Here is a 142,614-nt window from a genome sequence, read left to right on the forward strand (position 1 = left end):
TATAACCAAGTTAACAAATTAAAATGATCATATATTTTTTTCTAATTAGATCACTGTGGATACGTACATTCAGGATTCATTAACATTTTAATTTTTTAAGTCTGTTATGGTTTTTTTTGCGATTTTACAACACTTTGTTATTTCGGACGTGTCCCTTTTGCAAATCGACGACAGATTTGTTGTTCTAGGAATAACCACATTCTTGGAAATTTATATCGTGTTATTTATTATTGTAATGTTTGATTTAAATCATAAATTAAATAAACCTACCCAATGTGTTGTTTAAGAGGCATTACATTTATAATTGCGAGTAACAATGAAATTGTATTATTAAATGAAACCAAAATACTAGGAAAAATCGGTAAAATATCGACGAACCTGACGGGAATGGAATCCCGGACTTAGCAACAACGGATTGATAATAGTGAAATGTGTGAGTTATTCTATATTATGACAATAAAATTATTCTGAAATGTATAAAGCAGACTGCTTTGTAAGGATAGACGGTCAAGTAAGAAATTTTGGGATGCAATGCACTCTCTTTTATCGTTGTATTTTTGTAGTCTATATATTTGCCTACATAAATTAACGAAAAAAGTTTCCTTTTTTGTGGTACGACTTTCTTTCTCACTTTAGGTCACTCTCCACCTACTCGTAGAAATTCTAAAGAGAATTTGTTAGAGGTTGAATTTCTTCTCACCATTAGAGACTGAATAGCGTATGCAAAAGTAAATACTGATATAAGAATGTATTTCTAAATATGTACAATAATTTACTAATACTATGTTATTTGTAATAAATATAACATTAATAGCAACAGGATAGACATCATATCTATATATTTCCCGTATTTTCTGATTTCCACGATGTAGATCTTCTTTTCTTATGAAAATTCTACATCTTTCTCTTAAAAATATTTTCCCTGAGAAAGACAAGTAACTTATTGCTACAATTTCTCTCAATGCATAGTCATTCATCATCATCATCATCATCATCATCATCATCATCGTCGTCATCATCATTATCATCACTATTATATTTGGAACATAGACTAGAGCCTTGACAAAATGTCTCTAGCGTATTCTGTTTTGAGCTAGATGTTTAATTTTTATTCATGTCTTACTTGTAGTTTTCAATTTGTTGCATAGCCATTACCGTACAACAAAGTGCAACTTTCTCAATGAATCTGAGTTTCAGAAATATTTCCCTTAGAAATGCGAATTTATATTCACAATTCAATGAATATAAATCGTCAACAGAGGAATAATTGTAAAAAAAAACATTATTTTTGCATATGTTGCGGAATGATTCATACAATACAAATTTTTTTATTAAAAACCCACCTCTATCTGTAATAAATTATTACACCTAATGTTTCAAAACAATTCTACAACGAGAACACAACTAGTCTTAAGCATAATTTCAGATTAAAAACTTGTTTGCCTCTGTCACTGATACGTTAATGACGCCCAATATGAAATAAAATTTGCCGATCTATCTTGAAGACATAACACTATGACATTTTAGAATTATTTTTTATGGTAGGTCTATTGTTCTGAAGCTCACCATTTTTAAATTACTGGACATACATTTTCTTGTACATGTCTATAATGTATAAAGAACGGACTCTGCACTAATTTCAATAACATTCATCTATTTAATCATATCACATCAAAAAATAAATTTTCGTAAGGAAAACAAGAAGAAACTATTTATAGGTTTAATATATTTTAGTTTCCGCCACTGCTCAATCGGTTGACAATTCTACTATCTCAAGAAGATTTATTGTGAATAAATAATGACAGATTATATTCGATGAATTTCATATCCCTCCTATTCTCAAAGAGTCATTGCTCCATTATTTGCATTAATTCAACTTTTTCGAGCATCTGTAGCCTAAACAAGTTTATTACGTAAAGAACCAGAAACGTCTTAAAAGCAGCAAAAGAAAATGTTATTTGACACAAGCTTTATGGAACAAATTCGGCAGCAGGTCAGACGTTGAACCCGCTGGCATGTTTGCTTTACAAAGGTCGAAGACAAATCCATTAGCAACGCACGAGCGAGCTCGACGAATTGGGATTAAATTCAATGAAAGGGGGCACCTAATTGAACACCTTGAATAAAGGCGGCTTCTTTCCACCATGCTTCTAGTATGGTCTTGTCAAGGGCAGTTTCTGGGGACGCGTAATGTACTCCGCTGAAGGGCTTGGGTTTATGAAGTAGGTTATCTTACACTGAGTACTAAGCTTGTACTATCTGGTCGACCTCGATGGTCGAACAGTTATTATGCTTCTCACCACTAAATCCTAGTTTTGCAGATTCAGTGCCGGGGTAAATTATTGGATTTTTAAGAACGACGTAAAATAATAGGGTAAACTAGGGTCTGTTGGACAGTCGGGCATGTTGGACACTCTGTACTTTAACGTGTTACCGCGCCACTTGTGGGCACCACATTCTGCTAGAAGTCAATGACGGAAGTAGCCACGAGTGGGGCTACTTCCGTCATTGACTTCTAGCAGAATGTGGTGCCCACAAGTGGCGCGGTAACACGTTAAAGAACAGAGTGTCCAACATGCCCGACTGTCCAACAGACCCTAGTTTACCCTATGGTCTCTTTCGAAATGAAATTTGAGAGACCAGTGTTGTAGACTTGAGGCTCATAAGAAACGACGGCAACGACAAACGAGCTACAAGTCCCGTTTCACACGCTGTCACTCAGTGGGTTTCTCACCATCAACACCTCTCGAAAAATCTTTGATTTAAATGGAAAATATCTGCACGTATGAAAACCTCCATTTATACTAACGCTTTTCGACAACAGAAATGCTGAGAAGCGCCTCTGAAGGGTGGCAGACATGTGAAATGGCATAACAAATTTTTCTCATTTCATTGGAAGTATACCTAAATATTGTGCTACATCTTCAGGTCTGTACAAAAAAGGAATTCTTTATAATCTCAAAAGGTAAAATATCTGTCTTCATTTATCAATTGTACAGTTTAAATATATTTATGTTATTAATTTTGTACAAATTCAATTAAAGCTGTGGTAAGAGCGTACACCACTTCTGTATCTATTTAAAAATTAAACGCAATAATCCACAACGTATAAACTTTACAATAAACAATCAAATAATCAATCAGCTCATGAAACGAATTGTAGCATTCAGACAGAATTCTTTCAGGATTCATTTATCCCTACTATTTATTTTTAGAATATTCTACCTGATTTTTCACCTTTTTGTAAGATGTTTTGTTATTCACAGCAATTTCATTATTGTATTCCATTTTATATTTTTAACAATTCTGATTGAACTTAATACTGATTTACGATTAAAGATTTGTCTCAATTTAGATCCAGAAACGAATGTGTAGTAGGTCTTATCATTAATTTATTTCACATGCAAGAGAATTTCACCAAATTCTTTTGAGAATCTCGACTCTTCTAGAATCACTTCTTTTCTTCTCTTCCTTCAATTAAAATATTAGACAAGGTATATATAATGTAACAGACTAGAAACTAAAATTTAATGAAACGAGGTTTAAATGCATACAAATTAAAGATAACCTGATACATCTCTAGTACCTCATAATAATAAAATTCGCAGTCATCACCATTGCCACTACACCGCCATCATCACTGTTTTCAAGAATTGTTTCCATCTGCAGGCTGTTGAGATTATAAACTAATACTATTCATTAGTACAATATTCGAATTTCTTGTTGTTGTTGTTGTTGTTATTATTATTATTATTATTATTATTATTATTATTATTATTATTATTCCCTATCATAACTGCACGCATTATATTCTTCACTCTGACATAATTAGGAACATTAAATCCAGACGTTTGAGATGGGCAGGGCATGTAGCACGTATGGGCGAATCCAGAAATGCATATAGAGTCTTAGTTGGGAGACCGGAGGGAAAAAGACCTTTAGGGAGGCCGAGACGTAGATGGGAGGATAATATTAAAATGGATTTGAGGGAGGTGGGGTATGATGATAGAGACTGGATTAATCTTGCACAGGATAGGGACCGCTGGCGGGCTTATGTGAGGGCGGCAATGAACCTTCGGGTTCCTTAAAAGCCATTTGTAAGTAAGTAAGTAAGTAAGTATTCCCTATCATGGTTAGGATCGTTCATCTCTGCTTCGGCATGTGAACATGAGGCCAGCAGCCGGCTGGTCGGTCATGGTCCTTCATGGGCTGTCGTGCCTCAGTTTATTATTATTATTATTATTATTATTATTATTATTATTATTACTACTATTATTATTATTATTATTATTATTATTATTATTATTATTATTATTATTATTATTCATGGTTATGCACGATATTTGTTCCGTTCTGAAGAGTCCATCTTTCAGTGGATGTCTGGGTTTTCTACTCAACATGCAATTTCTTTAAAGCAATGTAGATAAGATAAGAATTAAATTCCCTGTGTGAGTTACCAGTGCACAGCTTTTTAGGTCTGTTTGACGGATCTTTCTTCCTAGATGAATTACATTCTCAACGATTATGAAGCTCCGCCTTCTTATGTACCTTCTGAACGGAGCCCCTTGAAGGTGCTACCAGCCTACCAATGGGACCTAGGATTCTTTTAAGTAAAGAGGTAACCATTCTCTGAATTGCGCTAGCTTCTAAGAATGTCCTACTCTATTATCCAAAATTAGGATTATTTTTATAAATATTCATGAAGACGTAGAGTCATGGATTCATGCAGCGAGTTCAAGTAACATTTACAGTGAACAAAGACAATGCTAGTATAGATATTTTAGGTAGTCTACTTCCGTTTACTCTGTTATTATAACCATCCTCGTTACAGTTTCTGAAGTAACGGGAAATTACAGCACTATTTTCTTCCAAGGACACCAACTTCACATTATTCATACGGCATATGTTTCAAGGGGGCAAGTTACTTTGGAAACTCCTGAAGAATAGTCAGGTATGATAATTTATGAAATTCCTTATTCGTAAAATTCGTGACGTTGTTATACTCCAGCAAAAAAGTGCGATTTTTCTGATGATTTTCAAGTGAAATTTAAAGTCGGTCGATCTAGCGACAGGCGTCAGCAAGTGTATGTCACTTGTTGGAATTAAGACGATCTCGACCTACATGCTGAGTTCCACGAAGAATCTGCAATTATTTCTTGATCTACGGGGGGTCCTTCACCCATGAGTCAGAGTGACTGCAATTAGAAGCAGCGCAATCATGTCTCAGCGTGAAACACGGCATATTGAGAGACCGAGTCGTTTCAAAACCTCGAATTAACAGTTCAGACTTTCCGCTGCCCCGATTAAAGGGTTTTTCTTGGCAGGAGCTTCAGAAAATGTATTCATTCATTCGTAATTCTCTGCCTAAGGACAAGTTTTTCACTGCAAACCCAATGTTCTCCAATCTTTCCTATTTTCTGTTTTCCTTTTAGTCTCCGCATAGGCTATGATCCATATATCTTAATGTCGTCTATCATCTGATGTTAGTACCTTCTTCTTTCTCGAACTATTCTCCCGTTCACCATTCTTCCCAGTGAATCCTTCAATAAGCAGTTTCTTGTCAGTCAGTAACCCAGCTACAGTATTTCCTATTTCTCTTCCTGATCAGCTTCAGCATTATTCTTTCCCCACCCAGTATTGCCAGAAGAGCTTCATTTCTTATTCTGTCTGTCCATTTCACACGCTCCATTTTTCTACATGTCCACATTGCAAATCTTCTAGTCGCTTCCCTTCACTTCATCGTAATATTCATGTTTCTGTCCCATATATTGTCACACTCCACGCAAAGTACTTCACTAGTCTCTTCCGTAGTTATTTTTTCCAAAATTTATTTATTTATTTATTTTATTTATAAATAAAATTCGCAAGTTTACCTTCTTTATTTTTCTCCCGATAACCATGATATTCGTCTTGTTTGCATTTATCCGAAAATGTATATGCTGCTAAAAATATCCCATGTCATCGACATTATAATTATTACCATGCTTGCCATTAGATTCAAAGTTTGAGAGATCAAAACAGGTCGAAGGCGACAGATTTCTAAGAGAGATGAAAATCTTCGCATATCTTTACTCATGAGGTAAGTACGGTATATTTACGGCACTTAAAAACTTTGAATCTGATGAAATTACCAGAATCCGTACTTGCTTCACCAGGTTTCCATTCTCTGTAGGACATTTCGTGAGATCGGAGAAATCTACGTCGAAGAAAAGAGAAAACATAGTGCTGTCACGAAAATTACACAAAACTTCATAGGGTAAACTAGGGTCTGTTGGACAGTGGGGTATGTTGGACACTCTGTACTTTAACGTGTTACCTCGCCACTTGTGGGCACCACATTCTGCTAGAAGTCAATGACGGAAGTAGCCACGACTAGAAAAATAATCTTAAAGGGCTAAATCGTCTCTTGATGAAACCTAAAAAATTATGTTTGTTGTTGTTTGTTGTTTAATCAACTGTCCGAAGACAGTTTTGAACTTCATAAGTGACACCAATAAAGCATCCCTCATGAAACGACTAATCCAGGAGATAATGGGGTGGGGTGGCCAGTTCCTTTCCCCCAAATTATGTTTACAAAATCATGAAAGTCTGGTTCGTAATTATAATTTTATCTGTTACTGATATACAGTGAATTCCAAGTACAGTGCTCACCCGTTACAACGCGAATTTGAGGATGCCTTAGACCACGACGCCAGGGCGCGGGACCCTAAAAATATAGTCTACATTATAATAGCTAGGACTGGCGGTTTCCGAACCAAAACATTGCTTTTAGGTTAGACATAGCCAGTATGTTGTTCTGACAACAGCACAATCAGAGTCGGATTATGTGGTTATGGACTTAGGTGAGATCTTATTGGTTCATAGTCCCCATGGTTGCGTTGCCTGACATTGTTTACTGTGCTCTGATTGCTTTGTTTTAGCACAGTACTGTTAAACTGCATTGTTTATGTTCCCTTCTCCTCTTTATCAATAGTAAATGTAACAATCAACTTCTAGGTTTAGAGTCTGAAACCGTCAGCTCTAGTGGAATGAATGGAATTGAATTTTCGAGAAGAGGCACTATGACCCAGCACTGCGACCTTAACGATCTATTTCGCTAAGCCTCAAGATAGGCGCATTCCCAAACCCACTACGGTTCGCTGCGTACTCAGATTTCGACCAAGCCATCCCACTTGTCCCTAGGCCAGCCCCTTCTGTCCGACGCCGACCAGCGTTCGAGGAATGCTATGGAATGATGGCGAAATGAAGAAATGTTGACGGAATGAAGTAGATCTCTAATATGGGGAAACAGGAGAACCCCGAGAATACACCCAACTGCGACCTTGTCCGCCACAAGCGTTACCCACTATGATTTTTTTAAATGTCAGCCCTGACCGGGACTTGAACCTGGACTGCCTGCGTGATAGGCTGAAGGTCTGATCACTCAGCAATCGCAGGGGTTGCCAGCTCTAGTAATAGATATTTCTTCCAAATTAAACGGAAAGGCTCATGGGATTTAAACGTTAAGCGAGACAGAAGGGACAGAAGAGATATGATAGTCTACATAGATGTGGTATTTCAGGTTGCTACGATGCTTGAGTTTGAAGAAGAATTTGAGTTTTCAATAACATTGCGAATAAAAACTCCAACGTTTCGACAATTTAACATCACCAGAATCTTACCGCTCAACACCAAGCTAACAAGGAAAGCTCACCAAGTGATAATGGATTTTCACAATGATTTTTCCTCCATTTGTTCCATTTCAAATAAGAAATCTCGCTATAAATTTCTACAACCGGTAAGAGCCTAGTTTTTTATATATAATTTTTTCATAATCTTCATCCCAGAGCTATAACAGTTAATGTAAACAGTGCTATGTAACAGACATATCAGGCAATAAATCGCATCTAGTTGTATACCGTACTGTCAAAATCTCCTTAAGTAATATAACTTATGAAAATTACTTATCAGATACATAATATTCATGAAATTGACTATAGACCAATCTATGAAGAAATGATAAGGAAATGTAAACATATCTGAAATTACCAACTGTACTGATCACTTTAGTGTAAATTGTTATAAAAATCCTCAAAACACAGTGGAACTTTGCACCACGAACATTTCAGAAAAATAAGTTTCTTCTGGATTAGTTGCCTCATAAGTGGTGCCATATTGGTAACACTTGTGAGGTTCAGACCTGTCTTCGGATAATTGACTAAACAACAAAGTCAGCTTTAGAGCAGTCCTATACATCAACGTGGAAACAGAATTCTACAAGAGTGACGAATTTATCAGTTAGTAAAGTTGTCAAGGTACCCTGCTTTATTCCAGCCATATTTAAACATATTTACATATCTAGGAGATGAAAACTGATTATGTGTTAAGGACTGCAATTTTATCATACTATCTCTCTGATGCAATATAATCGTGCCAAGTAACAAAACACGAGAAATTTCGAATTAAATTTTTCCAAGACCTATAGCCATAAACGTCAAGCGGCTGCACTATAGAAATTGTGTGCTTTGGAATGTTAAGCTTCCACCGTTTTACCTTCAGGAGTTATTTTTTCTATAGTCTGTCTACCTTAGTAACTGGTCCACGAGTCTACTAAAAGAATGCTATGATCACTGACAGATGGAAAGTATACTTCTTGAAACCACTTCAAGAGGTGAGTTTTCATGAGCTTCCCTGATTTTGAGGGCACTGCATAAACATCTGGAGCCTTGAACATTTTGTTCTTCAAAATAGCAATGGAGATATAAGTAAGTTATATGAGTGTCAAGTGATTATTTTGAAAAACCATACCGGTATCTCGAAGACTAGGCCAGAAATTTATAGGGAGATTTTTTATTTCAAATGGAACATATGAGGGAAAAATCGTTGTTAAAATCCATCATCACTTGGTGAGCATTCTCTGTAAGTATAATGAACCCAACAAAGTAAACGATCTTTCAAGGCCTTGAGCTACTCGACCTTGACTATAGAAACTGAAAGTTAAGTCCTGAATGTTGGAAATAAGTAGGCCTATTAAATCTCAGCACATGGTTAAGAAAGTCAAGCTCTTCACAAAAATACTGGAAACCAAATGAATATCTATGGCAACAACGAAATTATTGACATAGATGGAAAGAACAGACTATAATAATATAACAAGCTCATATCCTGAGAATTCAGAACGACAGATATTAGGTATGGGTGTAGTACTGCTAGCTAATCCGACCGTAGTGACGTGAAAAGCCCAAGGAAGGCCAAGGCTGACCAGCTGACTACTAGCCTCACGTCTACATGTCTCAGCAGAGTTGGACGATTATCCAACCAGAACGGAGGTATCGTGTGGTGAACACGATGATCTCTCCAATAGTTATAGCTGGTTTACGAAACCGAATCACTACCTATCGTGGTTCCCCAAATTCATCACGATGCTGGGTGGGCACCGCACCGTTCCCATAAACTGGCCGAAATTACATGAGAAAATTCTCCAATGAGAACTCAAACCAGTGCACATTCCAAACGCGGGTCGCAGGAATGATGTCTGATTTATGTTTCTTGCTAATAACAGAGATACATTCAAGACGCCATAGATTACTTAGAGACAAAAGGAAACATTAAAAGAGTGTTATTTAGAAAATGAAAGGGATCTGACAGAGGCAGATTCACAAATGACGATGACGATTATCAACTGAGAGTAAAATTTAATTTCTGCTGCACTAAACTTGCTAGTACATGTTTTGCGTTATTTCCAGAATTCCGCTTGGCAAAGATTGTACTGATAGTGTTAAAGTTTCTAAATAAACTACAAATTAACAGTCTTGGTTTGCCGCCATATTGCTAGCTTTAGATGTTTGAAACTTTGCAGATTCAAGAAAAGGTACCGTAAGTAATTAAATATTTTTATAACTGATAAAATTGACATTTACAGAGAGAAATGTATGATAAATGTGCCAACATTAGGTGTTACAAATGAATACTTGGGAAATGCTTAGAATACTATATACTCAAATGAATATAACAATGAAAAAAAAATGGCGAACCGACCAGTGAAGTAAGAACAGCCAACATTGCTTAACAATGACTTAAAGTATGGCCTTCACATTGTAAAACTAGTGCTTAACTTCTCGTCCGCCAGGCCTATCGAAGTCAGCCAATACAGCATAATTGCACACTTTGAGCTTGACGCCATAGTATCTTTATCTTACAAACTCATATCCATTACTTTGTTCTTATCTTTCCATGGAAACGTAACAGTGAAGTGAAAATTATTAAGAAGGCGGAGTTTGCAATGCATTTGAATGAATTACACATTTTTAGAGAGTAAGTGAAGCTTTAATAAGTACCGGTAACGCTTGAAAATACGAAACGAGCAGCTGTAAAGGGTTTTTGTCTGGATATGATCGACTTAAGCGGAATGACTAGGTGAAATCGAATAGGCCATTGATCTCGGCTGCTGTATTACGAGGCTGTCCGACAGGAGCCATGTTTTTGTTCGATATATCACGCAAGAACGTTCTAAAAATAACATCTGTGAAATTTGAATATTATGCTCGTAGGGACACGAGGAAACATCGTGGTTAAGGCGTTGCGCTAAAAGTAGTAATGTTGTGGGTTCAATTCCCTATTGAGTCACGTATTTTTCTCCATTGATCTAAACTTTCCAGCCACACTATGGACCTGGAGTTTACTCAGCCTCTTACAGATGTGTGTACTACCAGGTGTATTTCCTTACGGATAAAGGACTGACATCTCTACTACTACTACTAATGCCGATTGTCTAGGAAACGTACGAGTCTTAATTTCTCACTATCCTGTCAATTTGCAGGATCTTTATAAAGTATCCTTAATACTTCTAGGAGGGGGAGGATCTGTGAAGTTGTCATACTTTATTCTTGCGGCAGCAGAATACAGTATGAAAAAATCCGCTTTGACTTAATCTGTAGCAAATTTAAACAATATCTTTCTCACGCAAACGATGGAGATGTTACTTTAAGGAAATGTTCGAAAACAGTTATTCGACATGAAATTAATTATAGGCCTATTACGAAGATTGCAAAAAATATTATTTAAGACTTTCACGGCGTTCGAAATGATGAGAGAGTTTGTAATAAGCTTTAGCATTGCGACGTATATGCATAATCATAAAAAATACTACAACTACAAATCGGCTCTATCTGTTTGATCGCGGAAAATAGCTCTTGGTAATGGATCTAAAGTTATGTTATCCTTTCCTTTATTTTTCTGATGATGACGCCGATGTATGGCTCGGATACGGTTCATGTTTTTACATCTGTAACACGGCGGAAGAGTACAATTTTGCATTGAGATGACACATACTTTCTCATTGTGCGTTTCACACATTTCAAATTAATTTAATTCTATGTTATGTAACTAATAATAACAATAATAATAGCAGTAATAATAATAATAATAATAATAATAATAATAAAAATAAAAATAATAATCTGGGTACGAGAGACGAAGAAGACCAAAGCGCCAACCGACTGTTGGCTTGAAATCCACATTTCTCAGCAGAAGTGAGCGATCATCCAACAATTGTCGTGTTGTTAACACAGCGATCTCCTCAGCCGTTATAGCTAGTTTGCGCCGGAATTTGTCACCTACCGTAGCACCCCAAATTCATCACAATACTGGATTAACACCGATCCCATGCACTGGCCGAAATTTCAAGAGGACTCGAACCAGCGCACATTCCTAACATGAGTCCAAGCATGACGCCTTAGACCGCGATGCTACTGCTCGAGTCATTATACATTGATACTATCTATATTTAATTTTCTTTAATAACATTCAAACTACTACATCTTAAATGAGCCTATACAAACAAGACATATTTTCGGCTTTGCAATACACACAAAGACACTACCGTTACTCTAGAACTCAGAAAAGTAATTTGATTTCGTTAAAATTTTTTCGATTTCAGTAGATTTATGTAATTCATTTTCTATAAAATATTTAGAAGAAAATTCTATTCCTATATTGCAATCGTTTCTAATATTGTTCTGCTGTTTATGAAAATCAGTACCTTATTTAAATTTATAAGAATACTGTACTAAAATATATTGGTCTTTTATAATGAAATTTAAGTATAGTGTTAACTTGTCCAATAAAAAGTTATATTGTAGAAGTGAATAATTTTTCAACATGTTAGAGGAAAAGTTGTTTCTTATGAGCATTCGCCTATCTGTAAAAAGGTTACATCTTAAAAGTCTTTACAATTGCTTTGAAAAAGTCTTACAAATACAGAATCTGGATTATTCTTCCTGGTTTCAAGTTATTTGTGGTGAGAAACGAATACGTATTCTGAAAGTGCGTTTGACACTAGTTTTATCATGAAGGTAAGTTTTTATGGAAACATGAATTTTTTTATCCATTTGCATAATGATAGGAGTTACTTTAATTTCACGAAATAATTCATGTAGTTACCGTCAAGTCCTAAAGTATTTTACTTAAGATTTTGTAGCTATCCAATTTCAAGCATGATTATTAAAATAATGAACATTTTTCGAAAATAATGAATTTCTGAAAAATATGGTATGTAACATTTTATTTATCAAATAATTGTGCTAGAAGTGGATTTAAGAATAAAATCATAAAGTTGATTTTGTTTCCTTAAACATTCCACTTACTCAGGAAAAATGAATATTAAATTTTATGTAGCACATTATTTCAAGACAAATTGACTCGTATATTTTAGTACCAGCAGAATTCGTGCAATATTTTAGAGAAAATCACTGTGTACATACAATTTAATGGCTTACTTTTCGATATGCTGTATGCTGAACAGTTGTATTACGAATAAAGTCAACTTTTGCACTATCGCTACGTCTTATTCTCGTTATAATAAAAATACAGCATCATACAATATTATAAACTAGCCGTACCCGCGCGCTTCGCTGCACTTCTTAGAATTAAATATTGACTTAAATCTAAATACAGTTTTGTAATTACTTAGTGAATAGTAGGTTTTTGTATGTTGTAAGTCGTTTGCTTCCGAGTCATTTTGAAAGTTGTATTTAAAACTATGAATTTAACTGTTATTATCATGCAATACTTCCTGGAGTTGTTCAATCAACTCTACTTTAAAGATTGATACTATCCCGGTATGGGCACGTTACCTGGTTGAGATTTTTTCCGGGGTTTTCCCTCAACCCAATATGAGCAAATGCTGGGTAACTATTGGTGCTGGAACTCGGACTCATTTCACCGGCATTATCACCATCTCATTCAGACGCTAAATAACCTAAGATGTTGATAAATCATCGTAAAATAACCTACTAAAAATTTAAAAAATTGATCTGAAATGAAATATACATGTAAGAATTGAAGGCTCTTAATCTCAGCTGGAAGAAAATTTCCAATTAAATGATAAGTCTATACTTGAACTTTAAAAGATAGAGTAGAATTGACTTTATGCATTTATTGCACAGTTTATTCATTTTATCTATTTTAACACAATTCAATTGAGCATAGTTAAAATAATGGAATGCTAAGGCTAACGTACTATTACTACATACTAAATCAATACACTCTCGTTCGTTAATTCTCAGAGATGAAAATGAATGTGGTTGGCCTACATAAACATTATTTTAAGAAATACATGAAACGAATAATATACAGAATAGCCTATCAAGTTTTCTGTGCATAAGAATCTATTTTAATCTTACCTGTCCTCGATTCACTCAGAAGTTACTGTAATAGCATATAGCATCATGTCCATCTAGAGAAACTACACTTTCCAATGGTGAAATAATAATTACACAAATCGGTTAATTAGCTTCTGAGATTACTTCATACAAACACAGAAACATGTTAAATGAATAGCTTTCGTTTATTGTTGTCCAAGGCTCCTTATAGACGAAGTCATTTGTTTTCGTTTCATTACAGCCCATTAGGTGGCCAAAATAAAACGCATTGTTATTTTAAAACTCATTTATCTCATTAAATATCAGTCCTATCAAAATTTTACAAAGAATAAAACTTATCGGAAATCATTTTTAAAGAAACTTTTATTATGTAATGCATTTCACAAAAATCAATAATAAGCGAGATATTTCGATTTATTTAATTCAGGCCCTCTTATAACCCCCCTTTTAAATAACGTATTTTGAATGTCATATAGCCTAAAATCTAAGTTACAACCAACTTAATTTATATTCCATTTTTCATCGAAATCGAAATCGAAATCCGAACATCCAGACAGACAGACATACAAAAAAAATTTCAAAAAAACGATTTTCGGTTTCAGGATGATTAATTATACATGTTAACACCAATTATTTTTGGAAAATAGAAAATTAACAGAAAAATTTCGGCTGCAGATTTATTATTAGTATAGATAACTCCCAAAATAATAATGCATTCGAAATATCAGGATCTTTATATAACACTAAAAAATAAATAATTAGATAGTTATTACCAAAGCAGACATTAATGGTCTCTGAAACAAATATTATTCTTATATTGTTATTATGTAATTACTGATTTGTCCAGTATTCTTTGTCTTATAGGCAACCTCTGTTTAGTGGAAGATTATTAAAATTAAATCATACATGAAATGTACTGATGATAATGAACAAAATTGTGAAACTCTATTGAACTTCCATATAATAAGAAATTAAAAAGAATATTAATCTAACGGTGTAAATGGTTATCATTCCCACCTTTCATTCGGGAGTGCTAGGTTCCATCCTAGGGGCCAGCTATCCTTACATTGGGTTTTCATGGTTTCCTAAGTTCCTCCTGGGATATAAAAAATTCCAAGGATCACGACTCGACTCCTTCCCAATCATCATTACTCCTTCATCAACACTTCTCATTTGTCATCCTATCATTTCCCTGCGATAGTCCTGCTATCATGTCCGACGGAGTAGCGCACTCGCCAAAGCTGTGCCCGATTGGTATGATAATTCACTGTGATGTGGAAACGACGGCAAAAAATAAATAAACGTAGGACAGATACAGTGGATTTTGATCCTATGAAAATTAATTTCGAAACTTGACAAACATTCTAACTTCAACCGAGACTAAAAATCACCACTCTGTTCAGTTTGCTTTCTTCTCAGCCTATATCGCTGTAAAATTTTACTCTTTTGTTCACATTTAATATTTAATTCAACATTTTAGTCCAATCGAGAGTAGAAACGTATACGCTTACCAGGTCTGAGTTTTAAAATACTGATTCATAATAAAATTTCTTTCAAGCACTTAGGCAAACATACATCTATAAGAAACACTGCATACTCGAAGTCGAGTTAACTACATTTTCCTCATAGGGCGACATTTTTGGGTATGCGCATCTTGTCCTATTTGTAGATATATCCAACATTTTGGAGAAACATGTCGACTTATCAGCGAATAGCTCGAGTCCTGGAGGAAAGCTCTCAGTAACGGATCCAACAGATAGGTTTTCCCCGTTCCTCTTCCCTTACATTTTCTGATAATTTAGTCGATATATAGTTCCGAAACTTTGATTGTTTCTATGATTGTTTCTATATCTAAGGCACGGTGCAAATAGTCAATAACCTCGTACCACGTTGATCTAAGTGAAAGTCTCATTTCTAAGTACGTTTTCTTCATTCTCCTTTACATAATGAATAACGTCGAGAGCTCATAAAGATGTTTGGCTTAGAGGGACATATAACAACTGAATGCTAAAATGACTAAAATAGAAAACTTTTTTAAACATTTGGACTCTTTAAATAATTCACAGGGAGCTATAGCAGATTTGCATTTGGACTCTTCATATGTAAATTATGAAAAGGAAAGTGTTTAGAAAGTCATGTCAAAATATAGGATTTCTTCGCTATCATATAGCGTGTGAATATGAATGAGATACAAACTCTCATACACGATCAGTATGGTACCGATCAGTTTCACAGTCCCAACTCCCATAAATGTCATCTTTAATTTTATTCGTATTATAGACTACTGACAGATAACTGACCAAGTAGATTTTACTTACCATGACGACTCTGTTGGTCGGGAGAGATGCTACCTGCAAAAAAAGAAGTGTTTGTTGCATTCTATTGATATTCTGTGAACGCGCGCGCATTTAAAAGTATATTTAAAAGGATTCATGGTGTAGTAATGACTTAATGATAACGTTAAAGCTTTGTTTAAATGTGATCACCTGTATATTTAACTAGTTGCATACAAATAGTACCAAAGTGAAGTCACTTTCAGGATACTAATTTTTCATGTAATGGAGAAGGCTTTCTTTCTTTATTATAGTAGTAACTGACGAAAAGAGACTATATTCTGAAGTTACTTGTCCTTAGGAGACTGTACTGTAAAAATGGTCCTTTGGTATAGGCCTATGGTTATCTGTAATAGTTTCCCATTGATACTAAGGATAACTATTAATTAAGAATAATAATTAAAAGTGGAAGTAGGCCTATGACAAAAAGACACGAGTAATCGGAGTTAACCCCTTTTATCACAGTTCTTAGTCACCATAAATTCTCTTTTGTTCTCCTTGGCATACGAACTTTGGATTTCAGTGTGAAAAGTTTAAGCTGTAATCCTTAGACTAACGGTACACCTTTAATTTTAGCAGTAGGAGACAAAACATAAAATTCCTGACTAAGAATTTTCTACAGTACACAATAGCGGACCTAACTATGCGGTGTGATACTGAAAGAACATGCCATCCAGCGTTTTTATTGAGGTTTAGACGTGGCATCCAGTTTTCTAATAGTCTTACAAGAACGAGACGGCGACAACAAGCGGATGCTTTGTTTATTTGTGGTGATGAGAGATGTGATTGGTCGTTTTACTACAATAGTATCTCATTTCGTCGTGGTTTCATTATAACGATATTATTTCCTTAACTCTTTGATATAATAATATATCATTTCGTTATTTCTTCTCTATAATCATATATAATTATACGTCATTGTTTGGCTATATTCGTACATCATTTTATCATTATGTCAGTACAATCGTGTATCATTTCGTCATTGCTCTTATGACAAATTTTTTCATTATAATTGCGTAAAATGTCTAACTAAATCGTTTATTTCTTCGCTTAGCTTTACTAGAATCATACGCCACTTTGTTATGTTTCACTATAATCGTCATGAAGTCATTGTATCACTAGAACCGTTTAAGATTTCAAGACTGCTTTACTTTTGTGTTTCTAGTTTGTTTGTTTCTTTGTTTGTTAGTTTCTTTCTTTAATTGTTTGTTTTATTTCCTCCTTTTAATATCGATTACAAACTAATAAGGTGTAGTGTAGGGGAAACTGTTTGCATTGACAATGAACAAGCTCACATTGCAGACCTTCCAGGTCGTGTGGTCAGCCGGCACAGGACCACTGCTGAGACAACAAAGGACAGCACATGACAAGATACAAGTATTCAGTTTCGTGGAAGGAAGATAAATCTCTTTCATTGTCCACGCCAAGAATGGAACCACAAATCGTTGGATGGAAAGTTTCACTGTAATCGCATATAATTTCGCCATTGCTTCACAACAATGATAGATAAGCCACCAGAACGAAAAGTTTCTGATTTATTGACCATGTGTGTGTATATATATGTATATACATATATATATATATATATATATATATATATATATATATATATATATATATACACTTCTTTTAAAAAGAAACAAATTTTACTGAAACTTTTTTTTCTAACTTTTATTGTTTACTCACAAAGTAACGAAAATGGTATCTTCTGAGAAATATTGTACGTTGTTTATGTATGTACACTCTTCATAGTAAGTGTTCAAAATGTCTGTCACTGTGTGCTAAAGAACGCTTTGCTCTCCTCCTAGCATCCGTGATTGCACTGAACACTTCAACACAGCTGAGAGACCAAAGGCTTCTCTAATTGTTTGTTTCATGTCTTCCCTAATTGTTGGACGCACTTGGTAGAACATATCTTTAATTCTCCCCCACAAGAAGCAGTCATGTGGAGCTAAGTCAGGAGATCGGGACGGCCAAGCTACTAGTCCTCCTCGTCCAATCCACCGTAGAGAAAATAACTGGTTAACAACTCGCAGAGCACCACGTGAAAAGTGAGCCTGACAGCCGTCCTGCTGAAGCCACATCAACCGAAGTGCAAGGGGAACATCATGAAGCAATTGGTGCAAAAATTTTCGGAGGAAGCGTGCGTACGTTCTACCATTCAAGTTCTCCTCAAAAAGTGTGGTCCTATGATTCGGTGTCCGAGGAGGCTACACCGTGTGTTGAGGCTTCACACGTCCTGGTAATTCACTTCACGCAGTCAGTGTGGATTAACTGGAGATCAGTAATGGGCATTGTGGAGAATCGCCTTACCATTACTTTTGAAAGTGGCCTCATCAGTCCACAGAATTCTGAGCTCAAAATCACAGTCCGTGTTTAGAAACCAGTTGTAGAACTCAACACGAGTCTGAAAGTCATATCACCCAAGTTCCTGTTGGAGATGAGTATGGCATGGATGAAATTTGTTGTCTTTCAGAATTCTAAACAATGTATTATGGTGCAATCCTGACTCACGGACAATCCTTCTTGTAGAGTCATGAGGATTAACTTTCACCGCAGCGAGGACATCGGCAGCTTTCTCATTAATCACAGGTCGTCTGAAACGTTCATCCTTATGTTTCAGCTGCACCACGCCGCTTGCACGCACACGCTTTGCAAACATTGTACGAATGATGGGCGTATAATGGATATCTCTCTGCATAAACATGTGCTGTCTTTCTGCAATACCGATCGCATTCCCCAGTATCATGAATATGTGTAATGCTTCTTCATTTGTGAACAGCATTTTCCAAATAGCAAACCCACAGGGAGACGACGTGATATGGATAAATAAACAAAATAATTCACACTTTCTATGCAAAATAAAAGACAGTGGAAAGTGACTTAGTTTCAAGACCTGCAGTGTTTATCATGTACCTATTTTCGGCACAGTACGTACAGTTAGGCTACCCTTAAAAGGAATGAGACGACTCTTGGTCGTCGGAAGTTAAAAGTTCTACAGCGCGGTTCACTCGATATCGACGTAACGATACGTAACATGACAAATACTGTACAGCAAGAATTGTCACAAGGACCACAGCAAGGACAAGGACCAAAATAAGAATCACGAAGAAGACAGCCATTTAAGGCCACGATTTCACAACATAGCTCGGGTCACAAACTATCATTGCTTCTCTGTACCGAATGGCAAATGCCTGCTACGGGATCTACATTCTAGACTGCTGTTGTCACTGTCTTGTCTCGGTAGCTCATATAGTAGCTATAGTAGCGTGTCGGTTCCACTGCTTAACCGAAACGTCTCGTGTTCGATCCCAGGTAAAACTTTTTTCTATTGAGGTGTAATTAATTTCTTCAGAGTTCCTAGACTGTCTAATTTGTCGAAAAATATGAATAATTTATGCCCAATTTCTGGGTCTTGCAGGTGGGCTGAACCTCGTCAAAAAAATAAATCTTACTTGGAAGTTAAGAGCATTCTTCCTCAAACAAAAATCATAAGAAACAAAAAGAGTCCTGTCAACTTAAAATCTTGTCCACATGCCATCAGCTTCTATTACAGCTCTAAGTCGGTCCGGCATGGATGTCACGAGATTGTGGAATAAATTCTAATCCCCGGCGAGATCTTCCCAGGCTTCAACAACTTTACCCACAATTCGTCTCGATTTCGAGGGCGTCGGTGGGCATAGGTGGCTATCCTTCTCTTTTTCAATTCCGCGCATAAATATTCGATGACATTACAATCAGGTGACTTCGGAGGCCAATTAATGATTTCGATCTCGGGTCTCCTTTGAAACCATCTTTGAGTGCTTGCGGCATTGTGCACGGGATGGTTATCCTGTTGGAACAGCAATGTTCCTTTGGGAAAACGTTCTAGGGGCGGAAGGAAGGAATATATTTTCCAGTATGTGCTCGTAAGTTCCCGCATTAAACCGGCCATCGATGCGTTCTATAACGCCAGGTCCATCGTAAGACATCCACCCCCAACACGACATCACAGTCTACTATATACAGTCACGAAGCTTGAGTTTTGAGGGTGCTAGAAACAATAGACTGTGACGGTATTATTTTGCATTGCCTGTAATGAGGCGATATTAGCGATTCTAGCGGTGAGAAGCTATATAATGTTTGCATATTTACTACGTATTGAGCTTCGCGACTGTATATACTAGACTGTGACGATATGCTAAAGTGCCCCGATCTTTCACGTCGGTGCACATAGCGGTGATCATATCGGAGACCACGATAGACACGGACAGGACTTTCGTAATCACTCGAGATAGTTTTTTAGTCGGAGAAAATAACATTTCTCCAATCGAAGTCCACTCGATTGATAGCGAAGGCAAGACGGTCGACAGCTTGTGCTTCCCCCAATATTTCCATTTGCGCAGCCCTCCGGCTCCTAATACCGCGGTTCCTCAAACTGCTGATCACAGTCTGTGAAGAACCGGGAAAGTTAGATGCTGCTCTTATTTCGTTAGCAGTCCGAAAGGGGTCCTGTCTCGGCTGTACTTCCAGGAACACCGACCAAACGGCAAGCAGGTCTAGCCCCATATCCAGCCTCAACTAGAGCTATAACTCGCTGTCTCATGTCACGTCGGTTCGCCATTAAGATGAGAAATGAGGGATGATGATAATACTTTAGTGTAGACAATGACTATTTAACGTGATATAGAATTATTGAAATAAGGGTCATCTTGCACAGTAAGAGTTAATAAATCAACTCTAACTTAAATATTTAAATAACAGGATATAACAGGAAGTTCAATTGTTGCGAAGCAAATCAAATTAAATCTAATTACTAGGGAACGGAATTTGGAGTAATAAAAGCTAGTATTGGCATCTACACAGTCATTTGTTTACAACCCTTTATACCAAGTCCTCCCCTCCATGAATGCTCATAGCTCTCTGCAAGTCAACAACAGGTGAACGGGACAGTTGTCGCATAAGAACTTCAACATGCAGGTTTGCAGTTCAGAGTAGTGAAGTGCAGGTACAATGCCGAAAGTGAAACCAACTAACAATACAAAATTGAAAGACTATATTTGTAAAACCTCCAGATTAAGTATCAAAATTCAGGAAACAATTCCCTAAATAAAATTGTCGCTTCCCATATGTCCAGTTCTTAAGAGCTGGGGGTCATGGTTAGAAGCTTGCAATTATTACGCACATCACCTCCAATCTGTGAAGAAAGTGGTCCAGTCTTTCAATCCCGATGATGCCGCTGCGATTCAAATACGCCAGGAACTGCTAAATGATACAACAATCGAGAAAGAAGTCATGGATATTAAGCCAAATTTTGGATATTTACCGGATGCCATTATTCAATTAGGAAACTCAGGAGTAGAACTAGTTGAGCAAACAAATATTATGAGGACTATTGTAAATAAACTGAGTGCAGTAGAAAGTGAAATAGGAAAACGTGTTGGTGAAAAAATGAACAGAGTTTTGATTAAAAATGATGGGTACGGTATTCTTAGTCGGATTTCAGATGTATTAACAAGGACGTGTCCCAATGACGTCATTCAACATATGAATTTAATTGACGTATCTTGTTACAAGTACTCTCCAATTGTCTCTGCAGATGTAGAGCGGAGTTTTTCAATTTTAAAAAATTTCCTTCCTTGCAACAGAGCAAAGTTGTATTTTGAAAATTTGAAAATAATATTTACAATTTATTATAACAAGGCACAGCAGGAATAATTGTTTCATGAGCAAAACATAGCAGTAATTGAAAATGCCATTTCGTTTGGTTCTACATTTTCTTCAACATTTAATGATATTGTATTAGGCTATAGACTATTGTAAATGTTGTAGTATATTGCATATATTGTAAATACTGTAGTATACGTTGTATACATATTATCATATTTCATGATATTGTAAATGAAGGTTTTAATTTAACACGCTCCTGACAGAAAAACACACATATTCAGAGGCGAGTTCCATACAGAAGACAACTGTCTATCAACCATCAATATGTCCACTGACACGCGAAGATGCAGAGGTTGATATTTAACTATGTATATTTGTAATGTTGTTTATTGGTGTCTTGTGCGTTACCAAGAAAAGCACATGTAGTTCAAAAAGAAATGCTGATTATGTATGTAGGTCACTATGGGCCATATTCATAGACATTCTTAGCGCGGGCTTCCGGTGGATGATCAGCGAACTAACGTTTTTCGTATCCATAAACCAGTGTTAGCGATTTGATATGATATGAATCCTGTACAAGTAATCAGTCGATAGCGAGGGCTAGTTTAGCACGCTCGTAGCGCGGGCTAGCGAAATGTCTATGCATAGCACCCATAATGTCATTAAACTATTCCATTTGTTTATTCTGAAATACGTTTACAGCACATTGCGTGTAAGTTTGTATGAAGTGGACTGTACTCGTCCATGCTCTGTAACGCAGCTCGCTTGACAGTCACTGAACTACGAATATCTATACTACGTTTCACCATTCTTTATAATACTCCAAATCCCTTTCCCTGCTAATTACATAAAGTAAACAAACCCAAAGTTATGACACCACATTGCTACAGCTAAATTGTAGGTTATTAACATAAGCATTGAATAGGTCCGTGTTTATGCGTTGGACGACAAAACCAAACATCGAAAAGTTCGAATCTTGCCGAGGAATGTAACTTCTTGCTTTTTATAATGTAAATCTGACTTCTAATTACAATCATTCATATTTATTAATATTTATATCCAACATTGAATTTGTAAAGAAAAGACTTTAGAAATCTCATATGGAATTTGTAATCTGTAGTGACATAAACATAAATTATGTCTCGGAACTTTTCCGTAAAAGTAAATTAAATTCACTCCTTGAAACTGGAAACCTTATTCGTAGGGTCATTTTCCCACCAGCATACAAGCTGAAGTAGCACAGCCATTGATAAAAGTTTTGTACACTGAATTAGACTGAATTCCTATTCGACAGCATCTATAATCAATGTCTTGTATGAACATGATAAACAAACCCTGTTTCGAATGTTACTGAACAATTTCAAAATATTAATTTAGAAACTAAAAAAGGGTCGTAAATGCTGTATCTAGTGATTATTTACATTTATGTCTACAAAGTGAATTTTGGAAAAACGTATATGTTATTGGTACTACTGATATTAAGAGTAAAAGTCTTGTATTTTTCACTTCATTTCAGAATCACTTCAGTGGATGTTCTCCACTCAATGTTGTGAAAAAATTCAAAAGTAAAAACATGCAGATAATGCAGGGACTTAAAAATCTCATGTATTAAAAAGAAGAATCTATATGTAATAAGCTGCAATGTAACTATCCTCATATTCTTAAATACTACAAGAAGAACACAGTGTAATTTATCAAAATTTATGAAAGAGGGAAATAGAACACATTTGAATAGAAAAGCAGAAAATCCAGATAATGCAATTAAAGTTATTCGGAATATTATTAAAGTTAAACTTGTAGATATCCTAAGAAAGAAAATATTTTTTCATTAAAATTAGTGATTATAAAGTAGAGGATCACAAATCTATTGCAAATTCTTTTAACGTCTTATAGTATATAGTACACAAATATTATTGACAACTTAAACATTCAAGATTTTGCAAAAAGATACTGCAATTAGTTACTTAACACATGCATTTAATAGTTAGTATTAAAATATGTAATTAATCAATAACTGCAACAGTTTATTCAATAATAACATGAATGAAATTGAATGCACATTAAATTAAAACTATTGGAAACACGTAGATAAAATAGTTAAAATCAACTGAAGGGGTGAGAATGAAATAATCCAAAGCCACACTTTTAACAAAAATTGTTTTGTGCGAGTGCATTTATTACACACATGGGAAAGCTACTAATAAAATATTGTAATAATTACTCAACAAATGACATACCCTAAGGACTCTAAACCTTTGTAAACTTTTGTCTGTGTGGCTTAGGAATATTTTTTTAATTTCATTTTAATTGTTAGTTTTTGATATATAGTTTTTAATATATATATATATATATATATATATATATATATATATATATATATATATATGCAATTACATTGTATGTATGTGTGTGTATAAATACATTCATTAGATTAACGTTTATAATATTATAACTTGTAATTTCGTAATGTCTGTGATCATTAACACTTAATCTGAGGACTTTGTAAAACTCTATTTCAACGTTATTCATAAAAAAAAGCGTAGATATAGACTAAGAATCGAACTCGCTCTCTTCTACACAACACGCAGAGATCTTACCGTCTGAGCTATTGCAACGACACGACAGCTTTCCTTTCTGTGCGGAGTGTCGATCTAGTCATGAAGGTCCGTTGTCGATTTAACTACACGATTTACGTATATATTTATCTTTTGTTTACGTAATATTATCATATTTTTGCAGTTCTTGAAGTGAATTCCGGAACGATGCTAGTAACAAACCAAATAGCTTGAATCTAAGTAACTCAATATTCGTTATCTTTTGTATCAGTGCTCTGGTCTCTGATCATGCGCAGTGTTTTACATCTGAGACTTAAGAATATTCAATTGTCTCATTCCTTTTCAGGGAAACTGTACAGTATCCCTGGAAAAGGATGAGACGATTGAATATTCCTAAGTCTCAGATGTAAGACACTGCGCATGATCGGAGACCAGAGCACCAATACACAAGTTAACGAATATTGAGTTACTTAAATTCAGGCTATTTGGTTTGTTACTAGCATCGTTCCGAAATTCAATTTAAAAACTGCAAAAAATATGATAATATTACGTAAATAAAAGATAAATATATACATAAATCGTGTAGTTAAATCGACAATGGACCTTCATGACTAGATCGACACTCCGCACAGAAAGGAGAGCTTTCATGTCGTTTCCATAGCTCAGACGGTAAGACTTCTGCGTGTTGTGTAGAAGAGTGCGAATTCGATTCTTAGTCTACACAACAATTTTTTTTGTCTAAATAACGTTGAAATAGCTAAGTCACGTTGAAATATAGTTTTACAAAGTCCTGAGATTAAGTGTTAATGATCGCAAACAATACAAAATTACAAGTTATAATATTATAAACGTTAATCTAATGAATGCATTTATACACACACATATATACAATGTAAATGCATATATATTAAAAACTAACAATTAAAATGAAATTTAAAAAATATATAATAATAGACAAACTTTTACAAAGGTTTAGAGTACTTAGGCTATGTCATTTGTTGAGTAATTATTACAATAATTTATTAATAGCTTTCCCATATGTGTAAGAAATGCACTCGCAAAAAACAATTTTTGTTAAAAGTATGGCTTTGGATTATTTCATTCTCACCCCTGCAGTTAATTTTAACTATTTTATCTACGTGTTTGCATTCAATTTTATTCATGTTATGATTGAATGTATAAGCACTGTTGCAGTTATTGACTAATTACATATATTAATAATAATTATTAAATACATCTGTTAAGTAACCAATTGCAGTATCTTTTGCAAAATCTTGAATGTTTAAGTTGTCAATAATATTTCTGTACTATATACTATAATACGTTAAAAGAATTTGCAATAGATTTGGGATCCTCTACTTTATAATCATTAGTTTTAATGAAAAAATATTTTCTTTCTTAGGATATCTACAAGTTTAAATTTAATAATATTACGAATAGGTTTAATTGCATTATCTGAATTTTGTACTTTTCTACTCAAATATATTCTATTTCCCTCTTTCATAATTTTTGATAATTACACTGTACTTCTTGCAGTATTTAAGAACATGAAGATCATTACATTGCAACTCATTACATATAGATTCTTCTTTTTAATACATGAGATTTTGAAGTCCCTGCGTTATCTACATGTTTTAACTTTTGAATTTTTTCACAACATTGAGTGGAGAACATCCACTGAAGTGATTATGAAATTAAGTGAAAAATCCAATATATTTACTCTTAATATCAGTAGTACCAGTATCATATATGTTTTTCCAAGATTAATTTTGTAGACATAAATGTAAATAATCACTAGATACAGCAATTACGATCCTTTCTTAGTTTTTAAATTAATATTTTGAAATTGTTCAGTGACAATGGAAACACATAGGATTTGTTTATCATGGTCAGACAAGCCATTGATTATAGGTTCTGTCGAATAGGAATTCAGTCTAATTCTGTGTACAAAACGTTATCAATGGCTGTGTTACTTCAGCTTGTATGCTATGGGAAAATGACCCTACGAATAAGGTTTCCAGTTTCAAGGAGTGAATTTAATTTACTTTTACGGAAAAGTTCCGAGAGATAATCTATGTTTATGTCACTACAGATCACAAATTCCATATGAGATTTCTAAAGTCTTTTCTTTACAAATTCAATGTTGGGTATAAATATTAATAAATAATGTAAGAAATATGAATGATTGTAGTTATAAGTCTGATTTACATTATAAAAAGCAAGAAGTTACATTCCTCGGCAAGATTCGAACTTTCGATGTTTGGTTTTGTCGTCCAACGCACAACCACGGACCTATTCAATGCTTATGTTAATAACATACAATTTAGCTGTAGCAATGTGGTGTCATAACTTGGGGTTTGTTTATTTAATGTAATTAGATTTAATTTGATTGGTTTCGCAACAATTGGACTTCCTGTTATATCCTGTTATTTAGATATTTAATTTAGGGTTGATTTATTAACTCTTACTATGCAAGATGCCTCTTATTTCAATAATTCTATATCATGTTAAATAGTCATTGTCTACACTAAAGTATTATCGTCATCTCTCATTTCTCATCGTAATGGCGAACCGACGTGACATGAGACAGCGAGTTATAGCTCTAGTTGAGGCTGGATATGGGGCTAGATCTGCTGGCCGTTTGGTCGGTGTTCCTGGAAGTACAGCCGCGAGATGGGTTCATCTTTACCAAAATTTTGGGGAGGTCAAAAATCGCCCTATTCTTGGGCGTCCGCGGATTTCTTCATTGGAAGAGGATGCTCCTTTATTCGAGACAGTTCGACAGGACCCCTTTCTGACTGCTAACGAAATAAGAGCAGCATCTAACTTTCCCGGCTCTTCACAGACTGTGATCAGCAGGTTGAGGAACCGCGGTATTAGGAGCCGGAGGGCTGCGCAAATGGAAATATTGGGGGAAGCACAAGCTGTCGACCGTCTTGCCTTCGCTACCAATCGAGTGGATTTCGATTGGAGAAATGTAATTTTCTCCGACGAAACAACCATCTCGAGTGATTACGAAGGTCCTGTCCGTGTCTATCGTGAGGATGGTCTCCGACATGATCACCGACGTGAAAGATCGGGGCGCTTTAGCATATCGTGTTGGGGGTGGATGTCTTACGATGGACCTGGCGTTATAGAACGCATCGATGGCCGGTTTAATGCGGAAACTTACGAGCACATTCTGGAAAATATATTCCTTCCCTCCGCCCGAGAACGTTTTCCCGAAGGAACATTGCTGTTCCAGCAGGATAACCATCCCGTGCACTATGTTGCAAGCATTCAAAGATGGTTTCAAAGGAGACCCGAGATCGAAATCATTAATTGGTCTCCGAAGTCACCTGATTTGAATGTCATCGAAAATTTATGGGCGGAATTGAAAAAGAGAAGGATAGCCACCTATGCCCACCGACGCCCTCGAAATCGAGACGAATTGTGGGATAAAGTTGTTGACACCTGGGAAGATCTCGCCGGGGATCAGAACTTATTCCACAATCTCGTGACATCCATGCCGGATCGACTTAGAGCTGTAATAGAAGCTGATGGCATGTGGACAAGATTTTAAGTTAACAGGTCTCTTTTTGTTTCTTATGATTTTTGTTTGAGGAAGAATACTTTTAACTTCCAAGTAAGATTTATTTTTTTTGACGAGGTTCAGCCCACTTGTAAGACCCAGAAATTGGGCATAAATTATTCCATATTTTTCGACAAATTAGACAGTCGAGGAACTCTGAACAAATTAATTACACCTCAATAAAAAAAAAGTTTTACCTGGGATCGAACACGAGACGTTTCGGTTATACAATGGAACCGGCACGCTACTATATGAGCTACCGAGACAAGACAGTGATAGCAGCAGTCCAGAATGTAGATCCCTTAGCAGGCATTTGCCATTCGGTACAGTGAAGCAATGATATTTTGGGACTCGAGCTATGTTGTAAAATCCTGGCCTTAAATGGCAGTCTTCTTCGTGATCCTTATTCTGGTCCTTGTCCTTGTTGTGGTCCTTGTAACAATTCTTGTACTATCTGTCATGTTATGTATCCCTACGTCGATATCGAGTGAACCGCGCTGTAGAACTTTAACTTCCGACGACCAAGAATCGTCTCATTCTTTTTCAGGGTAACTGTACATAAACAATGTACAGCATTTCTCAGAAGATATCATTTTTTTTTTTTTTGCTTTGTGAGTAAACGAAGTCTGGGGTTCCTCAAGGGTCGGTGCTAGATCCTCTATTATTTATAATATATGAGGCGTTCAAAGCTGAAATGAATCAAGTCACAAATTTTCATAAATTGAGTTTAATTGATTTTCTGATTATCTGAAGTTGGATCTTTTCTGAGCAGTAATGGATCAAGTCTTAATTCCACGCATTCGCCGGTCACTTTTTGCTCAGATTATTTATTCACGATGTTCTGAGCCATAGTGGATCAAGTCACCAAAGCGTTGCATCAGTGAACATCACAATTGTTTATATTTTATAAATCTAGAATTTGAGAATGGAGCAATAAAATTATTGCTAGTCAAATTAGATAATCCACTAGAGCAAGTTAACTTTAAGTCCTATTATCTCAAAACTACGTCTCATGGACGTGATCCACTTTTGCTCTGAACGCATCATATATTAACGACGTGACAAACATCATACAGCACTGCAGATACCACTTGTTTTCTGACGATTTACAGATCTATATACACTTCCGTCCTGATGAACTAACTGACGCAGTGACCACAATGACTGAAGACCTAAACTCTATGGCAGCCGTGGCGAAAATATGATCGTGTGCAGAGCCACTGTGTAACTTGCAGCGTGCATAGCACCTATGGACGGAGGCGGACACCTGAAGGGAAGTGAAGCAACTGTCTGATTTATTAACGGATTTTCATTTTCCTTACGTCAAGCACTTAAATATAATTGTATACACTACAAGGCTACAATCTAATGTTTAGTACGTGTAACGAAGAAAAAAATTAACAATAAAATATAGGACATATTATCACAACCTAAAATTAACTGTCTTCAGAATGTCTCTGCGACAGAGTTTCAAAATCAGGAATTAAGTCACTTACTGCCAGTCATAGTTGATCACGAAGGTTTTGTCTGTCAGTCGTGATCTAAATTTGGTTTTTACTATTTTCATTGATTAAAATAATTTCTCACAAACGTAAGTTGTAGCGAACATGGTTTCAAAAGAGCAAAAGAGAGAACGATGCTTCGGATATTTATTTTTTGGCAAAGGTTTCAAAAGTTCAACATTTATCAAGTCCTTAGGCCTACATCTAGCTTTCATTAAACATCATATTGCAAATCTGTATGTTTAAATTGAAGATCTAACCGCATTATTCCTACATCTGCTGTAAAAGGATCGACGTACAGAGATGATGATGATGATGATGATGCTGATGATGATGATGATGATAATAATAATAATAATAATAATAATAATAATTATAATAATAATAACACTTAACCTTTTAATATTTCATTAGTAACATGTAGTATAATGTAGTGTAATGTACAACCATTTTCCTCGTAATACTTGTGAACAAATCATACATTTAATATTCTCATAATATTGGCAGGAAAAAAATTCGTCCTCCCATCCTACTTGAAACTTTCGTTTTTGTAGAGGTACATGGATTCGAGAGAGACATTGCGACGATACACCACTCGCAGGTCAGAGACAAATACAAATGGAACGGAGTTTGAATCCAGTGAGTGAGAGGATGGGGGTTGTGGGAGGTAGGAAGCAAGAGAAATGCACAACTATCATTGCGAGCCACAATGTGCTCGTGAGTCACATTTTCGCCACGGCTGATCTATGGGCTCAAAAGTTTGGACTGAGGTTAAACCCAGGAAAATCGCAGGCAATTTTAATAGGACATCAGCGCTTGCTCAATACAATGAACGACAAAACCATACCAAGACTGTCAATAAATGGGTCGTTTATTAAGTATAGCGACACTGTAAAAAAAAAAACTTGGATTATTAATGGACAGAGATCTAAACTGGAATAGTCAAGTAACTCACATTTGTAAGAAAGTATTTTCATTGCTCCAGTCTCTAAATCATTTGCGAAATTGTCTGCCCCTTGAAGTTTAATTCTTCAAACCTACATTCGAATACTAGAACTTCTTGCACATCAGAACCTAAGTGAAGGAGAATCTTGTCCTATTATTAAGATCTCATTATGTTAAGATGTAAAAAAAAAAAAATTGGTGTATATTAGTTTTTGACGGAAATTCCAGCTTCACTGTTAACAACTAAGTAAGTAATATCATTCTTTCTCCCTATCTGTTAAAATGTACTAATTTGTTCCGGATGGTCGAGTAACTAACATGTTTTCCATTACATCAAAGATTTGTAGTTCGTGGTTCAAACCCGACTTATCACTATCGTGATTTATTGTGAATATGAAATAAACCTGGAAGGCCAATCTCGAAGATTTATGACATAATAAAAGCACTATCCTTGAATGAGGGAGCTACAATGTCAGAGTAATTATTAACAACAAACCAAACAACCATATTCAAATCTGTATTTTAGTTTATTTATTTATTATTTATTTACTGAAATACTAGACCCAATGTCTTTAAGTTTAGTGTTGATAAGTTTTCATGAATGAAAAGCATTTTTTTTTATTTCCTTCCATCAATAACTATGCTTTATATGGAACTAATAGGGTATACAATGCAGAAAATTGCGTTTCACTCTACTTTAAAACTTTCATTTCTTTTCATTACAAATACAGTAGTTATGTACCTATATTAATATATACGCCGCATGTTTTGAAAATTCCACCTATTACCTACTTAGAACGATAGCTATTAAGGACTGAAAATTACACAAATTAACACAAAATTAGTCTTTTGAAAAAGTTGTCTAATTTACTCCAATAAAACGCGCAGTAGTGATAAGACATATTCAAGCAAGGGACGTTCGTGACAGGAGATCTATACAATCTGTTCGACATAAATTTCAACAAAACAACTATATATTTAGTACTTCCTCCAATATAACGAGAGAATGTTTTCAAATTACTTTGCACCAATTATTTAACTTTTTAGAGGCAGTTACTTTGAGTCTTTCTTGTTGGAAAATTATGTTCTCGTTCAATGGAAGATTTTTAATCCGTTCCAGGACTTTCTTTTATACAGAAATGTACTACCACACGTTATTACAAGGGAAACTATGATAAAGTATATCATTACCGCTACGCTGTAAAGATTCCGCGGTCTTTTTTCATATTACTGTGCATAAAAATGATAAAAGACTACCACTCGAACGTAATTTTCTATAAATTGTTTCTTCTTTCTTTTTCGCTGTGTATTCAGTAACGAGAAAGTAGACAAGTTTCAACAAAAATGCCTGCTCAAGATCTTTGTTCTATTTCACTCCTAATTTCGCGGAAGAAATGGCAAAAACTGCGAACAAAATCGCAGTCAACCCCATTTGTTTCGGATGTTTAAAATCGTGTGCGGTTGCGAAAAAAAGAGTAGCCTTCAAGAAGAGTAGCCAACGAAGTCTAAAAGAAAGAAAGAATGGATGGCTGCATCTATGAATGGATGAAAGGATGGATGGTTGTATGGGTTGGTAGCTTGGTGGTTGGATGGATGGATTATTCAATCAATCAATAAAATTTATTAATATATTTAAGGAAGAAAATACAGAAACAAAACTGAGAAAAGAAAAAATAAAAATTGTAGTGGAAATGACTATTTATGATACGACATTTTTAGGTTCTTTGCGTCATGTCATATACAGTATGACATCTATAACACGGTGCAAAGATCCACCATCACATTGGATACGGCGAAAATCTCAAATCGACGACAATGTTTATCTAATTTCAGAGAATATTAAGAGACTGTGCGATGATGTTAAAAAGAATGGAAGAAAATGAAGTGGGAGAAAAAATGCCATATAAATCTTTGTTCACCACACATCTTAGAGAATTCTTTGTTCACCACACACCTTAGAGAATATGGACAGAGCAACGATTGGTCCAGAATGAAAGGAGGCAATGAAGGATAGAACTAACTGAGAAAGTAATTAGTATTTATAGCTACATACAATATACTTTAACTCTTTTAATGTTGGTATGAAATTGACTTCATCTAAGGTAAACCATGGTAATTTCATGGCAGTGGTTATTTCGTGATATTTTTTCCTGGCTCTTTCGTGAACTATTGTAGCTACTTCACAAACCGTAGCTGTATGTCTCTGGAAACCGAACAACATAAGCAATCTCTTGGCGGAAATTTGAATCTAGTAAGACCATTGGCTAGTTCACGAAACTACCAAGGTTTACCCTATTTCTTTTGCACCAAACGTGAAGCAGTAATTAGGAGAGGGAGAGACCGATTTATTAGCGAAATGATATCTCCATATTTTTGTTACATGTATTCGCGGGGATGTTCTGGCGACGTGGTTAGAATTAGTTTCACACGCAGATGTTTCGCATTCCTCTCGTCACTTGTCAGCATCGGACAGATTTAGGGTCACCTTGTGCGGGATTGTATATAGACACTCGGCGATGCGTAAAATCCTAAAGTTAGACTAGACCCGTGGGAAAGCTTCTGCAAGCTCGGGATTTTCCAAAGAACGGGGTTCTCGAAAGATCTTCGAACTAATTTGATGTTGTGGGAAGTCCAAAGTTTAAATTTAGACATGACGTATTTCGCGCCCAATAAGAAGAGATCGTGGTTCAGCTTATGAGGTCACTTTGGACCAATAGGGAATAGATTTTAGGCCAGTTAAGTGACGTAGTTGTTAGCCAATAGGATAGGTAGTTTTAGCGTAGGATAGGTTTTTATAAATAAGGGTGACGGGGAGCGGAAATGGATCACAACTTCTTATCGTGTCGGCGGCCCTACATACAGGGCACAATCACAACTTCTTATCGTGTCGGCGTCCCTACATACAGGGCACAATAACTACTTCGTTTTGTGTCGACAGGACTACGACTTCTGTTCGTGTCGACGGCACGACACACTGAGTTTTTTTTGGTGTCGGCGGCCCAACTTAATAGTCTTTCTTCCGGCGAAGACTCGATAGATAGAACGTTGTCATCGGTGAGACTACTCGTCAACGTTTAGGAGCTTCGATCATAGTGTACTGGGCAGAGTATTGAATTTATAGTATCGGATAGAGCTTATTCAGTGCTGCCATAGAGTCGATACAGAAGTGCGACCAACGATTGAATTATAAGTCAGCCGGAAATACATACTCTAGGGTTTACTAAGTGAATACGACAATAAACATATAGTTTTGGAGTTTACACTGCCTTTTATATAAGTAGCCGGCTTGGTAATATTCCTGACATCATCCTACACCACAACCGTACCTCGGCTACCCTGAGTGAATCTCACGCGACACCGAGACGCACCCACCCTCAAATGGCGCCCAACGTGTGGTCACAATAACCACCCACCCTCAAACGATACCACGTGGAGTAAGGTGTTGTACTGTCTTGTATTATTTAAAAAGTGTGTTGGTAACGGATGTACTCCTATAAATAAGTTGTTAATTGGTTGTGGGGAGGCTCTTGAATCTCAAGGGGAAGGACTTTTCCAACAGCGCAACATAATCCATTTCGCTCATTACTCCATTTTTTGCATTGAATTTATTGCATAATTCATTTAGTTTATCTATTTGAACAGAATTCAAATAAGCATAATCAATATTTGGATCATAATGGAATGCTAAGCTAACATATTATTACTACAAACTAAATCAATACGTTCTCGTTGGTCGTTAATTCTCTGAGAATGTTCTTTCTTGAGCCTCGTATGTTCAAATTCTGTTATCGGCAAGTCGCTCAAAGCATTCGATGCTAGTTTCCCATGGTTGAGCCGCTGAAATGATTGCATTGTTAGTTCGTAAACGAATCTCCCCTTCTTCATCACCATTATTAAATCTCCGAATTTTGTTTTGCCTTGAGTCAGAAGTGTTTCGGGATAACTGGGCCTTTTGTTTCGGCATTTTGAAGTACGTACTAGGCATATATAAAAGCAACAGGACTGTGTACCTAACGTTAACAGTTAAGATCTTTTTCAGAGAATACTACCCGAAATTATTAATGTTCAACTTATACTTAGCCATTAAAATGAACGAAGCACAAATCGAATTAAAAGCCCTACACGTACTACCGCTACTCTAGGAGGCAGCGGAGCCTGGATGCGGTCTGCCATGATTCTCCGTAAAGTATGTCAACCCCGCAATGTCATCTAGTATTCTAGTATATAAACATTCAAAATGGGACATATCATTTATAAAAATTCAACCTACAATACAAAATCAGGTGCAACTTCGATATTCTCCCATACCACACACGGGAGAAAAAGCATACATAAATAGTTGGAAATAACCTCAAAATTATTATACACCATTCTAAAGACACGCTATATCACTGAGAAAGTTATATACTTAATGGGTAACAGTTCTCTATACCACACAACACTCCATACTGGATAATTAGCAAAGTAACATATTTAGCACAATTTGTGAATTGCGGGCTATTCCAAACCCCGACCTCTGCCTCACTGTGTGCAAGTTCATATATGCTAGATCACTTATGTACTACAATTAACAATACGTAACTCAGTCATAACAACCTCATACAATACCAGATAACACTATAAAGTAATTGAATAATTAAAATATGGCATATGGTCCAGGGAGCATCAATTTTTGGTACAAGGATAAATTCTTTAACATATTTCTTAATTTATATTGTATTTAAATAATTAAAGTACATTATTTTGATGCAGACAGTACACATTTGGTGCAAGGATAATTTCTTTAGTAAGTTTTTTAATTGTTATTATATGTACGTAATTAAAATAAGATCATTTGGTTCAGGGAATATCCGTTTTGGGTGCAAGGATAATTCATTTAATATTTTTATAAATTAGTCTTGAATACATCCTTCAATAAATCACTCCAAACTAATGTCAATATAGTGTGGATTGTGTACGAAGATAATTTTTTGTGCTGGCCTCACTGTGTATAATTTTATAAGTAAATAAAAACAAATGAAAATGAACATTGTTCATTGATATTATTTTAATAAACACAGGAAACAAATATGGGAAAATGACGAGCACAGGAACGTTATTTCGTAACACTGTGTAAAATGGCTTGGTTCCAGTAAGCTCAACGGTAAAATGTTATATTTTACTCCATATGTATTGAATTTTTGGTCCAGGGAAAATACTCGTCTTCTACAACAAAACTTGTAAAAATACGATTATGTTCTGTTGACAAGAAGAAATTGAAATGCAGTGGACCAAATAAAGTTTAAGTAGCCCTGTACATTACCGTGGCTCACTCAAATACGTATTCTACACTAATACTGGGTGTTCAGTTCAAAGTGTGTCATGGCTCGCTGTATGTCGTCATGTGGCTAGCCGATGAGCCTAGAGAATTCAATCTTCCTACATCTCCGCAAAGGCGTATTACCTATATGCAAGAGAAGTTGCCTACCAAGTACGGCGTTCATTCTGAAGAGTACTTACCGATACGTACGGTAACGCCTGCAGTGGCAGGAATGTGAACTGTTTGGAAACACGTAGTGAGGTGAGTTTTTTTCTTACTGTCGGAATATGGGGAGAGGGTTAAGACAATTACTTACGTACAGTATTTGTTGACATTAACTTCGACGGTCAACATGGACACGGAGCATTTGATTTGTATTGTGGAATGCTGCCGTACGCAACCGATGATAACAAATACCCTGGGTACGACTTTCCCGCGCAAAACACAGTTCGAAAGAGGTTATAGTAGCACACAGACCGTACAGACCGCCATCTGTTGCTACGACGTTCAAGTTATACCGTACACGTTCTTAAGTTCAGATTGAACGCCTTGATTAATAGGCAACTTCTCTGACATAAAAGCTGAAACTCGCTTCAAATTGCTGACTCACCAACAGTGACGTCATGACACACTTTGAAATGAACACCCAGTAGTTAAGTAATACAATATTTCGACAGCACATGTATCAAGTTTTCTGTGCGTAAATATCTATTTTAATCCTATCTTATGGCTCATTTGTACTCAGTCCTCGATTTTTTCGAGAGTTACAGTAATAACATCGTAGCCTATGTCCATCTAGAGAAACTACACTTGCTAATGTGAAAGAATTATCCAAATCGGTTAAGTACGTTGTGAGATTACCTCATACAAACACATAAACACTCTCTCTTTATATATTAATAATGATAAATATTTATATATGAATATCATAGAATACAATTATTATATCCGTATGAAAATAGTGTTAAATGAATATCTTTCCTTTGTTATGCAAGGTCGCTTAAAATATAAATACAGAGTCATTTGTTTTCACTTCATTATATTAGTTTGATTGAGGCGGCACTGACATAAAATGCATTGTTATTTTAAAGCTCATATATTTCGTTAAATATCAGTTCTATAAAAATTTTTGCTTAGAGTAAAACTTGTCGAAAGCATTTTAAAGCAACTTTTGGTATGTAATATTTTTTTCTAAAAAATCAATAATAAGCAAGATACTTCGATCTATTGACTTCAGGTCCCCTTATAACCCTGTTGTAAATAAAGTGTTTTGAATGTCATATAGCGTAAAATCTAAGTGGAAACTAACTTATCTTAGATACTAATTTTTATATAAATCAGTTCAGTCATTATCGCGTGAAAACATAACAAACATACAGACACACATACAAACTAAATTTTCAAAAATGCGATTTTTGGCCTCAGGATAGTTAATTATACATATGTTAACATCAATTATTTTTGCAAAAGCGAAAATTACCAGAAAAATTTTGCTTACAGTTTTATTATTTGTATCGACTTCTTCAATTTGGAAAATATTAAAATCGGAATAAACCAAATTTGTTGCATAATCAATTGACTTGTTTAAGACAATTTTAATTATCCATTTTTGAAGCAATATCAGCGGAGAAAGTGTAAATTTTGTTGCTCCTCTCCATCCGATTATACCATACTGGATGACAGATTGAACCAACCCTAAAGAAATTAAACGCAGAATATTTGTAGGGATGTAAGAGCGAAGAACTAAAAACTTATAAATTTTCGTACAAAATCTCTTCCGTAAAGAAGAAATATTTAAGATGAAATACACATATTATGTTTATCTCACCTTAAATGCTGGTGAATAATAATTCCTAAGTACTTCTTCACTGCAGTAGATTCCTTCAGTATAGGATGTTTTTGCAATCATTAATTGAACTAGCATTATGAATTATTGCATTTAATTTATTACAAGATTTTAATTGTTGTAAATCACTTGAATTTAAGGAAAATGGGATCGAAGTAGTCTTGAAAGTGAAAGAAAATTGCTATCTGGTCATTTTCAATAACATTAATGCCATTCTTTGCATAAAAGGTGTGAACAATATTAAAAATGACGAAAAAAATGATAAAAATGAGTGAACGAAATTAAGGAAAAGGAAACAGAAAAGAAGGTACTAAAAGAAATAAGTACGAAAATAAAAAATACTTAAAAAAGAAGACAAAAATAAGGAAACCGAGTAAGTTGGCTCACACAGTAGCGTTTTAAACTTGCATTCGGGACGTCCCGAGTTCAAACCCCGTGATCGACCAATCCGACTATGGTTTTTTTTGGTGGTTTTCCTCGGTCTCACAGGCAATGCCGAATTGGAAATTTACGTGGCATGATTCATCACCGCCTCAATCACCAATATCACAAATAATAATCAAAATATAAAATCAGTTACATGAACACAAGCCATTTACAACACACAATAGAAAATGTAACTCAACAATAGTAAAACGGCCTCCTGGTATATCCACACGCGATATGAACACAGATGTTAAAACAAGTATAAATAAACGTAATAAAAAGTGGAGAAGAAGGAAGTACATCAAGAAATAAGTAAAGAAAAATGATATAAGAGGGAAATGAAGGAGAATGTAAGAAAAACAGAAAGAGAGAAGAAGGAAATAAATTAAGAGGGAAAAAGATATGTGAAAGAAATGGGAAAAAAACAGAATGACGAAACGGAAAAAGGACGGACAAAATAGAATAAGGAGATATACATGTAAAAAAAGGACAGGAAACCAGCATGAATAAATGAACAAATAAATACGAAAATAAATGGCATAAGGAAATGGAGTAGAGAATTTTGAAATTGAAGAAAGAAATATGTAGTTCTCATTTAATTTAATTGGATAATTATCTACGCATTAAAAGAAATAAAGAAAGAAAAGTCAGACATCAATCTTTAGCTGTAGGGGAGTGATAAAATGGCGCCCATTATTAAATTATTGCCGTCATCATTAGAGTAAAAAATGAGCATTTTTATCCGCCCACAAGCAACAGACTCGTAATGAATGCACATTCACTAAGCACAAACGGGGTCAAAACGAAAACTACGATTAGCTCGGTTTAGGACTATCGCCTCATCTCATCCACTTCCAAGTATGAACAATGCTTTAGGGCGCTCCTCTCCTTTATTATGTTTTCTTCAAACACATAACCTTTTCGGGAGGTGTGATTCTGTCTGATTTTTTGTACACTTGAAACAACTCGTACATCATCGAAAGTTACTTTGATAAATGGTATATGCCTATAATATTAACCAATTTGACAAGTCATTCCATAATCAAACTAATCAATCGACTTGTTTAACAATAAGTATATTTTATTTTAGACTCTAATTATGATTGGGGTGTGACGAAGTCGCTTAAGTTTTGCAACTGTTTATATGAAATTAATTTCTCCAATAATTCATAACAACTTACAGGTTCCATATTCACGGCAATGTCATGGGAAGGTTCCCTACTCTGCTGAGTCCATTATACTTCGTTAACACAAATGGAGAAAATATAATGCATTACACTATGTGTATGTGTATGTGTATGTACAATAGACGTAACACCACAAAACATAAAGTAACAAATTAATGCGAAAACCAAAACATAATATAACAGAATTCATGGGCGTCATAGGACTTGCTATAGTATCACATATCTTTTGTTATTTTATATTTTAGCACTGTTTCTTTCTTCTTCAGTTGTATGTAGTGTCTCTCTTTCCAGCTAAAGAGTAAAGTAAATGTAAATAAATGCACGTGGCATAATGGTTCTTGATTGGCTATTGGACGCACAATGCCTCCAAGCTCATGCTTGTCATCTTCTTTCTCACATTAAAATAGTTCTTTCTAAAATAACAAAATGTATAATATACATGGAAAACGGGTAAATTAAACATGCTTATAAGAACACTTTCTTGCGATTTAAACAATATGTTTATATTAGTAGTTTCAGACATTTCATTATAAATCACTGTAACGTGTAGGGTCACCAGATTCACATAGATAAAAAAGAGGACACAAAGCTTCAAAAACGAGGACATTGTTCGAAAAAAGATGACAGAAAATATTATGTACTTAGATTTAGGCTTAGGCTTCTTCAGAATGTACTCTTCTTCAGAATGACCTCAATAGAATAAATGATTGGGCAATAGCAAAGAAAATGAAAATAAATTCTCTAAAGAGCAAAGCCGTCAGCTTTACAAGAAAAAGAAATAAAATAATCGCATCGTATACGTTAGGGGGTGAAACCATTCTGGAAGTTAACAAATGTAAATACCTAGGAATAACATTTAGCAGCGATCTCGGCTGAGGGGAACACGTTACTGACACAGTGGGAAAATCATGGAGAGCGTTACACTTTGTGATGAGTAGACTTCGTGGAATTGGCACGAGAATCGTAAGGTTTACTACGCACGCGGTATAGACTGTATGAGAAGGAGACGTGCAACAGATGGAAGTATGTCTCTGATGTAAACACTGGCAGTATACTGCGGTTACAATAAAACCTGTATCCTGCATTCAAGACATATAATGAATGATCTTTGAAATAGGAAATGTCTAAACATGTAAATACACAATTATTTTATAGTGAGATATATTAACTCTTAAAATTTAATGTAATATACTCTCATCATCCTTGAATATGTGCATTGGAGTGAAGAGTTACGTACATTTTGAGCGACTGCAAAGTGAACCTCCTACGATGGTCATTTAAACAGTTTTTATATTGGAAAAATGTACATTCGACATCACACGATATAATAGGTGCATATTTGAAGAACGGAAAGTCACTACTTTTCAGTACATCAACTTCAGACGTCTTATCGTGACCTGATAGTACATAATTTATAATACGACATTGTGAATAGGCAGAATTTTTAGCAATAATATTTCTCAACTTACATTTCAATTTTTCTGAAATTAATGAATTGTTATTTTGGATAACGGTTTGTGGTACTTTATCCACTATATTAAGGGCTTCTGAGAGTTGTAGTTTAGACGATTTTAATAGGGTGATGCTTTTGGACACGATTTTAAAATTAGAATCAATGAACAGAATATCTTCCAATAGCTGTTCTGAAGGCAATGATTTTACAGTTGCAACAGCGGAACTATCTGTGCTATCCAATGCATCAATTACCTCCATTATTTTGCCGTAATATTCTGCATAATAATTAACAGCATCCAACCACGTTCCCCAACGGGTCAAGACTGCCTGCAGGGATATTCCAGGGACAATTGTTTGGAACAACAACACTCTCAATGTAGTATGTTTGATTGAATTCTTGTCTACACTGAACACATGTTAAGCTTTGACTATTCCAACCACAGTAATGCAAAATAAGTGCTTACATAGGTATACATTAGCTGTAGCTGCTCTATTTGGACGGGTCACAACTCTTAACATGAACTGCTTATACTACGAGACCGAGCGGTCGCTCACCTCCTCTATACTACCGTACATCGGCAACCTGATTGCATGCTGCGTGTGGCAATTCAACGAAGTCTAGTGATGAGGGTACTAAGAAAAGGCTCTGCTAAATCCAAAGAGATTGCATATAAATCACTAGTTCGTCTAGTAATGGAATATGGTGCTGCATGTTGGAATCCTTACAGATTAGAACATATTAAGACACTGGAAAAGATTCAAAAACGGGTTCTCAAGCGTTGTTTATTTTATTTTATTGGGTTATTTTACGACGCTATATCAACATCTCAGGTTATTTAGCGTCTGAATGAAATGAAGATGATAATGCCGGTGAAATGAGTCCTGGGTCCAGCACCGAAAGTTACCCAGCATTTGCTCGTATTGGGTTGAGGGAAAACCCCGGAAAAAACCTCAACCAGGTAACTTGCCCCGACCTGGATTCGAACCCAGGCCACCTGGTTTCGCGGCCAGACGCGCTGACCGTTACTCCACAGGTGTGGACTCAAGCTTTGTCATAATAATTCACCATTAAAATTAGACACACTCACGGACAGGAGAACGCGAATTCGATTATGTGCAATGTTCAAAACATACAGAGGTGAGCCTGTCTGGAGAGAAACAAAAAATAGGTTGCAGCCGCCAAATTACTCTTCAAGGAACGACTACTCATATAAATTGAGGGAAAGAAGACAGAGGACGAACACTGGAAAGTATTCTTTTCTCAATTGTACTAGGCTATCAGGGACTGGAATGCTTTACCTGCACATTTACTAAAGGCTTTACCAATAACCAAAAATGTATTTAAAAATAGGCTTAAGGACTTTACTACTAGGCGGTAGTATATTATACACACTATTTAAAGGGTGTAATTGATATTTTTTATTTGAAGTGTTGCATCAGTGAAGAAGTGTGTTGTGTCAGTGAAGTGTGTTTCTGTCAGTGAAGTTTTATAGTTTATAGTGGCAGTGCAAAGTATTTGAACAGAGAAATGTTTTTGAAGTGTTAGTGAAATCAGGGTAGAATCAGTGAAATTTGTCGTATTTCCAGTGCAGTGAGTGAGTTGTCAGCGAAATGAGTGTAGTGCTGAAAGCTATCTGTGAAGGTATGAACATATCATACTCGTGAGTTTTAGTTCGAAATTAGGGTTAAGATATAAATTAGATTTACTTTAAATATTATTTTAAGTGATCGTGCTTCATTTAATTTAGGATGCTCCCTATTACTACTATTATTATTATTATTATTATTATTATTATTATTATTATTATTATTAATTTATTATTAATTGTGTTTATTATTAATTGTCATTATTGAGTGTAATTAGTTACCACTGCCACCGAGTATATATACCCATTTGCAGTGTGAATACATACATACATACATACATACATACATACATACATACATACATACATACATACATACATACATACATACATACATACATACATACTTTAAATTACGTCAATATCTATTGTATTTTATTACAAAATATTTACAGTGCATACATACATACATACATACATACATACATACATACATACATACATACATACATACATACATACATACATACATACATACATACATACATACATACATACATACATACATACATACATACATAGGGTGACTAGATTCACATCGATAAAAAAGAGGAGACAAAGCTTAAAAAACGAGGACATTTTTCGAAAAAAGAGGACAGAACAAATGCTCAAAAACAACAACACACCACAAGAACACATTAAAGAAATCATCCACATCACAGACATCATCACTAAACAAAACTACTTCACATACAATAACAAACATTATACTCAAACTGAAGGCCTACTCATGGGATCACCCATTTCTCGCTTACTAGCAGAAATATTCATACACCACATAGAACAGACATATTTACTAAACAAAGACAACAACAAACACGCAGACAACATCATATATTGGCACAGATATGTAGATGACATACTAATACTATTCAAAGGAAACAAAAGACAGATCCAAAACCTACATCAACACATAAACAAAGTACACCCAAAGCTACACTACACATTAGAAACTGAAAACAACAAATCAACAAATTTTCTAGACATCACAATAACAAAAGTCGACAACAAACACACATTCAAAGTCTACAGAAAACCCACAACAACAACATACACAACACAACACGTCCAACCACCCAACACAACACAAACAAGCTGCATTCCGAACAATGGTACACAGACTACTAAACGTACCAATGAATCAACATGATTATAAAGAAGAGCTAAACACAATCAATTACATAGCACAAGAAAAGGATACAACTCCAACATAATAGACAACATAATACGAAAGACAAAACATAATCACAAAAAACATAATACAACACAAACACAAGAATACAAAAAATACATTACACTAACATACGAAAACAAAAACACACACAAGATTGCAACCTCATTCAAGAAATTTAATTACAACATCGCATACAGAACAAATAACACTCTACAAAAACATCTCAACACACAAACAACACAAACACACAAATACAACTACACAGACGTATAAAAACTCAAACGTAACACCTGCAACAACTTCTACATAGGAGAGACAGGCAGATCATTTCAAACACGTTACAAAAACACATCACAGCCATAACAAAATTACAAAACACATCCACATATGCAGAACACGTCACAAATGCTAACCATACCTACAGAGACATCAACACAGACATGGGAATTCTACACATCCTACCAAAATGCCAGAAACTAAACACACTAGAACAATACGAAATATACAGACACACAAAAACACATCCAAATGAAATTCACAACACACAACTCAATTTCAGAACACACACACTCTTTGACTCCACATTACACTACACAAGCACACCCCCACAGGAAACAAAACAAAAGGCGCCAAGACTAGCAACAACTAGTTCTGAAGAAGGCCCATAATAGGCCGAAACATGTTAACCAGGTACGATAGAGAAAGACATATACTACATATTCCGAAGTGATATAGTGTTAAAAGTTGTGTAATCAAGATGTAGAAAATATGTACTTAGATTTAGGCTTAGACCTATATTATATTTTAAATTACGCCAGTATTTACTGTATTTTATTACAAAATATTTACAGTACAGATTTAGGTTTATATCATACTTAAAATTATTTTAATATCTATTTTATTACAAAATAATAATGAAAAAACTTAATAATAATAATAATAATAATAATAATAATAATAATAATAATAATTTTACAGTCAGCTACATATGAAAGTCAAGGGAACTATAATAAAATTATTAAAGAGAACAGAAAATATCTATTTAGATTTACATTCGCATCTCGATTTACTAGCTACCTCTGAGCAATGATCATAACAAGGAGGAGCAAAGGGAGTTATGAACATTGGCAAAGAGTATATTCCATCGATGCTGCTGCCACCTACAGGCAAATTACTTGAAAAGATGTCATATCAGATAATTTGAAAATATCAGGAATACATGTTGCGAAAAAGAGGACATTTCTTGATTTTTTAAAAAATCCGTCCGGACCCCGGACAAAGACCTAAAAAGGAGAACATGTCCGAACAAAAGAGGACATCTGGTCACCCTAGTAACATGTATTATGGCAACGTGCATGCGTAATAGTCTAGATCATAGTAGAATTTAAGTATTATATTAATAACATTTTAACTTTATTAAAATCATGAAAGTCTTGTTATTAACCCTCTGTGAGCATTTTACGGGTTAGTTTAATCCCAGATCACATATGTATATATGATCTAGGGTTTAATGAATGTGTCGAAATGTTATCTGCAATATATCAGATGATGGCTGCCCTGCGTGCTCACTTGCTGAAAATAATGCGCCCTGGTGGCTGCGTTGGTATACATTATTTTATTTCAAGGAGTGCAGTTCGGTGTTCAAAGGAGCCACCGAACTGCACTCCTTGAAATAAAATAAGGTATAGTAGCTAGCTTGCGATTGCGGAGTAATACATTTCGGTTTTGTTTATGTCTACTTCAATCTTTAGTTGGAAATAGTATAGTATTACGGACTCAACAAAGTAAGCAAATATCCTAGGTTCTAGGCCTAAAGTAACGTTATCCTATAGATGTGATCCCTATTTCTGAAATATTGCAGAAGTTTAAATTCAGTAGACTGTTAGGCCGGGATTACGATCAACGTTCGTTTCGTTACGGTGAAGTTCGTTGAAGTTTGGCAAATATAAGCTCAGTGTATGATTAAGGTTAATGTTGTGACGATTATTTCTCGTCACCCTGTTTTCCTTATAATAGTAGACTGGAACAGCTCACCTGCGGCAATCTTTCAGGGTGGCCCTCTCAAAATCAATACATTTAAGGAAAGGTTGAAAAGATTAGACTGACAATGTAATTTGTAGGTGCAGTGTAATTAATTAAGTTGTGTCATATAATTAAGATGATATGTAATTAAGTTGATATGTAAATAAATTAAGGTGATATGTAATTAATTAAGATAATATGTAATTAATTAAGATAATATGTAATTAAGTTTATATGTAATTAATTAAGGTGATATGTAATTACTTAAATTGGTAATAGTTGGGTGAAATAGATTAGGTTTACTTTTGCTTATTGTTTATTACAGCATAGTTTTTATTTATAGTCCTAGGTTTATTGCATCTATTTATTTATAGTTAGAAGTAAATTTACGTTTATTTTATTTTTATTGCTGTAATTATTGTATTATTATAATGATATTATTGTATATTATATACCACTGCCACCGGGTGTATACCCAATTGTAGTGTTAATAAATACATACATACATACATACATACATACATACATACATACATACATAATTGATTTTTTTTCCTTTTGTTTATCCACCGTCCCCGGCTTTCTTTGTTTTCCCTTTTTTCATAGATGTCTCTCTTTTAATCTTGATTTTATATTTTTATATATCTATGTGGAGAACGACATCATTGGCTGTTTCATATTTGCTTGTTCATTGGTTTATTTCTTGTATTCTTATTGGTTACTTTTTCAAATTTTTCCGTTGCCTGGTTGGCGATTTTTGCTGACCGTCCTGGGCTCGAGACGAGGGGAGTGACATGCGGAAGCGACAGAGGTCAGTGAGAGACCGACTCTGGGGAGAGTCGAGGTAGTCAGTCAAACGAGAGGTACTCTAGAGAGGTAGTTATAAGCATCCAACAAGGAAAACTCGGTGCGCAGAAACCACCGGGCGTGACTGCCTCGCGCAGATGACGTATGCTCCCGTTTCCAGCATGCTTTCAAGCCTACTGCAGGAGAGTAAGAGGGGTATAGCATGCGCGCCGCGACGAGTCCGAGCTGAGTTTTGTTTGTAGGATACCTACATAGTCAGGCTGAGCTCGAGACGAGGGGATGGTCATTTAGGACATGCGGAATTAACGCTTTGAGTGCTGTCCCGGGGCGACATCAGCTGGAGGGACATCGGAAGCGGTCGTTGTTTGCTGGGATATTCTTCATGGAGGAAGTCTAGCAGTGTGTCTTTTGGCTAAAGATTTAGTGAGACTGTTTTATTACTTTCAGACCTTATTCAGAAATTATTTGGTTTATTATTTTATTTATTTAATTATTCCAGTTCTTGGTTATTTTAATTTATTCTTGCTTATTAATTTCACTTTCATTCGCTAACCTCAACGTCAGAGCTTACGTTATATTGATTGCCCCATATTTATGGTTCTATACATTTAATTACGTGGCAGCTTGTACTTGAACAGATTTAACCTTGTTGGTTTTCATTTGAGATTATTTAATTATTTCATATATTATTTTAGTATTTTCCCTGTCATTTCTATGTTTTCTTGTTTGTGAACTGCAGTTGATTTTTGGAGTTGTTGTAATAGCGAATGCGAGTGAAGTAGTTTCCGAGTCCATTATTTGCCGTTTCCAAATCGTCCCTAGCTATTTATTCTGCATATATTTGGTTGAATTGGGCATTTACATATGTATAGTATTTCTCCTCGTCTGCTTTTCTATTTCATATTTAATCATTATTACCCTCCCGCTTCATTCTACCATTACTTGTATTAACAATTTACATATATATATATATATATATATATATATATATATATATATATATTGTTACTTTGTTTCTATAGTCTAAAGTTGTTATTACATTGTTTTATCTAATAAATTAGCAAGGTAAATGTCTATATCGTTTATTTGTTGTTAACTCCTTTTTCACCCAACGAGATATTCATCGTTATCTAACGATTTACGGCCGGAGGTGGCAAGGCTCCGTTCCAACGTTAAAATGAACGAATGCATGACGGCGTTGATTCGACATTGACAAGGTCTAGCAAAGAAACGTAACTTGAACATCATCCATTCACGAATCAGAAGCGCGTCCCCGCGCTTCATACTGTATATTTTCACCTCTTCTTTCGTTGTAGATGGGGCCATACTGATATTGAAATAATGAATAAAATAATATTAATTAAAAATTACATAATACAAGGAGCAATATTTGATTGAATGTGTCAGGTCATATAAATATATTTCCTCCATAGGGCATAAAACATATTTTGTTTAAAATTAAACATTATAGGCAGCAAACATGAGAGCATTCCTAACACGTAATTCAACTATTGTACTACGTAGCTTTCTGTCGAATATTGATCAAGAAGTGACAGTCGTGGTGTAATTAGAGCCAGGTTCGAACCTGAGGTTAACTTATTATTTTTTTTTATCTTTTGATCATTTATTTACAGATACGCTATTTTATTTTAACCAGAAATAAAGGGGCTTTTACTACATAAAAAGTATATTCGTAATTTATACTAGTCCAGCTATTTAGTAGTAGGCTATATGGTTTTATTACACTGGTCAACAGTCATTTTGTGCTAGACATAAAACTAACAAAATCTTACTAATTTCGACCTCCTGAATTGAAAAATAACAAGCAAAATTTTCCATCAGTTCGGGTTGACGGGATGCAAAATATAATTAATTTTCTATTAATTTTATTTCAAAAATCACCGTAATTCGTGTGTAACTATTTTGTTTTACAAATGTGACGACCCATTATGTGAAAACAATATTAGTATAAGTAGGCCACCATATTAGAAGCACTTGTAGAAACAGAAATTATTTTATTGGCCCTTTTACGAATCTATTTGGAGGGGGGTGATACAGGTTCGCAGTATGAATTCGCTTGTGTTACCTGATTTTATTTGAGATGTGTATTTCTTTCACTTTGAGCATTAATGACATTACTGTAGTTTATATTTTGCAATACACCACCCTCTCAAAATCACTTCTAGAAGCGGAAATTGTTTTATTGCCCTTTTCGACTGCATTTGGAGGGGGAGAAACAGGTTCGCCGTATAAAATCGCTTCAGTTTATCAGGAGATTTCGTGGTGTTAGTATTTTGTGTAAGACGTGTAATTTTTTAAAGTGTGCTTTAATGGCAATATTCAAAGTACGAATGATTTATATGCTGTATGCTGATTTGAAGGTTATAGCATTGCTTCTTGGAATGCAATTAGGCTACACAATATTTCCACGGAAATAAACGAACACCGAAGGAATTGAATGTGAGCATACCGCCAGTCAGTCAGTTAGTCAGTCAGTCAGTCAGTCTGTCAATATGCAGTAATTTCTCTGGTATGATTGAACGAATTTTTTTCATATAGAGTTTAGAAACCTCTGCTAAACTAGTTCCTTTGTCTTCTTCCATAGCTTGTTGCAGGTACTGTACAATTCTAATAATTTACCGCGATTACTTTTTATATTGTAGCAATGTACCACCTGAAAGGAAGTAATTTCATACAGTTTCATTACAATCACACTTTTTAAAATTATGAAGCATAATTATTTAGCATTATGATGTACGCATTTCTCCCATAATCATTTTCTGAACTAATAAGTATTATTTGGCTTACTGTTATAACATACAAGTATAAACAAGAAATTTATTCTACATGCAGTATACTCAGGAATAGTCGAAAGCTTTCCATGTTGCCCCAATCACTACTTTCCATGCTTCCCTCATAGGCTAACTTAAGTCGACAACATGATACATAAAACTGCATTTTTTGTATTATTTAATTCTATACGAATTATAACAATATTTTCATTAGAATATTAATATTAAGACTTTATTTGCTTTTAACAGTTTGAATAATTAATTAGTCAATAGTTTTATTTATATAGGAATTAAAATTTACCTTGATAAGATTAATAAAGCGGAAGATAATTATTTTGGATCATGCCAGTGTTATCACTACTGTATTTTTAATATCCTTTCTTCAAAACTGAGGTTTCTCTGTACGAGAACTGAAAAATAAGCTATGTGACATCTTCAATACAATAATATACATACTATAGAGTCCGCCAAAAAATTTGTAAGTATACTCTTTGTCAGACTATATCGGGATATTGATATTGTCAATTGATTTAAATTACGAGTATGTTCTAGTATGATATTTCGCTCAACAGATGTCTGTACTTTCATCACGATAGTGAGAAAACAAAATGGCTGGAGCACGCTTGACGTTCGAGCAGCGAAAATGCATTCTGAAGTGGTTTATGAGGTTTGATAATGCCGTTGAAGTGCAGCGTTAGTGGAGGCGGGAGTACGAAACAGAATCCCCAATCCGCCTAACAATTAAACGCATTATTGACAAGTTTGAAGCGCATGAAATCATGTGTGATATTCGCAAAGGAAGATCGGAAAGACCGCTTACAGCTAGAAGTCTTGCTTCGTCGGCTCTCGTGTTGGAAAGGTTTGTTATTTCTCCACAGAAGTCTGCAACGCAATGTACACGTGAAGTGGGGATTAGCAGTACAAGCGTATGATGAATTCTGAAAGCTGCGAAGTGGAAAGTTTACATCCCACGATTACTGCACGCGATTAATGATGACGATTCTGATCGTCGAATGGAATTTTGCGAATAGTATCGGCGAATGGTAACTGAAGACGAACAATTTGTGATGAAGATAATGTGGTCTGATAAGGCCCAGTTTAAACTTAATGGAACAGTGAATCGGTATAATTGCGTCTACTGGACACCGGAAAATCCGCATGTTCATGTGGATAAGGGGGTCAATCTACCAGGAGTTCATGTGTGGTGTAGACTATCATCTAGGGGCTTAGTAGGACTCTTTTTCTTTGATGGTACTGTCACTGGAGAAGTGTACCTCGAAATGTTACGCACATCAATTTTACCAGGTGTAAGTACGGTTTATGGAGCTGATGATGTCTTCTACCAACAGGACAGGGCGCCACCACATTACCACCTACCCATACGAGCTTTCCTGGATGACAATCTGCAGGGACACTGGATTGGACGAAGAGGGCTTATTGAGTTCCCCTCACGGTCGCCAGTTCTAACCCCTAATGATTTTTACTTGGAGGGAACTGTGAAATATTAAGTCTATAGACGTAAGCCGCGCACGCTGGAGGACCTTGTGCAGCGATCTCCATTGAAACATTGACCGACGTAGCTGCGGCGACCGCTCGTCGTTGCGTTGTGTGTATGGCCGCCAACGGCGAACATTATGAACATCTACAGTAACCATATACTTAACTGAAGACAGTGCTACATGTGTGATCAGTATTTAAATGTAAAACAAACACATACTAAATAGTTTTCGTTCCTTAAAGAGTGTATACTTTTTTTGGCGGACTCTGTATTTAGTTTCCTTCTGGTCTCCGCCTTTCGCTTTTTCCGCTAATAAAAATAGTTTCCCTGTTATTCCCCGAATTCTTGGTAATATCATGTGTTACTTTCAATACTTTTTTTTCTATAGACACAATGCGAAACTAAAACTCAACAAATTCTCACTCTCTTAACGATTTTCTTGTTAGAATAACACATACCTATGAACCCATGTTAGCCACCGGCGTGGCTCAGTCGGTTAAGGCGCTTGCCTGCCGGTCTGAAGTTGCGTTCGGGCGCGGGTTCGATCCCCGCTTGGGCCGATTACCTGGTTGGGTTTTTTCCGAGGTTTTCCCCAACCGTAATGTGAATGCAAGGTAATCTATGGCGAATCCTCGGCCTCATCTCGCCAAATATCATCTCGCTATCACCAATCTCATCGACACTAAATAACCTAGTAGTTGATACAGCGTCGTTAAATAACCAACTAAAATAAAATAAAAAAATGAACCCATGTTAGGGTTCAAGATAACTAGAGAACATGTTCGGAGCATTAAATTTGAGAAATATATTAGGATTGGAATTACAGTTTTATTATTATTCTCATTCTCCTCTTTCCTGACATACATGAATATCGGACAATAGTTTCTACCATGGACTCCTTCCATATTTCATTAGAACTTCCTAACGATCGCTTTCCTTTATGAATATGTATAAAAGTAACTCCTCTCCGTCATTTGCTATGTGACAGCTTGGCTGACTACAAATCCAGAGGACTACAGTTTAATCCAGGTTGGCAAGTCAACAGTTAGCTCCCTCTCATTAGTAAAGGGTTTCTACCTTGTCGTCTAGTCATCTTAATTTTGGTTATTCAAATATTTTTATATATTCTAACTTTAAGTTGCTCTTAGATGTATCTGACTTTTAAATCATCGAAAGCCAGGCGGCAAAAATTATCTAACAACGGTTTAAATGGCCAGGTTGTCAACTTCACGTCAACCCCAAATCTTAAAGGCCAGTTTCCATAATTTAATGTTAATTTGGAAACATATTGTACTCCAAACACTGTTTTGCTCGGAAGTGTCATTTTTCGTTATACAGGTATGTATTTATCTATAAGGAAAACAGTTATCATCACCCAATATCATTGCTCTACGGACAGCTGAATATAGTTGTTATGAAACCTCCTATGTGACAGTACAGTAATTTTTTCGGAGGAAGAAAACATTAGGTCTACACTGATCCTCGATGATGTCATCATATTCACCAACGTTTTCTACCGAATTATCTAATATTCTTCTGTAGGCCTATTGATATTTAATTACTTTTTCCTTCCTCCTGAAAAAATCATGCTCTGTACTGTCACATAGGAGATTTCATAAAATCAACGACGATATATTACACATTTTCAAAGCCATTATACTGGGTGTTCATTTCAAAGTGTGTCATGACGTCACTGTTGTGAGTCAGCGATTTGAAGCGAGTTTCAGCTTTTATGTCAGAGAAGTTGCCTATTATTCAAGGCGTTCAATATGAACTTGAGAACGTGTACGGTATAACTTGAACGTCGTAGCAACAGATGGCGGTCTGTACGGTCTGTGTGCTACCATAACCTCTTTCGAATTGTGTTTTGCGCGGGCACGTCGTACGCAGGGTATTTGTTATCATCGGTTGCGTACGGCAACACAAATCAAATGCTCCGTGTCCATGTTGACCGTCCAAGTTAATACGTAAGTAATCGTCTTAACTCTCTCCACATATACCGACAGTAAGAAAAAAAACTCACCTCAGTACGTGTTTCCAAACAGTTCACATTTCTGCCACTACCAGCGTTACCGTGCGTATCGGTACGTACTCTTCAAAATGAACGCCGTACTTCCTAGGCAACTTCTCTGGCACTTAGGTAATACGCCCCTGCGGAAGTGTAGGAAGATTGAATTCTCTAGGCACATCGGCTAACCACATGACGGCATACGGCGAGCCATGACACACTTTGAACTGAACACCCAGTATACTGTATAAAGGTCCGCGTGGTTCAAGCGGTAGTATTCCCAGCTACAGTACATTTCCAGCAGTTCCCTTTTCAATTTCCGGCAGGTTAGTAAAGATTCGTCTCTCACGAATTGTGTCTCGGGCGTCCAGTATTATCTTACACGATGATCTTACACAGTGATTACCACAACCACCTGCGTAGCTAAGGTAAATGCGAGTTTGATTTGTGATCCTAGTTTACGAATTTCGTTTGGCCTGGTTTGATTCTTTCCAAGATTTTCTCTAACTGTATAGCGAATTCAGGTAATTTTATGATTTATCCTCGGACTTATCTCTCCAAATAACACTTCGTTGTTATTAACTTAACCGACATTAGCTAACGTCTTAGTTGCTAAAAAGTCGTTAAATAACTAGTTTAAATAAAATACTGCCCTCATGGACAAGGAGTACGGCTGTTGAGACTGTCTAGTATTGGTTCTCTATCATTATAATAAGAATGAGGACAGAACGGATCGGAACATCCGAATCTTGGGAGCATAAGCGGGTGATAAACAAATGATGGCTAAGTTAACTAAGTATGGAATACGAAGCAAAAGTCAATAACAAAACGCAGATAATACAAATACGTCATAAATAAACAAATAATAAATCAGTAACAGACATCTCAGATTGCAGCGACCCTGACACTACGCACTCCTGTCTTGTTACTATTGTGGAAGCCAGTGCGGTTCGTGGAGAAAGGCAAGCAGCGGAGGGAGTGAAGTCGCTCCGCCCACAACGCCACTTGCTTCTCAATTTGCAAATACTCTTCTCTGTAATGATGCGCAAGTCACTTTGTTTAACGATGCACGCTCGTCTAATTTCACAAACAGGTGCTTAGCGCTCCTATCTAGAGAATCTTAGCCTTCAAGTCGGCTCCTGGTGCACTGATCCACTCCAAGTCCTTAACCCAAGATCACAGACTCCGTTAATCAATGCATGGAGAAAAGTGGACCGATCATCTCGCCTTGACATATAATTTCACCATCACCACCGCCACTATCATCCCACTACCACCATAATCATTATTATTACTGGGTGGTTGGCACTGCCTCCACATATGGAAAGTGAAAAATCTTTCTGGTCCCTGCCAATATGCTAGTGTGCAGAATTTAATTTCTAAAGATTTTAAGGCATAATTCACGACCTCCGATGTTAGAATCACAGACTAGAATTGTGAATAACTTAGAATCACAGACGAGAATTGCGACTAACAGAACTGACTTGACTGGCCAAGAAATGCTTGAAGTTCTCTCATTCGCGGACAGGGTCCTGTGTTGTGCTATAAATCAACGACATGACTTATTTTTTTTCCAAAGTAAGCTACGCTTATAATTCCCATCTCGTATAGAAATATATCGCCTTCAGCCGAGTCTGAACCTTGTTTTGCCGATCCTGTGACAAGCTGATCACATACCTGGGGAGTCCCGCTATTTGTGAATGTCTAGTGTTTGTTCATAATTCTTAAAACATGGGGAAAGAACTCAAAGGGTGCTATTCATAGACATTTCGCTAGCCCGGGCTACGAGCGTGCTAAACAGGATTCATATCATATCATATCGCTGACACTGGTTTATGAATACGAAAAACGTCAGTTCGCTGATCATCCACCGAAAGCCCGCGCCAAGAATGTCTATGAATACGGCCCAAAGTCTTTAAGGTGGAATGTGTTAGTATGTAATAAATTTACAGACTGCATCGGCAGAAACGAAACAAACAGAACAAGACAGTTACTACTGAAAACAACTACATCCTACAACTTAATGCGCAACATTTTCAACACATACTTATTTACTTCACCACTAAAAATGTAAAGGGTGTACGTACGGCACTGTTTAAAATGTTTTTATTTACACGTGGTTATTGAAGTTATTTGCAGAAACAAACATAAATTCTAGGATTGGTTATTGAGAGAATATTTTCACTCCAATTTGGAAGACGAAAAATATGTCACAGAATTCATTACCTATGCACTGTGTAATTCATCTCCAATTTTATCGGAATATTAGATCTACAGTAGGTCCTACTCTGATTGAGGTTCTGGTTGATATGTAGGGCCTACATCTAATCCCCCTGAGTCCTGAGAGTATAGTATACTATACCATACTTCACACATGATTATGATATAAGATGTACGTGCAGAGACCCGAAGTATGGTATAATATACCTGCATTTGTGCCCTAACTGTAACCTGCAGAATTTTTCAGCATTTTTTTCTTATGTCAATTACTTTTTTTTTTTTTTGAAGTGTAGAATTATATTGAACTTTAAAAATAAAACAACAAATGTTTCAAGATTAAGGAGATTATATCAGGCAGTACATCTCACTTAAAAATATATGTCAGAGGAAGAACAAATGTATGTATATATCTCAAGTCTGATTAGTGTAATATGTAGCTAGTCAGTGATGTTTAAGCCTATGCAATGGAGGGGAAAGGAACTAGCAACCCTACCCCATTATTTTCTGGCTTAGTTGTCTCGTAAGTAGTGCCTTGTTGGTATCACATGTGAGGTTCAGACCTGTCTTCGGACAGTTGACTAAACAAACAAAAAACAGTAGGCCTACTAGAGTGCTGTTTCATACATAAACAGTTTGGAATTTGATATCCTTAACATTATCTCGATTTATACTGAATTAATTTCTTTACATATTTCATTATTAATGAATTAACATACCTAACATTAGCCGACTCATAGTTCCCGTAGCTTTAGTGCATGGATGCGTGTAAAAATTAATCAAAATACAACCTATCATAACAGGCAACTCTTACGCCCCTTTTTACTTATTATTAGGCCTAGTCTAACTTTACACCAGCAAAACTTTCGTGTGCTGTTGAGTTGTGTTATAGTAAATCTTCATGTTGGGACATATTTTAATGTCCAACCATATTATTACGAATTAAAGCTTTTTCTAAATATATGGTCTATAAAATTATTTTTTTAACTAATGGCGGGTACTTGACTGACACCATTCACCCACATGAAACCAGTTATGTATTTACCGTCGGTACCAAAGGAGGCTGGTCTACGCTACACCCGCGATGAGATGATTATGGAGATTTGTTGGGATGCCACGGGGGAACCGGAGTTCCCGGAGAAAACCCCTGTGTTACCAGGACCATGGGCTTGCCCAACACAAGTTATAAATTGGGGTACACCGGAGATCGAACCCGGGTCCACAGGATTATAAGTTCAGTGCTTCTAGCCACTAGACCATCGTGGCGGTACTCTATAAAATTATTGTATTTTGGATTTCTTTTATATAAGGGAGAATGGTCAAGAAGACAATAAAATTAGTCAGGTGATTTTGAATGAATACTCATGCTTCAATAGCTATCTATAGCGTTTGTAACTAAACGATTACTCATTATACTATGACAAACATTAGGCCTATCATATTTCTTCTGCATGTTTCCAAAGTACACCGTCAAAGCCATCCAATAGTTAAAAACAAAGCGCATAAAAGATAGACGATGAATGATTCTTTTCCATAACAGCCATCCTAAAATCATATTTCATTTAATCATGGAAACCATTTACTGTGGCACCATAATAAACAATTGAAACCTTGAGGGATTACATAACCGTGCGAATCAGGCAATCGGAAAGCGTGTTCTTAAAACTACGACGTCCACTGTAGTACCGTATTACAGTCTTTTTTATTAATGTAGGTCGTGTATCGCGGATTGGTGTAGGTTAGGGATGCAGATGACGTACACGAAGCAGAAACGTCACAAAAGGTCGTTCTTGTACAGTTTAATAAGGAGCATTATTCAGAAAGGAGTTCAGTTAAACAAATACTGCTAAAACACATTATCTTATCAACTTCACTCCAGACTCTAGATTCTTGGATATTTTCATTGCATTGTGTAACATGAAAAAATGAAGAAAGAGAAAACAATTCTTACTGTATTTAAAACGCACAAAATGAGTCCAACATATACTCAGTATTGGTATTTGAAATTTATTGTTAGATCGTATGTATTTATTCTATCTTATTTCCTTTCTCATGGCCTACACATGCCCTCGTATTGTTTGTCCTACGGTCTTCCTTTATGCTGAACACGTTATCAGTGTCTCACAGCCTGTGAACGTCTGATGTTGGTTCATATTCTACGCAAGAATAAGGGTTGATCGAAGGTTCCAGTCTTAATTACATATTTAATTAACAGTTTATGTTATTATTTTTTATTATGATTTATTTCACTGCACATATAGAATGTGGAAAGTTCCAATAGTTAGATTTATTATCAAGCCTATAATGGGCCTAAGCAAAAATACATATTCTGGTATAAAAAATAATGCTTATTGAAATCACTTTTCAACATAGTCACTGTTTTTTCAGGTATTTGTCCAATTCTGTCTCAAGGCTGTTTCTAGGACTATGTATGGAAATAACTCTTGCTCCAATGACAAGAAATAGAACTATGTATGGCATGAATGTTTTCAACTCATTTTAGAATTATTTTCCTTTCTACATTTTCTTTAGAAACTCAAAACGTTTGTAGTAATTTGCAGTACAAGAGAGTGAAGTGGTATTTTATTCATGGGAGAAAAGTTTAGCATCCGATATCTCTCTCCCAAACTTTCATGAACTCGTTTTAGCTGTTGAGAATAAAGATCCGCATCGATTGCACGACAATTTGGAACAAACTCCCAGAGAATCGCATATTCAAAATTTCACCAGGAACATAACATTGCCACCGGCGTAGCTCGGTCGGCTAAAGCCTTGGTTCAGAAAAACAAGACTTATGGCGCTTGTCTGCCGATCCGTACGCGGGTTCGATGCCCGGTTGGGCTGATTACCTGTTTCGGTTTTTTTCTAGGTTTTCTCCAACAGTAAGGCAAATGTCAGGTAATCTATGGCAAATCCTCGGCCTTATCTCGCCAAATATCACCTCGCTATCTTCAATTACATCGATGCTAAGTAACCTCGCAGTTGATACAATGTCGTTAAAAAAACCGAGAGTAAAAAAACGTTACTTTGGGGCCGAACTGATTTTTAACGACGTCTTTGACAGCCACTGTTTTGAGGTGTTAGGATTGCGGTAATATACCCATTTTTCATTACATGTGACAATCTCCTGATAAATCTATCATTCATGGCATTAGTGATAAACTGACAACAGATATCCACTCTGCGTTGAGCTTGTTCAGGCTTCAATTCATGAGGCATAGATCTACAACATCTGTATGACTTAAGCCTCTTAATGTGGCGATGTATTGTATCTTTTGAAGCACCAAGTTCTTGTGACAACCTACGAATACTTATTGTGGATTTTCTTCTAAAACTCTATATGTATTCCCAATATTCCATACCTAGGTTTTCCAGACCTTATAAAGCTTTAATGTCTCCATATCCATTACTGAAATGCTAGAACCGTCGTTGTGCTACATGCTCACTAACGATACCTTCACCCTCGACTTCACATAGAATACTCTTCGAACTGCGGCAACAGCTTTGCACTGTAGGTCCTAATCTTTTTTCCAGTAGTGCCTCAGACGGATTACAATCTCAGACTATATCACCTCCTTTTTATATTTTGTATTAACAATTATTGACGACTGTTACAATGTCACAGTAAGCAATAATAACCATAGCGTCCTATAAATTGTATTGTTCAACTAAAGAAAATCATTAAAATCTTATAAAACACCAAACTTAAAAAATCGACATTACTCAAAATATATGTATATCTAAAAATTATTTAGAGAAAACTCCAGATAAAGAACAAATGCTGAATATTTTCCAAACATATTTTTGTACTAGTGGAATTCGCAATATGTACCCATCAGTAAGGACACTTGCAATATTGAAGGACATTAATAATGTTGTGGGCGTTGCCAATGAATACCGTGCATATAAATAGTATGCTAAATCAGCAACCTGACGAACATCCAAACACTATCTTCCTGATCAAGCAGATATCACATCATTTATCACGTTCTTTCACTGACATTACAGTCCCACAATAAAGTTCGTCCTGCTCCAAATTTGATAAGCTACTTAACACGCTACAATCAAGCCATAGACAATTGGCTGTCCGTCGCCGCGTGGCTTCTTTTATTTTTTGGGGGGTTATTTTACGACGCTGTATCAACATCTAGGTCATTTAGCGTCTGAATGAAATGAAGGTGATAATGCCGGTGAAATGAGTCCGGGGTCCAGCACCGAAAGTTACCCAGCATTTGCTCGTACTGGGTTGAGGGAAAACCCTGGAAAAAACCTCAACCAGGTAACTTGTCCCGATACGCGATTCGAACCAGACGCGGCCAGACGCGCTGACCGTTACTCCACAGGTGTGGACGCGTGGTTTATTGCTCAAAAACCTTCTTTCTCAACCAATACTATAATATGTTGTCTTAAAATATTTATCATTGACAAGAAAATATGTCAAAAAGTAAAAACATATTTTAATAACTCCTAAATTCTTATTCTGCGCAGAGCAATACACATATCGGAGATGTAGCCAGTCTTTCAGATATGGTTCGTTATGTTAGTGGTTAGTATCAAGCTCTAGCCATTTTATCCTTTTGCTCGTACCTAAAATAGATATCAATTATTTTTTTATTTAGTAAACTATTTATTTAACCTTTATAATAATTTATAGTTGGTAAGTTTATTACAAATTATAACAAAGAAATTGTGTAAGAAGAAAACCTATCACACAGCCAATTTGTTGGTCACAAATCTTAAAGGATGTGCTGACAAGGATTATTTTCTGGAAATAAACTCAGAGATAACACTAGAGTGCCTGCAGGCAATGTAGAACTATGTTACCGTTGCACTGACAAACACTGCATCTAAATCTGCCTTTAAATAAGAAAAAAACATTTCGAGAAACAACTTTAACACATCTCAACTTTTTCATAATTTTCTACTCCATTAACTCTCGCCAAATTTGGTGTACTTGCTGCTTCCATGGCAAATATAAACCGTTCGGAAAGGGTAATTATAAGTTATACCAACGATAGCTTACTTAATTTTTCTTCTGAATTATTTACTTACCTATGATATTGCTCTTTCTTTACTGCTTAGGCCTATATTATGTATTACTGATTAGTTTCCCATTTCTGAAGCATTGGCAATGCTCAGAAAAAACAAAACGTAAACATTTTTAATTTATGCTTTGAGCATATATAAATAAAGTAATTCCCGGAAAGAAAAACTTTGTCATTATGAGAGAAATAAAATAGATCGAATATGTATAGAATATCGTAATGATAAGTAAATATTGGAGAACATGTTCTGAATTGAATAGCTATCGCAAAGAATATCTTTCTACGTTATATATGTCGTTCTTGGTAGTCGAGCTCATACCATGCTGGCCGGCCGGCCCGGATGGCTCAAGGGGTAGGGGCACGGCATGTCCCTATCGCTTGGTCCGAAGGGTTGTGGGTTCGAGTCCCGCCTCGGGCATGGGTGTTGTGATTGTATTAGTATAAGTAAAAACAAAGGAAACAAAGGCAAACAAACAGAAAACAAAAAATAGATAACTTTGGAAAACGGCCTCTGGCCGGTCGAAATTAAAAAAAAAAAAAAAAAAAATAGCTGATGAGTTCAGATTTCGAAAGAAACATATATTATAGACATTATTATTATTATTATTATTATTATTATTATTATTATTAGGTTTCGTCGTCAATTTCTTATCGCAAAGAATATCTTTCTACGTTATATATGTCGTTCTTGGTAGTCGAGCTCATACCATGCTGGCCGTCGAATCCGAGGTTCGTGGGCTCAAACCCGATCGAGGACGATGGATTTTGTAGGCCTATAAAATTCTTAGCATGGCTTTCTCTGGGAGAATAGCAAAACTGTGGTACCCATGTCGTAGGTTTACAGCACGTAAAAGAAAAATATTTCCTGAAAGAGCGCTCCAGGCAAAATTTGTCAGTTATTTCTCACCCACGTAAAATTTCGACGGTGAAATTAAATAATTATACTTTATGTCTCTCTCTACCTACCTATCTATCTTCCATTCTTTCCTTTCAACTGAAGATGACTACGTCGGTGTAAGCATAAATTATTTGTGAAATTATAAGAAAAGTTGTTTAAAAAGTGATTAGCCTAGTGACATCTCGAAAACGGAATCTTCTTATCTGCTAGAATGTTACCTACATACTTCAAAGTACAGAAAGATTTTCATCGACCATATTTATAAATGTCAGATACTATTTGACATCATCATCAGATCATCATCTTCATCATCAACTTTCAAGACATGAGTATTTGACCTCCTCCTTACTCACTCTTGTGGGAATTCTGAGCCAGTGCAAAGCAAGTAGCGGGTAATATGGTCAGCTTAACTCCAGGACGCTGATATATAACAACACAAGAGAAACACAAGGCAAGGAACACAGATCTATCCTCTACGAAAGAAACATGATCTTTTTGTTGTGAATCGAACCTGGACGGAGTTGAATTTGTAGCTAGAACCGTTTCCGCTTCAGTCACAGCGGAGGAAAGTTGTAACTACAAACGAAACACATAATGTGAGTCGATCCATTCCTTTAAAAGGGCTATGTGTGCCTTAATTCAGCAACATATGAGTTCTGCCTATACATATTTAGAATTGAATGTATATAAATATCATGGATGTGTTCGCCGAGGTAACAGGTACTCAATCAATCGATAGCCATAGCCCCTCCACTCCGCTGCCCCTCTCACCACATTAAGCTACGTCCCCCACTCTAACACTCCGCTTCTCCCCGCCGCATCATTTTTGAAGCGAATTCAACGTTTTGGAGTCGAGCCCCACCCCCCAACGGCCCCGCGCACCCGCGCTCGCGGCGCTACTTAAAGCGAGGCGCGCAGACCGACGACGCTCTGTTTTTGCAAGTGAGTGCAGTGAGTGTCAGCGAGTGTCAGTTTCCGACTCTTCAGGACGCATGTAAGTGCATATACATACAACGTACGTACTGATGCGAAAATTCGGGCGCGCACCGTTTCCTTCCTGTGTTTGTGCAATAAAACTCCGTTTCCTTGAAATGCAAGAATTTTATGAAATTGTGCGTTCTTAATATATTAATTATCCTTTCAATAATTTAATTCAAAACATTTTCCGTTATCAAATATGATTCAGTGAACAGCCTTACAAGATCTAAGAATTGAAATAATTATCTCTCAAAGCTACATTATTTCCTTTATCGTAATTATAAATAATAGTAAATGTTTTTTTTTTTAATCTTGAGACTCTTCTGATGTCCAAGGCACTGAGTTTCTTCCATTATTTTAATGAAAAGCGTTTAATGTAGATTCGTTCAGAAATCACAGAACTAGTTTCCAGACAATTAAATAGATATAAATGTAAAAAGAAATATACAGCATGTTGAGAGAATGCTAAAAAGAAAGATGGCCAAAGGCAGTGCTACATTAACGCCCTTCTGGACAATGATCTGTTGGAAGACCATTAAATGGCATGAGACCATTGAGACCGCAACAGACCACCAGGTCTAGTGCTTCAATTGGATGATGATAATGATGATGATGATGATGATAAGAAATATATATTAGGAGAGAGTTTGAAGTTCTTCACATTAGTGCTCAAATTACAAATAATTATTATAAGGTATCTACTTAGCCAAGGATTGAGTTATTTTACTTGTTCCGTTGCCATCTTTTAAATAGGCCTATAGGCAATTAGTCCGTATAATGTTGGGCAATAGTAGACTAATATTAGTACCTTATATTATCAGACAGTAGGCCTACATTGCACTTGATGATATGTGTCAGAGGAAGAACAATTATTGTTTGTATGAATCTGAAGTCTGATTAATGCAATATGTAGCTAATCGGCGATGTATGCAATGGGGGGGGGCGAGAGAACTGGTCACCCTACCTCATTATTTCCTGGCCTAGTTGCCTCATAAGAGGTGCCTTTTTGGTATCACTTGTGAGATTCAGTGCATTACAGACGCTATGTTCGGTTCAGGTTTGTCGAGTATGATGAAGTTCGATATTCGCTTATGTTCGCTCTGCAGAAGCAGGTCTGTCGTGTTTGTTCCACATTGTTACAAAAATGTTCGCTGTCCTCCACGCCCATCCCTTCATGTTTTAACCGCTTGAGGATTTTACCACAGATCTTGCGATTAGTTTTTCATATGAAATAAGACGAATTGTGTAATGTCATGGTTGTCTCTCTCATGTTCGAACATTGCAGGACAACAGTTCAGACCTGTCTTCGGACAGTTGACTAAACAACAACAACAAGGTTTAATAGATGAGTGCCAAGGGTGTATTATCATGAGAATACAGTCCATAAAACTCTATGTACACATTGAAACATCATTATTTAATACTCACTTCAGCATTTTCTCCTACTAATATTGACGAAACAATTTGTGTTTTGTTATTTGATCAATGTCTGAATGACATACATATTAAAATCACATGAACGTTGATTTTTATTTTATTTTAGTTGGTTATTTAACGACGCTGTATCAACTACTAGGTTATTTAGCGTCGATGAGATTGGTGATAGCGAGATGATATTTGGCGAGATGAGGCCGAGGATTCGCCATAGATTACATTGCATTCACATTACGGTTAGGGAAAACCTCGGAAAATCCAACGAGGTAATCAGCCCAAGCGGAATCGAACCCGCGCCCGAACGTAACTTCAGACCGGCAGGCAAGTGCCTTAACCGGCTGAGCCACGCCGGTGGCTGCATGAACGTTGTTCCTGTGTTTCAGTTACATAATGCCATATTTTATTACGTAGCATGGAAAGGTATTTCTATTCCGTATGATGGAAATAATTTTAATATTATTATGCAGGTTGAGAAGAAGAAAATCTCCGTCTACAGAGATAAGTTTTAAATGACAACAAATCAGAAACAATTAATTATTTAGTGCGAAACAGTCTTTGATATCATTTCAAATGGAGAAAAAAAAAACAAAAAGTGCATTAAATAGTTTAAGACATTGATGTCCTTTCAAGTAGGGAAAATACACGAATAATGTAGGCCTATTCCATAGTTGAGGACAGGCTTTGACGTATTGTTCAATATGTAAGGGATACAATGTGTTTCATAAAATCTGTTTCAACAATTCTGTGGCAACAATATGATGTCATTTCTTGCAGTTTTTCAGAAGCGAGCATTTAAAGTTTGAATGACAGGACAGGATGACAGGAATCATGTCTCATAACAAGGGGTTAGAGAGAAAAATAATATAAATATGTATGTCATCTTTTGCCAGAATAAATGATAATCTCAGGATGCACAGCATATCGCAGAAGTCCCAGTTACATATCACCTTTTGCCTTGAAACCAAAGAATTTACACACGAAGAATGAAAAAAGAAGTAGTGAGCTCAAATCATTCTTGGCTTTTGAAATTCCAACGCAATAACTCAATCGAGTACATCTTACTATATACTCTATCTTACTATACATTTATATATGACCACATTTTGAGTCACCGGCTCGTGTTTACAGAGGGACAAAATGTTAAAACAATGCCAAACTACACTTATACTTCCCTTTGTAATTAGTGCTAACTGTAGCCTTCTCGAGAGAAAACATAATAATTTGAATATAATGTACTATAATATGTATTTCAATTATCAATTTTCAACACATATAGGTATATCTATTCAGAATAGAAAACATCACAATCTATTATTAAGAATAAACAGTGGAATGATAACTTCACAGAAATCCAAGTAGGCCTGCAAGTAGAAAAGAAGCCCTAAAACTGCTTTTGCAATAAAAAAAACATTATACAGAACCTCCCTGAAATCCATTCTTGACATATTTGACAACAATTAATCAAATAATTGAATTACGACTGGGATTCCAGTCTGAAGCTTAGCCCATACTGTTAAAATGTAAGAGATAAGTATTAAAATGATACTTTAAGTACGTTTTACAGATAATAAGTTGTAACATTTTAACATAAAACTTAGGGTTTTTTTTAATAATCAATCTCCACCATTCATCATCATTATCGTCATAATCATCATGTTAATTACAGCAGTGATGTGGTCCGGCTTCACTTGGTATCTACATAGTTTTCTATTACGGCCTAAAATAAGCTGTTTATGAAGTACACGTTAGGCTCTAGTATATTGCGATGCAAGTGTGGTAAGTGCATTATAATAGAATCGAGGAGAAGTTAGAGAAGACGAGACAAGTCGAGTCTTCTCTATTTCCGAGATTCTGTTATGCATGTAACACATGTATTGCATACCATTTTTTGTCCGATCTTAATAAAAAATAAATTATTATTAATCATTTTAATTTAAATAAAGTTTGTTTTTCGACGCTAATATTTTCATGTGCAATTGCCGTTTGTTATTTGTCGATAGGTGTCATTCATTTGTTATTATTCGTGTTTGTCAATAGGTGTTATTCATTTGTTATTATTCGGCGGCGATTGTGAAAATGTAATAAAATAAATTATAGAAAGTTTAGTTTTGTCTTCAAAGAAGTAGGTAGGTGACACATTAATTACACATCAATATAAATAAATAGCATATAGAACATGTTTGAAGGTGACACATTAATGAAACATCAGTGTAAATAAATTGCATACCGTTATAGGTTAATGCTTGAATACATATTTTATTCCATGAATGTTTTCACGACCCCACGAGTGGCGCTCAGATCAACAACCGGAAGTCGTCAGAAATGGTTTTCACGCTTACGTCCTATCTATATTAATTCCTGTTTTCTTACAAATCTCCACTCCAATAAATTAATTTAAATAGAGTACAAGTATAATAAGACTTTAGTTATTTCCTCATAAAACATACTGGTGCGCGACACTGATAGTTCGTTACCTTTAAGTAAATCAATAAAAGTTGATTTGTTTTATTTACTCACCGCACGTGTGTTGTAAGTTTAACTTACAAGGCCTAAACAACAACGGTAAGATTGTTAAAAACACGATCGGTCAAAAAATAAAAAATATTTCAAATGTTCAACAAATACAAAAAGTCATAATATCGAAAAGAAAGTACCTTACAAGCAAAATTTAATCTGTATTGACCATGGTAATGCTTTTGTAACACATAATGTCGAGGTGCAATAAATATAATTTACGTTCTCTTACCTGTAACAGTGAAGGACAAAAATTTAGTAACATGAATATCCAAAACATTAATAAAGAAAAATATCCAACTTGAGTTTTTATATTTTTCGAAGAGGGAATTTCATTACTATTCCCAACAGGCTACTCTCTCCGTCCATCCGCACTCCTGCCTGCCCACACATCCATTCACCTGTCCGTCAATCTATTTCCCCCTCTCCCTTTCAACTGATGATAGTGTCGGCGTAAATATAAATATTATTTAAGAAATCGATTGTTTTCGCAATATTAGATGATGAAGTGTAGTACATAATTTATTATAATATGCGGTCTCTTCTCTGTGACAGTGAAGGCAAATTAAAAACAGATTGTAAGCTTAGTAAGATGAGTATCCAAAAGACTAATAAAGCAAAATATCCTATAGGCCTATGGGTTTTTATATCTTTCGAAGAGGGTACTGCACGGTTACCAGTACTCTGTCTGTTCGTCCGTCCGTGCGCCCGTTCATCCATTCATTCATCCCTCTTTCTATCCATCTTTTCCTTTCTCTATTTCCTATTAACTGAGAATTTAGTGTCGGTGTGAATATAAATTTTTTGTGAAAATGATTTGAAAGACGTTGATATGGTAAATACAGACAATTTATTAATATAACTATTCATAATAAGCTGTACAAGTTTTATTTAAAGGGGAAATGAATGATGATTTATTCAGAAGATTCTTAGATTTTACTTTTATTTGGCTATTTAAATAAAGAAAACAGACATTTCGAAGGTTGGGTTTGTTTTTGTTTCCAGGTAAGAACGGTGCAGCCATTACAAATTACTACTCTCAGTTTCTAGCCCGTCAAGATGATTTAGTAGTTTAGTAGTAGTAGTATCTGTTAGGTGTTGACCAATCAAATGACACGCATGCATAATAGAGTGGAATAATCATATTAATAGGTTGGAAACAAATAGGATTGTCTGAGTGGTACGAGTTGAGAAGACATGTTCTGGCCGATCAAGAAAACGGTAGAGTGTCATTCTGTTTATAATAGACTTATAACTTTACATATAAAATATAAAAAATTATGGTCCTGAAGGAAAGAATTCCACATTTTTTTATAATTAATTATTAAGATATAAACGCCGTAAATGTGTTATTTAACGTCACAGAAGCACTCAGCGCAAGACTCTTCAGCCTGACTTCCTGTGCCACTGAATCAGCAGTGGGTGCAAGGTCTATGGCACACGTGATGAATATTCTGTGCGGAACTGACATTGCACCGTCACCGCTGCAATTACAATGTGATACTAGGAGCCATCTGGCCTACAAACGAGTGACACGGGGACACAAGATGGTGGTTGCTCTACTTCTGCAATGTTCTCAATTGTAACACAATGACGGAACTAATCTTTGACAGATATTAAGTAAACCTGCCAAAGTGCGGGAACACATTGAATTGATTCTTCCGCAGTCAACAAATTGTTTGAAACACATTTGCAGTCTCGAGTATCGATAATTACCGTATCGGTACAAACTATTAAGGAATGCACTGCGTAATAACTGTGTGCTTAAGAACTTTTTAACCTTCTCATTACTGTATGAAGGATAGAGGACGTATTATGATGGTGAGGAATAGGCCTAAGTTGATTTCGGTAATTACGTTTGCAAAATACCTGAAGCCGATAAAATGATTTTTGGCATGTCCTCCATCAGTCAGTCATTTATTGTAACTAATGGACAGATATTATTTATTTAATATCTACCAATAAATTCATAGGAAAAATGTAGATACATAAGATAATATAGTTCTTACTTGAGAAACAAAATGAGATCTGAAGCTCTTCTATTAAAATTTAACTAAACGACGATTTATTTCAAACTATTTTGTTTTGTTTTTTTATATTTCGTTAAATAAAATTTATTTAATAACGGATAGATCATTGTTTCCAAAAATATTCAAACTGACTCAAAGAATTTTGTTCTTGATATTTTCCTATATAGATAGGCCTAATAAATAGATTATTGTTTCCAAAAAAATTTGGTTCAGACTAATAACTACCGTCTCTAAATTGCGCAGCAGATATGCTGGTTAGTAGATAAGTGTATTTAACTCTTTAAGTACACAGTTCAACAAGCATAGGAGGGAAGCATTAAGTTGGTAGGAATTATACATTTCGTTACTATGACGTATAGTAGATACCGGGAGTAAATATTAAAACTGGCAAAGAACTCCGGCAGTGGAAATATCGTGATTTTGCAAGCTAAAAACTTGGAAGACAAAGCTGGGTGTATGATGTTTGATAAGAAAGTATGTGTCACTTGCAGACTAATTTTTTTATCCTTACCGAGATTTGGCTTCTTTTCTCGGCTCAGGCAATTGCAATCTTGCAAACTAGACAGACACGTAGCGGGATTCTTGTGACGTGGATTCAGCATGATACCAGGTCTCCACCTACGAAAACACAGAACATGTCATTAACAAATAAACTTTCTCAAGGAATTCGAATTCACATCCGTGATTTCAACATAACGTTAAATCTTCGTGGTTTAGCTGTTGAGTGTATTACAACCGAATATATTGAACATTTGTATTGAAAATATTGCGAACATTTTTCGTATTATGCAATTAAAATTATGAAGCGTCATAATTTTTTGACACTTTCTCAGAATCTTTTCGTTTATAATAGTGGAATGACAGTTACTGAAAGGTAAACTCCGCACATTAGACGCAGGATAAAGAAATCTGAGGTTTCAAGGATTTACGCACGTCCCCCTCGGAAAAACAAATCCCTTCACACATTTGAAAGAAACACATTCAACTTAATGCCATCGCGCTCAAACTCCTAGAGACTTTCGACACCAATAGCATTGCAGCCTTGCAGAGCTTCAGCTGTCAAAATATTGATATTATTGTCGTAGAATCAAAAGATGTTGCCACGTAGCTAACCAAGCTGACCTTAACACAGATCTCTAGCCTGTAATACGAGCACGTTGTTGTATTTTAGTCTGGTATTTAACGACGCTGTATCAACTACAAAGTTAAATTTTAGCGTCGATATAATTAATGATAGGGAGATGATATTGGGCGCAATGAGGCCGAACATTCGCCACGAATTACCTGAAATTCGCTTTACAGTTAGGGGAAAACCTTGAAGAAAACTCATCCAACTAATGAGCCCAAGCGGGAATCAAATCCAAGCCCGATCGCAACTCCGGAACAGCAGGCAAACGCACCATCGTCTGAGCTACGCCAGCATTGTTGTTACTTATATTTAATATTATGTAATATATAGGGTACTTTCACGTCAATATACCGCAATACAAGTATGCTTATATTGTCTTCTTTCATAATTTCCTAAAATCTATTTCCTTTCATACAACATTTTTTGTATTATAAAGAAAATTAAAAAAAATATATATACCGTGTCCCGCTTAGAGGTATCGAGAAATAAGTGATAATTTTAAGTGTAAATAATGGTTTATTAAAATACCTTTCTACATGATTTGATGTAAAAACTCTCCGAGTTTCCGAGAATGCTCAATGCAACTCGATGTGTACGCCTTGAGTTGCTCTGCAGAGATCTAAACGGTATTCAACCTTCCGCCAAGTGTTCTGTAGCATTTGTGGAGTCACTAGCGTAGCTGCATTTGTGATGCGTTGCCTCAGTTCCTCCAAAGTGTTAGCTCTGCCTCTTTGGTACACAGCATCATTAACAAAGCCCCAGAAAAAAAGTACAAGGGGGTCAGAACGGGTGACCTGGGTGGCCAGGCAAGGGGTTTTCGTTTTCCGATCCACCTATCGGGGAATTTTTCCTTCAAGAACTCACGCACCCGTTGATGATCAAGAGGTGAGGCCCCATCCTGCTGAAAACCGATCCTGGAGGAAGTTGAACAACAAAGTTCTGCAACATGTCCAGATACACATTTCCTGTGACTGTAGCCTCTACGAAGAAGAAGAATGGTCAAATTAAGAATTCATCTGCTAGTCATAGCATGCACTGAACTTTCAGTTGTGGTGTCCACATCTTTACCATAGCGTGTTCTCCTACAAAATGACGCCAGGCTTGTTTTGGTGCCCTAGCAAAAATAAACGAAATTTACGCATAAACAAAAAAAAAGTTACGCATGCAGCTGTTTTCAAATTTGGACAGTTTCTCTATCTTGTCAGATGTATGTAAATCACAACGATATCTTTATCTAATTTTAAGTGGTGAGAATTTATTTCTCGATCACTCTAAGCGAGACACGTGTATATATGTAAGTACGTACGTATGTATTTATGTATGTGCGTGCGTGCATATGTATGTACGTAAGTAAATATGCGGTATGCGCATACGACTGTATTCATGTAGATATATAGGTATGTAGCCTACTGTAGGTAGGTAGGTATGTAGGTACATTGTCTGCGATTGTACGGATGTCCAGGAATATTTTTGCATAAATTTCTCCATCCATATTAAATTTCAAATATACAGCACAATAAAAGAAACAAGAACAAGAATCGTTATGAAATTCGTTAGTAAAGTGAAGGACTGCTCGACGTAGCATTTTTGTGAAGGAAGATAAGAGAGTTTACTTTCTTGTTTATATCTTATTCCGCAGGTCCTCTTCAATATGTTATACAACTGATTCATTGATAAGGTGACCATTCGTTCCCTTTTTATCGGGGCAGTCATGAATTTTGACATTTTGTCTTGAGTTTTTCCAAAGAAAACGAGACGCCAGTTTCTTACGAATTTAGTCAATTCGTCACGATTTATCTCAATTTAGAGATCTTTCTCATATATGTGCCATAGAATATAGTAACTTTTAAGATTGACAAATAAAACTACCAAAATAATTAAATAGATGGTCTCTTACTTGGACAAGAATCATTTCCAAATGTACGTGAGTTAACAGTGTTCCTTCTTACCTTCCTGTAATCAATGATACCACCAAAATGGCATGTTCTCTCATGAATAACACGTGCACAAGTGACATAATTCAACTTGCTGTGGAAACTGTGAAGGCAATATTAGTGACTACAGTGAATTATGATTAAACTTCTCTTAATTTACTCAATCAGATTATTTTTACAAAAAATATTTTCTTAAGAAAATTCACAGTTCTTAAAATACTGCAGATTTGCAGCTGCTATTCATTCGTTTTAATATTAAATTGTAAGAATAACATTAGTGTTCAGCAATAAATGTTAGTGTATATGGTATACAGTTTTTAAGTGAGTCATTTATCATTTACTAGCTGCACCCGTGCGCTCCGCTGCACTTATTAGAAATAAATATAAAGTAATTACATAATTAAAATAGAACATTGGGTCCAGGGAACATTTGTGTTTGATAGAAGAATAAATCGTTTAATATGCTACTTAATTTAAGTTCTATTTAGATGATTAAAATGCTATCATTTTGGTTCAGAGAGCACTCATTTGATGCAAAGATAATTCGTTTAACATTTTTCTAAATTAGTCTTGAATGCTTCCTTTAATAAATCACTCCAAATTAATAGAGTTGATTGTGTACGAAGATCATTTTTATGTTAATCTTACTGTGCATCTTTTTTTTTTTTTTTTGTTAAGTTTATTTTATTCACGCCTTAACATCTGTGGTCATGTCGCGTGTTTAGAATGTGTGGGTATATCAGCAGGCCGTTTTTACTCTTGTTGAGTTCCTGTTTCTATTGTGTGCTGCAGATGGCTTGTGTTCATGTAACTGATTATAGACTTTGATTAATGTTTTTGGTATTGGTAATTGAGGCGGTGATGAATAATGGCATGTATCGTTCCAATCCGGCATTTGCCTTTATGACTAAGGGAAATCATGAAAACCCCAATCAGATTTGTCGGCCACGGGGTTTGAACCCGGGGCTCCCGAATGCATGTCTCAAATGCTACCGCCTGAGCCAACTCGCTCGGTTGTATATCATTGTTTATGCAAATAAAAAATGAGGTACCCTACATAAATATTATTTTAAGAAACACAGGAAACGAATATGGGTGAATTATGAGCGCAGGAACGCCATTTCATGACACCTTTTAAAGTAACTCAGCTCCAGTGATCTCTAATGGTAAAATGAGTGTATAAAAGTAGAGTATTTTATGTGGACCAAATAAAGTTGCAATAATCAAGTTATACAATATTTCGACAGAATATAAAGTTTTCTGTGCGTACAGATTTCTTTTCATCTTACCTCAGTCCTCATTTGTAGCATTACATCCATCTAGAGAAACTACAAATTTCAAATAGTGAAGGTTAATTAGCTTCTGAGATTACTTCATATAAACACACAAAATATTCTCTGTATATTAATATTGATAAACGTCAAGGCCGCCTTAAATAGACGGAGTCATTTGTTTTGATTTCATTGTAGCCATCGTCGTCATTCCTGCAATAACTCCTATGTGATATATCGATTTTCAGATTTTTGCTCTATTAAATAACTTAAATAGTGATGCAGCAAATAATACAATCTACTATATGTAACTTAATTGTATTTCTTTCTTTCGAAAATGTAAGAATTTAAGATCTCCTATGCACTACTGCCATAGAATGAATAAATTTGTTTTTCTTCCTACTAAAAAATTTAATATTTTGCACATAGAAGTTACGGAACGACACTATAATCTGAGGCGGCGGTGGAAATGTATTGTATTATTATTTTAAAACTCTTACATATCCTTAAATATCAGTCCTATCAAAATTTTGCGTGGAATAAAACTTATCGGAAATCATTTTTAAAGAAACTTTTATTATGTAATATTTTTCACAAAAATCAATAATAAGCGAGATATTTCGGTTTATTTAATTCAGGCCTCCTTATAACCCCCCTTTTAAATAAAGTATTTTGAATGTCATATAGTCTAAAATCTAAGTTATAACGAACTTAATTTATGTTCCAATTTTCATCGAAATCCGTTCAGCCATTATCGCGTGAAAAGGTAACAAACATCTAGACAGACAGACAGACATATAAACAAAAATGTCAAAAAAAGCGATTTTCGGTTTCAGGATGATTAATTATACATGTTAACACCAATTATTTTTGGAAAATAGAAAATTACCAGAAAAATTTCGTTTACAGATTTATTATTATTGTAGATGTAAACTTTGAAATGTGCAACAGTTCTTTTATCACCACGGTGTCCTGAATTTGGACCTGGAAAATATGATCACCATATCAATGAATAACTTTAGGTGTTGAATTAAATTCTTTCTATATCAGCCTGCATATTGAAACCATAATTAAACATCTCTCTTAAATAATCACAAGCGAATTGTGTTGTATAATAAAGAAACTCCTACAAAAACTGGCTAATGAAATGAAGTTAGCAATAAAATTATATTTTTAATAAAACCATTTTGTTACATGAACACGAATATCGGAATAACACACAGTGAATAATAATATTAGGTGTTGAATTAAATTCTTTATATTAGCCTGTATATTATAATCATAATTAAAACATCTCTCTTGAATAATCGCAAGTGAATTGTGTTGTATAATAAGAAACTCTTACAAAAACTAGTTCTATAGCATATATTAGTGCTTTATGGTTGTGCTAACAGATGGAGTTACTTGTCAACAATGTGACGCTGAAATTTGTGTTCAGGTTACTGCCCAATGACAGTCCTGATATATTGCTTTTTTTTTTAATTTTTGATGATTGGCTAATTAATATTAATCCGACACACTTCTTAAAAAAAAAATTCACCGAAAATCGAGGCCGGGAATCGAACCCTGGACCTCCAGATCTGGAAGCTGGAAGCCAGCATGCTGACTAACAGACCACGCAGGTGGTCATAATGAAATGATGTTAGTAATAAAATTACATTAATAAAAAATATTTTGTTACATGAACACGAATAACGGAATATCTTGAAAGTCACCTAATTTCCTTCCACCGTTGAGCCATGTCATCGACAAAAGCCTTCATCATGTGATATTTCAATTGGCCACGGCATACCTAAGGGGAAAAAGGATAGTCTCCTGAACCGAGCCTGTACTCGGGCATAGGTTCGAATCCCGTTTGAGTTGATTAACTGAATGGGGTTTTTGGAAGTTTATCCGAACTGTAGGATGAATGTCAGGTAATCTCTCCAAAATACCATCTCGCTATCACCAAATTCTCCGATACTAGATAATCTCTTGATATAGTGTTGCTAAATGATGATGGTGAGAGATCTGCCTGAAGGCAGGTATATCTCCGATTGATTTGATTGATTTTTCGAGGGCTGGACCCGGGATGGATCTTCGTGCTTAGGCCGTTGAGGCCCATTGTACGCTCTATATGTGATGATTACCTAAATCCAACGGACGGCCAGATGGTATTCGTGAGTCCGACGCTGACAGGCGGACCATTCTTCCTGAGTCTCCAGGTAAGGTTCCATCGGCTACTGACGAGCCCGAATCCAGAGCCCTGAGCCCAAAGTAGGCCTCGGAATTGACATTTTCACGAGCTGGAACTCTGTTATTTTTGTGGACACGGTGATGTTGATGACGATGACGGAATTAATGACTAGTGAAATGACGCCGAGTATTACCATTATATACACACACACAAATTATATGATTATATCTCGTGACCAAAACATAATATGAAATGGAAATATAAAAATTGAAAATTTACCCTTTGAAGAGGTGGAAACATTCAAATGCTTTAGAGAAACGGTAACAAATAGAAATTACACTCTAGAGAAAATTAAACAAAGAATAAATATGGGAAATGCCTGTTATTATTCGTTTGAGAAACTTTTGTCATCAAGTCTCCTTTCAAAAAACCTGGAAGTTAGAATTTATAAAACAGTTATATTACCGGCTTCTCTGTATGGCTGTGAAACTTGGACTCTCACTTCGAGAGAGGAACATATATTAAAGGTGGACGAGAATAAGGCGCTTAGAAAAATATTTTGGACTAAGAGGGATGACGTTACAGGAGAATGGAGAAAGTTACACAACGCAGAACTGCACGCATTGTATTATTCACCTAACTTAATTAGGAACATTAAATCCAGACGATTGAGAAGGACAGAACATGTAGCACGTAAGACTGAATCCAGAAATGCATATGCATATATAAAGAGACCTGAGGGAAAAAAATATTTGGGGAGGCCGAGACGTACATGGAAGCATATATATATACATAAAATTAACATTGAAATGTTTATATATCGTACATATCAATAATAATATAAAAATTTCTGACACAGTCTTAAAATATTATGCTCCCTTTATCAAATTATCACAGGCAGAAACCAAGACCGCTAGTGACTTATTTCAGTCGGAAAAAAACACTATTGAATAAAATGCACACAGTCTGAATGATTTGCTTCGACGCATTCTTCAAAATAAACTTAATCTATGCAAGAGAAACATAATGTGTCCTTTTTTCTTTTTCTCTTGTACATAGGAGGGACTCGAAGCTTACACTGCAGCCTGAGGTTATTGTGCTTACCACTCCTATTCTGTGAACGATTGGGTAGCCGAACGGCTAGCACGCCGCACCGTGAATTTAACCCGGGCAGCGGTATGGAAGATAATGATATGTGTGGCGAAATGAGTCCGAGGTACAACGCCGAACGTTACCTAGTAATTTTGCTTCAATTGGTTGAGGGAAAACCTCGGAAAACCCCCAATCAGGTAACTTGTCCGAATCAGGATTTAAACCCGGGCCCGCTCGTTGCACGAGGAGACGTGGTAACCGTTATTCCACAGCGGTGGACATATTGTACCCTTACTCCAATTTTGCACTGAGAAGGATCTGTGACACGTCACAAATAGGAGCATTAGTTACTGTCGCGTCACAAAGCGTACGCGTGATTGATGAATGCAAGTGGCAGGTGCGGACAGAACGCCTCAATGGCTATTTTGTATACACTAATTCATTAATTCCAGCAGTAACGGTGCATGATACAGCCTCTTTGACGTGTCGATTAACCTATGCAGACCTGAGTTCAATTACACATGCGTAAAATGCAATAGATTTCTTTAGGCCTCACTTTCTCATGGGTTGTTAGTGTACGATGGTGTTGAAAATCACAATGGCGCTACATGGTTTAATTTGCATGGACAGTTATTATTACAGGGCGGATGTTGATGAAATGTCATTATTTCTTTTTTAACTTTAAAACGATGCGCTTTAAAACAACAATGCAATTTTATGTAATAGCAAAACAAGATATAGGCCTACAGGGTGGAAGTGAAATAATCCTACAGATTGAAAGGGACAATACGATGTATTTAAATGAATAGAAAACCTGTATTACGTTTTGTGATTAAATGCACGGTTAATTAGAAAATTGAGTTGGACGTTTCAGCAGTCTGGCAACATCGGCGCTAACACAGTCCTCTTTTTTCTCGTAATACATATGTAAGAGGTCAACGAACTCAGGTCTGTCTCGCTAAGCGAATGTCCATTTCTGACTACAACGTTGCAATCTGGTTGCATCGTTCAGTCGCTTTAAATTAGTGGTTTTAAATTAAATTTACACGAAAACGTCCACGTTATTGAAATACGCCAGAGGGATAAATGATGTTTTATTAGATTAAATAACGATATGGACAAGAATCACGATCCTATCCGCAATAGTTACGGAATAAGAGGGTATTAAATATTTGGGAAAAAAATTTTTTCTGGGAAAACTATGAACTTTCCACCAATATGGTATTACCACAGTCTAGTATATACAGTCACGAAGGTTGAGTTGTGAGGGTGCTAGGAACAATAGACTGTGCCGGTACTATTTCGCGTTGGCTGTAATGAGGCGATATTAGCGATCCTAGTGGTTAGCAACTATCTCTGGATGCATATTTACTACGTATTGAGCTACGTGACTGTATATACTAGACTGTGGTATTACACTTTTTTGTTACACACAACGTGAGCTATTCGCTCTGAAAATCTGCAGAGTTATTTCACTTCCATCCGTATACAGGATGTCTAATTTAAGCCGTTCATTTTTGTTTAGAGAGTCCAAATATCAGCCCAGAAATGTGAGAGGTACAGTTAGAACCACCGATTCTGGCGAATGACCTTGCTGACAGTGCCTGTCGACGAGCTATTTGTTGTCCTGTAGACTATAAATGAGTTGGCGATAACACTCTCCTCCGCTATAATCATTGCTATGAAACCTAGACTGCTCGGGAAAAAGAGTATAAGTCAAAAAATGGCCAAAATAAGATAAATAAATATTATATTGCACCATGACATGTTCTACAGATTGGTATAAACAATATAAGTAAAATAATATAATTATTCAATTAAAATACAATCAGTTTTCTAGTATGTAACATTAGCAAAGAGTAAGACTGTAAACCATTAAATTGCTTGTACTGAAAAGTCGTATATTTTGACTTATTCTCTTTTTCCCGAGCAGTCTCATACAAATGGACCACAGTACAGTTCGAGTGGATAATTTGTAGCGTGTCGCAAGCGACTTTCGTTCGCAATGATTTTACAGTATGTCTCCTACAATTTCCAAATTAAAATTAAAAACATTGCATAGCCAAAACCAAAAAATTACTGCTAATATTTATGAATTAATGGAGCGACAGGCGAAAAATAGGTATGAATTTGTCGAATTGTGTGCTCAAACATTCATAACAAACACTCAGAAAGTACAAGAAGAATTGCGGAAGTAACAGGAATCTTCGACACATCTGATTTCAAGAACGTTAAACCGAAGGAGACACAGAAATAGTATCATTCGACACACCAGGCAAGAAATCTCATGTTCCAAAGGCATGAATGAAAATATATGAATATGAGAATGTAATTAATTGGTTTAATTCACGCGTAACATGTGCTTACAAGAAATCCTTGGACAATGAGGCGGTCTCTGAGCAATAGTTCAAGAATAAAGTAGTCGATTCGATTCTTGTGTTGTTTAGTGTGAGTCTGATAGTTGTCGAGCTTGATGGATGAATTTTTTTTTACCGTGGTAATTCCTACACTTGTCTGTCGCATCTGCCGTTAACTGGTTCAAATCCTTATTTATTAAGACGCCCCCATTATCAACTACGGAACGCAGAAAATGTGTAACATTTTCACCATCTTTTTTTTAGTAGGTTATTTTACGACGCTTTTTCAACATCTTAGGTTATTTAGAGTCTGAATGAGATGAAGGTAATAATGTCGGTGAAATGAGTCCGGAGTCCAGCACCGACCGAAAGTTACCCAGCATTTGCTCATATCGGGTTGAAGGAAAACCCTGGATAAAACCTCAACCAAGTAACTTGACCCGACCGGGAATCGAACCCGGGCCACCTGGTTTCGCGGCCAGACGCGCTAGCCGTTACTCCACAAGTGTGGACTTCACCATCTTTATAGTCTGTGTCAGCAATTTAGCTTCTTTTCTAATAACAAGGTCCTGTTTCTTTGTGGCGATCTTCTGAAACGAAGGGCCAGGATTTGAATTTCCCTTTTCGCTTTTCGCATCCTAAATTTCATCACCACAAGGAAGGGGACGGGTGAAAAATTGATACATTTTGGTAAAAAATCATTTTTAGTTTTTTTTACAGAAAATGAAACTATGATGCCTACTTTACACTGTGACGAAATTTTAGAATCCTATGACGGTTCTGTACTTAGGCCTAATTACACCATCTTAAAAAGATGGCGGTTATTTAGTTTAACATGCATACAAACTTTAAACGTATTTTCCCATACTTTTTTCCCACGTCTCTGCATTAATGTTGCTAAGAATTCCATACATTTTACACTAGGACGTTGAAATTTTTACTGCATGTTCTTTAAAGTATACTTAAACTGATGTTCGCATTAAAAAAAAAAAGAAAAAAGAAAATAGTTTTTGAATAGAAATTAAAATGTTTGTTTGCGTTCTGTAAATAAAATTTGAATAGCAATACCTTTATTTTATTCACTAATGGTTACAAGGTAAAACTAAAAAAATGTGAGAACATAGCAAATATATTGTAAAAAAGCAGACATGATGCTTAAAATTTGAGGAAGATGAAACATTTCGAAAATATGCAAGTTATCATCATTATTATTATTGTTATTATTATTATTATTATTATTATTATTATTATTATTATTGTTATTGTAGTTTATTTTTAACTTATTTTTAATATAACTAAAACATATTTTTGTCCTACACCACCTTAGGGATAAATTCGGGCAAAATAATACTATATTCGTATTCTGTGATCCCAAAGATCCCCAGATATCGACTTTCGTCGAGATCAGACGACAAGAGATTTTTCACTCTTTCTGCCTTTTCACCTTAGTAGTTGAAATTTAAAAAAATTAAAAAATTTAACAAAATATGTAGAGAGTAACCTTCATTTTACATTTTTAATCTCTACGTCGGCTAGTTCAAAATACTTGAGTGAATTTTTAAAACCGTCAACTCCTTTCTCTCTCATTTTTGCTCCGTTAGGGGATTAAAAAAACCCTCAAAAGTTATTTGAAGGGAGTACATGAAATTGAATTTTTTTACGTTTTAAAAACAATTCTGAGAGATGAGATGAATAGTCTAACGATTAGACTAACCCAATTTTATAAAGTAGCTTTCGTTTCAAATTTAAAGGCTGAATGTCTGCTGGTTCAAAAAATAAATCAATAGACCTATAATTATTTTTATCACTACTATCTGCCATTTTCCATCCCTTATGTTCGTATTAAGTAAAACTAAGGATTAATAGGAACCTGTACACAGGGATTAAGGAGATTTAAGGTGATTAGTCAGTTAATCTGTTAGTTATAGAATAGTTTTTATTACATAAATTGTTTTCATGTTTTATAGTAACGAAAGAAATATTATGCAGCAGGGACTAAAATTATCTCGAAAACGGTGTGCCGGGAACTGGCACACATACAGACTATTGTAATATTTGCTTAGTTTTTGGAGGTGACTGTCCAGAGTCCACTAGAATACTCGGGGCTGTATGTTTACTCTTATGTACAGGGACATCATTTTATTTTTACTTCAATTTTTATTGTACCTGAGTTTATGGATGTACTTCACTCCCACCCTTCTACTAATGAAGTTCCAACTGTCCTCCACACAGAACCATGGCCGCATATAGTAAGAAGTACTGAGTTAGTGAGTATAGTACGTTCCAAAAATATGTTCACGTTTTCCAGTGACGAAAGACCTTTCAATATTGAATCATATTTTCGCACAGGTACTGTCGTCCGTTTGCCTATGTCGCATTCCGATTTCACCTACCTGCTTCTGCTCGCCCCACTGTAACGGCTAGTGGCTGAGCTGTTTTAGCTCTTTTCTGAAAACATTAATTTCTGTTAGGAATTGAACGTCTACGTAATACTATACAACTGTTTAAAATAACTTAAATTAAAAAGCCTCGTTAAGTAATTAACTGTCACGTGATTTCCCCTCCCCCTTTTCTACGATCCTGCGACATAACCACTTGGACGGACAGTAGATATCATGTCTCAGTAATTTTATCTGTGCGGGTCGGGCAGAAGTGAAAATTGAATTTACAGTACTTAAGGTATTCTTTTATAGAGAAGGTACTGAATTATTTCAACATGAGTTACTAATACGAAGAACGAAACTGGTAATTGGAATTAGATGCAATAGTCTATAGTGCGATAATATGCACAAAAGAACTGAAGTCTGTATCGAAATGAAAAGCCACCATTTTCAAAGATGTGCTTATATATCCATATTATGATTAATTTTCTATTTAACTTCATTCTCTATATTGTACACTAATGTGCTGTAGACAGTATAATATACACTGCATAATGAATACGTTCGCATGGATAACTCAGTTCGTGAGTAAAAACACTTACTGTTAAAACTGTACTGTATTTTGATTAAACAAAAACCTAATGAAAATTATAAAAAAAACTCAAAATTGCGATATTTCCTAGTTTACGTAAATGGATGAACTACTTTTCTTCCCTCCTATACCTAGTAAAGTGATTTGTTTGTATTTTACGCCAGTATCATCGAACTCCAGTCGTGAAAGGGGGTAGCAAACAGTGTTTCCGGATCTCAACTGTTAATCCAAAGGTATAGCCAGATTAATATTAAAAATGTTAGTAAAAATAAAATGATGTCCCTGTACTACCCATTCCAGCTGTGACAGAGATAACAACCGATCTTGCAGCGATGAGTAACTCGCTGTCGAATTCAGATTAACAAAACCCATCTACCGAAATCCCTGGCGCCCACCAAGTGTCTTGTTTACTACAACTCTAATTTATTTTATATAAAACTGCAGGACTGATCGAGGTAGAGTTCGAGACAGAGTGAGAAACGTGCAGCCTATTAAGAGGCGACAGTTCTCATGACCTGCCAACTTGGACAAATGGACGGACTATCCGGAATGTGAGAATACAATCTAATCCAATTCCCATGCGTTATCATTTTGGTTTGACTCGTCTTCTCGCACGAGCGAGCAATTTCATTGGTTGCCAATGCAAAGATTCTGTCACTGTAGGGTAGGCTCGGTAAACTTCATAATATGAAGGTGTCGTCCGATTTTGTATTGTGTTTTGTCTCCAGCGTGGTTCAAGTAGAAGCTTGTTGGGATACAAATCTACCAGATCCGAGTTCGACTTCAGGCAGAGATTGGGTGTTTATTCCTCATCTTCTGTTTATTCTATATTGTCTTGTGTGGTAACTTTTCAATATGCTTACCACATTTCCAAGGAATCTCGCTACTTGTACTGTCTAATGTTTATTTACACAGCATTTAGAGAATAAAGATATGGTCCAGTAGTTGAAAGTCAGTGATTATTATTATTATTATTATTATTATCATTATTATAAGTGTTACAGTTCCTACAATTTATTCGATATACTAAGCGATCAAGCACTGAAGATCGAGGAATAAAATAGCGTTAATATTCTGTGAACTAGTTGTTTATTTTTAAATCACACAACTATAGCAACTGAAACATCAGTTTGTCCTACTTCTAAGAAGAATTACAAACCTATTTTTCTATAAGAAATTACATGAATTAGAACTTTGTAAATTTCGTTAGGTTGTGATAACTATGAAGTAAAGGGAATTCTGTTGCATATCTTGTTAAATTCTGTCTGGGATAGCAATACGTATTTTGCTTCCAAACATTACATAACGTAATAACTAGACAGCAGATTTTAAGTAAAAATAGTTTTCCTCTAATCAGAAAATTGTAGGACCAGCTTGACTTGAGTTAGATCTAAAATGCATATTTCGGTGTTAGCGCCAAATTTGCCCATTCTCCATACTGCAATTTATCTATTTGCCTCATTTTCATCTATTTCGATAATTTTTTATTATAAACGTAATATGACCCTCATATTTATCGCTCTCCGAAGAAACAGACAAACAGAGAAATTGTATGTTCAAAACCGCTTCCTCAATATTAGAGATGCTGAAAGAGTGCTTTTCCGCGAAAATATTGACGTATATTTTTGTATCATCACCATATTTTTATTCTGCACGTCGTATAGGGCAAATCAGGCAAATATGATCACTCAAATAATATGGGCACTTTTAAGGTAATGCCCATCTTACCCTAATTCTTCGTGAGTTACGAAGCATCAGATAGTATATTGGTAAACCTGAACTAAGGTGGCAAACCGTAGTGTGAATGGTGTTGACGCTGCTGGTAATGTGCGCGCTACAAATACAATATTATGTATGTGAATACACTTTGAAGAAAAGCAAAAATAGTGCTGTTGTTTATTTTTACACGATTTAGGCTACTTAAGGAATGACAGTCACAAATGTGTAAGTAGTACCTAAAAAACCTTACGGGCGGGAATGGTAGATTTAAACGGAACAATAATCCATATGGTGTGGGGTTCTGAAGCATGTGCTCGCTGGACAGACTGGTCATTTGTTGAAATAATATATTAAGGCAAATATAGGCAGTGTCATTCAGGATATTATTGGCACAAGCATTGAATGATATTTTCTAAATCGTTCATTCATATTTTTTCTATAGAATGAAATGTTAAGAGGTAAATGTCTTTTATATAATTGAAATTTACTCATATACTCTTAATTATCTTAATTATTGAATAAGTCCTACTTATTCTAACTTTTAATTCCAATGATTTTGTAACTTCCTTCTCAATAACAGGACAGTCGCATAATAATTGTGTATGTCAATTGCTATAATTTTATTGATTATAATACAAATTATATACAAAATTTGGTTTATAGAAGTGGAATGTTATCTTACACAAAAGTTAGAATATTTTTGTTTTCATTTGTTTGTCTGAAATTACCAAAAGAGTGGTAACAAGAGTGTTTATTTAAATATTAGTTTTTTTTTTCATTTGCTCAGTGTTTTGTTATTTCACCAGTAACTTTATTCTATGAATGGTTAGTATAGGAAGCATTAAATACATGTATTTTGTATTAAATATATGCTTGGAAATTTAAAATACATTTAATTCTTATACTGCCCACATTACCAACTACGTGCCCATATTATACTTAAAATGCACATAAAATAGGCACTTGTGAGGTTATAGTAAAAAGCATATAGGCCTATATGTATAGTTAATAAAGTTCTGATTCTATAATGGGTTAATGAATAACTGTATCTTATACTGTATGGTCCATTCTTCTTTGCCAAGAAAACTGTAACTTGTATTAGTTACCTGGATATACTAATGCTACATTTACAGGAAGATATGAACAAGAAGTTTATTTTTGAACGAAAAAAAATATGGTTTATTTAACGACGCTCGCAACTGCAGAGGTTATATCAGCGTCGCCAGTGTGCCGGAATTTTGTCCCGTAGGAGTTCTTTTACACGCCAGAAAATCTACTGACATGAGCCAGTCGCATTTAAACACACTTAAATGCTATCGACCTGGGCAGGGATAGAACCCGCAACCTCGAGCATAGAAGGCCAGTGCTATACCAACTACGCTACTCAGGCCGACTTTTTGAACGATATGGAGTTACGAACAAGTTTATTTTTGAACGCGATGCATAGAATTTGGGGCGAAATTGCTTACGAATGGAATATCTTTCGTGTGACACGAAGTAACCATATTAAACATACTTCGTGAATACCTACTTGTAAATAAAACCTGAAGAAGTACTGACTTTTACGCTGTATCACTCAGTTCATTAGAATTTATACTTTCTTTATATTGTTACTTTTATACAACTAATTTGTGAATACCCTGTAGAAATCTAAAAGTATCGCCATATCATTTACTCACTTAAATGGCTTTTAAAGAACCCGGAGGTTCATTGCCGCCCTCACATAAGACCGTCATCGGTTCCTATCCTCAGTAAGATTAATCCAGTCTCTAGCATCATATCCCACCTACCTCAAATCCACTTTAATATTATTCTCCTATCTACCTTTCCATAGATCTTTTTCCCTCAGGTCTACCAACTAACACTCTATATGCATTTCTGGATACACCCATACGTGCTACATGCCCTGTCCATCTCAACGCATGGATTTAATGGTCCTACTTATGTTAGGTGAAGAATACAATGCGTGCAGTTCTGCGTTATGTACGGAATAACCTTAATCCTTTGCTGTGGTCGCACCAAAGAATCAGTCGCATTTCAAGGCTTATGTTGGGGTTTCGTAACAATCTCTTTTTTACGGTGATGGGTGATGAGCCCTTCGACCAACACCCAAGCTGGAGGACCACCCCTTATCGGCTGTCCGCGACTGCTTAGTCAATATATTCACAGCTAGCCTCCATATTTGAAGGCCGTCTCCTCTTTTCGCAACCTGAGGATCACCATGCCGTGGTGATAGGGACCCACAGTACATGGATCGCCATATTAACTTAGTTAATTCCTTCCTGCAGTCTCTCGCTTTTTATTCAACAGTGAGGACCTTAGAAGAATACTCGCGAGCAGAAAATAATTACTAATATATATATATATATATATATATATATATATATATATATATAATACTGTAGACTTGACATAATGAAAATAATAACTTAGCATTCTCTCTTAGAAATGTTGTTAACACGCTGTCACACACGTCAATAGAGAATAGCAACTATTGGTCGCAGATTTTTGCAGAACGGTTTCACACAACAGTCTTACTTATAACAGGAGTTTATGATTAAGTCTATATAATTTAGGGAGTCTATATAAAATAGGTAACAGTGAAGTATTTCAGTCTTGAAGTTGCAGTATTTAGCAACATAAATAAACATTATAAAAAATGAGTCCTGAATTTTTACTGTCTGTTTGCATAATATAACAACAAAATAATTTAAGTTGCTATTTTGTTTGAGAGTTCACGATGAATTAGAGAGATTATTTGAATCTGTATGAAATCCATTCAGCCTCCAATGGTATTGAATGATGATTCTTTCTTTGGGATAAAAGACTGCCAGAGCATTATGCTAACTACATCGCCTAAGCTGGTGTCAAGATCAAGTAAGCATGGAAAGCTTTGCTTTCTGTACGTATCAATGACATACACTGTACATAGACACCTTAGCCTACAAATCAGGGCCGGGCAACTAAACGCTACGTGGAGCAGTGGAGAGCGGCTCTTGCTCACGAAATACTACAGCCAGCTCTCCAATGCAAAACAGCTGTGCAGAGGTTGATTACAAATTACAGATATCTATCGCTCATGTATATTATAATAGGAATCATTTCATTCAAAAATAAAATTAATAGGATTTAAGTTCGATTGAAATAAACATAATTCAAATAATTAGAACAATCGTGTTGGAGGAAATAAACGTACACAATGCGCATAAATAGCGTTTAAGAAGAGTACATATTACGTAGTTTGAATATTATAAAAATGTTCAACTATATTGTATGCATACATCATTTATTTTTTATATAACAACCATCAGACTTTCTCCTGCTGACATACAATAATTCATCACAAGCAACAAAATATAAAACACTAACAATAGTAATCTATACTAATAATAAATCTGTAACCAAAATTTTTCTGATAATTTTAGCGTTTTCAAAAATAATTGGTGTTAGTACGTATAATTAACCATCCTGAGACCGAAAATCACATTTTTAACATTTTTGTTTGTATGTCTGTCTGTCTGCTGGATGTTTGTTATCTTTTCACGCGATAATAGCTGAACTGATGAAAATTGGAATATAAATTAAGTTCGTTCTAACTTAGATTTTAGACTATGGCATTCAAAATACTTTATTTAAAAGGGAAGTTATAAGGGGGCTTGAATGAAATAAATCAAAATACACTGGTCAAAAAAGTTTTGCATATTACAGAGTTTTTTCTTTCTGAACCAGATGGGCCACAAATTTCTGCATTTCTATTGCATGTCAATTGCTTAAAGAAAACACAAAACTGTAAACTTCTTACACACATAACAAAAAAAAACTGTCTTAATTTTAAAAAAATCCAAATATTCATTTGACAAAACAAAACAAAAACACATCTTGATTCAATTAAATAATGTGTGTAGGCATTCCTGGACACGACGTGGCATGCTAGAAATCGAGTTATCCAATTTCTTTTTAGGAAGATTGTCCCATTCCCGTATGACAGTTAGTATCAGATCCCTTATGGTTTCTGAAGGGTGTGAACGGTTGGCAATTTCTAATTCCATAGTAGACAGACTCAGAGCATGACGACCATGTAAGACAACGGCTGGAGAAGACTGGTATCTCCATATTTCTGCACGGCGATGCCCTACATCCACTGCAACTCAGTTACAGAGGTACCTTCGCAAGGCTACAGGGGCCACTGTGTCAACTCAAAAAGTACGAAGTACGATGTAGGGCTACGTTCCCAAAGACCTCCAAAGGTTCCTCGACTCACTCCACAACACAGATCACATCATGTAACATGGGCCAGAGACGATGTAAACTGGACTCGAGAATAATGGAGGCAAACATTGTTTTTCAGATGAAGTAAGGATTGGCCTTCATCCAGATAACAACACCATTCGTGTGTGTAAATCCAATGGTCAATGTTACACTGATTTGTTTATGGCTGAACACTATCAGCAACAAGGTGGTTCAGGACTGTTCTGGGCAGAAGTCATGTGGGGATGTCACACACCATTAGTCCACATGCAGGACAACATGGATGCACAGAAATACGAGGACAACGTTCTTCGATCCATCGTTACTGGATCTGCACAGGATATTGGAGCAGGATTCATCTTCATGGATGATAATGCCCGTCTCCACTGTGTCGGTGGTGTGAATAACTTCTTGCTGAGACATGGAACTCATAGGATGAATTGACCAGCAGCTTCTCCAGATATGCATTGTGTAGAACATGCATGGCGCGTTCTGAAAAGAGCAATTGCCAACCGCCCATACCCTCCAGAAACCATACCAGCTGCCATACAGGAATGGGACAATCTTCCTCAAAATGAATTGGATAATCTCATTTCCAGCAAGCCACGTAGTGACCAGGAATTTGTACGAGTTCGTGGAGGCCACACACATTATTGAATTGACTCAAGATGTGTTTCTGTTTTGTTTTGTCAAATGAATGAAATTTTCATTCTTTTAAATTAAGACATTTTTTTTCGTAATATGTGTAAGAAGTTTATAATTTTATTTTGTTTTTTTTTTTTTTTTAAGTAACTGACATGTAATATAAATGCATAGAAATTTGTGGCACATCTGATTCAGAAATAAAAGATTTTGTAATAGGCCTATGCAAAACTTTTTTTGACCAGTGTATCTCGCTTATTATCGATTTTCATGAAAAATATTACATCAAAAAAGTTTCTTTAAAAACGATTTCCGATAACTTTTATCCAATGCATAATTTTGATAGGACTGATATTTAACGAGATACACGAGTTTTAAAATAATACGTTTTATCACTGCCGCCTCAGATTAATAGGCTATAATGAGATGGAAAAAAATGACTCCGTCTATTTAAGGCGGCCTTGCACACAACAAACGGATAATATTATTCATTTAACACTATTTTTATATGGATATATTTGTATTCTATGATGAGAATGTATAAATATATAAATGTTTATCAATATTAATATACAGAGAATGTTTGTGTGTTTGTATGAAGTAATCTCAGAAGCTACTTAACTGATTTGGATAATTCCTTCACTATTTGAAAGTGTTGTTTCTGTTTCTCTAGATGGACGTAATGTTATGTGAGGACTGAGGTAACATTAAAATAGATCCTTACGCACAGAAAACTTGATATTCTGTCGAAATATTGTATAACTTGATTATTTAAACATTATTTGGTCCACATAATGTACTCTAATTTTATATACTTCAGTTTCTTTTTGTTCACAGAACATAATTGTATTTTTAAGAGTTTTTTTCTTAAGATGAGTATTCTTACTGGATCAAAAATAGTATTACCATTCAGCTCACTGGAGCTGAGTTATTTTACAAAGTGTCACGAAATGGCGTTCCTGCGCTCATTATTTACCCATATTCGTTTTCTGTGTTTCTTAAAAAAATATTTATGTACCACATTCATTTTCATTTTTTATTTACATAAACAATGATGCACAACTGAACGAGTTGGCTCAGACGGTAGAGTTCCAGACTCGCATTCGGGAGGTCACTGGTTCAAACTCTGTGGCCGACCAATCTGACTGAGGTTTTTCATGGTTTCCCTTAGTCATAAAAGCAAATGCCAAATTGGAAATTTACATGCCATGATTCATCACCGCCTCAATTACCAATACGATAAACATTAATCAAAATCTATAATCAGGTATATGAACACAATCCATCTACAACACAGATAGAAACAGGAACTCAACAAGAGTAAAAACGGCCCACTGGTATACCCAGACATTCTAAACACGCGGCATGACCACAGATGTTAAAGCGTGTATAAATAACCTTAACAAAGAAAAAATAAGGTACATAGTGAGGCCAACATAAAAAATTATCTTCGTGTGCAATTCACTCTATATTGACATTAATTTTGTTTGAACCCGCGGATCTGTATAGCCCAAATGATGAATTGTTTATGCTTCTAATTTGAATTAATTTGCATATGTATTATCAATTTTTGTACATCTCAACTGATTGAATTCTTTATGCTTTTAAATTGAATTGTCTCTCAACTGATTGAATTGTTTTTGCTTTTAAATTAAATTGTCATCCTGAGTGGCGCAGTTGATATAGCGCTGGCCTTCTATGCCCGAGGTTGCGGGTTCGATCCCGGCCCAGGTCGATGGCATTTAAGTGTGCTTAATGCGACAGGCTCATGTCACTAGATTTAATGGCATGTAAAAGAAACTCCTGCGGGACAAAATTCCGGCACACCGGCGACGCTGATATAATCTCGGCATTTGCGAGCGTCGTTAAATAAACCATTTTTTTAATTGAATTAACTTACTTGCTATATATTATATTTTATAGCTCAATTGATGAGTGTTTAGGTTTGTAAATTTAATAATCTGATTGCTATGTATTGTATATTTTTTGTATAGCCACCAACGCACATAGCTCAATCGGCAGACTCGCTAGCCTGCTGATCCAGAGCTGTGCTCGGGCTTGAGTTAGAACAGCGGTCATCAGCACAGTCTACTCTCGGGCTAGCGTCTCTTACCCGCGGAAAAGAGAATGCACTATCGTGCATCAGTGTCTGCTAGCGGCTATGATTTCTCCCTATCCCTTCTGTACGACGGTGCATATTCAGACACTGCCTACCCGTTACCCATTTCAGCGAATGCTGACGACCACTGGGTTAGATCCTCATTTGGTCTCATTACCTGGTTGGGTTTTTATCGAGGTTTTCCCCAACCACAAGGCAAATGCCAGGTAATCTATGGTGAATTCTCGGCCTCACCTTACTTCAGCTCGCCAAAAAATTGTAATCTTGTAAAATTTTGACTTGTTCCACATATGAAAGCTTCAATGTTAATATAAGATCTAGGAATACAATAAATGAAATGAACCTCTTCATTAATGGCAAGCACTATACAGGGAAAGTCCCCCTTAGAAGTAGACATCTTCTTTGAAGGGGCAGTTTAAAATTACCCAGCATATTTACAAATGCTCTTATGGGCGGGGAGAACTGCTCAATAGCGTACTTTCTTAAAAGCGACGCGAATGTTAATTTTTTCATTAATGAACGTATTCAAACGTGTAATTATCCTTAGTTCACAATTTCTCATATCTTCCTCTACTATTTGTTATTCTCTACTACTACGCTGTCAGAATTACGAACACTGATTAATTTCTGAGAAAGAAATGCACCTAGAAATATAAATTCAAACAATATCGATAAGATAAATCAGAATTTTCGGCTTTTAAATGTAGAATATGTGTATAAATAAAAAAATTGACCGCATTGATATAAAAATCTGTCAATCTTTTCTGACTTTAATTAAAGAATAAATATTAATATTTACCTATACTAATTATATGGATTTATTTATATGTGTCTTTAAACTACATTTTATAATTTCAAACAACAAATAAAGTACACTGGAGTATTACAGTAGCTCCATAACTTGAAACAATGAGTAAAAATAAATACATGGAGATTCTTTTTCGTAATCTTACACAATTGAAATTGCATAATGTATCCTAAATCACATTACCCCTGTAACATAGAATACATATATTCTTTTCTGTTAATTTTTCTAAACATTTATAAAGAGCGAACACCTTTTAAATCCCGAAAGATGTCCGCTGTTGGGAAGCTTCACTTTGTTACTCCGTAAGAAAAATCCAGGAAAACTTTAATCAGGATAGGCTATGCGACTTCAGGGATCGAACTCCAGACCTTCTAAAAACGAATATAGCATGGTGAAACCAGATAATCCGGTCAGTCGTTGAAGAGAAGGGATGGAAAATACTAGTAAAGCTGACAAAACTACGGACGTTCTCAAAGCTAGAATGAGTTTTTAGGCCTAAGCTGACCATTGCTACATACGTCCAATTTTATTACAAAAAATTAACTTTTTCTCGCCAAGCGATCAATTTGTGTCATAACCCGTAGTAATGCACATATCTGTATTGTGCTTCAATTCACTTGCACAATGTTAGTGCGGAAAACTGAAAGTCATTCACAGCATAGAAACAGATATCTGACGCTCGATGACCGTGGTGCACGCGTGATCAGAATGTAGGTCTATAGGCCTTCAACTTAAATAAATTCTATGTTTAAAATATAGAATACTTATTTTCCAGACTCAAAATTAAAATATTTTCTTGGTCGTCATTTTATTTTCAGATGTAAGAAATTCTGGAAAAAGAGATTTAGATTGTTAATGAAAGACAGGATCTTTTGAAGTAGAGGCCTCTGGCTCCGGGAACAACACAAACCGGGGATCACTATTTCCTTCACCATTACTATCACTTCTCTATGTCTTAAGGGATACAGATAATTCCTGGCTATGTGGAACAGGTCGCATGGCAGAAGGTATATCTGAATACTGAATAACGTGTTTACTTTTCCTAGACATCCCAGATATATTTGTCATGCAGATAGAGTTGTCAACTGTTTTTTAAGAAAATACAGGAGACTAAGCGATCTGCAATATTTCACATAGAAAATTGACAAATTATTCAATTCAGTTAGCGATACTAAAATAACTTTATTCTACACTTAGGCAGTTAGGTTTAAATGAAGAGTATTTTGAGACTTTTGCCTCGCGTAATAGGAAATGAAACAAATTGTAAAAACTTCCTACATGAACAGTTGAAGTTGACTGTTATTTGCAGTTCTGATTTTATTAGATTGTCTTGCTCTTGTTTCGAACATCTGTTCACTGAAGTCTTGGTTTTTTCGAACTGACGCATGCGAGGTGTGAGATCGAGGCGGGCCTCGCACGTCGCATGCGTCGGTTCAGAAAAACCAAGGCTTTACCTTCTACAGAGACTGCACATTTCAGTGCGTCCTGTAAATAGCCTTCAATCACTGAAAATTAAATGTTTCAAGTATATTTTTACATTGTGCGAAAATAAGGGAGAAAAATTCTCGAAGAGAAGAAAAATACGGGAGTCGAGAAACTATTAAAAAGTAGGTCTAAATACTGGAGACCCCAGGATATACGGTAGGGTTGGCAACCCTACATGCAAAAGTAACAATAATTAATATGATTTGTTGGTTCTCGCCACACCGTAGGTTCAGCAAATGGTAACGCTTTGAGTTTGCCATGTAACCACAATCTAAGATTTGTTGTACAAGTGATACAACATTGATGAGGAGATCATTGTTTTTCCTGGTCACCAATTTGACACTCGAAGTATAAAGAATATGCACGTTTAGTAATATTACAAATTTTTTCCTCTGATTTTTGGGAGTAAACCGTCCACAAACGCAACAAAAATTATCTGGATGATTTCTGCACTTCCGATGTGAACTAGCCCTTTACATTGCACCACTAAAATACTCAATTACTTCTGAAAAAAAATTATACTAAATGAAAAAGAAACTTCACAATATACTACATTGCTATCAACACATCCACAATGAGACTGACGATTCGTTTCACAGGTGGAGCACGCCTATTTTAAACTGGTAGGAGACATCACCACCCAGGTAGTACAGGGACATCATTTTATTTTTACTTCAATTTTTATTGTACCTGAGTTTTTGAATGTACTTCACTCCCACCCTTTCTACTAATGAAGTTCAACCGTCCTCCACACAGATCCAAGACCGCATATACAGGCACAGTAGCCTTACGGTCACAGTAAACAGTACGTTCCAAAAATATGTTCGCGTTTTCCAGTGACGAAAGAGCTTTCAATATTGCATCATTTTCCATTGGCCTATGTCGCATCTCGGTTTCCCCCACCTGCTTCTATTCGCCTCTCTGTAAATGCTAGTGGCTGGGCTGTCTTAGCTCTTTTCTGAGAACATTAATTTCTGTTAGGAATTGGACATCTACGCAATATTATACACATAACTTACAATTGTTTAAAATAACTTAAATAAAAGGGCCTCGTTAAGTAATTAACTGTCACGTGATTTCCTCCCTTTCTACGACGCTGCGACGTAACCAATTGGACGGACAGTAGATAGCATGTCTGAGTAATTTAATCTTTTCGGATCGAGCAGAAGTGAAGATTGAATTTACAGTACGTAAGGTCTCTTTTATAGAGTATACAGAATTATTTCAACATGAGTTACTGATACGAAGTACGAATCTGGTAATTGGAATTACGTACAATAGTCTATAGTGCGATAATATGCACATTAGAACTGAAGCCTGTATCGAAATGAACGGTCACCATTTTCAAAAATGTGTTTAAATATCCATATTATAATTATTTTTCAAATTTAACTTCATTCTCTATAGTGTACGCTAATGTGCTGTAGACAGTATAATATATACTGCATAATGAATACGTCCGCATGGAAAGCTCCATTCGTGAGTAAAAACACTCATTGTTAATACTGTACTGTATTTTGATTAAACAAAAACTTAATGAAAATTATCAAGTTCAATATCGCGATATTTCCTAGTTTACGTAAATGGATGAAATACTTTTCTTTCTTCCTATACCTAGTAAAGTGATTTGTTTATATATTACGCCAGTATCATCTAACTCCAGTCGTGGAAGGGGTAGAAAACGGTGTTTCCGGTTCTTAATCGTTGATTCAAAGGTATAGCCAGGTTAATATTAGAAACGTTAGTAAAAATAAAATGATGTCCCTGTATATTCAACCTCAGGCTAACATAATGCATTGTCCTGAAAGGAATAAGATAAGCTATTTCTTCAAATATTTTTGTTTACCGACAAATTTCCGGTTCTGTTTTTAGTAAACAGAAATGTGAATAACATAAGTTACATCACGTTTTATGCAGGAAATAATATTACTTTACAATCCCATTAGAAATATCTGACCGGCCTCTACCTGGGTTTATCTCTTCGCGGTATCTACTTCTAGAAGAAAAGACAGATTTATTACCGGTATCCTGATAACTGACAAAGGCTTGGTTAGAAGGTATAACAAATAACACATTTTCATATTTACATTTTGTAAGTAGGCTATGTGAGAAATCGTGTAGGACAGGGCCAACATATGACACGCGTGTTACCAGGTGACACGCGAACTCGTTTTCGATGTAGGATATCTAAAATATCTAAAAATTGTGACGTGATGTGACATTTTAAGCATTGTTTTCAGAATCTAGGCGTGAAAATGAACTAAAAACATGTATATTTTCACGGAGGTAAATTTCATGTTGGGTGTGTTATTATTTCGTTAAATTCTGTGCAGTTTTAAAATAAAGAGACTTGGGCTTGGCCTGGTTTTAGTGACGTAACAACGAAGGCCTTGTACATCCCTAACTTTAAAATATTAATAGACCTATGTATCTTCTAACTTAATCTTTGTTATTATTATTGGATTAATTTTTGCTCCTAATTTGGAAGTTTACAGTGATATATCCAGATATCAGATATCGTGAATGACATAGTACAGGAAGACTATCCAGGCCACCGGCGTAGCTCAGTCGGCTGAGGGGCTTGCCTGTCGATATGGAGTTGCGCTAGGGCGTAGGTTCGATTCCCGCCTGAGTTGATTAAGTTGATTACTTGGTTGAGTTTTTTCCGAGGTTTTCCTCAACCGTCAGATAATCTATGGCGAATCCTCGGCCTGATCTCGCTATCGCCAATTCCATCGACGCTAAATAACTGAATAATTGATACAGCATCGTTAAACAACCAACTAAAAAAAGACTATCGATGTCTTCTTTCATAAATACTTAATTACTTACTTACTTACAAATGACTTTTAGAGAACCCGGAGGTTCATTGCCGCCCTCACATAAGCTCGCCATCGGTCCCTATCCTGAGAACGATTTATCCAGTTTTTACCATCACATCACACCTCCCTCAAATCCATTCTAATATTATCCTCCTTGCATTGGGGTTTCGTAACAAGCTTTTTTCTACGGTGATGGGTTGTTACCCCTTCGCTCAACCCCCAAGCTAGAGGACCACCACTTATCGGCTGTCCGCGACTGCTTATCCAATATATATGCAGCTACCCTCCATATCTGGAGGCCTTCTCTTCATTACTAAGGGTCCAAATTATAGAGTCGTATATCAGCACCAGTTCAACAAAAAATGATGAAGTGTAATACCCTGCCCCTTGTATTTTTAAGTACTGTCCCTTCAATTCTACGCACATCAGAAAACGTTTGGAAACACTTATATTTTCTGTGTTCTGATGGTAAACATGTATAATAACATTCCTATTTGGTTTTTATATTTATTGTTATCTTTTCGATGTTACTGATTCAACAATAATAATGAAAACAAATGACACACTAATAGGGCAATAAGCTTTAAATATTGCAAATAAGTGAAGTTATCCACAAGTGTGAATAGTGTTGCAAAAGTTTAAAAATGTAAATCTGTTTCAATAATCATTAAAACCATTAGTAATGGCACATCGACTACCACCATTTACACGAATGCACATCATTTCAATGTGCGTAGAAGGCCTACCATATCGGGAAAGAGCTCGAAGTCTAAGAGTTTCTCCTAGTGGTGTTTTGAGGACCTGGAGACGTACCAAGACATTCAGTCTGTTTCTGACAGACTTCGCGAAGGTCGGCCATGATTAACTATAGCAGGCAAGACCGCTATATTCAATTAATTATTGACTCGGAGGAGGCCTACAATTAATGACACAGAAGTCCAAATGGTCCTACAATCAATTACCGTACTGTAAGAAATATAGCCACACAAACCATCAGAAATCGTTTTCATGAAGTCATGCTAGACGTCCTTGGCGAGCACCTTCGTTGACCAGACAACACAGAATTGCAAGATTGAGATGGGCAAGAGAACAATAAAACAGCAATCTCATTTGGTGGAATTGTATACTGTTCTCGGATGAAACCAGAATTTGCTTTAAACCAGATTGAAGACGGATTCTCATCTGGAGAGAGTTGGGTAATCTTACAAGACTTCGCCATGCAGTTCCACATTACCAACAAGGTGAAGGTTCCATCATGTTTTGGGGCGGCATCATGCATGAACGTCGTACACATCTGATGTCAGTCGAGGGTAATATGACGACAGAATTGTATTTTAACCAGGTTCTGGAAACCATCGTTGAGCCACTCCAACGACAGTTTGGCGGTGGATTAATTTTTCACGACAATAATGCAAGGGCACACATAGCAAGACGTGTGGATGAGTTCCTCGAGCGTGCTCATATCAGGAGAATGGAATGGCCAGCATGTTCACCTGATATGAATTCGATATAGCATGCTTGGGAAGCATACTGTTGAAGAGTGGGACCGTCTCGATCAACAAGTACTTGATGATCTTATTAGCAGCATGCCAAGAGTGGGACCGTCTCGATCAACAAGTACTTGATGATCTTATTAGCAGCATGCCAAGACGTATTGCTGCATTGATTCAAGAGCGACGAGGTGTACTCTAAAAAATGTGGTTTCATGGTCAATTCATATCAAATTCAAGATGCGACGTTTCTCCATTAAATTGTAAAATTTGATTATTTTGTTGCTTTATGAAATTTTATGAGTTTAATCAATAAAAATTATCAAATAAATGCAGGGTTTTCAAACAACGTTAAATGATTTTATTAGTTACATTCAGTAATTTAAAAAAAAACTCGAATGAAAAAGGTGTAGAACTCGAAAAATAGGTTGTTTTCAAACTTTTTGTGATGTATGTATTAATTGTCCGTGTCCATTAATTTGACTTTTAACACTAATTTTTTTCTAAAAATAATATATTCAAGATAAATGAAACTGGCATAATTTGCTTCATTGTTCCACCTTACATAAAAGGTTTTGTACTTCATAAAATAGGAGTTGTACTGGTAAAATTGAATGGGAAAGAATTCTTGGAGGAATGAGAGTCAGCTTCATGATAAATGAAAGATTAGAACGAAGAGTACTTTGACGTTTATGTGACAGTTAGTACCAAATAGAACAGGACCTAGACGACTGGCCTATGTCTACAGAACAAAGAGTAACTGTACCAAATATAAAGCACGAATGTCATTATGACAAGGTTCATGGGCCGGCATGTGCGAGAGCTCTCATTAACTACAGTTACCATGACAGCATCTGCTGCGTTTGTGATACATTAGGTGTTATGATCATCTGTTCGTAAGTTTCAGAGCGCAAATGAAGGACGTTGAGAAGTTACACAAATTTTCTGGGCCAATTCTAAACAAGTTATTATTGGAATATAAAGTCACATTATTTTCAGATAGTTTTCCTGTTTCACCATTCCGCTTTTCCTCCTCCTCCTCCTCCTCCTCCTCCTCCTCCTCCTCCTTCTTCTTCTTCTTCTTCTTCGTATTATTATTATTATTATTATTATTATTATTATTATCATTATTATTATTATTATTATTATTATTATTATTATTATTATTATTATTATTATTATTATTATGTTGCAGGTTAATCCCACATCACTACAATAAAAGGAAGCAATCATTTGAAATAGTTGCAAGAGTTTCTGAATTAGTGTAAAAAGCTCAGATTTTCTTCTCAAAATTTTTTAGATTTTTCTGATAATTTTGAAGTGCCCAATAATATAACTTTAATATAGACTCAGCATAAGATATTTCCAATCCTAATCTTTTCTGCTGAGTTTTTAATAATAATTCTCATGCAGGGTATTGTAAGTGGAATAGTCTTATCCTAGCGGTATAGACCTGTCTACTCAATTTCAACATATTTATTATAACTGCGCGAAGAAAGTGCTATATGAATAAAAACTTTATCTAACTTTTTTAGTAGTTTATTTTACGACGCTTTATCAACATCTTAGATTATTTAGCTTCTAAATGAGATGAAGGTGATAATGCCGGTGAAATGAATCCGGAGTCCAGCACCGATAGTTGCCCAGCATATGCTCATATTGGGTTGAGGGAAAACTCCGAAAAAAACCTCATTCAGGTAACTTGCCCCTACGGATTCAAACCCGGGCCACCTGGTTTTGCGGCTAGACGCGCTAACCGTTACTCCACATATGTAGACTTCATCTAACTAACCTGCATAATTTTTGAATAGAGAAATTAAGAAATCACTTCCATTCAAATAAAGATAATAACGCATTATGTAGCACTATTAACACAAATTACTGTAATCTCAAATATACACTAGGCCCATTAGATTTAAGAATAGAAGATGAAGCAAGCGAGACATCACATAATAAACAAAAATAAAAAAGCAAAGTAAGTTGTTCTAACAAAGCACAATGAAAGATATTTTTAAATATTTCAGCAAAAACATGTTGACAAAATCGAATCATAACAAAGCATTTTAAAGATATATTATTATTATTATTATTATTATTATTATTATTATTATTATTATTATTATTATTATTATTATTATTATTATCATCATCATCATCATCAACAACATTAATACCAGTACCGTCATCGTTATAACTATACCGCTCTCAATGTGATGTGCTGTATTCTTCTAAGTGGAGAAATGAAGTCGCGCTGATCCCAAGTCACAAGAGTCCTACCAAATAATTTAGATCAAAGAAAGAGTGAAAGATAGATTTAGAGTAAATGCTGAATAAAATCCTCGGTTTATTGCTGCTGAAAAACCAAATCCCACTGGATCATGTGTCGGAGTCAATTTCAGAGATATGCGTTGGTTACTTGTCCAACAGGACGTAGTTAAGGTAGTTGGTAAAAATTATCTTATTTAACACTGTTATATATCTAAGAGGCTATTTACGGTCGATAAGGTGATGAACTGACATAATGGCAAAATGGTAATAAATGCGGAAGGTAAAGAACTCGAACGTAATAAGTGCATTTCAAGTGGTCAAATTTAAATATCACAATAAACCTGGTCATTTTTCGTGCTCTGGCCGTTTTGTGGATATGACTGATTATGGCTTTCTGCATAGATGTTGTGGATTGGTAGTAATATTTTATTTAACTGAATATTCAACTGCAGAGGTTTTTCAACGTCGAAATTCAACGTGAGCGAGAATTGACCGACAAATTTTTCCTGGTGACAACTATCAGAACAAGCTTTACTACCCTTCAAGATTAAGTAATGTTAAAAATGTTATCGCTCTTTAAAAACTTTTGTTCTCGGTCGGGTTTTTACATCTGCGAACCTCGGATCCACGTTTAGTGTGAAAAGCAATACACAGAGGGTGGCTATTGTGGGTGACAGCTGACTGTGATGGCAATGAAAAGAGAAATATAATGAAAAAATCCTCTACAACACTATTTTTGTTCAACATAAATTCCAGCAGTGTGTGTGTGTGTGCGTGTGTGTGTGTGTGTGTACGCCTATATATATTCTGTCTCTTAAAATTGATTAGACGATTACATACAGTAACGATAATGAAACAGCGTCAATGGTAAAGGAAAAGGAAGTTCTGGGGGGGGGGGGGATCTGCCGAACTTTGATTTTTTGCCATAAATATCACATGACCTGTCAGGAAACTAACCCCGACTTGTTTAATGAAAAATCGTGATGTAAGAGTCGGATCACATCTTATAAGAAAGACTAAAATCTGTATTAAATGTTCTGATCGTTTAGAACGTAATTTAACGTTTGTCATGATTTCTAATTGTACAATTAAGCCCGGTTCTCATGGTGCTTGTTTCTGTGAAGGATTCCAAGTTTGGAGCGCTGATGGCTACCCTGGAAATAATGCGCTCTGGTGGCTGCTTTGGTGCTAGCTTGCTGGATTTCGAGATTAGGTTGCTTGCTATTTTCCGTGTTGCTTTGCAGGCTGTAGCCAAAGATGATTATATAGTATCACCGCTGAAACCATGTCGCCATGGTCGTTGTTTTTCAACTAAATCTTTATATATATATATATATATATATATATATATATATATATATATATTCTTTAGTTTCTAAGTAACAGCAATTAAATATGAGACTTTAGCTGTTTAGTTTAATTACCTTATTACGACATTTACTATTGTTAATTTAGATCTTAATTGTTTTCCACTCACGGTTTAGTTTCTTTTGATCATGAGTGTTGGCAACAAATGAAACAGCAGATGATTTTTCAATTTGAACTATAAAAGAGCCAATTCCTTGTGAACAACAACCAGTATCGTAGCAAACACGGGAGTCATCGCCGTACCCACCAGAGAACCAAGCTTGCTGGCCAGCAAGGAAGCACGCAACGAAACAAGCACCGTGGGAACTGGGCTTTATTTATACATAATCCCCTTAACAATGTTGGTGAAAATAGGATATGTAAATAAATGCAGAAAAAATAGAGCATTTTTGTGAGAAATAACCTGTTTTCATCAAAATTTCTGTGGAGAGTAAGTAAAGTGAATGTGTAAATGATTTCACGTATCTCAGATACAAATTATAAGTTGTAATCTTTTCGATTAATTATATATTTCTCACAGGCTTAAGTTTCTTTTAAATACAGTAAAACAATGAAAATAATTAACAGAATATTGAAACTTTTCCTTATATAACGACACAAAGAATATGATAATGTGAATCATTAGCAAAAACTGTATTATATTACATAAGTGAGATTTCAAGAATGAGAAATCAGCCAATTAAATCAAATTTACTTGAGCAACTGCAGAATACACTCCCTGGAACTACAATAGAAAATTAAGATGTTATGCATGAACTTCAGGAACAACAAATTATACACTTCAGAAACAACTGCCAGCTCCAATGGAAAAAAATCATGTACGACGCATGCATCCAAATAGAATCCTCAAAGCCATGCTTTATTACAGTGGTCGTCAGCACTCGCTGAAATGGGTATCGGGTAAGGAGTGTCTCGGAATATGCGCGGTAGTGCAGAAGGGAGAGGGAGAAAGCTTCCTTAGCTGGTGCGGGCGATCAGTGGAGGGTAGTCTATAGCTAGCAGACGAGGATTCCATTTGCAGCGACATCAAATATTATCATAGCTCTTACGATAGCTCCTAGCCGTTATAGCTGGTTTCCGAAACCGAATTTCGCTATCTATCGTAGCTCCCCAAATTCATCACGATGCAGCCACCGGTGTAGCTCAGTCGACTAAGGCACTTGCCTGCCGATCTGGAGTTGCGCTCAGGCGCGGGTCGATACCCGCTTGCACTGATTATCGTGGGGTTTTTCCGAGATTTTCCCCAACCGTAAGGAAAATGTCTGGTAATCTATGGCGAATCTTCGGTCTCATCTCGCCAAATACCATCTCGCTATCACCAATCCTATCGACGCTAAATAACCTCGTAGTTGATAAGCGTCGTTAAATAATCAATTAATTAAAAAAATCGTCACGATGCTGTGTAAGCAGCGGAGCCGTACACCGGCCAACATTTTATGAGAAAATTTCTTCCCCTACAAGGACTAGAACCAGCGCACATTCCGTAATGTGTGTCCAAGCATATTTCTTATGGTTCCCATACACTTACAGTCCGTCTGCAGTTCAGAGTCTGTCAGTTCAGATCAAAACTGAAGCAAGCCACACATTATTCAGTGACGTTGTGAACTAACAGTCTGATGGAACAGTCCCAGGACTGCAGTTCGACTGTCTGTTCACCACACACACACACACACACACACACACACACACACACACACACACACACACACACACACAGTCTATCAATCAGATATCTACGTGAAAAGTTTGAGTTCAATTCCATTGTAAAAAGGTGCGTACCGTCACAAAAACCAGAATGAAGATTACAGTGTTCCTAATGTTGCTGCTCTTAACGTCAAAAGAAAATCGCAAACGGCTGTGGATGAAAGAGTGGTTGTTTAATCGTGAAAAATTATCACACACGAAGCTTCTGGAATGTCTGCAAAATACTAGCAGTGAAGATTTGGAAAAACATTTAATAATAATGGTTTATTTTAATAATAATAATAATAATAATAATAATAATAATAATAATAGTTTATTTTAACTGGCAGAGTTAAGGCCATTCGGCCTTCTCTTCCACTCAACCAGATTCGGCCTTCTCTTCCACCAAACTTGTTTCGGAAAATTGTTTAAAATGATCAAATCTTATATTCAGAGAAAAGTAGCCTACAACAACAAACAAAAGCAGCGCGAAAGATTAAGTTAGTAGTGACGTTAAGATATTTAGCAACTGACCGTTCATTTGAAGATTTAAAATTTTCTGCAGTCATCTCTCCATAAGCACTTGGAATAATCATTCCATAAACATTTCATTTTATATACAGGTTGTCTTCAACCTTTAGAGTCAAAATTATACAGATGGTAGAGGACTCTAAACTGAGCATTTTAACAAAAAGAATCAGTGGTCGGAAATGCACATTTCAGGAACTATAAGGTCTTGAACAAGTAATAAGTAGACTTCGTTGAATTGCCACACGCAGCATGCAATCAGGTTGCCGATGTACGGTAGTATAGAGGAGGAGGCGACCTCCCGGTCTCGTAGTATAAGCAGTTCATGTTAAGAGTTGTGACCGGTCCAAATAAATAGAGCAGCTACAGCTAATGTATACCTATGTAAGCACTTGTTTTTGCATTATTGTGGTTGGAATAGTCAAAGCTTGACATTTGTTCAGTGCAGACAAGAATTCAATCAAACATACTACAATGAGAGTGTTGCTGTTCCAAACAATTGCCCCTGGAATACCTTACCCCCGCAGCCAATCTTGACCAGTTGGGGAACGTGATTGGATGCTGTTAATTATTATGCAGAACATTACGGCAAAATAATGGAGGTAATTGATGCATTGGATAGCATAGAATATAGACTGTTCCGCTGTTGCAGCTGTAAAATCATTGCCTTCCTAACAGCTATTAGAAGATATTCTGTTCATTGATTCTAATTTTAAAATCCTGTCCAAAAACATTATCCTGTTAGACTCGTCTAAATTACAACTCTCAGAAGCCCTTAATATAGTGGATAAAGTATCACAAACCGTTATCCAAAATAACAATTCACTAATTTCAGAAAAAGTGAAATGTAAGTTGACAAACATTATTGCTAAAAATTCTGTCTATTCACAACTTCGTATTATAAATGATGTAGTATCAGGTCACGACAAGACGTCTGAAGTTGGTGTACTAAAAAGTAGTGACTTTCCGTTCTTCAAATATGCACCTATTACATCGTGTGATGTTGAACGTATATTTTCCCAATATAAAAATTTTTTGAGGAGGTTACTTTGCAGCCGCTCAAAATGTACGTAACTCTTTACTGCAATGCACATATTCAAGGATGATGTGAGTACCTTACATTAAATTTTAAGAATGAATATATCTCACTATAAAATAATTGTGTATTTACATGTTTAGACATTTCCTACTTCAATGATCATTCACTATATTTCTTCAATGCAGGATACAGGTTTTATTGTAACCGCAGTATACTGCTCAGTGTTTACATCAGACGCATATTCCATCCTTTGCACGCTCCCTTGTCATACAGTCTATACCGCGTGCGCAGTCAACCTTGCGATTCACGTGGCAATTCCACGAAGTCTAGTAATAAGTTTGAAGAACATTTTTGCAAGTTGCTTTAATTTTCTAGACACATAAACAACTTACATCTCATAACAACTGTTCAAAGTGTGATCACCAGTCTTGGTGCTTCCAGACCAATGCATGACATTTGACTCCACTCTCTTAAATATCCCTGGTGTCTGTTGTAAAATGAGGCAACCAGGTAAGAATCTGTTGCCCAGGTGATCATGGATATGAAGTGGGCAGTGTTACGAGTAAAACCACATTCTCTTACAAACAATATATTTAAAGTTTTATTTTCAAAACAACATAACCTCATAGCAACAATCAGAGCAGTTGTTGAAAGTGGCGACCACCTGTCTCACTACATGCATTACAACGACGCATGACATTTTGTAAGCAATAACAAATAATAACGAATATCACCATGGAAGCGCCAGGCAATCGTTTATCAAAATTAAAGCAACTTACAGAAACGTTCCTCACATACACTTTCAAGATCTAGTGGCATCCGAAATATCCATTTCCGACCACTAGCTCAGTTTAGAGTCCTCTATCATATGTATAATTTTGACCCTAAAGGTTGGAGACACTCTGTATAAAGCTCTGAAGGCGGAGTATATGAAAGTAAGTATTGAATAACTACTACACTGTGCATTATACATTTATTTAGTACCAATTGTACAAAAACTGTAATTGACATAAATTCATGTTCCTTACGAAAAGCACTGCGAATGTTATTAAGTTTCTTTTCAACTGTATCAACTGCTTTGCTGTCTACGGTCTTGCAAAAGGTCACCAATTTTTCATACAGTATTATGCTTGTAACTTTACTTTTCTATTGCTATATGATTTAGACTTAATGTTCTACAAAGCGAGTAACTGCTGATATAGGCCTACAGTAAATCAATAAATCTACTAATAAATGTGTGATCACTCATAGTAGAACTCATTGTTAAAAGCCAAAACTTTTACTAAACAACAAACATTCTGATGTGGGCAGATAAGAAAGTTAATTTTTTTTCTTACACTGTGTTAACAATGACAAAACAAGTGCTTATACAAATTTTGGCCACTCGACCGCAATTACGAGGCCGTCCAGAAAGTGATTTTCTCTGGGGCCGTTTATAGAAAAAAAAAAGCACAATTGCATGGAAAGATTGATTGAAACAGATACAGCAATAATTGTTGCGCTATTTGTCAACATATCCCCCACTGGAATTGAGACATTCGTCATACCATGGGATCAATTTTTGTATCCTTGTGGCGTAGAAGTCAGCTGCCTGGGATGAGAACTAGCGTTTGACAGCCATTTGCACCTCTCTGTCAATCTCATGATATGACAAATGTCTCATTTCCGGTGGGGAAAATGTTGAAAAACAGCTCAACAATTGCTGTGTCCGTTCCAATAGTATATATTTTTTAAAGAAATTGTGTTTTCTTTCTGTTAACGGCCCCTGGCGAACTTATTTCTTACGGACCTCGTAACTGCGGTCGATTGGCCAAAATTTTTATAAACACTTCTTTCGACAAACAGAGTGAAAGAAAAAATAATAATTTTTTATCTGCCCCCATCAGAATGTTTGCTTGTAAGCCGAAATTTCGGACCTGCAGGCAAAATCTGCGGATATACGGACATACACACAGTTTCGCATCATTTTTATTCAATTGCAAGTCTAAATCTTTCAACCGCCTGCGTGTGTATGTTGCAATCTTAACTAAAGGCCAGATCTTTCACAGTTCGGAACTGTAAGGTAGACGGACTGTGTGTGTATGGGGACCATTAGTCCACAACGCTACGGCGTGGGATGGCTTCGAATCTAGAGTAAAATATATTATACCGGTACCCGTAATTTACCATTGTCAGTGTGATTCATGTGTTGACTCATATGGGGAGTCCAGACGACGTACGGTATATTAGCTCCATGTCAGCGGAACCCAATTTCATTCTGTTTACTGTCGGGTTGAGAAAGTCTGAACATGGATTTACGATCAGTTGTGTTAGAAATGTTGAAAACTTGCATAATACATAGATATCTTTACCACTATGAGGAACTGAATATATTTAAACCACAACACATTATCTTCTTCCGAATTTAAATTATCACTATTGGAAAAATGATCGACTGAATTTGGTTCCAGCGCTTAAGACCGTTGGGGAACTTAATAGAAAAGAAATTATTATTATTATTATTATTATTATTATTATTATTACTGTTATTATTGTCATTATTATTGTTATCATCATCATCATCATCATCATCATTATCAATCATTCATTTCATCGAAAATCTGTAGATCTATTAGCATGTTCCCAACTTCGACATAATTCACCCTAACATCTAGTCACAAGAGGTCCGCCGTCTCGATTTCCTTTGAGCTTGTAATCCAGCATTACTCTGGGAATCCCTCTATTGGCATTCTCACAATATGTGTGTACCATTCTTGAATCTGTTTTGTTACTCTGATAAGTTACAAACACAACCAGTTTAATTGAGATATTTGAACTGCTTTCCTCTTTATCTTTTCTTTTCCTTTGAACCAGAAGTGTGTAACCGCCACCGAATGTGACAATTTCATCCTTACTGTTACGATTTCTCTATTATCATTTTGAATTAATACACTGCTCCGTCGATATAGGAGAAAGCCAATGTCTACCTGCTTAGGGCTTAGATATAACACGCGGAGCAAGTCCCCTGCAATCGGCAAGCATCATGTTTAGGTAGAGCATGAAAGTCAAGGAATATTATGGACAGTAAAAATCGATCATATGGGAATAGGCATTTAAGAGCTGTTAATTCATTATAAAAAGTGAATCTGATACAACGTTAATACAGACGACATATTATATTGTAAATATATAAACAAATAAATAAATGAACGAATGAATATGAATGAATAAATAAATAAATAAATAAGTAAATAAAGAAGTAAGATAATAAATAAGTAAACAAATAAATAATAAATAATTAATTAAGTAAACAATAAATAAACAAGTAATAAGTAAATAAATAAGTAAACAATGAATAAATAAGTAACTAAATATTACTTTAAACTCTTCAGCAATATAATTAATATCTACTCCGTTTTCAAGGCTCTGAATAATATTTACTTTGTCAGGAATACTCAGACGTGAACGTGTTTGTGACATGATGCCTTACCGGTATGCGGGGACTTGGATTCTCGTCACAACAACAGACCACGTTGTATTGTTTTGCTGCTTTCTTTAGACTCAAAAACATTCTATTAAATCGGCGGAGCAGTGTATCCAGTTTTCATTTGCAAAAGCCAGCACAGGCATCGAATTCATCTTGTAAATTTTAACTGCTTATTTTTATTGAAGATTTTTTATTAATAATGTTGCTCTTATATTTTGAACTTTAAGTTTTATATTTATATTCTTTTTTTTCGTAGAATAATATTATATTAAAACCAGGTAATTAAAAATTTATATATAGCCTATTTATAATAATGTTTTCAAAATTATTTTACTTCCAACATGTAATTATTTACAAATTTTGTTCACTTATTGTTTCAGAGGATGACATTTTCATATTAAGGTCACATTGTACATCCCCAAGTGCCCTACACTATCTATCCTTTGGGGGTCATCTTCAGGTTTAATAAAATAGCCCGATCGTCAGAGATCATAATAATATTTAAAATTATATTAGGCCTATCTCATTATAAAAAATAACTGAATGTATTTGCTCCTGTCTAATGAGATTGTCAATAAAAAGCATAAAATAGAGTGACGAAAATGGCAATTCTGTTTTTCTTCTCGATTTCCGGCAGTCTTTTATTGTAAATTATCGTTGCTTTCTAAATTCTAATCTTTGTGTTTAGATATGAAATAGCTATAATAATATAGTCAGTAAATACCAGATTGTTCGTCATATATATTTTGATAAAGTAGCCTAGGCTAAAATTACTGCAAACGAAGTTTGAAAATCTCCATGTCTAACTCTTGTTAATTTATTGAAGTAAACGAGCCCGTATGGCGTTGGTCGTATAAATGAACCTAAAAGGGAGAGGTTAAACTAAGGTAAAGAAAGAAAGTAAGTAAGTAAGCGATAAGCGACCACAACTGCAATACAGTCTAACACTATGGAGCATTGAACCCTGGTCTGGGTGGCCAGATGTCTCCGGAGGCTTTCTCACACCAATCCAAAAACAATTCGCACCTGAGTGCGTGTCATTTATCATTGTCTGCTCATGAGGCAGATGTCGACACACGGAGACCACCACCACGACTGTCCGTACAAAGTGCAAAAATTGAACATATTTCCATGGTAACAGCAACCAGAGTAATAATTAGGACAATGGTTACTAACACGTATTCCGTGGAAGTATACATAGTAGACAGCATATCATTCTTGTCATTCATATCTGTTATGTTTACGTATCTGTGTTAAATCCCAGATACGCTGTTCAAATCCCGCCAGAGTAGATGGATTATAAGGGCAATCAAATTTTTAGCATGAATATCCTCAGTAAGGAAATGAAGTCGATTGGCATGTGTCGTAAATTTACGACACGTAAAATTATAGGCTTATTACTGAGAGGACTCCAGCAAGAATTTATAGCTCATTTCTCGTCCGCCTTAAAATATAATTTTACTAGCCATCACTCATCACCCTATCGTTGGACATAATGAAATTTGTCTTACACATGCCCTCCCCTCATAACTGGAATTCAAACATACAAGATAAGAAAGATAATTAGTTGGCCATATTTTGGGACACTGATTTTAATATGTTACTAGTATTAAACAATCTACAAAGTATAATTTAAATAAAAACGTTACATTATCTATACCAGCTTCATCATCATCATCATAATCATCATAATCATCATCATCATCATCATCATCATCACCACAGTCATCATCATTATCGTATGCAAGTTGTAATCTTAATATCCTATTGCCTATACCCGTTCACTTTCACTATATTCGAATCAAATAAGCGAATTTCGGGAAAACTGATAGCCTACTGATTGTCAATTCGATACATTATACAATCGTAAGAGTTCACAATCAATTGCTATCTTTCTCAGATTCAATGGCAACTTCTGATATACCGAGATGGACATCACTGACTTTGAACTTAGAAATATAAATATTTTTATCCATGATCATAACGAAAAGCATGCCTTTACTAAATACTTTTGCGTTTGTAAAGTAGGCTTTTATTCAACATTACTTTATTTCACTAGTGAGATAAAGACTTTACCTCACAGTTTGAACTTTATCTCACAGTTCATTAGTATTTTTCTAGTACCCGGGTACACACGTATACTTTTCCATTGAACTATTACTCAAGAAGTTAATATATTAGTTACTAGATGTCACTATCTCTACTTCTTTATTACCATTTCTTAAATATACATACACTCAATCTCCTTCTCTTTTCTCTATCTGCTACGTCGTAATTTGTACATTACACCCATATCTAATATGCATCTTTTTAAAATTTTGTAATAATTTACCTTTTGGGATGCGAGGAGACTTGAACCTGCGAAGTTGGGTTTATAGGATTTTAAAACAACACGCGTTAGCCAACTGAGCTAAACCATGGTATGTGATTACATGAGGACTTATTTTCTTTTCTTTTCTTTATATTTTTACGATTAAAAAAAATTATTTACATTTTTTTTTTAATTCAGTTCACTATGCAGTGATGAAGCGTTTCCCACATAACTCAAAAACTATCCAACATTGTCATTAAATATTTTGTGTGTATTTATGCATGTCATATCTACAATATGATGCAAGATCACTTCTCTACCTTCGATAGATTGTCTGATAAAAAATAAATTCATTTTAAAAATGGTCAAATATCAATATGTTCTTCTAACACAAAATAAAAAAATATTATTTATTAAGGAATGTAGTTGAAAGAGCATGATATTGTAAACATGAGTTTCAGCAATAAAATAAAAGAGAGAGAACATGAAAAAGTTAACAAGTTTATGAGTTATGATGGAAACGCTTCATCACTGCACAGTGAACTGCCACCATTTTGAATTTTGAAAAAAAAAATATAAACAATTTTTTAAATTGTAAAAATATTTTTTCATATAGCAGAAGGACACTGTTTTACACATACCAATTTTCATTATTGTACAAGATACAGTAATGGAGGAAAAAAATGTTGAATATTTTAAAAAATTTTACTGCTGTAAGCTGTACCTAACCCCTTAAGTGTGGCATTGTGCCATGCTGATTACATACTTAAGAGGTCACGCTAGTTATGGGTCTCTAATTTTGTTCTCAATCCTCGATAAGAACGAAACGAGCCAAAGGGCCGAGATCATGATAATCATGAGGATAAATCTTTTCTGAAGACTCAAAAGCCAGTGGAGTGTTATGAAATTAACACGTATTCAAGCAATTGCTACTCAGTATGTAAATATTGGTATTTTAAAGAGTCACAACGTACAAACACATCCGCACCGTTGCACAACCTATCAACAGGATACAAAGTTTACAGTACCATATTCACCACACCATTCTCAAATGTTACACGATGTTTGGTAGCAGAACAGATGTTATCAAGATTATTTTCTTCACACTTTGGAAATAACAAAAGTGCTATTGCCATCCCATTTTTTTCCGCAAACTCTTCTCCCTCATAGCACCATTTATTCCCTGTATATGAATTTTTGGTTTCCAGGCACCAATTTCAAAATCTCCTTTGACAGTTTTCCTCTCCTCAGTTCTTCTGATGTGCCAATACCATCTTAATTGCTGAGGTTTAATAAACTGGTAATCTACGATAGGCCACAATATGGGCTCCAGATATGGAGAAAATGCGCAGGGGGAGACAAGACGTACAGTAGATAAGCAGACCTCTTCAGGAATCGAGCAGGGAGGCTCTGACCTAGGATAGCAAGATCTCGGACTGAAAGGAGAGACATGTACAATTGGATTCAAAAGGAATGAGCCGACACTTGGTAGTTTAAATGTAAAATTTTTAAGTCATGTTCATACGAGTAAACTCATTGCATTCGAAGGCAATGCTGTGATGTCTGTTTCGGTCGATTCTTTGATTTTATTGTATTGTATTGTACTGTATATACAGAAGAGATTTACAATATAGTCTATTAGTACAACACAAAGTGTTAGTATCAAATTCATGAAGCGTTGTTGAATGTCATGAATCCAACTACAGAATGGAAGGCATGAGAAATTAGGTACTTCTTTAATTTGACCCTAAATAATTTTATGTTTTGAGTTTCATTTTTTATATCCATAGGGAGGCTATTAAAAATGTTTACTTCCATATAACGCACTCCTTTTTGATAGCACAATAGACTTGCCGATGGAATATGAAAGTCATTTCTTTGACGTGTATTTATGCTATGAACTGTTGAATTAGTTACAAAGTTTTCACGATTACATACGAAGAAGATTATTAATGAAAAAATATACTGACAAGCCATGGGCATTATTTGTAGTGTGATCCGTCTACAATGTAGTATTTGCTACGAGGTAGTGTAGTGAAGGAGTGAGGTTCATGATTTCGAAAACAGAAGTTGTAAGTTTGCTTCCCGGCAGAGTTGAATTTTTTTATTGTATTGTTTTATATTTTTAATGACAAGTGTTGTGGGATTTGTTAATAAATTTGATTATGCAAGTCATGCAAATATATTATAGCTAATATTAGGCACGATCTGTATAAAAAATTAATAGTTTATTTGCTTTCTAAAAAATCAGAAGTACATCAAATATAAACGAACAAAAATTATGCAAAAAACATATATAAACAAAAAAAGACCTGTGCTAGGGACTAGTATTTCGTCCACAAACCACCTGGTCGGCTAAGCATCTCTACAAGGGAAGAGGACGCCACTTTAATCAAAGAAGTTAAAAATCACCCTTTTCGAAGTGCCTTTGAAATGAAAATGGCGTCCAACTTTCCCGGCTCCCCACTAACTGTGAGGAGACGTTTTAGAGAGCGTGGCATAAGGTCTCGTCGAACTGCGACAAAAGAACGTTTGAAAATGGATCATGTCCTAGATATCTAGCTTGTGCTACTATTCGACTGGAGAAAATCGAAAAATCGAAAGAGAATTGGGAGGGCAAATTTGAAAGGTACGCAAAACGCGTCCTTGCAAGGGGTTGGGGGCTGTACAAAACTAAATATGTGAGCACCAAGCCTGTTGGCCACTAGTCTCACTCCGGGTTACGCTGCTCCACTGAAGGAGCTCTAGAAAATTTTGAAGGGGAAGCCGAAATTCGACGTAACCTCTTAGGTACCACATACGCGAAGGGGACGGAGATTTGATCAAGTGATCACGGGACAGGGCGAGGAGGAGATGGCTGGTTTTTGCCGTTAGGATGGCGAGACGCTGTCATCTGTTGTTCGATGACAAGGCATGTGAAGGCCGTCGGAAGAAGCGCCGTGAAATCTAAATCTGCAATTTGAGAGGTCCCTGTCCTTTCAAATTGCGACTAATTGAGTGACCTCGTACATTTAATAGACAATTTATAGGTTCTGAACTAGAGCATACGTCGTTTACAAGAAAAGGGGAATATATATGGGGAAGGGCATATAGGTCCGTGGCCCATTTCTTATAGGACTCATCCCGACATTCGTCTTACGCCTTAGGAAAACCACGGAATACCTTAGGCAGGATGAGTTGTCTCATATAAGAGACTAGCCAATCTGGCTATTATGTAGGAGGTGATTGTTGTCATGAGCCTTGTTGAATCGTCTCAATTTAGAGACCAGCCATTTGGCTTTATGGTGACTCAATTACGAAGAGAGAGGAGAGATGTAATTATTAATTAATTTAGAGTAATTAGGGAGATTCATAGGGATATGAGTGCAGGTCCGTGGCCCATTTCTTTTAGGGCTCATCCCGACATTTGTCTTAGTGCCTTAGGAAAACCACGGGAAAACCTTAGGCAGGATGTCAAATGTCAAAGCTCACTTTATATGAGTAGACAAAAAATACAGAAAGCTAAACTCCAATATGAACTGAAGAATGGTAAACAGTATCACTTCAGTATAGTCATTATTAAAACAAATAGAACTAAATTCTATGTTTACAATGGTAACATGTTTTAATGTTGTAGTTAAACATATTTTTAAAATCTACAAATCAGATGTAAATTCATTCGGTTTTATTAACAGACAGGAGTGTTGCTCGGGGGAGGGTTGTACTATTTACTAAACATTCAATCAACTTCCAGGCGATGTCACCACTTGGTACTTGTGTAAATGGTGTTTTTAAAAAACTTATTATGGTAAATTTGTAATGTAAAAAAATTGAGACTAACGGACATTCGATTCTCCTGCAACCGATGCTATCTGATTCAGATCCATCCTTAAACCACCTACACTACAAATACTCATACTTTAACACGGCGTATTACGTAGCTTTCTCGTTCATCTTCGTTTCGATAAATTTTGTAACCGTTTCAATAGATTTAGTATTTGTCAATTGTATTGTTTTTTCACCCTTCAGAGACCCTGATGCAGCTAGTATGAACCCTTCGATTTATTTTATAACATATTTTAGAATAAATACAGCACATTTACATAGTTTAATTGTGTCATCTTGTGAACTGGAGCTTCAAAGAGACGGGTATGCGCACTGTTCTATTTCTGGAACTTAATTTGTCGCCGACCCATTCTTTTTTAACCTTATTGTACAATCAGTGACCAAGCATCGTAAATATGCATAGAAACATCCAGTGTGCTATTGCAGTGATTCACAAAGTATCAACACTAAAACAATGTTATATGTGTATCAGTGTGCGTGTGCAGGAACTAGGAAGAAAATTTGTCAGTGAACCAAAACTTCACGGATTGTAGTAAAGCAACTGTCATATTCTAAGACGTAATCCCTTACGCGGAATAGCACACCGCGTGAGTTACTAAAGAACTATCAAGAACTACTCCCTCGGGGAGGCCTTTGCCCTTAATGGGACATAACAGGTTATCTTTATTCTTATTATAATCTACGATTTCGTGTTGACTTTATTTTTTTATTGTAGCCATGCAGGAAGACATCTGGCGGCGCACGCTATTTTCACTAAGCCCACTCTCTTGTCGCAACCCTACGCAAAAGTACACAACAGTGCAAAATGTTATCAGTTGTCTATTACTAGTATAAGGACCACGACAGTCCCTGATTCATGTCGTGAGCCTTGTCGTGGACCATATTGTGGTTGTTATCGTGAACTATATCTTGATCACTGTCGTAGTACTTGTCGTGGTCTTTGCCATGATACCTATCTTGGTCCTTGGCGTGGTATTTATCGCGATCCCTATCGTGTTCCTTGTAGTGATGTTTGTCCTTGTTGTCTTTGTCATGGTCCTTATCGTGGTACTTGTCTTTGTCATGGTCCTTACCGTGATCGCTGTCGTAATCGTAGTTCTTGTAGTGGTCTTTATTGTGGTCCTAGTCGTTTTCCTTGTGATCGTGTTCCTTGTCGTGGTGTTTGTCATGGTCCCTATCTTGGTCCTTGTGGTCCTTATCGTGTTCCTTGTCGTGGTTTTTGCTGTTGACCTTGTCAAGATCTTTGTCATGTTCCTTATCTGGTCCTTGTTGCCTTTGTTATGATCCTTATTGTGGTCTTGGTCCTTGCCGTGATTCTTATAGTGGTCCTTGTCGTGATCCATGGCATGGTCGTTATCGTGATCCTTCTAGTAGTCCATGTCGTGATCTTTATTGTGATTCTTATTCTTGTCGTGGGCCTTGTTTTTGTCATAGTCCTACATCTGTCATTCCAAAACAATAGTTTTTCTTATTTGGGAAGTGACGTTTGTCACACGGTAGTACTCGTAATTCTAGTCTTCATCGCAAGATCTTAAAAGGCAATACGGGAATATGACCGATCACGAGTTACACAGGCTCTCGTGCGTCGAGTGTCATGAAAATAATATTTGAGGTGACCTGTACACTTGCCAAAAAGAAGAAGAAGAAGAAGAAGAAGAAGAAAAAAAATAAAGAATGGGACGGTGCAATATTTAAGTCCCAGATACAAGACGACGCAGCGCATGATCGGAAAACGAACTGCGCTATGAAACTAACCGTTTCTTTCACCAGGAGCAGTCAACACCTGTGGAGTAACGGTTAGCGTGTCTAGCCGCGAAACCAGGTGGCCGGGGTTCGATTCCCGGTCGGGGCAAGTTACCTGGTTGAGTTTTTCTAAGGGGTTTTCCCTCAACCTAATATGAGCAAATGCTGGGTAACTTTCGGTGTTGGACCCCGGACTCATTTCACAGGCACTATCATCTTCATCTCATTCAGACGCTAAATAACCTAAGATGTTGATAAAGCGTCGTAAAATAACCTACTAAAATAAAAAAAATTCACCAGGAGTAAACCAATTTTTTCTTTAAGCAAGCCCTCTCGAGGAGAAGTCGGAGCTCTCAATCCCACATCTCAGCGCTCTCATTCGCACACTTCCCTTCTCGGGACGTCTCCTGAACGGCACGGACTATAAACTACTGTATGTACATTTTTTATGTTTTGGAAATATCGCTGATCCCAGTTAATTTCGGTTACTAGCTTCCTCTTAAGTGCTATACTTCTTATATATAAGTAGGCTATATTTAAAAGAAGGTGGTGTACCGAAGTGTATAACATTCGGCCTGCCATGCTGGAGATTCGAGTTGAAGAAGAATATATGGTTGACAAAGATAGTTTTGGGGCATATTTTCTTAGAACATAGTACTTTTGGTTTCCTTGCCATCAGTCTATATTTCATCCTTAATTTACAATTATTTTTATCACCTACGCAGTAGCCAAAAGAACCTGTTGACATCACATTTTCATTTCTAGTAGACGAACTTCCTGAGGTAGCCCTACTGACGGAAGTCGTTTCTAGAAGAAAATAACTAAGTAGGCTATGTCAATTTCTGTATTTTGGAGTCGATACTTAAGTCTTCGTGTATGGTAATGTAAGAACCGAGAGAAATAATATGAAAATGCGAATGCTTATCATTTGTTACGTAAATATGTGTAATTCCCGACATACATTCCTTCTTGTAACATTATAGACCTACACTTGAACAATGTTCTGTGTTTAGCAACAATCGATAAGAGAGCAGAGAAACTATAGCCTATTTATGACAATTATTTCGAGTTACGTATTTAAATACAAAAAGATCATGTTATTGCAATGTGTTTATTCGGTTATCTGCTAAGCAAGTATAAAATCAACGAACAATGTAGCTGCCAAGAGCTTGTGCTAAATAATCATTAAAGTTGTGTGTTGAAGGCAGCGATGATGATTGATGCAAGGCAAGTATTCCATGTAACTGAAAAGTTGCCACTGGCATAGCTCAGTCGGCTGAGGAGCTTACCTGCCGAACTAGAGTTGCGCTCGGGCTTGGGTTCCATTCAAGCTTAGGCAGATTATCTTGTTGGTTTTTTCCGAAGTTTTCCCAACCGTAAAGCGAATGTCAGGTAATCTATGGTGAATCCTCAACCTCATGTCGTCAAATACCATCTCGCTATCACCAATTCCATCGACGCTAAATAACCGAATACAGAGTCGTTAAATATCCAACTAAAAAAACCTAAAAAGTTTCAGAACCGTCAAGTTAAGTTCCATATCCATGTCCTTGTAATGAAAGAAATTGTGTTATTTTGAGAATTTCGTGTAAATATTGTTCGTCTCAACATTAATTATACAATTCTTCGTTTCGTCGAAACTTCAGCATATCGTCGACACAAATGGCACAATAAAGCTGTTCTTAAAAAGGTTAAAACACATTCTGGAATAATTTTGTAAACTTATTTATTCATTTCTATCTTTATCTCTCACAACCAGTCGGTTATGTTTGTGACAACCATAAGAATAAGGTGTAGTCTATTATGTTACTAGATCTTACATTTCGAGGAAATATTTCTAGTAAGTATATTATAATTATTATAGTTATTTTGAAATACTAAATGCAGATTGTAATATTAATGTAATTGAACTAACAGACAAAGATGTTTAGATGTCGGAGGTCGCGGTTACTTTCAAACTGCTATTCAAATATCTCCAAAGATACAGTAGATATGAAGAAACTTTAGTAAGGATTAATCAATCCCGAATATTAAACTTCAAGCAAGTTTTCATCGTATTTTCTTATTTGGTTTGTACTGTGAATTTTGAGATATGACAAAAAACTAAACTTTCTACTGATAAGAAGAATTCGCGTCCAGAGCGAAATTTTGAGTCACCAAGTAAGAATTTATACCACAAGCATTGCATACTCCATTTAACTATCATTAATCATCAAAATCCCTCCCTTGTAGACCAAACTAATGTTTCCGACCACAAATCCAACGGCCTGGTTTCAATTGCAAGCTGAAAAGTGGAGATTTATTTACCTTCCACAAAGTTAGTCTGTGCTCCTTTTTTTATGTTTGTCTTGTGTTATTTTAGGCAACGATCTTTCGTCGTGCTGACCGTGTTACCAGGGATTCTTGCTTCTTGTCTAAATCTAACACTGATTCATAATCCTCACAAAAGTGAGGGTGGAACGATCTCCAATCCGAGAAGAATGATTATACTGATGGTGATGATAATCGTAATCACAAGTTCTACAATCACTTGGAAATTAGTCACTATTTTGAAAACTGCAACGTCAAAGTTGTAAGGAAATATCATGTTTAGAATATGACAAAATGAAATTAAGGGTTCATATAACAAAAACGGAGTCGTTGCTTGTCTTGTAGTTTAGGACGGAGTGATGTACCTGACGATCCTGTTCCTTGTGTCGGCCACGGCAGCGGCGAGCTCGCCGGCCGTCACACCCACACCCACGTCTTCTCCTACCACGGAGGCGGCACACAACTCCACGACAACAATGGCGGGTACCTCTCCGCACTACGTACTGCTGCAGCAGCCGCTTCCACGAAAGGTGGCGCGCAACTTCCAGCCATCAGCGGGCCCCACAGCCGTCGGGAGTGATGCTGCTAAAAAGAAGATAAACTACGGGGTACCGGAACCCTACTCATTCGCATACGATAAGACGAAACTGAGCTCAAAGTACTCCAGCGCCGTACCGACTACGATCAAGACAGACCGCAGCCACGACGAGGACTACTACTCTCAGAACATGCGTGAGATGCCACTAGTCTCACCCAACTCTCGTCATGGCTACGGCGGCCATTATGAAGATCACGGCGAATACGGCGCGGTAGCAGACGACGAGGAGCTGGACCATTACTCACATGGGGGCGCTGACCTCTACCCGCATCATCATCACCACGGCCATCACCACCACCATCCTGTACATCATTATGTGCCTCCGCCCGCCATATACTATCCAGCTCACCATCACGAAAAGCACGACGAATATTCCAAATTGGGACTACTAGCATTGGCCAAGATAGTGCTAGCCAAGATAAAGGCACTAGGCCTCTTCAAGATAATCCTGTTGCTTCTGGCCAAAATTCCTCTAATCTTCCTCAAGATTGCTCTCAAATTCTTCTTTCTCTTTAAGGCCGTAAAGCTGTTTAAGCTTCTCACATTCTCGGCGCTCTTTCCGCTCATCCTGGTGCCCCTTATCCCTCTACTTTTCTTGCCGTTGCTATTGCTACCGCTGGCGCCCTTGCTGCTCATTCCTCTAGCGTTGCCGCTGTTGCTTTTGGCGCTTCTATTTTTGCCAATTCCAGTCATGACGCCAATGGGCAACGCTAACAGAGCTGCAGATAAGAAGACAACATCGAGGCGCCGAAGGGACGCTGGGGAAGTTTGGAGGGAACTGGACGCTAGCGACGACTTCCTTATGCTGACGCGGACCGTGTTGGAGTCACAACAGTGCTTGGAACGCCTGGCATGCAAAATGGCGGCTAGGCAGGACTCTGGCACTTACAACAGTTTCATTTTGTGGTAAGTGGCCTCGAATAGTGCAACGTGCTATCTTCAAAAACTACCACTAATTTTTTTTGTACCAGGCTAGTCAGTAGGGCGTATCGAAAAAAGCCGAAAACAATTCCCAAAATTAAAAATTTAAGGATTTCCAAAAGTTGCATAACGGTGCAACGTTTCGCACAAAAAATATGACCTCCTCGGAGCACTTTTAACCGAGCTGCAGAGGGGTTCTTTTTTATTATCTTTTTTTTTTTCTAACATAAGCATGTTTGTAGGTCTTCGCTCAATGCAGGCCGCTATGGTTTGTTATTATTGACACATAAAGAAAAGAGGTATTATTTTTAATTTCCAAGAGATGGCAGGAACACAAAATAGAATATATTATAAACTGCATTAACCCAGAACTCACCACGGAGAAATGGCTATTAACGAATTCTATCCTCCCACCTACCTACTATTATTTATTTTTATTGTTGGTTTATTCTATTTTTGTTTTAAATTTGCTCTCCGTAAAAAATAGCCTGTCTTTTTCTCACAAGAATTGGAGTTACTTTCTTGTATTAAGTGTGGATCTGATAAAAACTTCTCTCTTTTTCACGACAAATTGTAGCTCAAGCGTCGCGATCTTCACCAGTCTCTCGACCGAGTGTGTGTGATATGGGAAAAAATAAGTTTTTTAAATAGAAAATTCCTCATCATACACCATAGTTTGCAAGTTTTTCAGTAAGCGGAGGTTCTGGTATAATGAATTTCATAAGAGAGGCGAAACAAAATATGAATCCTTAATGTTCATTCCGTGCTCAAAGTTATTAAACATTTTTATATACTCAATTTTTTCTTATATGTATTAATTCTATTTGCATTTATCTGTATTTATTTATTTATCTGTATTAATCTAGCCTGCCTGTCTTCAGAAAATAAACTGCACAACTGCACTTAATTTAATTCTTCCTCATTCTTCTTATGTTTCTTTTTTTATTCTGAATGACACGCCTATTGTCTAGTAAATTTCTCGTATTTATCCAATGTGCTGAGAAAACAGATATTTCCATACAAGTATCCTCTGACCATTGATGTCAAAACTGTTATCGTGGGTAACATTCCTTTATTTTATAAACCACTTTCCTTTCTAGGCCTGATGCTTTTAACTTTTTTTGCGATAAATACAACCCTTTTATCATGAGTACCAAACCCCAGTATCCTGAAAAAATATTTATTTCTAATATAAATTTTCAGAAGCAGAATATAACGTCAGTGGTTTCATTTTCCTAGCGCGTACTTTCTTTCCACTAACATTAACGTTTGATTGCCCAGTATTTGAAAGAAATGTTCATTCTATGCGCACTGCTTTTTCCCAAGGACGTTGCGAAGAACTGGCTCCAGAATTGCCATTGTTCGTAAAAGAAAGCCCAACTTTATCTTTCGAAGGAGATTTTTCCACTACAGTTATCTCCTGGCTTAGTTGCCTTATAAGTGGTGCTTTGTTGGTATCGCTTCTAAGGCTGAGACCTGTCTTCGGACAGTTGAGTAAACAACAATATAGTTCTCCTAATAAATGCTCTTGTAAACTGAAACATTTATCGATCGTACGTTGTTGCTATGTTCTAGGTTGCTAGAAAAGGTCCGCGCTTTTGCGCCGTCCAGGTTGCAGGACAGATTGACGTCGTACATCGATGCCTACAGGACGGGCTCCAAGCGCTCTAAGATGTGTGTGCAGAAGTACACTTGCGATAAGCCCAAATTCATGGTGGCCCATGCAGACACCTACTACAACCTGCTTTGACTGTGACCAATCTATCAAGCTGCTGTAAACAATGCCCGGCCTAGTTCCGATTTTCGAACCGGGTCAAAAGTGCAGAACAAGATGGCGAGTCATGGTCACTGGTGGTACTCCACTTGTATGTATGTCAGGTATTGTCTGAGGGGAACCAAAAACGGGTAGGCCGAGTAAGTGCAACATTAGTTCGTGGAGGCTGAGGAGAGGATTTATAGATACCAAAGATACTAGGCTACTCGAAATAGCCTATTGTAATTCTTATACGAACATGTTTGCATTATCACATCATAATCGGAATACATACTTCAAAACTATTAGTATAGCCTATTGTTGTTGTTGTTATTATTATTATTATTATTATTATTATTATTATTATTATTATTATTATTGTTGTATTGCATTGCATTACACTACACTACATTACACTACACTATACTACTATACTGTATTATATTATATTATATTATATTATATTATATTATATTATATTATATTATATTATATTATATTATATTTTATTATATTGCTAGGATATCTTTTTAATTTAAAAACCGCAATTTCCACTCACATTTAAAATTTGACATTTAAGACTGCGGCATAGTCGGTATTTGACTGTGGCAGCTGACAACTGAGCAAATAGCAACGTGAATAATTAACAAGTCAAGCTACACTGAAATATATTACCTAATTCAAGTCACACTGTAAAGTAAAGCTGCAAATAGATATGTAGCATTAATGTACAGTATCAAATGAAATCATTCCTTTCACTCAAAATCAATTATTGATGTTTGAAGCTCTGAAATTGTGTGCCTTTAAATTACAATGAATACGAGTTTTTTTCAGGATCATTAAATAATTTTCTTCCAGTTCTACATTGCACGAAGTTTTACAGAACAAAAGATATTTAAAGTGATGGAATAATCTCTATTTTATAATGGTGAATTTGTGTAGCCCAGAGATTTATCACATAACTTTCATAATCAACACAAAGTCGTACTGAATTTTTACAAAACATTTTTGACATACGTTATTGAAGTAACCGAAATTACATCGCAAAGTATAATGAATAGCTCGGGACAAGTCACGTCTTTTGATTCATTTACCATTACTGCTTAAATTTCTGAAATTAGTTTATTATTATTATTATTATTATTATTATTATTATCATCATCAAGTTTCCCTGCACCTATTTTCAGGATTCTACAGCCTTTGTCCATTCTTCTCTATTTTCCCATGCGCCATCTTCCAATTCCCTTTCTCTCATCGTTCTAATTATCACTTGTGTTCCATATCAGTTTTGGTTTTCTTCTCTTCCTGTTTCCCGTTGAAATCCATTCATCCCTACCATATTATTATTACTATTATTATTATCATTATTATTAGGCCTATTATTATTATTATTATTATTATTATTATTATTATTATTATTATTATTATTATGTTATTCATATTACTGATAGCCCTATTATTATCTCTGTACTATGACTACTACTTCTCCTGCTACTATTACTACTACGCCCACCACCACCACCACCATCATACCACGTAGTAGTACCCTATATACGGTATAATACGCAGGCCTGTATTTACGCATGGACCACATGGGCCTGGGCGCACGGCGGAAAATGCGTAGGGACGGTAAATTTTTAGAAAAGAAAAAAATTAAGCTGAAATTAAATATTCGGTATTTTCATACTTCGCAGATGCCTGCCTGCTTTAGATAGTAGCATATCGTTGATGCTGAATTGTAACCTCGTATGTCAAAGTAAGCTTATTCAATTTTGCAGGAGAAAACATTTTAATATCTTGATAACGAACAAATATCTTATATAAGGGGGTATTTAAATATCTTAGAGTAAAGTTTATATGCATGCCTGGACATAAGATGTCTTTGCAGAAGATTCGGAAGAACGTTTTTTTATAGGGATAAAGTAAAATCTCCTTTTGTTCATTTTTTTACATATGAGGTTACTGTTCAACACCAACCACCTTTTTTTACAGTTTTACTGCTAAATATCTAAGCTATACGTACGTTTGTTGGTGGGGGCGCAAAACTTTTTCAGGCCCGTGAGCCTAGCACTGCCTCAATACGGGACTAATAATAAGACAACAAACTTAATTATTGTGCTACTTACTATTATTGTATGTCCAGATGCATAGAAACTCTATTTCACCGTGAGGTATGTTAGGGTTATAGTTCTATACACAGTTAAAAACATACATACTTACTTACAAATGGCTTTTAAGGAACCCGAAGGTTCATTGCCGCCCTCACATAAACCCGCCATCGGTCCCTATCCTGTGCAAGATCAATTCACTCTCTATCATCATATCCCACCTCCCTCAAATCCATTTTAATATTATCCTCCCATCTACGTCTCGGCCTCCCCAAAGGTCTATTTCCCTCTGGTCTCCAAACTAACACTCTATATGCATTTCTGGATTCGCCCATACGTGCTACATGCTCTGCCCATCTCAAATGCTTGGCTTTAATGTTCCTAAGTATGTCAGGTGAAGAATACAATGCGTGCAGTTCTGCGTTGTGTAACTTTCTCCATTCTCCTGCAACTTCATCCCTCTTAGCCCCAAATATTTTCCTAAGAACCTTATTCTCAAACACCCTTAATCTCTATTCCTCTCTCAAAATGAGAGTCCAAGTTTCACAACCATACAGAACAACCGGTAAAATAACTGTTTTATAAATTCTAAATTTCAGGTTTTTTGACAGCAAACTAGATGACAAAAGCTTCTCAACCGAATAATAACAGGCATTTCCCATATTTACTTATTCTGCGTTTAATTTCCACCCAAGTATCATTTATATTGTTACTGGTGCTCCAAGATATTTGAATTTTTCCACCTCTTCGAAGGATAATCTCCAATTTATATATTTTCATTTCGTACAATATTCTGGTAACGAGACATAGGTCTAATCATATACTTTGTTTTTTCGGGATTTACTTCCAAACCTATCGCTTTACTTACTTCTAGTAAAATTTCCGTGTTTTCCATAATCGTTTGTGGATTTTCTCCTAACATATTCACATCATCCGCATAGACAAGAAGCTGATGTAACCCGTTCAATTCCTAACTTTCCTAATGGCATATTCTAGAGCAAAGTTAAAAAGGAAAAATATACATGAATAGAATAAATAGTACACTATAAGAATAATTCATACAATATTAATTCTAAATGCAAAGACTTACCTATACAGATACAAATATCTACAATCTTACAAAAATTAATTTTACAAAATTAGCAAACTCTTTATAGCAATATTCTTGGAAAAATAATTTTGACAGAGGACAGAGATAAACAATATTACATTTTGAGAGGTGTGATAGCTATGCAAATCATCTGCATTCAAACACTTAAACATCTGCACTTAAACAATACACAGTTTGCAATGTTTCTTCGCGTACACAATGATGTCCTTTGCCTGTTACAATTTGAAACCTCTGATAATAATTTTCGAACTTCTCATGATTCGATAAAAACTGCTCTATTATTATAAAAGAGATTAATCATGGCCATCTATTTTCACTAGCGAAGAGGGAACTACTGTCCTATTCAATAGCAATTAAGCCAATGTTAAATTAATTATAATCGAAATTCTAATAATGGTTTAATCATAGCAGAGTATCATTTAATGTAAGTGTTGGACTTTTTCGACCTTATCTAGACTGATAAACGTTGGCACTATTACGAGGTGGAGTCAAAATGTCACAAGATCCCTCCACATAATTTAAAACTAAATTTTAATGAATATCTCTTCCTCAAAAAGTTGTCTATACGAGTTGTAAGGTTTATCTCAAATCTATTTACGAAATTCTCTAACTTAACACAAGAGAGTAACAAGTCCTGTTAGTTACTGGTAGGACTTTCGGAATGTGACGTTCATGACTGCATTGGATATGACATTGTTGACAACTACACTTCTGCGATTTGGCGAAATATTTTGATATGAACAAATTTTAAAATTAATTACTTTTAGTACCACACACAAATCCCAGAATGCTTCCTAAAACCAGCAATATTTTCGTTTCTCAATATTCAGCAGTAGTTCAGTTAGTTATTGACAATTCTCTTGCGAGGAATTGGTCTTTGATTACCAGCAGATGTTACAATATTTTTTTGCTAAAAAGTTAAGAAGGATTTCCATAGTATATTCGTGTATCTACTTTATTCCATCACCAGATCATCTTGTCATCTCTGAATGGCCCTTATAGTAATTTTAAAAAATTTATATATTTTTGTTCCTCACGAGTTTAGTGAGAAACAGTACCGATCATTTTAGATCAACGTTTTCATTATTTACAAATTCATGATTAGTGTTCACTTTTTTGTTCTTCATCTCAGACCACGATTCCACGTTCTCGGAACCTACAGTCAGACATCTAGAAGCAACACCCTAATTTGGGACCTACTGTTGCGTGAATCTTTAAAAAATGGTATGTAATTTTCTAGCACTTTTTCGTTTATAATTCTGTATTATGGAATCTGTTTGGGCCTGCATCTCATTGCTTCTTTCATTTCCTATTCGAAATTCACTACATTACACCATTATTTTTATATTTATACTTCGTTCCAATCAAATGGCAGAGGTCTCATTCCACGCTGGTCCTGAAGTTGGGTGGGGGTAAAACGCTTCAGACCGCTCAACTTCAAGATACAGTAAGCATGGAATGAGACTCTGTCGTTGGTTGAATAGCAATTTAGTATGTTCGTCTCATAACTCATATTCCTTGACGTGCGCAATATTCTTTTGCATATAACATACGTGTGGATTGGTAGACTGACGTAGGAGCGCGTTAATTTAGCTCCCTATCTTCTTAAATCAGAAATGTTTCCATACGAAAGTTTAAACTACTCCTTAAAATAAAAGTTTCCGTAAACTTTGAAATGATGCTAGAAACAGATTTTCTTTTTTTCTATTTTTCTGATTAAAATACCAGACATCGCTGAAATTTTCAGACCTACTAAGACATCTGTCTACAAAGCGGAAAACTTGGGTGAGAAAATAGAGAAATAAAATTATGCTTACAGTCCTCTCATTCAGGAACAAGATTGTTTTGAGTACGAAGAAAGTCATGCTGAGAACTTTTATTGCTCTTAAACGTTCACCACTCTCGGCCAAATCTGAACCCGGAACCTCGGATCAAATAGCAAGCATAGCAGCCACTATTCTTCCAAGAATTACTCCTAAGATTCATGTGCACGCTTTTCCTAAACTCAATTTTAAGCTAATGGACCAGTCTATGCATGTACACTTGATATGAATTTTATCTCCGAAAATAGGTAAATTTTTATACACATTTATGATACTTTTATTATGAAATTCTATGATACATTAAAATATTTACTAAGATTTTATTACTGTTCCTGTTTCAGTTAAATATCACTCGGTTACATTTGTTCCATAATGTACTTCGAAATGCATATTATGTTTAATAATATAAAGACATCTAATCTTGAATCATGAAATGTAGAATCATTTTCCAATTACATAATTTGTCACATAAACGCTTATTACGGATTATAAAAATTGCGTATACCTTAACGGATCCATTAGTGTTCTTTTAACTTACTGATAAGTAACTCCGTTATCATGGTTTCTAACTACCGTACTATCATCTCGGAGATTCTGTACCATCTGTGACCATACGCCGTCATATAAGTTAAAGACTTGTGCCTGATTAAGATATTATATACTGTAATTTTAGTAGTTTTAAGACATATATTTATTATTTTATTTATTGACATCTTTGTATTTATTTGTTTTTATAAATATATCATATGTATGCATCACAATTTATTTTAACCTTCCCCCTATCCTGATTACTATTAACGCATGTGTTTCAGTACGTAAATAAATGAGTCATTCCACGTCAAATCGCACAGCAATATAACACGACCTTCTCGGAAATGGTCGATTTTTTTTTCATGAATTCCAGACATCAAATAAGGAGACCCGTATTTTTTTATTTTCACAATTATTAATTATTTGTGTAGTTATTAATATTTGAAGTTACGCAAATTATGCGCGCACTGTTACATAAACTCGCTTGGAACTCTGTGTCTACATATAATTGAGATTTGCGGTTTGGCGCATTTGAAAGACGAAATACAACACTTTTTATTACTTTAGGCCTATCACAAATAAATTTAAAATTTGGCCTATTTTTTAATCGTTTTTTTTCAAAGCAAAATTACTATATTAAATAGCCAAGTTAAAAATCTGGAAAAAAAAAAATACAGACTTGTTCGGTAATGTATTATCTGTAAACTACTGCATTTATAAATATGGGATCGACACCCATACATTTGCAACAATTTATTTTCCGGAGGCATGCACGCGCTCGCGATGCCCAGCTAATGAACTGCTTGCAGCCATAGGCTAGAAGGCTGCCCGTGGAAATTCCCCATTGCATCTGATGTCACCATACTAATCATCAAATGCTTAATACCTCAAGGAACAGTTAATATCTTATCTAAAATTATTTTATAATTGTCAGCTCAGCTAAGAGGGGAAGCCCTTCACACTGCTGTATGTTTATACTGTTATATAGCCAAGTGTTTGATGATAGCAAGGCTGGGTAAGGCAGTAAACTTTATGGCAGGAGAGAAAAATAATCAGTTTGGGTTTGAATTTCGCGCAGTGATGTGACTTCTACACAACATGAGTGATGGTAATATATAACAAGTGTTTAAATCCATTTACCTTCCTAATCACGCTTTTAAAAAGAAAAGTACACTAAGACGTGTAAGTCGCGACTTATTGATAAAGCTCAATTTAAAGGAGTCTTTGAGTGTGCAAATATGTGATTTGTTCCGTAAAAATCAATCAATTTCCGCACAGGTCAGGTGAAATTATATGTGAAGCCTGTAGTTCTTGTGATATTAATAAACATGAATCAAATGAAAGTGCGGACAGAGAAAGTGATTATCCCAGTTCTTCTTCTAGCAGTTCTATGGATACAGTGCTAGAAATCAGTAATATAGGAATTAAACAAGAGTTTGATGTCAATAGAATCCCCTATCAAGAAAAGAAAGATACAACAAAACGATACCCCCGTGAAAAGTTTCAAAAGTAAAAGGCTCCCTAGCATGTTAAGTTTTTCATGTAGAAGATGCATCATCATCCATTCAAAAGTCAGCCATATTTTATTTTTGACGGAATGCAAAGAAAGGTACAACCTGAAAATTACATAGTTATTGCAGACTTTTCTGAAAATTATTCATTTGTAATACAAGATTCAATACAAGGTGTGCATTGGAACATATGTCAGGCCACAATACAATACAATTTTAATTTTACTTCCTACTTTATTTTATTTTATATTCTCTTATAGGCCTATCAATATTATATCTGAACTGTGACCGAACACGAGCGCTGCTCATTCGGTCTCAAATTGTGTTAATACTACTGTATCTCCTTTTTATATTGATTGTATTATTTCATTTATATTTCTCTTGTTTGTAATTATATTCTTTATTCTGTATATTTAAATAAATAAATAAATCCTTTCGTAGTATATTTCAAAGGTGATACAGAAATTCGTTACAAAAGTAATGTAATCTCAGAAACCATGAAACATGACACCGATCCCTTTCACTTTTTTCAATCCGAAGCAATCAATTTCTTAAAGCAAGAATTCAACGATATGAAAAAAAAAATCATCTACTTTTCCAATGGATCAAGTTCACAATACAAAAAAAAAATAAAAATAATTGCTTACATGAAGACGATTATGGAATTAGTGCTGAATGACACTTATTTGCAATGTCGCATGGTAAAGGTCCATGTGTTGGCATTGGAGATACTGTTAAAAGACTTGCCACGAGAGTTAGCCTATACAAGATCCTATAACAACACCAAAAAAAAAAAACTGTTTGATTAGTCAAAAAAACATTTCTAACGTGTCATTTATATTTTGTCCATTCAATAAAAACAAAAACCACACTGAAAATTTGCAGGCCAGATACCATAATCTAAAACCAATAACTGGTACATTACAATTACATTCTTTCATTCCGTTGTCAAAAACTGAATATTTAGTAAAACAATTTTCATTCAAGAATGAAGGTAGGCGAATGAAAATTTAAAGTGTGAATGAAAAGAAACATCTGAAAAGCATAATGTACAATTATTTGAAGATATCATAATAAGTAAATTAGCAGTGTTTCCTCGAGTAACTTGATCCGTACTGGGTGTAATGTTGCAAAGTTCAGTCAATTATCCAGCGCCGATAAACCTCTTAGCGCGCTTTAACGCTTCTCGTCCACTGCTGCTGCGCCGACCACTACACATTCTGTCATAAGTAATTAAATTTCCATTAAACTATTGGAGATCCCATTCTGATTTTTTTCTGGAATTATTAAGAATACTTCAGTGCACCTAGTAGGCATTTTTGTAGATTTTTAATAGGGCTATTTCACATTGATGTATATGTTTTAAAAATTGAATTATAAAAAAAATATTTGAAATAATTATATTAAAATTAGTTAGTAAATATTTAATAAAAGATAGTACTTTAAGCTTTTATATGCATTTTTTTTTTTTAATTTAACATCAATGTCGTCAGAAATATGACGCTTTAAATGTCGCATTGTGCGACATTTTAAACGAATTTTAACATGTAATATTTTAAAAACATGTGGACTTAGGAGGAAATAAAAATACACTTGTTGGTTTATGAGACCCATAGAGTTGGTAAAAAAAATATAAACGCAATCAGAAATATGAAGGTCAAAATTTGTATAATTTTGTGCGATTTGACGTGGAATGACTCAAATGTATGTGTTAACCGTACTTATTTTTCCTTGCGCACAATTTCTAATGTATTCCAGGGCAGCCTAATTCAAACAGAATAACACAAATAAAATATTATAAAAGTTGAATAAACAAGCACATAGTCCTATTCTTAATAGGCTGAAGTGACCACGATTTCTAAATAAAATTCCAGAAGAATGCAACCAAAAATGTATGTTCATGAAATTGTAGTAGGTTTAGCTTGTATAAAAATACGCTAAAATCCATTATCAGTTGTCAAATATTGTCACCTAATTTACTGTAAAGATTCTGAGTGACAGTGAAGTTTAGGCTAAAAGTTGAAGTGTTGTGAGCACTGTCTCTCAAGAAACCATTAGTGTATTTGATTTTACAGTACAAGTTTACAGTTATTTTATGGCGCTGTATCAACTACTATGGTTATCTAGCGTCTGAGTGGGATGAAGGTAATAATGCTAGCGAGATGAGTCCAGGTCCAGCGCCTAAAGTTACCCAGCATTTGCTCTTAATGGGTTGAGGGAAAATCCTGGAAAAACTTCAATCAGGTAACCTGTTCCAACCAAGATTTGAACCCGGATCCGCTAGTTTCACGTTCAGACGTGCTAACCGTTACTCCCCACCGTTGGAACAAGTTTATGTATAGGCTACAGCATATTCCTCTGAAATATAAAGTTTAAATGTAAATGGACAGAATTAATTGATAAATACACTGCGTAACAATTTTTTTTTATTTGCGCTGGGAATGTGATACACGTTTTCTATATAATTTGAACTTCCTGAATACGAATATGACAATAAAAAAAACAGTTGCTGGTTATGGTTTTTGAGAAATTTTCAAATTTACTGCTTTATATAATGACAATAACGTCAAATACTCACTGTTCAGAAGATTATAGCTTTCTTTTTTTGCATTTTCTTTTATACTGAGCATCAGGTAGATCACGAGCTAAAGTTCAACAACAGTCTGCTAGCATATTGGTACTCCACTATACTTGGTATCTTTTTCCCATAATTGAAATTTCTTGATGAAAGCGCTTGCCATGCTCATCACTGAAATCGCCACAATTCTCGAGGAAAAAGTCAAGATGGGAGTGAAGGATGTGAATTTTTAGGGCAATGTTACAATCCAAAATTCATACACCAACAGTAAATTTTACACTAGTTCTTTATAGTTCTCACTTCTACGGTTACCCAGAAAATTTAATACAACTTCCTTGAATTCAATTCAGGCGGCTCTCTCTTTTCCTTCCAACAAAGATTCGAAGTGATTGTCCTTCATTATTTCTCTAATTTGTGGTCCATTGAAAACTACCTCTTTTATTTTTGAGTCACTAGCAGGAAATTTTTCCTGGATATGTTTAAATGCTTCAGTTTCATGATTCATCCATTTAACAAAATTCTTCATTAGCCCTAACTTAATGTGTAAAGGAGGTAAAATTACTTTACTTTGAGGTACAAGTTGATGTATAATATTTTTCTTCCCCGACTCTAGTGACTTTGTGTTGACCATACTTTTATTTTATAATGCTTATCTCGAGCGCGACTGTCCCATTCGCGCAGAAAGCAGCAAAATTTTATGTACCCTAATTGCATTCCAAGATGTAATGCTACAACCTTCAAATCAGCACATAGCCTATAAACCATTCGTATTATGAATATTATCATTAAAGCACATTTTAGAGAAATACACGTCTTACACAGAATACTAACACCACGGAAATCTCCTGATAACCTGAAGCGATTTCATACGGCGAACCTGTTTCTCCCCCTCCAAATGGAACCGAAAAGGGCAACAAAACAATTTCCACTTCTAGGAATGATTTTGACAGGGTGGTCTATTGCAAAATATAAACTATAGTGATGTCATTAAAGCTGACAGTGATGTGAAATAAATACACATCTCAGGTAAAATCAGGTAAACTCAAGTGGATTCATACCGCGAACCTGTTTCACCCCCCCCCCCAGACTCGTAAAAGGGCAATAAAATAATTTCCGTTTCTACAAGTGCTTCTAACATGGTGGCCTACTTATATTAATATTGTTTTCACATAATGGGTCGTCACATTTGTAAAACAAAATAGTTACACACGAAATACGGTGATTTTTTAATAAAGTGCATAGAAAATGAATTATGCATCGCGAAAACCCGAACTGATGGAACATTTTGTTTGTTATTTTTTAATTCAGGAGGTCGAAATTAGTAATATTTTGTTAGTTTTATGTCTGGCACAAAATGACTGTTGACCAGTGTTACTGGTAACTTTATCACATTTTAGTAAAATAGTGAACACATAACATTATTTACCACAGGGATTTGAAATTATTACATGATCATTGGTGATGGATCATTTGAAACGTGCGCCAAAGGAATCTGGCGGTTTTAGAAGGACTTATAATTTCCATTTAACATAACATACATATGTAATGGCAGGGCATTGGAGACCAGTAAATTAGACAGAAAGGGGCAACTGGTACAGTAAACATAAACTATAATTTCAACATATCTAAATATCCGTGCGGTGCAACTGAAAATTATTGAACAGTGCATAGATGAATGTACAAGAATTTCGCAATATTTAATCGAAATAACTGCAGGTATTACACACAGAACAACGTAATTTTCACACCAAAAATAATATTACACCTTTGTAATGAATGTTATAGTTAAATCGACCATATCCATAATGATCGATTCTTCTGTTTTGTTTTGTTTATGTATCCAAGGTATTTGTTTATGTAACGAGGTAACTAGATTTATATGTCGAATAAAGCCAACTTTGGTTCTATAAATTGCAACTTTATTACAATTTATTCGACATGTATAAAACAAACATTGGGAACAACTGGATAATACGCACGGCAGACCAATATCGATAGTCGACTCTACTCGCTGGCCACTAGTCACCGGGCCGTACCGAGCCGTATCAAACAAAATATAATCGAAATGGTGGTAGTCAAATTCGCGACTATATTCTTAAATAATTCACTCCATTAGTCAAGTTCAAGGTTTTATGTAGTACAACGGCGGTTTTTTGAATGCATTAAATGAAAATGAAGATGTAATAAGATAATAAACTAGGTTATCACAAGGAAATTAACAGGAAAAAAGATGTGTTTCACGGAATACAATTAAAATGACGGAAAGTAAATTTCCGGTTAATGTTCGCCAAAGCGTAAAGTACGTAATTATGACGGCGTTGCTGTTTTATTTCTGGCCTATAGAAAAATACCTAGCCTTTTACGAAAAAAAAAAATTTAAGGACCATGAAATTATTCACCGCTTTCATTATAGGCCTATTATTTTTTAACAATATTACGAATCAAAAACTGTCATATTATATAATTTTAACTACTACATGGACGAACCAAACCAAGCTAACCTAACCTAACCTAACCAAAGCTAACCTAACCTAACCAAAGCTAACCTAACCTAACCTAACCTAACCAAAGCTAAGCTAACCTAACCAAAACTAATCTAACCTAACCAAAGCTAATTTAACCTAACCTAAGCTAACCTAACCTAAGCTAACCTAACCAAAGCTAACCTAACCTAACCTAACCAAAGCTAAGCTAACCTAACCAAAACTAATCTAACCTAACCAAAGCTAATTTAACCTAACCTAAGCTAACCTAACCTAAGCTAAGCTAATCTAAGCTAAGCTAACCTAACATAACATAACATAACCTTCGTAAATGCAAGGCCTGTAACCGGAGCAAGAAGGGATCTCAATCATTTAATCTGCAAGTACACGCAAAAATAAATTCAAGTAAGGATCACGCTCCCACTGCATGAGAGGTCCGCGCATGCGCTACAGCAAAACTGTTTCTGTCCCGAGCCTCTCATCTAAGGCACTCGTCATAATTTACTCGCAATATTTACGCAAATACACATTGTCGCTAACAGTGGTTCTATCTCTCAATAATGTTCAGAACGAAGGAGGTAGACAGAGAGAGAAAAAATTTCTCCCGCCAACTACGCCACACACCAACGTCATGTTCTTATGTTGGTGACATTGTGTATTTACTTAAATTTGGTGCTAAACGTAACGGCACGGTTCAAAGTGACCGTGCTAATTCTCCAGTATAGCGAAACATTGTACTGATTAAATTCTATTAAGATATGTACTTCAACGAATTTAATAAGTAAAAGGAGAAGAAGAAAGAACATGGAGAAATTTTTGCGTCCAGAACGACTAGATTTGGACCCTGCATCGCAATCATCATCTCAGGAATGGGAGTACTGGAAGAATACTTTTACTAATTTCTTGGCAGCCAATGCAGGAAACAACTTACAGAAGAGCTGAAAAATCAGCTGTTAATAAATCACATATCTCCTAAAGTTTATTCATTTATAAGAGATTGTAACAACTATACAGCAGCTATAGTTTACCTTGAATCTGTGTTTGTAAAACCCACTAATGAAATTTTTGCAAAACACCGTCTAGCTACAAGACGACAACTGCAACACGAAACTGTAGATGAATATCTGCAAGCACTTAAACTATTGGGGAAGGACTGCAAGTTTAAAGCAGTTTCAGCAGAAGAAAACGCAAATGAATGCATCCGCGATGCTTTTATTACTGGACTATTATCATGCCCGATTAGACAACGTCTTTTAGAAAATATTACATTAAAATTAGATGAAGCATTTTCCCAAGCACGTGCCTTGGAGATGGCTTTCAGACAATCAGAAGAATATGGGTATAATAATGTGTCATCAGTCAGTGCAGCATCAGGTAATGTGCAAGAGATAAGTAAGAAGTCTAATGAATCACATCATCCTGATAGTGTACTAGCCATTGCGCAAAAACAATTTAACAAGTGTTTCTTCTGTGGTTTCAATCGTCATACGAGAAGTAATTGTCCCGCTTTAAATGCTATTTGTAATACTTGCAAGAAGAAAGGACACTTTGCTAAGGTATGTCAATCTAAAAGGAAAGTTTATGATGCTGTAACAGCTGCAACAGATGGAAACAATAAACTTTCAGATGCTTGCATTATTTCGAGTCGTACTCTCTGTGGGGCTTCAACTACTTTTTTAAATAAATCTATCTTGCTAGTTAAAATTAATGGAGTGCAAGCTAAAGCTCTCATTGATACAGGAAGTACCAACAGCTTCATTAACAGTTCCTTAGTAAACAGGCACAATTTTGAAACGACACCTGCTAATGTGCAGATTGCAATGGCATCATCAGTACTCATTTCTCATGTGAGAGGTAGCTGTAATGCTACTATAGAACTTGATGGTCACATTTATCGAGATATTATGCTATTAATTATGGATGACTTTTGTGCTGATATAGTACTTGGGCATGATATACTCAAACTTCATTCTTCTATTGAAATTGTTTTTGGGGGATCTCGTGAACCCCTTTATGTTTGTGGGCTTGCTACTGCTTCCATATCGCCTGTGTCATTATTTTCTAATCTCACTCAAGATTGTCATCCTATTACTATAAAATCTCGTAAACATTCACGAGAAGACAACAAATTCATAGAATCTGAAATCGCCAAACTTTTAAGTGAAGGCATAATTGAAAAGAGTACATCGCCTTGGAGGACACAAGTTCTTGTTACTTCGAGTACTAATCATAGGAAGCGAATGGTTGTTGACTATTCACAAACCATAAATAAATTTACACTACTTGATGCGTACCCTCTTCCTAGTATTGAAAGCATTGTTTCAGAAGTAGCTAAATATCAATATTTTAGTACTGTCGATTTAAAGAGTGCATATCATCAGATACCTATTGTTGAAAATGAGCGATCTTATACAGCTTTTGAAGCCTGTGGACAACTTTATCAATTTCTGCGAATTCCATTTGGTGTTACAAATGGAGTGGCATGTTTCCAGAGGGTGATTAATTCAATTATCAGTAATGAAAAACTAAATGGAGTATATGCTTACTTAGACGATATTACTGTGTGTGGTACTAGTCAACTAGATCACGATAAAAACTTGAGAAAGTTTCTTGAAGCTGTAAAGAAATATGGCCTTACTCTCAATGAAAGCAAATGTAAATTCTCTACTAAATCCATTAACCTTCTAGGTTATCAAATTATAAACAACACTATTGAACCTGATCCTGATCGTATTCGTCCCTTACTGGATCTACCTATTCCTAAAGATCAACAGTCACTAAAAAAGAGCAATTGGGATGTTTTCACACTATGCTAAATGAGTACGAAATTTTTCTGATAAAATACGACCCTTAATACAATGCAGAGAATTTCCTATTCCTATTCATGTTTGTAAGGAAATAAAATCTGATATCGCCAAGTCAGTTGTAGTCTCTGTAGAAGAAGGCATTCTTGGTTGAGACTGACGCTTCTGATTTTGCTATAGCTGCAACTTTGTCCCAGTCTGGAAGGCCAGTAGCGTTCTTTTCTAGAACCCTTTCTGAAAGTGAACGAAGCCATTCTGCTGTAGAGAAAGAGGCTTACGCTATTGTTGAATCACTGCGAAAATGGAAGCATTACCTAACAGGACGCCCATTTTCGCTGTTAACCGATCAAAAGTCAGTATCTTTCATGTTTAATTGTACTAAACATGGAAAAATAAAAAAATGACAAGATTGAACGCTGGAGATTAGAATTATCATGTTACAAATTTGATATTGTCTATCGTCCTGGAAAGGATAACACAGTAGCTGATACATTATCCAGAGTCTGCTCATCCTCATCTGCTAGAATTCCTACTCTTTATCAGCTTCACCAGTCTCTCTGCCATCCTGGTGTAGTGCGAATGGCACATTTTATTCGTTGTGGTAACTTCCCGTATTCCTTAGAAGATGTCAAGAAGATGACTGCATCATGTCCGGTGTGTGCAGAAATTAAACCTCATTTCTACAAAGGAGAAGATCGACTAATTAAAGCAACATCACCTTTCGAGCGTCTGAATATAGATTTTAAAGGGCCAATACCTTCAAAAACTAGCAATGTATACTTACTCACAATTGTCGACGAGTATTCCAGATTTCAATTTGCATTCCCTTGCAGTGATGTTTCAACTTCGACGGTCATACACAGATTATCAACTTTATTTTCGATTTTTGGGAGTCCGTCATTTATCCATTCTGATAGAGGCTCTGCTTTTATGTCGCAGCAACTTAAACAGTATCTTTGTTCACAAGGAATAGCAACTAGCCGCACTACAGCATATAATCCCCAAGGGAACGGACAAATTTAGAGATATAACGGAATAATTTGGAAGACTATAGAACTGACCTTAAAATCTCGAGGTCTTCCAGTTATACAATGGGAGACTGTTCTTCAGGAATCCTTAAATGCTATTCGATCTCTGTTATGCACAGCAACTAACACAACACCACATGAACGTATGTTCTCACACTCCAGATGCTCTGCAAATGGATCTATGCTACCGACATGGTTGACAACACCATGAACTGTATTCATGAGAAGAAACGTTCGTGCAAGCAAGTTCGATCCATTAGTTGAAGAAGTTCAGTTGATAGAGGCAAACCCTAGGCTTACCTATTCTTATGTCCGAACATCTAATGGAAGAGAGATGACTGTATCGAATCGACAACTTGCTCCGAAAGAACAGATGTCTGTTTTTGAGGAGAGGGATGAAATTCAAATGGAAGGCTTCGAAAATGATGACAACCAGAATACAGCTATTTCTAAATCTTCACAAAGCCCGATAATAACAGAAAGGAGTGATTCCAATTTGAATGAGTCTTATGGAAGAAATTGCGAGACTAAGTCAAACGAGAACAATATACCGGTATCTCGTTCTGGCAGAGTAGTGAAACCCCCGAGTTACTTACTGGACTATATTCAATACTGATCTGGGGGAGAATGTAATGAGTTTTATAGTTAAATCGACCATATCCATAATGATCGATTCTTCTGTTTTGTTTTGTTTATGTATCCAAGGTATTTGTTTATGTAACCAGGTAGCCACATTTATATGTCGAATAAAGCCAACTTTGGTTCTATAAATTGCAACTTTATTACAACCTTAACTCGCAAGTGAATTATTTCAGAAGTGTCTCATAATCATTGTTTTAAATTTTATTAACGCAATTACACTACATTTTAGAGAAATACATGTTAGTCTTTATGCATTCCAACTAATGTATATGTATACATCTTGATTACACAACGTTTAACACTATATCACTTCGGAATATGTATTATAAAGAAGGTCGATAACAGACCGAAACATGTAAACCAGGTACGATATAATTTAACACGAGAAAGACATATAATACATATTCCGAAGTAATTTATATGGTTGAAACGCCGTCCTTTGTAATCGGGTTAAGCGAGTCACATGGTCTGCCTTACGGCCTGTATTAGATCACGATGGCAGTGGCACAGTCTATTGTTCCTAGTACTCACAGCGCTCCAAGCGGCTAGCAACTATCGCGAGAAATGCAAAAAAATCATCCCAAGCTTCGTGACTGTATATACTAGACTGTGATATTAGGCTAAACTAATCAGAAGAGAAAATAATTCGATACAACTTTAGAGTGAGTGAATTTCACATACGACTAGCCAATTACACAATATTTACAAAGTACATTACTCGCATGGTTCAGTGACACAATAATGCGAGCACTTAACGAAATTAAATAAAAGATTAGATAAAACAGCTCACTCCCTGATATTCAGTTTCAGGCTTAACAAAAACGCTGAACATCAACAATAAAATACGTCAAAATCTCTCATAAATCAGATTCAAGGTCAGCTCAATAGTCTTTTACAGTAACATAATGATCTACCATTTCGAATTATACAGGGACATCATTTTATTTTTACTAACATTTTTTATATTAACATGGCTATACCTTTCTATTAACGATTGAAACAGGAAATACCGTTTGCTACCCCTTCCACGACTGGAGTTCGATGATACTGGCGTAAAATACAAATCACTTTACTAGGTATAAGAGGGAAGAAAAGTAGTTCATCCATTTATGTAAACTAGGAAATATCGTAATTTTGAGTTTGATAATTTTCATTAGGTTTTTGTTTCATCAAAATACACTACTGTATTAAGACTTAGTGTTTTTACTCACAAATTGAGCTATCCATTCGGACGTATTAATTATGCAGTCTATATTGTACTGTTACAGCACATTAGCGTGCAATACAGAGAATGAAGTTAAATTGAAAAATAATCATAATATGGATATTTAAACACATTTTTGAAAATGGTGGCCGTTCATTTCGATACAGGCTTCAGTTTTTTGTGCATTATTATCGCACTATAGACTATTGTACCTAATTCCAATTACCAGTTTCGTCCTTCGTACGAGTAACTCATGTTGAAATAATTCTATACCTACTCTATAAAAGAGTACCTTACGTACTGTAAATTCAATCTTCACTTCTGCTCGATCCAAAAAAATAAAATTACTCAGAAATGCTATATACTGTCCGTTCAAGTGGTTTTGTCGCAGGGTCGTAGAAAGGGGGGGGGATCACGTGACAATTAATTACTTAACGAGGCCCTTTTATTTAAGTTATTTTAAACAGTTGTATAATATTACGTAGACGTCCAATTCCTAACAGAAATTAATGTTTTCAGAAAAGAGCTAACACAGCCCGGCTACTAGACTTTACAGAGGGGCGAACAGAAGCAGGTGGGGGGAACCGGGATGCGACGTAGGCAAAAGGACGACAGTACCTGTGCGAAAATATGATTCAATATTGAAAGCTCTTTCGTCACTGGAAAACGTGAACATATTTCTGGAACGTACTATACTTACTAACTCAGTACTGCTTACGCGCCCTCGGCTCTGTGTCGTTAACGGTTGGAAGTTTACTAGTAGAAGGGGTGGGAGTGAAGTAGATTCAAAAACTCAGATACAATACGGGTACAATAAAAATTGAAGTAAAAATAAAATGATGTCCCTGTACAACTGAGTAATAATACCGAAATCCACCGACGAAACAATCTCATAATGTAATACGAGTATTGTTCCATAGTTTCTTAATTTTCCTTCATTTATTAGTTAGTACATATTTTGTTTATAATTCTTTAGATAAATTACATATTCCTTTGTAGTGCATAATTTTTATGTTAGGCCTAATAATTTATTTTGTGTATAATTATAGCATTTTAGTTAAAATACTAATACTTTTAGCTCATTTATGATTGTAACCACCGGTGTAGCTAGGACGGTAGGTGCTGTTGCCCGCTGATCCGGAGCTGCGCTCGGACGTGTGTTTGGTTTGATTACCTGCTTGGGTTTTTGTTTTCGAGATTTTTCCTACGGAGAAATTCGGGTGATCAAATGGTGAATCCTTGGCCTCATCTCGCCAAATACCATCTATGTATAAGCTACATAACCTAGTAGTTGATACATCTCGTTAAATAATCAACCGAAGAAACATTCTACGGTATATAATAACTTAATAAGAGTATCATGTCTTGTCATCTACCAGTCAAGCTGAGAAGGGACTGAAAGAAAGCGACCGAGTAAGCGAGAAAATTCAGTTCTTACATTCGTCCAACACACCGCTATGATGAGGCATATCTACTAGCAAGTTATACATAAAAAAAATTGAAGGTATCGTCTGTACTAAATTTTTCGCTTAACCTTGAAATAAGTAAAAATTCAAAAATAAACTAAGAATTAAATAATACAGCACAGTTAGCAATGGATTATACAAGTTCTTAATAAAATTTAAATATTGTTCAGTAGAAGCTCTTGCATTAATAATTAGAAATAGTATGGTACCTCTGTACCAAATGTACATAACGTTTTTTCGAAGTCTACAGCAAAATAACTTTGTACAGACGTAATACAATATCTTTGCATTCTCTTACCGCACTGGAGTATTCTCGTCCTGAAAAACAGTAGACCTATCAAAAATTAATAAACCTGAGCAGCTTAATCAATATTCTGTAGCCTATTCGTAAATATTTATCACTACAACTTATATCATCACTCTATATTCAGCTATAAAAATCACTGCCTTGTTCGCAACATCGCGCTTAAACTTTAGAACGAGAACATAGAAATCGAAATGTTGGAGTGGTTGGGTTATTAACAGTCACGAAGTTCAATACGTAATAAATATGCATCCTTACATAGTTTCTAACCACTAGAATCGCTACTATCGCCTCATTAAAGACAATGCGAAATAGTACCGGCCAGTGGCGGCTCGTGAACTTGTGGATTGGGAGAGCTGCAGTAGATTTCGGTACATACAAATTTCACTTCTTGATACCATTACTAGTAAGTGTAGGACAAAAATAAATGCACTACATAACGAAAAACCAAAACTTCCTGACTTAGTTGGGAGATGTTTGTGGGACCATTTGCTAATCCCTAAGAAAAACTAATACCATCTATTTCAGTCTGAATTTCAGATCGGCAGACACTCAATTTACAATCTACCAGTTCATTCTGAATTGTCTTAGAATAACCTTAAACAGTGGCATGTTCCAAATGATTTTTGAGAGGCTTGTTTAGATTACTCACGAACTGTAGCAACCCACGAAACACATCAGGGTTCTTCGAATCGTTTTTTCATCATGTCCCCTAAGGGGAAGTTCATATTGGCCACAAAATTTGATACAATCAATATTTTTTTTTTTTAATAATTTCACGATGTTTTCTCACTTCTTGATTATGTTTGAGAACGTCTGTTCTGTTCGTTTCACTTAATTGCACAGCAGTATGAGTTGCGTAACATAGCCAATGAAACAACATTTTTCAGGTGACACTGCGAAGATTCGTGCATTTTGCTTTTTAGGGGCAAATGTCCTAAATCTGTCACACCAATCCTAGTCCATGCAGCATCACCACCGAAGAGGAGGCAAGGAAAACAAAATACAGATTTTTTTGTTCACATCCACGTAACCACAAATGCTTAGCGTAAATGTCATTGTTATACTTCCTTACATATATGCACTATTTCGGCTGGATGAAGCTTAAGTAAGATTTAAGTCGGGTAACGGACGACACTTTAATTTCATTTCATTACATCAATATTCTCCGCAAGGGAAAGTTGAGAAAAATAAAATTAATATTCTGTAATTCACACACACTCATGCTTGCAAATTTGCACTGGTTAAGTTACGGTATTAAGACGTCACACCAAGGCAACACTCAGATATACTGATGGTCAACAATTTTCTAAAACTGGAAAAGAAGTCTCTTTCATATTTTACGTGCTATATCAAAAGGATTCTACTCGTGCAATCATTTTGAGTTAAGGCAAATATTAGGTTCTGCTGGAGACTGGATATATACGTAATAATAAGGCAAAAGAGAATATTAATTTAGTTATATTAACTCGAAAAGATTCTACAACAATAAGTATGTGAAGAGAAAATAACATTGAGTTTTGAGGGTGCTAGAAACAATAGACTGTGACGGTACTATTTTGTATTGCCTGTAATGAGGCGATATTAGCGATCCTAGTGGTGAGCAACTATCTAATGTTTGCATATTTACTACGTATTGAGCTTCGCGACTGTATATACTAGACTGTGATTGAAACATTGTTGGTTCGATATGTTATTTGAAAAGATACCGCTTATATAAATGAAATATATGAATCAACGTTGGAATGCCTGTACATATTACCTGCGGTCAGAGGAGAAAGAGAATTCAACTGCCATCTACACATAAAATATTTACACTACGAGAAACACAAGTGTATATGAAATGAAAGAAACACAGCACACATTGAGATTCGAAATCACGTAATGAACACGCCTTTAAATAATAATAATAATAATAATAATAATAATAATAATAATAATAATAGACTTTGTCATGCCAACTAGCTAGCAAAACTACAACATGAATAATTGTAATTTATTATTGAAAATTGTGATTGTCTACATGAGGCAATAGATACGAAACGTAGTTATAATTCTGATTGTCTTCATTACAATTCCATTTCATTTTATTTATTGTATTCCATAGATCTTACATTAGCATTGAAGCTTCAAGATGTGAAACAAGTCAAGATATTACAAGATTACCATTTTTTGTATAATAGAAGAATTATTGCAAATTCCACTAATCACAACAAATGAAAAATCTTCCTGTGTTTATGGAAAAACATAAAAAAACAGGCAAAATGTCCACCAGCAAGTTCAATGAATTTCTATACGCTGGAAGGAATGGTGAGGGGGAGAAGAGTTCGGGGCAGAAGAAGATACCAGATGATAGAGACGATATTAACATTAGGGAGACTAAGAGAAAGGCAGAAAATAGAAAAGATGGAAGAATGCTGGGTTTGCAGTGAAAGACCTGTCTTTGGGCAGAAAACTATGAATGAATATATATATATATATATATATATATATATATATATATATATACATATACATATTCATATATAGTTTAGGAAAAATAAAACTTTTTATACACTTCGAGATCATCTACTACATTCGTGTTGCAAACAAAAATGAACTATTTTACGTATAAAGCCTAAATACCCCTGATAGAGCTCCACTCTGGCCAAAAGGGTTAGGCCTATATACAATAGAATCCTCTTGACTCTGGCTCACAGCAGTATTATTTATTTTACAAACTCGAGATATCCGGGTTCGAATCCAGGTAGAAAATTAGGGATTGGGTACATTCCGTGTCTCCTGTATTTTTATAGAGCGACTGAACTGTGTTGACCACATGACAAAAAAATCCCACTGCATGTTTGTACTGGTATGTCTTTTGTTATTTCTTGATCTTCACTGGTGAGAGCACGGAGCTTTGATTGCTATCAGTCCCGATTTTGTCCAGACTATTCCACTTTTAAGATAACCGTTCTGCATATTATAAAAAGCCCCGATTTTATACATCAAGATTCATTCATTTTTAGTTGGTTATTTAACGACGCTATATCAACAACTCGGTTATTTAGTGTCGATGGGATTGATGATATCGAGATGGTATTTGGCGAGATGAGGCCAAGGATTCGCCATAGAATACCTGACATTAGCCTTACGGTTGGGGAAAACCTTGGAAAATACCCAACTAGGTAACCAGCCCTAGCGGGAATCGAACCCACGTCTGATTCATTCATTCCTAGTTTTCTGCCGAAGGATAACTCTTTCCCTGCAAGCACAGCATTCTTCAATCTTCCCTATTTTCTGACTTCCTCCTAGTCTTCGCATATGATCCATATATCTTAATGTCGTTCATCATCTGAAATCTCCTTCTGCCCCGAACATTTCTCCCATCCACCATTTCTTCCAGAGCACCATTCAGTAGGCAGTCTCTTCTCATCCAGTGATCCAGCCAATTTCTTTTACATCAAGATTAAATTACAAATTAATATTGATT

At 35.7% G+C, this 142,614-nt stretch overlaps 1 protein-coding gene across 1 annotated transcript; it reads left to right on the forward strand.

Annotated features, from left to right (window-relative positions):
- Window positions 1–61,465: 61,465 nt before the first annotated feature.
- LOC138705665 (uncharacterized) lies at window positions 61,466–119,857 on the forward strand. The gene is made up of 3 exons (XM_069834252.1): window positions 61,466–61,509; window positions 116,623–117,781; window positions 119,372–119,857. The coding sequence occupies exons 2-3, from the start codon at window positions 116,637–116,639 to the stop codon at window positions 119,544–119,546; spliced, it is 1,320 nt and encodes a 439-aa protein (XP_069690353.1). The 5' UTR covers window positions 61,466–61,509; window positions 116,623–116,636; the 3' UTR covers window positions 119,547–119,857.
- Window positions 119,858–142,614: the final 22,757 nt, after the last annotated feature.

This window comes from Periplaneta americana, chromosome 9 (assembly GCF_040183065.1).
Source record: "Periplaneta americana isolate PAMFEO1 chromosome 9, P.americana_PAMFEO1_priV1, whole genome shotgun sequence".
NCBI lineage: Eukaryota > Metazoa > Arthropoda > Insecta > Blattodea > Blattidae > Periplaneta > Periplaneta americana.

Coding starts and splice junctions, on each gene's coding strand:
- LOC138705665 (XM_069834252.1), top strand. CDS start 116,637: ATGTACCTGACGATCCTGTTCCTTGTGTCGGCCACGGCAGCGGCGAGC. Junction 117,782..119,371: donor TACAACAGTTTCATTTTGTG/GTAAGTGGCCTC, acceptor GCTATGTTCTAG/GTTGCTAGAAAAGGTCCGCG.